Below are 140,128 nucleotides of genomic sequence, written 5' to 3'. Positions count from 1 at the left end.
ACCGGAGGCGCCCCTAGCAACCCATGTGGTGGCGGGGTGGCAGTGTGAGTCTGGCAATGCGGTTTAGGTGTCCCCAATGCTGTGCGTTGCAGCGCAAGGCCCCTTGGGAGGGGCCCCTCTAGGGCCGTCCTAGGGTTAGTGTTAGCACCCAGGAGTCCGGCAGGCATGATCCGCCAGCTGTGCGGTAGCAGAGGGCCAGGCCGAGGTGAAGACGCCAGTGAGCTGGAGCGTGGGCCCAAGCATTTTGGCACAGGGGGGCCTTGGAAGGTCACCGGGGGATTGGAGGGCCCTGCCGGTTCTCCCGCCCTGAATGGCCAGAGGCGCCCTTAGCGGCCCGGGTGGTGGCAGGGCGGCATGGTGAGTATAGCGCTGGGGCTCAGGGGTCCCCAATCCCTGGCGTTGCTGTGCCAGGCCCCTTGTGAGGTTCCGCTCGGGGGCCAACCTAGTGTTAGGGTTAGACCCCAGGAGGCTGGCAGGCCCGATCCGCTGGCTGTGCGTGAGCAGAAGGGCGGGCCGAGGTCAGGGCGCTGGTGAGCAGGAGCATGGGCCCAAGCATTTTGGCGCATGGGGGCTTAGAAGTTCACTGGGACTCGGAGGGCCCTGCCCGTTCTCCCGCCCTGAAAGACCGGCAGCACGCCTAGTGGCCCAGTTTGCGGCGGGACGGCAAAGTGAGTCCTGGCGTGGGCTCGGGGGTCACCAATCCCTGGCACTGAGGCACCAGGCCCCTTCGAAAGGGCCCCTCATAGGCCACCCTAGGGGTAGTGTTAGCCCCCAGGAGGCGGGCAGGCCTGATGTGCCGGCTGTGCAGCGACCGGAGGGGTGGGCCGAGGTGAGGGCGCTGGGGAGCGGGAGAGTGGGCCCAAGTGTTCTGGCGCAGGCGGCCTTTGAAGGTCGCCGGGGGCTCGGAGGGCCCTGCCCGTTCTCCCACCCTGAAAGACCGGCAGCACGCCTAGTGGCCCGTGTTGCGGCAGGGCAGCAGGGTAGAGTCTGGCGCTGGGGCTTTGGGGTCCCCAATCCTAGGCGTTGCGGCGATAGGCGACTTGGGATGGGCCCCTCGGTGGCCGACCTAGGGTTAGAGTTTGCACCGAGGAGGCCAGAAGTCCCGATCCACGCGCTCTGCAAGGAGCGGAGGGGTGGGCCAAGATGAGGGCGCTGGCGAGCAGGAGCGTGGGCCCAAGCGTTTTGGTGCGGGGGCCTTCAAAGGTCGCCAGGGGCTCGGAGGGCCCTGCACGTTCTTCCACCCTGAATGCCCGACGGCGCACCTAGAGGCCCGGGTTTCAGAGGGGCAGCAGTGTGAGTCCGGTGCTAGGGCTCAGGGGTCCCCAATCCCCGGTGTTGCAGCTCCAGACCCCTTGGGAGGGGCCCCTCGGGTGCGACCTAGTGTTAGGGTTAGCCCCCAGGAGGCCCTCAGGCCTGATTTGCCAGCTGTGCGGCGAGCGGAGGGTCGGGCGGAGGTGAGGCCACTGGGGAGCAGGAGCATGGGCCCAGGAGTTTTCGAGGGGGGCGTCCTTCGAAGGTCACCAGGTGCTCAGAGGGCCGTTCACGTTCTTCCGCCCTGAATGACAGGCGACTACCCTGGCGGCCCGGTTAGAGGAGGGGCGGTAGGGTGAGTCTGGCGCTGGGGCTCGGGGTCCCCAGTCCTCGGCGTTGGGGTGCCAGGCCCCTTCGGAAGGGCTCTAGGGGGCTGACCAAGCATTACTGTTTGCCCCCAGGAGGCTGGCAGACCCGATCTGCCGGCTGTGTGTCGAGCAGAGGGGCAGGCCAAGGTGAGGGCGCTGTCGAGCGGGAGCGTGGGCCCAAGCGTTTTGGCACGGGGGGCCTTCGAATGTTGCCAGGGGCTTGGAGGGATCTGCCTGTTCTCCCTCCCTAAATGACCGACAGTGCTCCTAGCGGCCTGGGTGGCGGCGGGGTGACACGGTGAGTCCGGCGCTGGGGCTCGGGTGTCCCCAATCTCAGGCATTGTGGTGTCAGGCCCCTTCAGAGGGGCCCCTCAGGGGCCAACCTAGGGTTATGGGTAGCCTCCAGGAGGAGGGCAGGCCTCATCCACCGGCTCTGCAGCGAGTGGAGGGGCAGGCCAAGATGAGGGCACTGAGAAGCAGGAGCATGGGCTCAAGCGTTTTCGATGGGGGGGCCGTTGAATGTCGCCATGGGCTCGGAGGGCCCTGCCCGTTCTCCCGCCCTGAATGACCAGCGGCACCCCTAGCGGCCCGGGTGGCAGCGGGGCGGCAGGGTGAGTCCAGCGCTGGGGCTCGGGGGTCCCTACTACCCAGCGTTGCGGCGCCAGGCCCCTTGGGCGGGCCCCTCGGGGGCCGACCTAGGGTTAGGGTTAGCCCGCAGGAGGCTGGCAGGCTCGTTCCACCATGTGCGGTGAATGGAGGTGTGGGTCGAGGTGAGGTAGCTGGTGAGTGGGAGTGTGGGCCAGAGCATTTTGGCTTTGGCTCGGGGTGCCTTCGAAGGTCCCAGGTGGCTCGGAGGGTGCTGCCCGTTCTGTCGCCCTGAAGGACTGGCGACGCCCCTAGTTCCCCATGTGGCAGTGGAGTGGCAGGAAGCTTCCGGCGCAGGGACTTGGGGGTTCCCAATCCCTGGCATGCGGCGCCAGGCCACATGGGAGGGGCCCCTTGGGAGCGACCTAGGGATAGGGTTAGCCCCCAGGAAGTCAGCAGGCCCGATCCGCCAGCTCTGCAGCGAGTGGAGGGGTGGGCCGAGGTTAGGGCGCTGGTGGGCAGGAGCGTGGGAGCCAGAATTTTTGCGTGGGGGGCCTTCGAATGTCGCAGGGCGATCGGAGGGCCCTGCCCGTTCTCCCTTCCTGAATGACTGGCAACGACCCTAGTGCCCTCGGTGCATATGGGGTGGAAGAGTGAGTCCAGCACTGGGGATCGGGGGTCCCAAATCCACGGCATTGCGGTGCCAGGATCCTTGGGAGGGGCCCCTCGGGGGCGACCTAGGGTAAGTGCTAACCCCCAGGAGTCTAGGAGGCCCGTTCTGCCAGCTCTGCAGCAGGCGGAGGGGCAGGCCGAGGTGAGGGCGCACGCGAGAGGGAGTGTGGGCCCAAGCATTTTGGCACAGGGACCTTCGAAGGTCGCCGGGGGCTTGGAGGGCCCTGCCCATTCTCTTGCCCTGAAAGACTGGCGGTGCCCCTAGCAGCCCGGGTTGCCGCGGGGCAGCAGGCTGACTCCGGTGCTGGGCTCGGGGGCCCCAATCCCCGGCGTTGTGGCACAAGGCCTCTTGGGAGGGGCCCCTCAGGGGCCAACCTAGGGTTAGGGTTCGTCCCTAGGAGACCGGCAAGCCCGGGGCTAAGTGGCTCTGGCAATGTAACAAAAATGCCATACACTTATCTGTAAGAAATAACAGTGTACAGGAACCCTCTTAGCCCTAACATCATCCTTTGTGAATATGGAAGCCAGCCCCAAAGTGGTCGTGGAAGTCTGACGAAAGGGATAAGCACTTTTCTCTGAGTCACCACACTATACAGGGAAAGACCAATGTACATCATCTTTCATGAGTAGGAAGCATTAATGAAAACGTTCTGGAATTTCGAGGACTCTGACCCATCCTTATTGGTAATAAACCACCGTGTACAGGAAAACACCTTCAACTCTCATCAGCCTCCTCAATCCTGATTCCCATTCAACTTTGGGTGTGTAGGACTAGGGAAATGTCCACATCTTATTGCTAAGAAAGAGCGATGTCAGGGTAATGCCCTTCAAGTCACATCAGCCTTCCTGAAGATGGAAGCAGGAATCAAGGTGGTTATGTTACCATGAGGTAAGGAAGATGAGCATATAAGTGAGAAACAACAGTGGGCAGGACCTCTCTTCCAACGAACAGTATCTTTGCTTAATGTTGAATCCCTATGGTAAGTGGTTGTGGGCATTTGTGAGGTGAAAATCTTAAGTGTTTTGTAAAACCTCTTGGCCATTCACAGATGAGACTAAGGTAGTTGGGGAATCCTAGGCAGTGATTTGTCCACTGTCAAAAATATGAAAAGATAAAAGAGACAGATGAGGTCTCCTCAGGCATTGTCCTTTATCCTCATCCTCCGTGAGGATGGCCATCTCTGGACAGCTCAGTGGCAGGGTCTCATTCACAGTGGGGGCATCTGTTCCTCACAGACATCAGGCAGGGAAATGGATTTGGTTCTCTGTGCCAGCCCAGCCACAGCTGAGTGTCACAGCACCCTCTCATGGGCTCATAAGAGTTTCACTGTCACCAGGCAGGTCGTTGTATTTGATAAACCACTGTGAGAGTTTGCAATTGCCTTCATCTGCAACCTCCTAGAGGCAAATGCAGGTCTCTGGTACCATGTGAAGTCATGTGAAGGCATTGTGAGAAATTGTCCTTTTGGTTAAGAAAAACATGGCTGGGACTTCTGGCTGGCTCAGATAGTTAAGCATGTGCCTTTGGCTCAGGTTATGATCTCAGGGTTCTGGGATCGAGCCCGGGTTCCCTGCTCAGCTGGAAAGGAGGTAGGGAAATAGCTTAGAACCCACAGAGAATGTGAATAAAGGGGAGTGAAATGGAACTTGGTCTGTGTTTTGCTTTAGGGATTGGAAGTTAGTTTTTTCTCAATTGTGATTGTTCTTGAAACAGAAAAGCTGTACTGGGTTTTTTTTACCTTTAATTTTTTTCTAATAATAATTTTTTATTATGATATGTTAGTCACTATACAGTATTCCCTTAGTTTTTGATGTAGTGTTCCGTGATTCATTATTTGCATATAACACCCTGTGCTCCATGCAATATGTACCTTCCTTAATACCCATCACTGGCCCATCCCAATCCCCCACCCCTCTCCACTCTGAAGCCCTCAGTTTGTTTCCCAGAGTCCATAGTCTCTCGTGGTTCATTCCCCCTTCTGTTTGGGTCCATTCTCTAAAGGGACAGACAGTGGAAGTTCACCGAATATAAGATCGAAATTTCATTGTTCATTATAGATGCCGCTAAGTAGTTCCCAGACATTTCATTCTACTGTAGTAATTCATTATACCTGTGAAGGTGCACGTGGAAGACAATTGATGCATGCATAGTGGTAATAAAACACGCCCCTCAGTAGTAGAATAATAGAGGATGCATAAGTGTAAAATTATTCGACTACAGCTTCCATGCTTTCCCTTTGGTTCCTTATTATCTATGAAATTGGACAATTTTTGTTCTCTAGGCTTAAAACTCATTTTCAGTATTTAGAGTTTTTCAATGCTGATCTTCTCCTGTATAAGTTACCAAAAACCTAAAATATGTATGAACATTAAAAAACGCTATATTGAAAATACAGCAGGGAAGTTCCATTTTGTGAATATTGTGTCAATGGATCTCTATTTTGACATCAGTGTTCATTAGAAATGATGACATTTCATGTGAGTATAAATATCAATGTGAAAAAGAAAAGGTAGGAAGAACCTTGAATGTTTAAGTAATTGCTGAAATGACAGAGGTGTGTGTGTGTGTGTTTGTGTGTGTGTGTGTGTGTGTGTGTGTAATTGATTTTCAGTGAATGGTTCAGCATCTTGTAGGGCCTCCGAGCGAGCCCACGTGAACCTTTCAATGAGTTGGTATCTGTTTTCAGAACATGGGAATCCCTTAGTCCAATAGTCAATCAGGCAAGCTTTGAGGTCTTGAAGAGTTTCAGTCCTCAGCGGTGGTGTTGCAGACCCTTGTGAGCAAACCCTAGGGTATGCTCAGAGCCCTCATTAGCTGATACCAACGTGTGATGATTTCAGACAGCATTTCCCAAAGAAGTACCTCCTGATTCTCTGTCCTTGTCAGTTCCCTACACTTCCTTACACTAGTTATGTGATCAGTGTGTTTCAGGATAATTCCCACATTTTTGCTATTTCCTCCTAGTCCTATCTGTTTCTCATCTTCTTCTTTTATGGTAGGGGTTGGGAAGCAACCTGTGTGGTGTAGGAAGGGGTGTGGTATATGTCTGCCTTCAGAGGACCGAATGATGCCTAGAAATTGTACTGTAGGTTGAGGTCAACTGTCCATCCTCTGAGTGTCACGAATTCCATCACTTTACTTTGATGCTAGTCTGTTCTTCAAGGTGTCCTCAGAAATAAGGACGTCATCCATCTAGGGAATACTGGTTTGTGTGTATGTTTTCATTTTAGGAAAGGCCATTCTGTTCCTGAAAATAATACTGTAGAGTACCCTTTCTGGGTTTTATTGGACATCAGTCAATCTTTTGTGAAGTATTCATTTATAAATAGACTTTTATGGTTGATGAGCAGGAATTCTTTATTGACAAGTCTTTGTCAGTGTGTGTATTGCAAATCTTTACTTCCCAGCCTGCAGTTCACTTTTTCATTTTCTTATGGTAATAAGATAAGGAGAAATGTCACATTTTTATGAAGTCCCACTAAATTATTTTAAATGGTTAGTGCACACTATGTCCTACCCCAAGATTTTTCTTTCAGAAACTGTCCAATGGGAAGCTACAATCCATCTCAAATTTATAAATTGCATTTTTAATTCTAATAGGGTATTTATAGACTGGTTTGGATTTTCTATGTACACAATCATATTATCTGTGAATAGTCACAATTATCCCCTCAATTCTTATACTTTTTGTTTCCCTTGCCTTCTAACACTGGTAGATTATCCGATGCCATGTTGAATAGAGCAACATTGTTTGAAGATTTTAATATACCTTTCTCAATATCTGACAGAAAAAGCAGACAAAACATTGGTAAAAATGTGACCTAATTGACATATAGGGAACATTCCATAATAAGTGCAGAATACATTATTTTCAAGTGGTCATAGACTCTTTACCCAAATAGATGATAGGTGGGGCCACAAATCAAGTCTACAAATGTTAAACCCTGAAATTAACTAGATTCTATTCTTAGACCACAGGGGAATTGAGCCACAGTCATAGCGAAAAGAAAACCAGGAAGTCCTTCAAAGTTTAAAAATTAAATGGAACTTTGCTACATATCCTAAAGGTCAGAGAGGGAATCTCAATGGAAATTCTGAACCTTTTCTACATGAGGGCTCACACACAATGGCACTTTCTTTGTGAAGAGCATTATAATAACCTAGAGAGTAGTTGAGCCTTAAGTCAGAGTTCTGACTGCCCCAGCCACACCTGGCAGCCTTGGCCTGTGGTCCCCCTCAGCTGTCCTTTCTGGTGGCCCTGAGCTAAGGGGGTCAACATGGCCATATGGAAATCGGAAGCTCCCCTCTCATAGTGATGACGGTGCCCCCTCCCCAGCTGCCCTTTCTGGTGGTTCTGAGCTAAGGGGGTCAACATGGCCGTGTGGAAATTAGAAGCTCCCCACTCTTAGTGATGACGTTGCTATCATATCGTCCTCACCAGTCCAACAACATGATTTCTGAGTGAAATATGACACAAGAGCGACTTCTTGGCCTTCCTTCAGGTTTGAAAATCATCTGGTGAGTCATCTATTAGAAATATGGATTCAACATGTGTTCTTTCTTCTGGAAAAGAAATAGACCCAATAGCAATTATGGCTTCCTGAGCACCTGTTCCTGAGAGACATCATACTGGCTCTTTGTAGCATTCTGCCTCTTAAACTTCTTAAGTAGGGTGTAGATATTTTTAGGCACATTTTCAGACGGTTAGAAAGGGACTCAGATGATATGAGTCACAGCGGATTTTAGTGTCAGAAACCTAAGTGGGATCCCCAGATTGACTCCAAATCCCTTGTTGTTCCATACAGGGTACTATTTCCCTCTTATCTCTGGTCTTCTCCATCTGGAAACCTATCAAGTATCAGGATTTTCTTGTCATGTGGACAACTGGAACGAATTCAGCGGGCCTTTTCACCTCTGCCCATGGTGATCATTAAGATCATTATCTTAGTGGAGGACCTCTGGGTAAGATACTCAAAGATCCTAAGGAATACAGACAGTATAATATTTTTCTGGTTTTAAAGTTACTGAAACCAACTATCTTTTTTAGTCGATTAAGGCTCTGGTATGTTCAGAGGGTGCTGTAAAACAGGTCTCAAATAGTATTTAAAAACACTCAGCTCAGCCTCTTCTACAAAGTGAGCCAATGCTTATAAACATGGCTAAAATATTCCCTTACCTACAAAGACTCCCCAGCCATCGTAGTGTTTATATGGTATGACTGTGACTTACATTAGTCAACATTTGCAGAGAAAGAACTTAGTGCATCCAGGGGGCACTTCATGTTGAAATTAGTTTGTGACAACGAGCTACTGTGTTTTATTCTGCAGTCCAAGGGAATGGTGCCAGACATCTCTAAGGTGTCTAGCAGTTCTACAATTCTGATTTTAAGTGGTCTGTGTGCTTCAGAGATTTGGGCAGGAGAAGGGCAGGAGTCCAGAGACTGTGAACACTTCTGTTTCCTGTGCTGACCATGGAGCAGGTAGCTTTCTGTGGGCATCATTTTGATTTCTTGGTACTCTTGTGAAAGGTGCTTTTGTCACAAATTCCTCCATTTAGTAGTCATTATAATGATGAAAGTAATTTTTATCTTATATCATCTGTGGGTCCTAATCCTGGGATCCCAGGGAAGCTATCCTTTAACATTTTACCTGGTTCAAAATGATTGGGCAAAACCTCAAAGCATGGGCCCTATTTCTGCCCCAAGCACATGTTGTACATCTGCTTCAAGAAGAAAACAATAACCAAAAATGCCAACATGAAGATAAGAAAAAATAAAGAACCTCTTTGGCTCCCATAAGATTAAAGTCATACTGACATGTACATACTGAAAATGCATGAAATCATTGCATTTCCTAAAGCCCAAGCCTTGGAGAGTCTGAGAGCCACTGATCTTGCCCAGAACCAGGCACACCCCAGCAGGGAGGTCTGGTGCAGAAAGGGAAGGGGCAGGACTCTGAGGGTGGTCTGCAGCTAGAGGGGTCCCTGGAATGGGCCAGGTGTGTGTGGGGAGCCCAGCCCAGGACCCCACCTATGCCTGTGCTGGGTGTTGGGTAGAGGAGGCACCTCTTGGACCCCCTGCACTTTCAGGGTTCCAGGGGCTTGAGGGCGGCTTGCCTTGCTTCCCAGGGGCTGGGGCACCTCCGTCCCTGACAAATCACCTCTTGGGAGTGGAGCTACGTCTCTGTGGGCTGTTCCAGAGTTGCAGTGGGGTGCAAACCTGGGACAGAAGAATGGGAACTGGGAGATAGAGAGTTGCCCTGCAGAGGTCCCGGCTGGTTAGAGAGCAGTGTGCTCCGTGGGTGGGGGGGTCCGGGGGTAGGGTGCGCCCCAGGTGGGAGGCAGGGTTCTGGAAGGGCACGTGGAGAGGGTTCATTGTGGGAACTCAGGTGAGTTTTCTTTTTCCTTTTAAAGTCTCTTCTGCCCCATGTCCTCAACTGGCCTTATTCCCCATACCCGTGAACTCCAGGGCACCCAATCACCTGAGCTTTTGTGGGATTGGTTGCAGAATTTCCAGGTTTCCCCTGTTCCCCGGGAAGAGTGCGGGTAAGGACCTCACAGAGTCCCCACCTTCAGTGATGTGTTCCACGGTTCTCTGACACAGTGCAGGTGATGCATCTTGAGCAGTACCCCAAGTTCAGCAGGGTGTGCCCTGGTCCCCCAGGCACAGGTGTGGCCGTAGCAAGCCCCAGAGCCGTCCCCCAACTTCAGCATTATGCCCCGTGTGCCCCCAGGTTAGTGGTAATTGGCTGTTAGAATCATGCAGGAAAATCCTCCAGGTGGGGGCCTGAAGGAGGGCGTAAACCAGACCCCACTCTAATTGCATTGGGAATAGACGAATTGAGGGTTTCTTTAGAAGAGTAAGTCTGCTTTCCAGAAAAGGCAAGGTCATTGGTCTATTGAGAATGAAGATAATTACTGATATACAACAAGTATATGTTGCCCCTGCACCCAGAAACCGAAGCAGGTGTTCAGGCTATAGGTCAGAGGTGCCTTCTTCTCCCCAGCTGACAGCACTTCACTGCTCTGGCTCCAAGACACCCGAGGTTTTGAACGTCAGCATCGGAGTCAGCGAGGCAGATTGTCACAGGACGCCAGTGTTCAGAGAAAGCACAGGTATGTTTGGCCAAATGTCCTATCTATGTCAGGGCTGGAGGTAAAACCTCTCATTATCCCAAAACCTCCTGGGCTTTTCTCTTTTCTCTAGTTGACCCACAAAGTAAAATTGAAGTAGCTGTCAGCATTCTGGGTTTGCTGGAAGAATTAGTTAGTTTCCCTGCTGGTAGAACTTTGCAGGGGATCACAATTTCTGTCCATTTATTGCTGACAAATGTATTTTGACCATCTGTTTCCTAGGAACCCTCTTTTATTAGAAAGGGAAGGTGAGATTCACTCTGTGCCTGTTTGTAACATCTAATTTGTTCCTTCATCTAACAGTGTTTATTCAATTGGGCCTAAGATATGGTTTAGTGGCCAGTATCTAGAGTTAGGTGGCTTTTTTCATCTGATACAGACTTGGATGATGTCATTTGACAAAGGTGATGTTTCATCATTGATTAGTTTATTCATCAGAAGAGTTAAAATTAGGGTGGAGGGAAAATTGAAAATTATCCAAAGCGGCATGTTCCTGTTTAAAAGTTGAGCTTGACTTTCTAGTTTTACTAAATGTATTATCTCGATATTTTGAGGTGCCATATTTTTTCTGTAGTTTCTTTGGTGGTGGAGTCAGAAGGAGAGTCTGGGAATTCTCTTGGATAGTGGCATGCTGGTGGCTTCAAGGGGCTTGGCGTCAGGAGCCTTGGGGTGAATTCTGCAACTGCTTGCCTGACCCTGGGTGCATCTCACAGAGGTTTTGTTGCCTCTTATGAAATTGCCGGCAGATAATGTTCTGCTTAAAGGGGAACCCTCCCATCCTGTTGGTGGGAATGCAAAGTGGTGCAGCCAGTCTGGGAAACAGTGTGGGGGTTCCTCAAAAAGTTAAACATTGAACAACCACATGATCCAGCAATTGCTCTCCTAGGTATTTACCCAAAGGATACAAAAATGCAGATTTGAAGGGGGTCCATGCACCATGATGTTCATGGCAGTAATGTCCGCAGTAGCCAAACTATGGAGAGAATCCCAACGTCCATGCACTGATGAATGGATAAAGCAGATGTGGGATACATATATATAATGGAATATGACCCAGCTTCAAAAAGAATGAAATCTTACAATTTTCAAGGATGTGGGTGGATCTAGAGTGTATTAAGCTAAGCAAAATCATTGAGGAAAGACAAATATCCTATGCTCTCACGCCTGTGGAATTTCAGAAGGAAAACAGATGAACAGAGTTGAGGGGTGATGAGAGAGGCAAACAAGGAAATAGACTCAACCTTGGAGAACAAACTGAGTGTTGCTGCAGGACAGGGGCGTGGGGGGGAAGAGATAAATGGGTGCGGGGTATTAAGGAGGGCTCTTGTGATGAGCACCGCCTTCTTTATGCAGGTGAGGAATCACTAAATCTTACCCCTGAAGCGAATATCCATGGCATGTGAACTAACTGGAATTTAAGTAAAAGAAGAAAGGAAAAAGTGTTCTGCTTCATGAAGAGTGAGGTAAAATTGTAGTGAATTGGGCTGTACTATTCTATAGATGAGAGTTGTAGAACACCCTGTTGTAGGATACACTAGTTGCTTATCACATAAGGATTCCTCAGAAAGCTGCAATGAAAGATTCAGGTCTCAGAGCATGTTCATGTTCCACTGATATGTTACAGTTTGCACAGGTAGGAAAGAAGGTGGAGAGAAAGGCAACAGAAGGGGAAAGTAGGTGTGAACATTTCATTAGTTAGCGTTATAGCTTTCTCATGAAAGCCTTGCGCCAGTGTGATTTTGGAAGCAGAGTGGGAATCCGGGAGCTTTGCAGGAGATGGGGGAGTTCCAGGTCTGGGTAAAGCTGACAAGGGGCCCAGAGGAGAGCTGAATGCATTCTGCAGCAGGATGTGGGCAGGGTGGGCTCCAGGTGTGACTATGGGTCTCCTGGGTGAGAGTTTTGACAGGTGTGGGCTGTGTGCAAGTTCCTGGCTGAGGACAAGTGAGGCACAGGCGGAGACCTGGCAGAGAACCTTTTTCTGGGCCACCAGCCTCACCCAACACACACAGCCTCATCTTCTGTCCCTGACACTCCAATTCAGACTTCTCAGAAGGTGAGTGAGAACACATCAAGAGCATTCGAAACAGAAGGGAAAGCATGTGCAATGGCTCTGGGGCAGGAGAATTCCAGGTATGTCCAGGAGCAGCAAGAAGGCCCTGTGGCCACAGGAGACAGCTTAGGACATGAGCTCAGAGAGGTGACAGAGGGTGACAGAAAGCCATTCCAGGGCTATAACCCCATGAGACCCTGTTTCACTGGGCCATCGTGGCTACAATGTTGAGAACAGATGACAGAGGGTTGAAGATGGCAAGGCAGGTCAATGACGAAGGTTTTCCAGGATCTCAGGCACTGTGGACCAGACAGGTGGCCTTGGATGGAGTGGTTAGACCTATTCTGGGTCCATTTTGAAGATGGAGCTCACAGGATTTGCTGATGGGTTAACTATTAGGAGCAGGAGAACGGAGGAATTAGGGTAACTCCCAGCTTTTGTGGGTTGTCGTGATCCAGGGGATGGAGAGGGTTTCTCGGGGGGTAGGAGGTAGTCCGTGTTCCGCATACTGAGGAAGGTGCCTTTCCCAGTGGATCTGCTGAGGTTTGTGTCTGGGAGAACCTTTCACATCTCCTCCCTCAGCAATGCTGAAGTACAAGTATCCCCCACTTTTTAAACGTTCACAGTAAGACACTGGGCTTTCTTGAAAATCTAGGTTATTACCCAGCTTCAGTAAGAGGAAGAGACCTGAAGAGGATTTCCCTCTTATGAAAAAAGGTGAACAGTGAGAATCGCATTCAGCATCTGTTTTGGGGAGAAGCACGACAAAGGCGGCGTGCTCCCCAACCAGCTCCTTCCGCTGCGAACTGCTCTCCGCATCCAGCCACCAGCACTTTGAATTGTGTCTGTGAGCCTCTGCTGTGCTTTATCTTCATTTATGCTGGGCCTCCATTGGAAACTTGTGTGCTGAGGCCTAAGAAAAGCCAAAGAGAAGGAATTTTGGAGTCTGAGCACACTGTCTAATTGTTCCATGTAAATTAATGGCCATTCCTTCTTGACACCATTTCTGCTGTGCAAGGTTTCTCTGAAGCCCTGTACTTTCAAAGAGCAGGGAAACCTATACCCCATGCTGTGGGGTTAGTTTTAGTCTCCATGCTGGACAGAACATTTCATGACTATAGGATTTTCTCACTCAAACATTGAGACTTTGACCGCCTTCACCCGCTTCTACCACCCCATCCCAAAATCTGGCACCTACCAATCTGCTCTCAGTATCTATGCGTTCAGTATTTGTTTATTCCACGTGGAATGTACATGAGAGCATCTGGTATTGGTCTTTCTGTGTATGAGTTACTTGGCATAAGGCCCCCAAGGTCTGTGTTTCCATCTCTGGTTCTTGTGAATAATGCTTTAGTGAATGTGGGAGTGCATCTGTCTTTTTGAGGCAGTATTTTTGTGTTCTCCGAATCAATACTCAGTAGAGCCATTACTGGGTCATGTGGTAGTTGTATTTATTTTTTCAGGAACCTCCATACCGTTTGTCACAGTGGCTGCACCAATTTCCATTCCCACCAACACTGCACAGTGTCTCCTCGTCTGCACACCCTTGACACCACTTGGTGTCTGTCTCTGGGACAATTGCTGTTCCAACAGTTGTGAGCGGATAGCCGATTGTGGGTTTGACTGATGTTTCCCTGACGATGATTAGTGATGCCGAACAACTTTTTCTGTCTGTTGGCACCTGTGTGCGATCTTGGAAGGTATCTATTCACATATTCCCCCCATTTTTTATACGTTTTTTTTTGTTTTGATTTGTATGAGTGTTGTGTGTATTTTGGATATTAGCCTCTTCTCACACATATGATTCGCAGATATTTTTTTTTATTGGGTCAGTGGCCTTTTAAGTTTTTGATGGTTTCTTTTGCCATGTGGAAGATTTCAGTTTGATGTTGTTCCACTTGTTAATTTTTGCTTTTGTTGCCTTTGCATTTGGTGTCCGATCTGAAGACTCTTTGCCAAAACCAATGTCGAGAGACTTAGTACCTGTGTCTTCTTGGAGGTTTATGGATTCAGGTCTTACGCTCATATCATTCATCCATTAAAAATTTTGTGTGTGGTGTAAGAAAGTGACCCAGTTATATTCTTCTGCATTTACTGTCCAGTTTGCCTGTTACCGCTCACTGAAGAGACAGTCCTTCCCTCATGGCATATCTTCTGCTGCTGTGTCGTAAGTTAGGATCATCTACGTGTGGGTAAGTTTCTGAGCTTTCTGTTCTGTTCCACTGACCTGGTGTCTGTGTTTATGCCATTGCCATCCTGTTTTGATGACAACAGCTTTGTAATCTAGCTTGAAATCCAGGTGTGTGTTGACTGCACCTTTCTTTCTCCAGTTTGCTTTGGGTATTTGGGGTCTTTTGTGATTCCATACAAGTTTGAGGACTGTTTTCTATTTCCTCGAATAATGTCACTGGAATTCAGATAAGGATTTCATCACATCTGTCGATTGCTTTGGGTACGATGGACATGTTCACATAATTAACTTTTCCAGTTAAGGAGCATGGCGTAAGCTTCCATTTGTTTGTGTTGCCTTCCAAATCTTTGACCCATACATTCTGCCCCCCTCGACACACATGTTTTTTCATTTCTTTTCTGCCATGTGTTGAGTGTACTATGTCTTCCTCATTCTTGGTTACATTTATTCCTAGATTTTTTTTTTGATGCAATTGTAAATGTCATTGCTTTTTTATTTCTCTTTGCGAAAGTGTGTCATCAGTATACAGAAATGCAACAAGTTGGGTCATCTGTGTGGCTCCATAGGTGAAGCGTCTGCCTTCAGCTCAGGTCATGATCCCAGAGTTCTGGGATCGAGCCCCGTGTTGGGCTCCCTGCTTAGCGAGGGTCTGCTTCTCCCTCTTTCTGACACTCCCCCTGCTCCTGCTTTTTCTCTTCCTGTCAAATAAATAAATAAATAAAATCTGAAAAAAATAAAGACAACAGGTCTCTGTATATCAACTTTATACCCTGCAGCTTTCTTGAATTTGTTTATTCTAACAGTTTTTTTGTGTGAAATCTTTCGGGATTTCATGTCATTTGCAAATAGTGACAGTTTTCCTGTATGGATTTCATATCTTTCTCATTTTTAAAATGATGTTAGTCACCCTAGAGTACTTCATTTGTTTTTGATGTAGTGTTCCATGATTCATTGTTTGCATATAACACCTAGTGCTCATTATGACACGTGCCCTCCTTTTTTTTTTTAAAGAATTTATTTATTTATTCGACAGAGATAGAGACAGCCAGCGAGAGACGGAACACAAGCAGGGGGAGTGGGAGAGGAAGAAGCAGGCTCACAGCGGAGGAGCCTGATGTGGGGCTCGATCCCATAACCCTGAGCCGAAGGCAGACGCTTTACTGCTGTGCCACCCAGGTGCCCCAATATGTGCCCTCCTTAATACCCATCACCAGGATAACCCATTCCCCTTCCCCTCCCTTTCTGCAACCTTCAGTTTGTTTCCCAGTTTCAGTAGTCTCTCATGATTCATCTCCCCCTCTCATTCCCCCCTTCACTTTTCCCTTCCATCTTCTAATGTCCTCCATGCTATTCCTTCCATTCCACATAGGAGTGAAACCATATGATAATTGTCTTTCTCTGCTTGACTTAATTTCACTTAGCATAATCCCCTCCTGGTCCATCCACGTTGGTGCAAATGGGGGGTATTCATCCTTTCTGATGACTGAGTAATATTCCATTGTGTAGATGAACCACATCTTCTTTGTCCATTCATCTGCTGAAGGACATCTTGGCTCCTTCCACAGTTTGGCTATTAGGGACATTGCTGCTATGAACATTGGGATACAGGTGCCCCTTCTTTTCATTACTCTGTGTCTATGCGGTAGATACCCAATAGTGCAATTGGTGGGTCATAGGATAGCTCTGTGTTTAACGTCATGAGGAACCTCCATATTGTTTTCAAAAGTGGCTATACCAGCTTGAATCCTCACGAGTAGTGTAAGATGGTTACCCTTTCTCCACATCCTCTCTGACTTTTTTTTTATTTCCTGTCTTGTTAATTTTTTTTCAAGATTTTATTGATTTATTCCACAGAGATAGAGATAGAAAGCGAGAGAGGGAACACAAGCAGGGGGAGTGGGAGAGGAAGAAGCAGGCTAATAACGGAGGAGCCTGATGTGGGGCTCGATCCCATAATGCCAGGATCACGCCCTGAGCTGAAGGCAGACACTTAACCACTGTTCCACCCAGGTGCCGCCTGCCTTGTTAATTTTAACCATTCTAACTGGTGTATGGTGGTATCTCATTGTCGTTTTGATTTGTATTTGCCTGATGGCAAGTGAAGTGGAGCATTTTTTCATGTGTCTGTTGGCCATTTGTATGTCTTCTCTGGAGAAGTATCTCTTTGTGTCTTCTGCCCATTTTTTGGGTGTCGAGTTTGAGGCGTTCTTTATAGATCTTTGATACCAGCCCTTTATCTGTAATATTATTTGCAGATATCTTCTTCGATTCCATAGGATGCCTTTTTGTTTTGTTGATCATTTGCTTTGCCGAGCAGAAGCTTTTTATCCTGATGAAGTGCCAATAGTTCATTTTTGCTTTTATTTCCTATGCCTTTAGAGACATGGCTTGCAAGAAGTTGTTGTGTCCAAGGTTGAAGAGTTCTTTTGATTTTGATATGAGACAGGAATCCATTATCTTTCTTTCCTAATTTTATTGGAGTCCTCTGTCTTTCTTGGTGAGTCTAGCTAAGTTTGTCAGTTTTGTTTATCTTTCCAAAAAAGGCAGCTCTCATTTTCATTGTTTTTTTTTGTCCTTTTAGTCTCCGTTGGATTTATTAATGCATTCCTTTTTGTTATTTCCTTATTTCTACTAATTTGTGGCTTTGTTTGTTCTTTTTTTTCTAATTCTTTACCACATAAATCAGGTTGTTTATTGGAGAGCAGTCTCATGGATTGATGAAGACTTGAATTTCTATGAATGTCCCCCATAAAGCTACTTTTGCTGCATCCCATAAGTTTTTGTAGGTTGTCTTTTTCATCAGTGTCAAGGTACTTCTAAAATTTTTTGATTTCTTCTTTGACTCTTGGTTGTTCAGTAGCATGTTGTTAAATCTCCACATATTTATTTAAAATTATTTAAGTATCTGACAGAGAGTGAGACAGCGAGAGAGGGAACGGGAGCAGGGTGGTGGGAGAGGGAGAAGCGGGCTTCCCACTGAGCAAGGAGCCTGATTCGGGGCTAGATCCCAGGATCCTGGAATCACGACCTGAGCTGAAAGCAGATCCTTAACAACTGAGCCACCCAGGCCCCCCAATCTCCACTTATTTTTGACTGTCCCATTTTTTTCTTGAGACTGATTTCTAGTTTCATATCATTGTGGTTGGACAAGATTTGAAGCACAAGGTGAAGAGAGCATTCAGATGAAAGGTTTGTTTCCTGGAGGGTTTTCTGAGGGCAGACCATGAGTTCAGTGGGGATGGAGGAAGGTTTGGTGAGACGGGGGGTGGGGTTAACCCTCGTTAGAATTACTGAGTACTACCATGCAGGCTGTGTGCTACCATTCACACCGTAGTCCTGATGGACTTGTACTTCATTAGAAATATTTTCTAGGAGGTGTAGGCATAGCCTTCACTTAAAGAAAGGTGCCATGTGGGTTCATGGCATGACCCCAGGTCAGCAACCAGGATGTTTGTTATTGTGGGGGATCAGAACCAGGCTTTCTGTGGGAAGTGACAGAAATAGGGTATGGTGAGCTCCATGACCATAGGTGAGGTCCCTAGTGACCCACTGGGTGTTGGGTTCTGTGGATCTGTCTCATCAGGTGCTGTGGAATTCAGGGACACCCTCCGGTCTATGGATTTGTGTGGAGACAGGTAGACATCAGTGTCTGGCCAGGCATGAGGTTCGCACTGGACCACCACCAGAGGTGCAGCGTGCGGGGGAGCCACTGCTTGGTTTCCACGAAAGCTGACCAGGGTCTGTGACCGTGATTCCTAGCAGCTGCAAGGGGAGAGGAGGCCGGGGTGGTGCACACTTCCTAGACTTGTGTTCAGGACTAGTCTGGAGCCCACTGAAGTCAGCCACACTGGGCACAGAAGGCACCCAGTCAGTGTAGCTGTGGGCACTGCTCCCATGGCACTTTCGGGCCGGCTCCATGCTGCCACCTCCTGCTTTTCATCATCATCTTCAAGGTCATGTGCCTCTGCTCTTGCCCCATGGCCTTCGGGGTATTGTCCGTCCTCCATCTGGCCCTCGTCCCTGGTGCCCTGTGCAGTCCGATGCCAGGGTAGCCGTCTCGAGACAAATATCTGGCCCTGATGGAACACTTCCATGGATCTCGTGTAATGTGAGGGTGATGCCCTGCACTGGAAGGGGGCTGCAGGTTCCCAATCAGGAGAGCCATGTCTCCCTTTTCAGCATGGCCTGCCCGCCCCTCAGTCTTCTTAGGGAAGCTCTCCCCACTTCCTGAGATGACAGCTCTGAACTTAAAAGTGAATGTTATTTTACATATCTCTATGCCTTAGTTCATCCATGGCATGTCTTTCAACCCCGTTAGTGGGTTTTTTTTTTTTTTTTTTTTTTTTTTTTTTTAGCAGTTCTGAAGGTCTGTCTCCTCAGGGAGGGGATGACCTGGGTGGGGCAGCTTTCCCTCTCATCTCCCTCAGCATGTCTCTGAGCCCTGGGGCCAGCTGTCCCACTGAGGATTGAGGGACCCGAGCCAGCCCTTCCTGAGCCCAGTCTGTGTCAGCTCATAGACTGATGCGTGTCAGAGCGGTGGGTAGCTGGCATGGGCCAGGGGCAGGCAGTGTCTCCTTCTCATTCCTTCCCTCCCTTCCTCTCAGAGGTAGCTCAGAGCAGCCTTCAACCCCTACATCTCCAGATCCCTTGACCTGTGCCTCCTGTGTTCAGCTGGTGACCTTGGAGTTTCGCATGGATTCTACATCACGTACCCTCTCCCGTAGCAATTCCTGGATCAGGGGAGGGGTAGGACCCTTGTCTGTTTTTGGTCTTCTTCCTGTCCAGCACCAAGCCCACCCACCTTTGCATCTTCCATGTATGTGCTTGGAAGCAAGCCCATCCACAGGGAACCTATTAGCCAAATGGATCCAGGCAATGAACACTGAAGTAGAGATCCAGGATCCATAATAAACCTGCTCTGAAACCTGTCCCAAAGTCTGTGACTCTCTCACACTGAAACAGAAACAATAATAGCTTTCTGGACTGTGAAGTGACATGTGTCTCTACTTCCAATCTTGAATGCATAGGTGCTGAGCCTGGACTGAAAAGGACCATGGCTCCCGTGGGCTGGGATCCACGGTAAGAACTCAGTGAAATCTGAATTTGAGGCATGTAGTGAATAATTATTGTAGAGTGAATCCTCCCAAGTAGGGCTTATGCACAGTGCACAGGAAAAGCTTTTTCAAAGAGGTTCCTGAAAGAAAAATCTTGTTTAAAATTTATTTTAATTCCAGTAGAGCTAACATACAGTGTTACATTCGTTTCAGGTGTACAATAGAGTGATTCAGTAATTCTATAAATTACTCAGTGGTCATCAAGAAAAGTGTCCTCTTAATCCCCTTCATCTATTCCACTCAACCCTCTATCCACCTCGTCTCTGGTAACCATCCGTTTGTTCTCTATTGTTAAGAGTTTGTATTTTGGTGTGTCTCCCTTTTCTCTTTTAGTTATTTATTTTTGTTTGTTTCTTAAATTCCCCATTAATGTGACATCATATGGGATTTGTCTTTCTCTGAATGCCTGATTTTAGTTTGGATAATACTCTCTAGCTCCATCCATGTGGCTGCAAATGAAAGGTTTCATTCTTTTTCAAGCCGAGTATTACTCCATTGTGTGTGTGTGTGTGTGCACGCGCGTGTGTGTGAATACACATCTATCATCTCATTTGTCAATTTTTCTACAGACTCTTGGGTTGCTTCCATATTGTGATATTCTAAATAATGGTGCAAGGAACATAAGGGTGCACGTATCCTTTTATGTTACTGTTTTCCTATTCTTTGGGTAAATACGAGTAGTGTGATTCTTGGATCGTAGGGTAGTTTTATATTTAATTTTTTTAATAACCTTCATACTGTTTTCCACGGTGGCCACCACAATTTGCATTCCCACCCACAGTTCGCGAGGATTCCCCTTTATCCACATCCTCTCAACACCTGCTCTTTGTTGTGCTTTTGATGTTAGCCATTCTGACAGGTTTGAGGTATTACCTCATTGTCCTTTGGATTTACATTTTCCTGATGATGGGTGATGGTGAACATCTTTTCACGGGACTGTTGGCCATTTGTATTTCTTCTTTGGAGAAATGTCTGTCCATGTCTTCTGCCTATTTTTTAACTGGATTATTTGTTTTATGGGGGACGAGTAGTATCAGTTCTATATGTTTTGGACACTATCCCTTTATTGCATATGATCTTTGCAAATATCTTCTCCCTTTGAGTAGGTTGTCTTATTATTTTTACGTTTTCATTGTTCTTCTGCTGTGTGGAAACTTTTTATTTTGCTGTATTCCCAATAGTTTATTTTTGCTTTCATTTCCTTTGCCTCAGGACACAGTCTAGAAAAACGTTGGTATGGTCCATGTCAAGAAGTTACTGTCTTCCCTCCTGTAGGATTTTTATGAATTCACGTCTCATATTGAGGTCTTGAAGCTGTTTTGTGTTTGTCTGTATTGTGTAAGAAAGCAGTCTAATTTCATTCTTTTGTGCGTAGCTGTCTAGTTTTCCCAACAAAATTTGTTGTAGAGACTGTCCTTTTCCCTTTTGATATCGTTGCTTGCTTTGTGGAAGATTCATGGACCACATAATTATGGGTTTCTGTCTGAACTTGTATCCTGTTCCTTTGGTCGCTGTGTCTATTTTTGTGCCATACTCTCTGGTTAGGATGACTGCAGCTTTGTAGTATAACCTGAAATCTGAAATTGTGAGTCCTCCAGCTTTGTTTTTCTTTTCCACATTGCACTGGCTGTTCGGAATCTTTAGTGGTTCCATACAAATGTTTAGGATTGTTTATTCAAGGTCTTTTGTTCTTTAATTTAAATTCAATTAGCCAACTTACAGTACATCATTAGTTTCAGATGTAGTCTTCAATAAATTATCAGTCGTGTGTAACACCCAGTGCTCATTGTATCGTGTGACCTCCTTAATGCTACTCACCCAGTTACCCCCCCAAACTTCTCCTCCAGCAATCATCAGTTTCTTGTGATAGTTAAGAGTCCATCATGGGTTTTCTCCCTCTCTGATGACTTCCCATTCTATTTTCCCTTCCTTCCCCTGTGGTCATCTTCCTTGTTTCTGATATTATACATAGGAGTGAAAGCATATGATCATTGTCTTTCTTTCATTGACTTATTCCACTCAGCATAATACCCTCCAGCTCCACCCAGGTCGGTGTGATGGTAAGTATTCATCCTTTCTGATGGCTGAGTAATATTCCACTATAGATATGATCCACATCTTCTTTATCCATTCATCTATCCATGGTCATCTGCACTCCTTCTGCAGCTTGTCTATTATGGATATTGCTGCTATGAACACTGTGGTGCATGTGTCCCATCTTCACTACCTCTGTCTCTTTGGGGTAAATACCCAGTAGTGCAATTGCTGGGACATAGGGTAGCTTTATTATAACTTCTTGACGAAACTCTGTACCATTTTCAAGTGTGGCTGTACTGGACTGCATTTGTACAGGGGTGTAAGAGTGTTCCCATTTCTCCACATCCTCTCCAAGATGTGTAGTTTCATGTCTTCTTATTTTTAGATATTCGGCCTCGTGTGATATGGCATCTATAGGGGTTTAGATTTGCATTTCCCTGAAGCCAAGTGATATGAAGCATTTATGCATGTATCTTTTGGTCACCAGTACGTCGTCATCAGTGAAGTGACTTCCCATTTTAATCCATCTCAAGACCTAAAGCTGGGTAAGGCACTGAAGCTGGATGGTGCCATCGGTTGGAAGTGTGGAGAATTTCAAAAGATCTCCTTGGATAGCAAGTTTAAAGGTCAGTGTGAAGCTACTAATTGGATCCGGGGACATCTCTGAAAGTGGGGGTTGCCTGCGATGGGCTGAGGAGGGCCCTCTGATTTTCCTATGAATCCTTGCTGCAGCCCCAAATGACAGTTTCCTGCTGTGGGGCAGGCTGAGTCCTCTAGTCGTGCAGAGGTGAGCCCAATGCCTGGTGCCTTGGAGGCAGGCAAACAGGGATGGACCCTCAGCAGAAGACCCAGGGTTATGTTAGGCCTCAAGAGACAGCAGGTCCAAACTGCCCAGTGCTCAGAGAACTCCCAGGCCGAGTGAGATGAGGGCACAAGGGCGGGTGAGTGCGAGCCTTGGGGTTTCATCCGGAATGGCCCACAAATGTCGGAGTTCACCAGAAGGGGCTCTCAGGGGTGCCCCAATTCTCTTGCACTGAATGCTCTGTTGTGCCCCAAAACGGTACAGTTTCCTGTGGGCTGCAGGCTGAGTCCTACAGTGGGGCTTGTGTGTCCCCAATCCACCGGAGTAGTGTGCCAGGACCCTGGGGAGGGGTCCCTCTGTGGCTAACCTAGTGTAAGGGTTAGGGTCCAGGAGCCCGGCAAGGACAATCTGCAGGCTGTGCAGCGAGCTCTGTGGAGGGCTGAGACGAGGCTATGGGGGATGGTGAACATAGGCCTCAGGGTTGGGGCACGGGGGCTGCCAAAGGTGGGGACGGGCTCTGGGGACCTCCACATGTTCTCATGCCCTCTAGGCTCCGTAGAGCCCCAAGGGGCACAATTTCCTTTCCGGTGGCAAGCTGAGTCCTGCGGTGGGGTACAGGTATCCCAATTCCCTGGGGCTGTGGTGTAAGGCTCCTGGGAGTCCCCCACACCCACGGCCGACCTAGGGCTAGGGTTAGGCCCCAGGAGCCCCGCAGGCCCGATCTGCTGGCTGTATGGCGAGCTACACGGGCTGAGGTGAGGGTGCGGGGAGGGTGAGTGTGGGCTTCAGGGTTGGGTTGCGGGAGGCCGCCGACGTTCGCTGGTGGCTCAGGAGGGCCCTCCTGGTTCTCCCACCCTGAATGCTCTATGGCCTCCCAAGGCGCACGGTTTCCTGCGGGGTGGCAGACTGAGTCCTGCTGTGGGGCTCAGGTGTCCCAAATCCCTGCGGCTGTGGCTCCAGGCTCCTGGGGAGGGGCCCCTTCACAGATGAACTAGGGCTAGGGTTGGGGCCCAGGAACCCCGCAGGCCAGATCTGCCCACTATGTGGCGAGCACTGCCGCGGGCTGAGGTGAGGGTGTGGGGTGGGGTGAGCATGGGCTTCAAGCTTGGGTTTAGGGATCGCCGAAGTTCGCAGGGGACTCTGGGGGCCCTCCTGGTTCTCCCGCCCTGAATGCTCTACAGCCTCCTAACGAGCACGGTTTCCTGTGGGCTGGCAGGCTTTATCCTGCAGTGGGGCTCAGGTGTCCCCAGTACCTGGGGCTGCGGCACCGGGCCCCAGGGGAGGGGCCCTACCCAGCCGACCTAGGGTCAGGTCTAGGCCCCAGGAACCCGACAGGCCTGATCTGCCGGCTCTGCGACGCGCTCGGTGGCAAGCTGAAGGGAAGGCGTGGGGCGGGATGAGCGTGGGCCTCAGGGTTGGGGTGTAGGGGACCGCCGAGGATCGCTGGGGTCTCAGAGGGGCCCTACCAGTTCTCCTGCACGGGATGCTCTGCGGCGCCCCAAGGGGCATGGTTTCCTGAGGGGTGGCAGGCTGATTCCCGTGGTGTGTTCCAGGGGTACCCAATCCCCGGGGTTAGGGTACGGATTAGGGTACGGGTTAAGGTTAGAGTATGGGTTATGGTTAGGGTATGGGAGAGGGTATGGGTTAGGTTTGGGTTTAGGGGTTACAGGTTAGACGTTATGGGTTAGGGTACAGATTAGGGTTCAGGGTACGGGTTAGGGTTTAGGGTTTGGGTTTAGGGTTAGGGTTAGGGTTGGAGTAGGGGTTAGGTTTAGGGTACGGGTTAGGGTTAGGGTACTGGTTAGGGTACGCATTAGGGTACGGTTATGGTTAGTGTTGGCATTCGGATTAGGGTACGGGTTAGGGTACGGGTTAGGGTACAGGTTAGGGTTAGGGTAGAGTTTAGGGTTATGGTACAGGCTAGGTTACGGTTTAGGGTTAGGGTTAGGGTATGGGTTAGGGAATGGGTTAGGGATAGGGATAGGGTACGGTTTAGGGTTAGGGTATGGGTGTGGGTACGGGTTAGGGTACAGGTTAGGGTTCAGGGTACGGGTTAGGGTTTAGGGTTTGGGTTTAGGGTTAGGGTTAGGGTTGGAGTAGGGGTTAGGTTTAGGGTACGGGTTAGGGTTAGGGTACTGGTTAGGGTACGCATTAGGGTACGGTTATGGTTAGTGTTGGCATTCGGATTAGGGTACGGGTTAGGGTACGGGTTAGGGTACAGGTTAGGGTTAGGGTAGAGTTTAGGGTTATGGTACAGGCTAGGTTACGGTTTAGGGTTAGGGTTAGGGTATGGGTTAGGGAATGGGTTAGGGATAGGGATAGGGTACGGTTTAGGGTTAGGGTATGGGTGTGGGTACGGGTTAGGGTACAGGTTAGGGTTAGGTATGGGTTAGGGTATGGGTTAGGGTCCGGGTTAGGGATAGGGTACAGGTTAGGGTATGGGTTAAGGTTAAGGTAAGGTTACTGGTTAGGGTTAGGGTACGGGTTACGGTTTAGCGTTTAGGGTTATGGTTAGGGTATGGGTTAGGTTTAGGGTACGGGTATGGTTAGGGTACGGATATGGTACGAGTTAGGGTATGGGTTATGGTCAGGGTTTAGGGTTAAGGTTAGGGTATGGGTTAGGGTACTTGTTAGGGTTAAGGTTAAGTTTAGGGTACGGTTTAAGTTATGGGTTAGGGTACAGTTTAGGGTTAGGGTTAGGGTACAGGTTTGGGTACGTGTTAGAGTACGTGTTAGGGTTAGGGTACAGGTTAGGGTTCGGGTTAGGTACGGGTTAAAGTTAGGGTTAGAGTATGGGTTAGGGTAAGGGTTAGGGTTAGGTTACGGGTTAGAGGTAGGGTTAGCTGAAGGGGTAGGTTTAGGTGTAGGGTTAGGGTCATGGTAGGGGTCGGGGTATGGTTAGAGTTTAGGGTTAGGGTTTGGGGTTTGGCTTAGTGGTTAAGGTTAGGGTTTAGTGTTTAGGGTTTCGGGATTAGGGTTAGGGGTTAGGATTTAGGGTTTAGTGCTAATGTTAGGGTTTGGGGTTTAAGGATTAGGGTTTAGGGTTAGGTTTAGGTTAGGGTTAGGGTTAGGGTAAGGGTTAGGGGTTAGTGTTAGGGTTAGGGTGAGGGTTAGGGGTTAAGGTTTAGGGTTTAACGTTAGGGGTTAGGGTTTAGGGTTAGGGTTAGACCCCAGTAGGCCAGCAGGACCGATGCAACGGCTGTGCGGCGATCGGAGGAGTGGGCCAATGTGAAGGCGCTGGTGAGCGGCAGCATGGGCCCAACCATTTTGGTGCAGGAGGGCCTTCGAAAGTCGCCGGGGCCTCGGAGTGCCTTGCCCGTTCTCCTGCTCTGAATGACTAGCGGGGCCCCTAGCGGCTCGGGTGGCTGAAGGGCAACAGGGTGAGTCTGGCACATGGGCTCGGGGTCCCCATCCTCGGCGTTGCGGAGCCACGCCACTCGGGAAGTGCCTCTCGGGGGCTGACCTACACTTAGGGTAAGTCCCCAGGAGGCCGGCAGGCCCGATACACCACATGTGCGGTGATTGGAGCGGTGGGCCGAGGTGAGGGTGCTGGTGAACATGAGCCTGGGCCGAAGCGTTTTGGTTCCGGGCGCCTTCGAAGGTTGGAGGGAGTTCGGAGGGCCCTGACAGTTCTCCAACACTGAATGAATGGTGGTGCCCATAGCGGCACGTTTAGGAAGGGACCCTCAGGGCGGTCCTAGGGTTAGGGTTAGCGCCGAGTAGGCCGGCAGGCCAGATCTGCCAGCTGTGCGAAGGGCAGAGGTGTGGGCCGAGTTGAGGGCAATGGCGAGCGGGAGCATGGCCCCCAGGGTTTTGGCGCCCTGGGCCTTGCAATGTTGCCATGGCTCGGAGGGCCCTGCCCTTTCTCCTGCCCTGAATAACCAGCGGCACCCCTAGTGGCTCCGTTGGCGGTGGGGCAGCAGGGTGAGTCCTGCACTGCGCTTGGGGATCCCCAATCCCCGGCGTTGCGGGGGCAGGCCCCTTGGGAGGAGCTCCTCGTGGGCTGACCTAGGGTTGGAGTTAGCCCCCAGGAGGTTGGCAGGCCCAATCCTCTGGCTGGGCGGCAAGAGGTGGGCGGGCAGAGGTAAAGGCGCTGCCGAGCGGGAGCATGGGCCCCTGCATTTTGGCGTGGGAGGCTTCAAATGTCGCTGGTTTCTCCAGGGCCCTGTCGTTCTCCCTCCCTGAATGACCGGCGGTGCCCCTAGCGGCCCGGGTGGTGGCATTGAGGCAGTGTGATTCTGGCTCTGGGGCATGGGGTCTCCGATCCCCAGTGTAGCAGCACCAGGACCCTTGGGAGGTGCCCCTGAGGGGCCGACCTAGGGTTAGGGTTAAGACCCAGGAGGCCGGCAGGCCCGATCCGCCCGCTGTGCTGAGAGCTGAGGGGCAAGCCAAGGTGAGAGCATGGGGAGTGGGAGCGTGGGCACCAGTGTTTTGGCCCAGGGAGCCCTTGAAAGTCACCGGGGGCTCGGAAGGCCCTGCCCCTTCTCTCACCCTGAATGACCTGCGGCGTCCCTAGCAGCCCGGGTGGCGACAGTGCGGCAGGGTGAGTCTGGCTCTGGGGCTCTGAGTCACCAAACCCCAGCGTTACAGAACCAGGCCCCTTGGGATGTCCCCCATGGGGCTGACCTAGGGTTTTGGTTAGCCCCCAGGAGCCCGGCAGGCCTTATCCACCAGCACTGCAGCAACCTGAGGGGCGGGCCAAGGGGAGGGCGCTGGGGAGCAGGAGCGTGGGAGCCACCTTTTTGCGCAAGGGTCCTTCGAAGGTGGCAGGGGAAACGGAGCGCCCTGCCAGTTCTCCCACACTGAATGACCCGCGGCTCCCCTAGCGGCCTGGGTGGTGGCGCGGCAGCAGGTGAGTCCGGCGTTGGGGCTCAGGGGTCCCCAATCCACTGTGTTGCGGTGCCAGGCCCCTTGGGAGTGGCCCCTCGGAGGCTGACCTAGGTTAGGGTCAGCCCCCAGGACGCCAGCAGGCTCAATCCGCCAGCTGTGCGGCGAATGGAGTGGTGGGTCGAGGTGAGGTCTCTGTCGAGAGGGAGCTTGGGCCCAAGCGTTTTGGCTCCGGGGGCCTTTGAATGTTTCCGGGGACTCAGCGGGCCGTGCCCATTCTCCTCCCTGAGTGACCGGCAGTGCCCCTAGCTGCCCAGGTGGCGGCGGGGTGGCAGGGTGAGTCAGGCGCTGCGGCTCGGGTATCCCCAGCCCCCGGTGTTGCGGCGCCAGGCCCCTTGGGAGGGGCCCCTCGGGGGCCAACCTAGGGTTAGGTTTAGCCCCTAGGAGGCCGGCAGGCCCTATTCGCCAGCTGTGTGGAGACTGGAGTGTCGGACCAAGGTGAGGGCGCTGGTGAGCGGGAGCGTGGGCTCGGGTGTTTTGGGGTGGGGGGCTTTTGAGGGTCGCCGTGTCTCGGAGGGCCCTGCCCGTTCTCCCGCCCTGAATGAACGGTAGCACCCCAAGCCCCCGGGTGGCAGCTGGGTGGCAGGGTGAGTCAGGTGCTGAGGCTCAGGATCCCCAATCTCCGGCGTTGGAGCGCCAGGCCCCTTGGGATGGGCCCCTCGGTGGTCAATCTAGGGTTATGGTTAGCCCCCAGAAGGCCAGTGGTCCCGATCAGCGGCTGTGCAACACGCGAAGGGTTGGGCCGAGGTGAGGGCGCTGGCGAGCCTTAGCATGAGCCCAAGCCAAGCGCGGGGGGCCTTTGAATGTCAGCGGGTGCTCGGAGGGCCCTAACCGTTTTCTTGCTCTGATTGAACGGTGGGCCCCTAGCGGCTCGGGTGGCTGAAGGGAAGCAGGGTGAGTCTGGCACTTGGGCTCGGTGTCCCCATCCCCAGCGTTGCGACGCCAGGCCCCTTGGGAAGGGCCCCAGGGGTGCCGACCTATGGTTAGGGTTAGCCCCCAGGAGTCCGGCAGGTCCGATACACCACCTGTACGTCGAGCGGCGAGTTGGGCCGAGGTGAGGGTGCTGGTGAACATGAGCCTGAGCCCAAGCGTTTTCGTTTGGGGCACCTTCGAAGATCGGCAGGGGTTCGGAGGGCCCAGCCCGTTCTCCCACCCTGAATGAACGGCGGCGTCCCTAGCGGTCGGGGTGGGGCGGGGCGGCAGGGTGTAACTGACGATGGGGTTGGGGGTCCCCAATCCCCAGCATTGGGCCGCCAGGCCCCTTGGAAGGGGCCCTTCGGGGGCCAACCTAGAGTTAGGGTTAGCCCCTATGTGGCCAGCAGGCCCTATTCGCCAGCTGTGTGGAGAGCGGAGTGGTGGACCCAGGTGAGGGCGCTGGTGAGCGGGAGCGTGGGACCTAGCGTTTTGGTGCGGGTTGCCTTTGAAGGTCGCAGGGGACTCGGAGGGCCCTGCCCGTTCTACCACTCTGAATGAGGACGGCGCCCCTAGCGGGCCGGGTCGCGGCAGGGCGGCAGGGTGAGTCTGGCGCTGGTGCTCGGGCGTCCCCAATCCCTGTCATGGTGGCGCCAGACCCCTGGGAGGGGCCCCTCGACATCCAACCTACTGTTAGTCCCCAGGAGGCCGGCAGGCCCGATCCGCCGGTTGTGTGGCTTGCGGAGGGGCTGGCCGAGGTGAGGGCGCTGGTGAGCGGAAGCGTGGGCCAAAGCATTTTGGCGTGGGAGGGCTTCAAATGTCACCGGAGGCTCGGAGGGCCCTGCCCATTCTCCAACCCATATGACCGGCAGCGCCTCTAGCGGCCCGGGTGGTGGCGGGGCATCAGGGTGCGTCCGGCAGGTTGCTTTGGGGGTGCCCAATCCCCCGCGTGGCGGCGCCAGACCCCTTGGGATGGGCCCCTCAGGAGCCAGGCTAGGGTTATGGTTAGCTCCAGGCGGCCGGCAGGCCCGATCCACCGGCTGTGCGGCGAGAGGAGGGGCGGGCCGAGGTGGGGGCGCTGGGGAGCGGGAGCGTGGGCCCAAGCGTTTTGGTGTGGGGGGCCTTCAAAAGTCGGCGGGGGCTTGGAGGGCCCTGCCCGTTCTCCTGCCCTGAATAACCGGCGGCGCCCCTAGCACCCCAGGTTGTGGTGGGGCGGCCGTATGAGTCCGGCGCTGGGGCTCGGGGGTCCCCAATCCCAGGCCTTGCAGCTCCAGGCTCCTTGGGAGGGGCCCATCGGGGGCCGACCTAGGTTTAGGGTTAGCCCCCAGGAAGCTGGCAGGCCTGATCCGCCGGCTGTGTAGCGAGCAGAGGGGCAGGCCGAGGTGAGGGCGCTGTCGAGTGGGAGCGTGGGCCCAAGCATTTTGGCGTGGGGGCATTCGAAAGTCACCGGGGGTTAAGAGCGCACTTCCCGTTCAACCTCGCTGAAAGCCCAACGGCGTACCTAGCGGCTCGGGTTGCAGAGGGGCGGCAGGGTGAGTACGGTGCTGGGGCTCGGGGATCCCTAATCCCTGGTGTTGCAGCACCAGACCCCTTGGGAGGGGCCCCTCGGGGGCTGACATAGGGTTTGGGTTAGCCTCCAGGAGGCCGGCAGGCCCGATCCACCAGTTGTGCGGCGAACGGAGGGTCAGGCGGAGGTGAGGCCACTGGCGAGCGGGAGCATGGGCCCAGGCGTTTTGGCGTGGGGGTCCTTCAAAGGTCGCTGGAGGCTCAGAGGGCCCTGCACGTTCTTCCGCCCTGAATGACCGGCGGCTACCCTAGCGGCCCGGGTCGAGGACGGGCGGTATGGTGAGTCACGCGCTGGGGCTCGGTGTCCCCAATCCTCGGCGTTGGGGCGCCAGGCCACTTCGGAAGGGCTCTAGGGGGCCGACCGAGCATTACTGTTAGCCCCCAGGAGGCCGACAGACCCGATCTGCCAGCTGTGTGGCGAGCAGAGGGGCGGGCCATGGTGAGGGCGCTGTTGAGCGGAATCGTGGGCCCAAGAGTTTTGGCGTGGGGTGCATTCAAAAGTCGCTGGGGGCTCAGAGTGCCCTTCCCGTTCTACCGCGCTGAATGCCCGACGGCGCACCTAGCGGTGCGGGTTGCAGAGGGGCGGCAGGGTGAGTCCGGTGCTGGGGCTCGGGGGTCCCCAATCCCAGGCGTAGCGGATCCAGGGCCCTTGGGATGGGCCCCTCTGGGGCCAACCAAGGGTTATTGTTAGCCCCCAGGAGGCCAGGAGGCCCAATCCGCCGGCTGTGTGGCAAGTGGAGGCGTGGGCCCAGGTGAGGGCGGTTGAGAGCAAGAGCGTGGGCTCAAGCGTTTTGGCACGGGGGGCCTTCGAAAGTCATCGGGGGTTCAGCGGGCCCTTCCTGTTCTCCCACCCTGAATGACCAGCGGCACCCCTAGCGGCCTGGGTGGTGGCGTGGCGGCAGGATGAGACTGGCAATGGGGCTCGGGGGTCCCCACTGCCTGGCATTGCGGCGCCAGGCCACTTGGAGTGGCCCCTTGGGTGCCGAGCTTGGGTTAGGGTTAGCCCCCAGGAGGCCGGCAGGTCTGATCGGCCGGGTGTGCGGCGAGTGAAGTGGCGTGCAGAGGTGATGGCACTGGCGAGCGGGAGCGTGGGCCTAAGCGTTTTGACGCTGGGGGCATTTGAAAGTCGCCGGGGGCCCAGAGCGCCCCACAGGTTCTCCCGCCCTGAATGACCGGTGGCGCCCCTAGGGGCCGGTAGGGGAGGGGCAGTAGAGTGAGTCCAGCGCTAGGGCTCGGGGGTCCCCAATCCCCGGCATTGTGGCGCCAGGCCTTTGGAAGGGACCCCTCGGGGTCCGACCTAGGGTTAGGGTTAGCCCCCAGGAAGCAGGCCGGCCCGATCCGCTAGCTTTCGGCAAGCGGAAGGGCGGCCTGAGAAGAGGGCGCTGACAAACAGGAGCATGACCCCAAGCGTTTTGGTGCGGGGGGCCTTCGAATGTCGCCAGGGGCTCGGAAGCCCCTGCCCGTTCTCCCGCCCTGAATGACCGCGGCGCCCCTAGCGGTCCGGGTGGCGGCGGGAAGGCAGGGTGAGTCCCGCGCAGGGGCTTGGGTGTCCTCAATCCCCAGCGTTGTGGCGCTAGGCCCCTTGAAAGGGGCCCCTCGGGGGGGACCTGGGTTTAGGGTTAGCCCCAGGAGGCCGGCAGGCCCAATCTGCAGGCTGTGTGGCATACAGTGGGGTGGGCCGAGGTGAGGCCGCTGGCGAGTGGGAGCATGGCTCCAAGCATTTTGCAAAGTGGGCCTTCGAAGGTCGTCAAAGTCTCGGAGGGCCCTGCCCGTTCTAGTGCCCTGAATAACCGGCGGCACCCCTAGCACCCTGGGTGGCGGTGGGGCAGCCGGGTGAGTCCAGTGCTGGAGCTTGGGGGTCCCCAATCCCAGGCGTTGCTGCTCCAGGCCCCTTGGGATGGGCCCCTCGAGGACCGACCTAGGGTTATGGTTAGTCCCAGGTGGCCGGCAGGCCCGATCCGCCGGCTGTGTGGCGAGCGGAGGGGCGGGCCAAGTTGAGGGCGCTGGCGAGCGGGAGTGAGAGCCCAAGCGTTTTGGCGCGGTGGGCCTTCGAAGGTCGCCGGGGGCTCGGAGGGCCATTCCCATTCTCCCATCCTGAATGAGGACGGCGCCCCTATTGGGCCGGGTCGTGGCGGGGCAGCAGGGTGAATCAGGCGCTGGTGCTCGGGGGTCCCCAATCCCCGGCGTGGCGGTGCCAGGCCCCTTGGGAGAGGCCACTTGGGTGCCAAAGTAGGGTTTGGGTTAGCCACAGGAGGCCGGCAGGTGTACGGAGGTGCTGGCCGAGGTGAGGACGCTGACGAGGGGGAGCGTGGGCCCAAGAGTTTTCGCTCGTGGGCCTTCGATGTTCACTGGGGGCTCGGAGGGCACTGCACGTTCTCCCGCACTGAATGACCGGCGGCACCCCTAGCGGCCAGGGTGGCGGTGGGGCTGCAGGGTGATTCCAGCGCTGGGGTCGGGGGTCCCCAAACCCCGGCGTGTTTTGCACCAGGCACCTTGGGAGGGGCCTTCGTGGGCCGACCTAGTGTTAGGGTTAGACCAAAGGAGGTCGGCAGGCCCGATCTGCCAGGTGTGCAGTGAGTGGAGTGGCGGGCCGAGGTGAGGGCGCTGGCGACAGGGTTCGTGGGCCCAAGTGTTTTGGCGCTGGGGGCCTTTGAAGGTTACCAGGAGCTATGAGGGCCCTGCCCGCTCTACCGCCCTGAATGACCGGAGGCGTCCCTAGCGGCCCGGGTGGCGGCGGGGCGGCAGGGTGCATCCGGCGCTGGGGCTCGAGAGTCCCCAATCCCTGGCGTGGCAACGCCAGGCCCCTTTGGAGGGGCCCTCGGGGACCGAACTAGGGTTAGGTTTAGCCCCCAGGAGGCCGGCAGGCCCGATCTCCCAACTGTGTGGGGAGTGGAGAGGTGGGCCGAGGTGAGGGCGCAGGGGAGCGGGTATATGGGCCCAAGCATTTTGGGGCTAGGGCCTTTGATGGTCTCTGGGGGCTCGGAGGGCCCTGCTCGTTCTCCCGCCATGAAGGACCAGCGACGCCCCTAGCTCCCTGGGTGGCAGCGGGGTGGCAGGGTCAGTCCGGCACTGGTGCTTGGGTTTCCCCAATCCCCAGCGTTGCGGTGCCAGGCCCCTTGGGAGGGGCCCCTCGGGGACTGTCCTAGGGTTAGGTTAACCCCCAGGAAGCCAGCAGTCCCGATCCGCCGGCTGTGCAGTGAGCAGAGGGATTGACCGTGGTAGGGCGCAGTCGAGCGGTAGCGTGGTAGCCAGCGTTTTGGCGTGGGGGGCCTTCTTATTTCACCGGAGGCTCAGAGGGCCCTGCCGGTTATCCCGCCCTGAATGCCCGGCGGCGCCCCTAGCGGCCCATGTGGTGGCGGGGCGGCAGGGTGAGTCCAGCGCTGCTCCTCGGGGGTCCCCAACACTCGGCGTTGCGGCGCCAGGCCACTTGGGATGGGGCCCTAGGAGACCTACCTAGGGTTAGTGTTAGCCCCCAGGAAGCTGGGAGGCCCGATCTGCCGGCTGTGCAGCGTGCTGAAGGGCGGGCCGAGGTGAGGGCACTGGAGAGTGGAAGGGTGGGCCCAAGCGTTTTGGCGAGGGAACCCTTCGAAAGTTGCCGCGGCTCAGAGGGCACTGCCCATTCTCCCGCTCTGAATGACCGACAGCGCCCCTAGCAGCCCTGGGGGCAACGTAGCGGCAGTGTGAGTCTGGTGCTGGGGCTCCGGGGTCCCCAATCCCCGTCGTTGCGGAGCCAGGCCCCTTGGGATGGGCCCCTACCGGGCCTACCTAGGGTTAGTGTTAGCCCCCAGGAGGCTGGGAGGCCTGATCCGCAGGCTGTGCGGCAAGTGGAGGGGTGGGCCGAGGTGAGGGCACTGGTTAACGGAAGTGTTGGCCGAAGCGTTTTGCCTGGGGGGGCTTTCGAAGGTTGCTGGGGTCTCGGAGGGCCCTGCCCGTTCTCCCGCCTTAAATGACCATAGGGGCCCCTTGTGGCCCCGGTGGCAGTGGAGCAGCAAAGTGAGTCCGGTGCTGCGGCTCGGGGGTCACCAATCCCCAGCGTTGCGGCCCCAGGCCCCTTGAGAGGGCCCCCTCGGGTGCTGACCTAGGGTTAGGTTTACCCCCAGGAGGCCAGGAGGCCCAATCTGCCGGCTGTGCGGTGAGCGGAGGGGCAGATTGAGATGAGGGCGTTGGAGTGCGGGAACTTGGGCCCAAAATTTTGGAGCGAGGGGCCTTCGAAGGTCACCAGGGGCTCAGAGGGTCCTGCCCGTTCTCCCGCCCTGAATGACTGGGGGTGCCCCTTGTGGCCCGGGTGGCGGTGGGGGGCATGGTGAGTCCGGCACTGGGGCTCAGGAGTCCCCAATCCCCATCGTTGTGGCGCCAGGCCCCTAGGGAGGGGCCAATAGGGGGTTGACCTAGGGTTTGGCTTAGCCCCCAGAAGGCCCACAGGCCCGATCCACCAGCTGTTTGCGGAGCGGAGGCGAGGGCCGAGGTAAGGGCGCTGGCCAGCGGGAGCGTTGGCCCAAGCGTTTTGGTGCGGGGGGCCTTCGAAGGTGGCCGGTGACTTGGAGGGCCCTTGCCATTCTCCCTCCCTGAAAGAATGGCGGCGCCCCTAGGAGCCCAGGTGGCTGTAGGGCGGGAGGGTGAGTTGGGCGCTGGAGCTCGGGAGTCCCCAATCCCCGGTGTTGCGGCAATAGGAACCTGGGATGGGCCCCTCCGGAGCCCACCAAAGGTTAGGGTAACACCCAGGAGGCTGGCAGTACAGATCCACAGGCTGTGCAGCGAGCGGAGGGGCGGACCGAGGTGAGGGCGCAGGTGAGTGGGAGCATGGGACCAAGCGTTTTGGCACGGGGGGCCTTCGAATGTTGCCAGGGGATCGGAGGGATCTACCAGTTCTCCCTCCCTGAATGACCGACGGTGTTCCTAGTGGCCCGGGTGGTGGCGGGGCAACACGGTGAGTCCGGCGCTGGGGCTCGGGGGTCCCAAATCCCAGGCATTGCGGTGCCAGGCCCCTTCGGAGGGGCCCCTCAGGGGCCAACTTAGGATTATGGGTAGCCCCAGGAGGAGGGCAGGCCTCATCCACCAGCTCTGCAGGGAGCGGAGGAGCGAGCCAAGGTGAGGGCGCTGAGGAGCGGGAGCGTGGGCTCAAGCGTTTTTCATGGGGGGGCCTTCGAAGGTCGCCGTGGGCTCGGAGAGCCCTGCCTGTTCTCCAGCACTGAATGACCAGGGGCACCCCAAGCATCCCGGGTGGCGGCGGGGCAGCAGGGTGAGTCCGGCGCTGGGGCTCGGGGGTCCCTAATACCCGGCGTTGTGGCACCAGGCCCCTTGGGACGTGCCCCTCGGGGGCTGACCTAGGGTTAGGGTTAGCCCCCAGGAGACTGGCACGCTCATTCCGCCCATGTGCAGTGAATGGAGGTTTGGGTTGAGGTGAGGTAGCTGGCGATCGGGAGCGTGGGCCAGAGCATTTGGCTTTGGCTCGGGGTGCCTTTGAAGGTCGCAGGTGGCTCGGAGGGTCCTGCCCGTTCTGTCGCCCTGAAGGACTGGCGACGCCCCTAGCACCCCATGTGGCAGCGGGGCGGCAGGGTGCGTCCGGCACTGGAACTTGGGGGTCCCCAATCCCTGGCATGTGGCGCCAGGCCACTTGGGAGGGGCCCCTTGGGAGCGACCTAGGGATAGGGTTAGCCCCCAGGAAGCCAGCAGGCCGGATCCGCCAACTCTGCAGCGAGCGGATGGGTGGGCTGAGATTAGGGAGCAGGCGAGCAGGAGTGTGGGAGCCAGAGTTTTGCGTGGGGGGCCTTCGAAGTTTGCAGGGGGATCGGAGGGCCCTGCCCATTCTCCCTTCCTGAATGACTGGCAAAGCCCCTAGCGCCCTGGGTGCTTGCGGGGTAGCAGAGTGAGTCCAGCCCTGGGGCTCGGGGGTCCCAAATCCCCGGCATTGCGGTGCCAGGCTCCTTGGGAGGGGCCCCTTGTGGGCCGACCTAGGGTAAGTGTTTGCCCCCAGGAGTCCAGCAGGCCCGTTCCACCAGCTCTAGAGCAGGCGGAGGGGCAGGCCGAGGTGAGGGCACTGGCGAGAGGGAGTGTGGGCCCAAGCGTTTTGGCGTGGGGGGCCTTCGAAAGTCGCCAGGGGCTTGGAGGGCCCTGCCCGTTCTCTCGCCCTGAAAGACTGCCGGCACCCCTAGCAGCCCGGGTTGCTGTGGGGCGGCAGGGTGACTCCGGCGCTGGGCTCAGGGGCCCCAATCCCCGGCGTTGTGGCACCAGGCCCCTTGGGAGGGGCCCCTCGGGGGCCCACCTAGGGTTAGGGTTCGTCCCCAGGAGGCCGGCAAGCACTGCGCTAAGTGGCTCTGGCAATGTAACAAAAATGCCATACACTTATCTGTAAGAAATAACAGTGTACAGGAACCCTCTTAGCCCTAACATCATCCTTTGTGAATATGGAAGCCAGCCCCAAAGTGGTCGTGGAAGTCTGACGAAAGGGATAAGCACTTTTCTCTGAGTCACCACACTATACAGGGAAAGACCAATGTACATCATCTTTCACGAGTAGGAAGCATTAATGAAAAGGTTCTGGAATTTCGAGGACTCTGACCCATCCTTATTGGTAATAAGCCACCCTGTACAGGAAAACACCTTCAACTCTCATCAGCCTCCTCAATCCTGATTCCGATTCAACTTTGGGTGTGTAGGACTAGGGAAATGTCCACATCTTATTGCTAAGAAAGAGCGATGTCAGGGTAATGCCGTTCAAGTCACATCAGCCTTCCTGAAGACGGAAGGAGGAATCAAGCTGGTTATGTTACCATGAGGTAAGGAAGATGAGCATATAAGTGAGAAACAACAGTGGGCAGGACCTCTCTTCCAACGAACAGTATCTCTGCTTAATGTTGAATCCCTATGGTAAGTGGTTGTGGGCATTTGTGAGGTCAAAATCTTAAGTGTTTTGTAAAACCTCTTGGCCATTCACAGATGAGACTAAGGTAGTTGGAGACTCCTAGGCAGTGATTTGTCCACTGTCAAAAATATGAAAAGATAAAAGAGACAGATGAGGTCTCCTCAGGCATTGTCCTTTATCCTCATCCTCCGTGAGGATGGCCATCACTGGACAGCTCAGTGGCAGGGTCTCATTCACAGTGGGGGCATCTGTTCCTCACAGACATCAGGCAGGGAAAAGGATTTGGTTCTCTGTGCCAGCCCAGCCACAGCTGAGTGTCACAGCACCCTCTCGTGGGCTCATAAGAGTTTCACTGTCACCAGGCAGGTCATTGTATTTGATAAACCAATGTGAGAGTTTGCAATTGCCTTCATCTGCAACCTCCTAGAGGCAAATGCAGATCTCTGGTACCATGTGAAGTCATGTGAAGGCATTGTAAGAAAGTGTCCTTTTGCTTAAGAAAAACATGGCTGGGGCTTCTGGCTGGCTCAGCCAGTTAAGCATGTGCCTTTGGCTCAGGTTATGATCCCAGGGTTCTGGGATCGAGCCGAGGCTCCCTGCTCAGCAGGAAAGGAGTTAGGGAAATAGCTTAGAACCCACAGAGAATGTGAATAAAGGGGAGTGAAATGGAATTTGGTCTGTGTTTTGCTTTAGGGATTGGAAGTTAGTTTTTTCTCAATTGTGATTGTTCTTGAAACAGAGAAGCTGTATTGGTTTTTTTTTTTACCTTTAATTTTTTTCTAATAATAATTTTTATTATGATATGTTAGTCACTATACAGTATTTCCTTAGGTTTTGATGTAGTGTTCCGTGATTCATTATTTGCATATAACACCCAGTGCTCCATGCAATATGTACCTTCCTTAATACCCATCACTGGCCCATCCCAATCCCCCACCCCTCTCCCCTCTGAAACCCTCAGTTTGTTTCCCAGAGTCCATAGTCTCTCGTGGTTCATTCCCCCTTCTGTTTAGGGTCCATTGTCTAAAGGGACAGACAGTGGAAGTTCACCAAATATAAGATCGAAATTTCATTGTTCATTATAGATGCCACCAAGGAGTTCCCAGACATTTCATTCTACTGTAGTAATTCATTATACCTGTGCAGGTGCACGTGGAAGACAATTGATGCATGTTTAGTGGTAATAAAGCACGCCCCTCAGTAGTAGAATAATAGAGGATGCACATGTGTAAAATTATTCGACTACAGCTTCCATGCTTTCCCTTTGGTTCCTTATTATCTATGAAATTGGACAATTTTTGTTCTCTAGGCTTAAAACTCATTGTCAGTATTCAGAGTTTTTCAATGCTGATCTTCTCCTGTATAAGTTACCAAAAACCTAAAATATGTATGAACTTTAAAAAACGCTATATTGAAAATTACAGCAGGGAAGTTCCATTTTGTGAATATTGTGTCAATGGATCTCTATTTTGACATCAGTGTTCATTAGAAATGATGACATTTCATGTGAGTATAAATATCAATGTGAAAAAGGAAAGGTCGGAAGAACCTTGAATGTTTAAGTAATTGCTGAAATGACAGGAGTGTGTGTGTGTGTGTGTGTGTTTGTGTGTGTGTGTGTGTGTGTGTGTGTGTGTGTAATTGATTTTCAGTGAATGGTTCAGCTTCTTGTAGGGCCTCCGAGAGAGCCCAGGTGAACCTTTCAATGAGTTGGTATCTGTTTTCAGAACATGGAAATCCCTTAGTCCAATAGTCAATCAGGCAAGCTTTGAGGTCTTGAAGAGTTTCAGTCCTCAGCGATGGTGTTGCAGACCCTTGTGAGCAAAACCTAGGGTATGCTCAGAGCCCTCATTTGCTGGTACCAAGGTGTGACGATTTCAGATGGCATTTCCCAAAGAAGTACCTCTTGAGTCTCTGTCCTTATTAGTTCCCTACACTTCCTTACACTAGTTATGTGATCAGTGTGTTTCAGGATAATCCCCACATGTGATTTTTGCTATTTCCTACTAGTCCTATATGTTTCTCATCTTCTTCTTTTATGGTAGGTGTTGGGAAGCAACCTGTGTGGTGTAGGAAGGGGTGTGGTATATGTCTGCCTTCAGAGGACCGAATGATGCCTAGAAATTGTACTGTAGTTTGAGGTCAATTGTCCATCCTCTGAGTGTCAGGAATTCCATCACTTTACTTTGATGCTAGTCTGTTCTTCAAGCTGTCCTCAGAAATAAGGACGTCATCCATCTAGGGAATACTGGCTTGTGTGTATGTTTTCATTTTAGGAAAGGACTTTCTGTTCCTGAAAATAATACTGTAGAGCACCCTTTCCTGTTCTTATTGGCCATCAGTCAATCTTTTGTGAAGTATTCGTTTATAAATAGACTTTCTATGGTTGATGAGCAGGAATTCTTTATTGACAAGTCTTTGTCAGTGTGTGTATTGCAAATCTTTACTTCCCAGCCTGTGGTTCACGTTTTCATTTTCTTATGGTCATAAGATAAGGAGAAATGTCACATTTTTATGAAGTCCCACTGAATTCTTTTAAATGGTTAGTGCACCCTATGTCCTACCCCAAGATTGACAGGTTCTACATTTTCTTTCAGAAACTGTCCAATGGGAAACACAATCCATCTCAAATTTATAAATTGCATTTTTAATTCTAATAGGGTATTTATAGACTGGTTTGGATTTTCTATGTACACAATCGTATTATCTTTGAATAGTCACAATTATCCCCTCAATTCTTATACTTTTTGTTTCTCTTGCCTTCTAACACTGGTAGATTCTCTGATGCAACGTTGAATAGAGCAGCATTTTTTGAAGATTTTAATATACCTTTCTCAATATCTGACAGAAAAAGCAGACAAAACATTGGTAACAAATGTGACCTAATTGACATATAGGGAGCATTTCATAATAAGTGCAGAATACATTATTTTCAAGTGGTCATAGTCTCTTTACCCAAATAGATGATAGGTGGGGCCACGAATCAAGTCTACAAATGTTAAACCCTGAAATTAACTAGATTCTATTCTTAGACCAAGGGGAATTGAGCCACAGTCATAGGAAAAAGAAAACCAGGAAGTCCTTCAATGTTTAAAAATTAAATGGAACTTTGCTACATATCCTAAAGGTCAGAGAGGGAATCTCAATGGAAATTCTGAACCTTTTCTACATGAGGGCTCACACACAATGGCACTTTCTTTGTGAAGAGCATTATAATAACCTAGACAGGAGTTGAGCCTTAAGTCAGAGTTCTGCCTGCCCCAGCCACACCTGGCAGCCTTGGCCTGTGGTCCCCCTCAGCTGTCCTTTCTGGTGGCCCTGAGCTAAGGGGTCAACATTGCCATGTGGAAATGGGAAGCTCCCCACTCATACTGATGGTGGTGCCCCCTCCCCAGCTGCCCTTTCTGGTGGCTCTGAGCTAAGGGGGTCAACATGGCCGTATGGAAATTAGAAGCTCCCCACTCTTAGTGATGACGTTGCTATCGTATCGTCCTCACCAGTCCAACAACATGATTTCTGAGTGAAATATGACACAAGAGCGACTTCTTGGCCTTCCTTCAGGTTTGAAAATCATCTGGTGAGTCATCTATTAGGAATATGGATTCAACATGTGTTCTTTCTTCTGGAAAAGAAATAGACCCAATAGCAATTATGTGTTCCTGAGCACCTGTTCCTGAGAGACATCATACTGGCTCTTTGTAGCATTCTGCCTCTTAAAATTCTCAACTAGGGTGTAGATATTTTTAGGCACATTTTCAGGTGGTTAGACAGGGACTCAGATGATATGAGTCACAGCGGATTTTAGTGTCAGAAACCTAAGTGGGATCCCCAAATTGACTCCAAATCCCTTGTTGTTCCATACAGTTTACTATTTCCCTCTTATCTCTGGTCTTCTCAATCTGGAAACCTATCAAGTATCAGGATTTTCTTGTCATGTGGAAAACTGGAATGAATTCAGCGGGCCTTTTCACCTCTGCCCATGGTGATCATTAATATCATTATCTCAGTGGAGGACCTCTGGGTAAGATACTGAAAGATCCTTAGGAATACAGACAGTATAATATTTTCCTGGTATTAAAGTTACAGAAACCAACTATCATTTTTAGTCGATTCAGGCTCTGGTATGTTCAAACGGTGCTGTAAAACCGGTCTGAAATAGTATTTAAAAACACTCAGCTCAGCCTCTTCTACAAAGTGAGCCAATGCTTATAAACATGGCTAAAATATTCCCTTACCTACGATGATTTCCCAGCCATCGTAGTGTTTATATGGTATGACTGTGACTTACATTAGTCAACATTTGCAGAGAAAGAACTTAGTGCATCCAGGGGGCACTTCATGTTGAAATTAGGTTGTGACAACGAGCTACTGTGTTTTATTCTGCAGTCCAAGGGAATGGTGCCAGACATCTCTAAGGTGTCTAGCAGTTCTACAATTCTGAGTTTAAGTGGTCTGTGTGCTTCAGAGATTTGGGCAGGAGAAGGGCAGGAGTCCAGAGACTGTGAACACTTCTGTTACCTGTGCTGACCATGGAGCAGGCAGCCTTCTGTGGACATCATTTTGATTTCTTGGTACTCTTGTGAAAGGTGCTTTTGTCTCACATTCCTCCATTTGGGAGTAATTATAATGATGAAAGTAATTTTTATCTTATATCATCTGTGGGCCCTGATCCTGGGCTCCCAGGGAAGCTATCCTTTAACATTTTACCCAGCTCAAAATGACTGGGCAACACCTCAAAGCATGGGCCCTATTTCTGCCCCAAGCACATGTTGTACATCTGCTTTGAGAAGAAAACAATAACCAAAAATGCCAACATAAAGATAAGAAAAAATAAAGAACCTCTTTGGCTCCCATAAGATTAAAGTCATACTGACATGTATATACTGAAAATGCATGAAATCATTGCATTTCCTAAAGCCCAAGTCTTGGAGGGTCTGAGAGTCACTGACCTTGCCCAGAACCAGGCACACCCCAGCAGGGAGGGCTGGTGCAGAAAGGGAAGGGGCAGGACTCTGAGAGTGGTCTGCAGCTAGAGAGGTCCCTGGAAGCGGCCAGGTGTGTGTGGGAGCCCCAGCCCACGAGCCCACCCATGCCTGTGCCTGGTGTTGGGTAGAGGAGGCTCCTCTTGGGCCCCCTGCACTTTCAGGCTTCCAGGGGCTTGAGGGCGGGTTGCCCAGCATCCAAGGAGCTCAGGCACAGCCCTCCCAGACAATTCACCACTTGGGGGTAGAGCTACATCACTGTGGGCGGTCCCAGATTTGCAGTGGGTTGCAGACCTGGGGCAGAAGGGTCACTGAGAGAGAGGGAGTTGCCCTGTGGAGATCCCTGCTGGTGAGTGAGCAGCATGCACTGGGGTGGGGGTCCGGGGGTAGGGTGCGCCCCAGGTGGGAGGCAGGGTTCTGGAAGGGCACGTGGAGAGGGTTCATTGTGTGGACTCGGGTGAGTTTTCCTTTTCCCTTTAAAGTCTCTTCTGCCCCATGTCCTCAACTGGCCTTATTCTCCACACCCGTGAACTATAGGGCGCCCGCTCACCTGAGCTTTTGTGGGATGGGTTGCAGAATTTCAGGGTTTCCCCTGTTCCCCTGAAAGAGTGCGGGAAAGGACCTCACACAATCCCCACCTTCAGTTCTCTGACACAGTGCAGGTGATGCCTCTTGAGCAGTACCCCAAGTTCAGCAGGGTGTGCCCTGATCCCCCAGGCACAGGTGTGGCAGTAGCAAGCCCCAGAGCCGTCCCCCAACTTAGCATTATGCCCCCTGTGCCCCCGGGTTAGTGGTAATTGGCTATTAGAAGCATGCAGGAAAATCCTCCAGGTGGGGGCCTGAAGGAGGGCATAAACCAGACCCCACTCTAGTTGCATTGGGAATAGACGAATTGAGGGTTTCTTTAGAAGAGTAAGTCTGCTTTCCAGAAAAGGCAAGGTCATTGGTCTGTTGAGAATTAAGATAATTACTGCTAAACAACAAGTATGTGTTGCCCCTTCGCCCAGAAACCGAAGCAGGTGTGCAGGCTTTAGGTCAGAGGTGCCTTCTTCTCCACAGCTGAGAACACTTCTCTGCTCTGGCTCCTAGACACCCGAGGTTTTGAACGTCAGCATCGGAGTCAGCAAGGCAGATTGTCACAGGATGCCAGTGTTCAGAGAAAGCACAGGTATGTTTGGCAAAATGTCCTATCTATGTCAGGGCTGGAGGTAAAACCTCTCATTATCCCAAAACCTCCTGGGCTTTTCTCTTTTCTCTAGTTGAGCCACAAAGTAAAATTGAAGTAGCTGTCAGCTTTCTGGGTTTGGTGCCAGAATTACTTAGTTTCCCTGCAGATAGAACTTTGCAGGGGATCACAATTTCTCTGTCCATTTATTGCTTACAAATGTATTTTGACCATCTGTTTCCTAGGAACCCTCTTTTATTAGAAAGGGAAGGTGAGATTCACTCTGTGCCTGTTTGTAACATCTAATTTGTTCCTTCCTGTAACACTGTTTATTCAATTATGCCTTAGATATGGTTGAGTGGTCAGCATCTAGAGTTAGGTGGCTTTTTTCATCTGATACAGACTTGGATGATGTCATTTGACAAAGGTGATGTTTCATCATTGATTAGTTTATTCATCAGAAGAGTTAAAATTAGGGTGGAGGGAAAATTGAAAATTATCCAAAGCGGCCTGTCCTGTTTAAAAGTTGAGCTTGACTTTCTAGTTTTACTAAATGTATTATCTCGCTATTTTGAGGTGCCATATTCTCTCTGTAGTTTCTTTGGTGGTGGAGTCAGAAGGAGAGTCTGGGAATTCTTTCGGATAGTGGCATGCTGGTGGCTTCAAGGGGCTTGGCGTCAGGAGCCTTGGGGTGAATTCTGCAACTGCTTGTCTGACCCTGGGTGCATCTCCAGAGGTTGTGTTTCCTCTTATGAAATTGCCGGCAGATAATGTTCTGCTTAAAGGGGAACCCTCCCATCCTGTTGGTGGGAATGCAAAGTGGTGCAGCCAGTCTAGGAAACAGTGTGGGGGTTCCTCAAAAAGTTAAACATTGAACAACCCCATGATCCAGCTATTGCTCTCCTAGGTATTTACCCAAAGGATAAAAAAAATGTGGATTCAAAGGGGGTCCATGCACCATGATGTTTATAGCAGCAATGTCCACAGTAGCCAAATTATGGAGAGAATCCCAAAGTCCATGCACTGATGAATGGATCAAGCAGATGTGGGATACTTATATATAATGGAATATGACCCAGCTTCAAAAAGAATGAAATCTTACCATTTGCAAGGATGTGGATGGACATACAGTGTATTAAGCTAAGCAAAATCAGTGAGGAAAGACTAATATCCTATCCTCTCACGCTTGTGGAATTTCAGAAAGAAAACAGATGAACAGAGTGTTGGGGTGATGAGAGAGGCAAACAAGGAAATAGACTCAACCTTGGAGAACAAACTGAGTGTTGCTGCAGGACAGGGGCGTGGGGGGAAGTGTTAAATGGGTGACGGGTATTAAGGAGGGTACTTGTGATGAGCACCGGGTACTGTATGCAGGTGAGGAATCACTAAATCCTACCCCTGAAGCGAATATTCCATGGCATGTGAACTAACTGGAATTTAAGTAAAGAAGAAAGGAAAAAGTGTTCTGCTTCATGAAGAGTGAGGTAAAATTGTAGTGATTTGGGCTGTACTATTCTATAGAGGATAGATGTAAAACACCCTGTTGTAGGATACACTAGTTTCTTATCACATAAGGAGTCCTCAGAGAGCTGCAATGAAAGATTCAGGTCTCAGAGCATGTTCATGTTCCACTGATATGTTACAGTTTGCACAGGTAGGAAAGAAGGTGGAGAGAAAGGCAACAGAAGGGGAAAGTAGGTGTGAACCTTTCATTAGTTAGCATTATATCTTTCTCATGAAAGCCTTGCACCAGTGTGATTTTGGAAGAAGAGTTGGAATCCGGGAGCATTGGAGGAGACGGGGGAGTTCCAGGTCTGGGTAAAGCTGACAGGGGTCCCAGATGAGAGCTGAATGCATTCTGCAGCAGGGTGTGGGCAGGGTGGGCTCCAGGGGTGGCTGTGGGTCTCCTGGGTGAGAGTTGTGACAGGTGAGGGCTGTGTGCAAGTTCCTGGCTGAGGACAAGTGAGGCACAGGCGGAGAGCTGGCAGAGAACCTTCTTCTGGGCCACCGGCCTCACCCAACACACACAGCCTCATCTTCTGTCCCTGTCACTCCAATTCAGACTTCTCAGAAGGTGAGTGAGAACACATCAAGAGCATTCTGAACAGAAGGGAAAGCATGTGCAATGGCTCTGGGGCAGGAGAATTCCAGGTATGTCCAGGAGCAGCAAGAAGGCCCTGTGGCCACAGGAGACAGCTTAGGACATGAGCTCAGAGAGGTGAAAGAAAGCCATTCCAGGGCTATAACCCCATGAGACCCTGTTTCACTGGGCCATCCTGGCTACAGTGTTGAGAACAGATGACAGAGGGTTGAAGACGGCAAGGCAGGTCAATGATGAGGCTTTTCCAGGAACTCAGGCACTGCGGACCAGACAGGTGGCCTTGGATGGAGTGGTTAGAACTATTCTGGGTCCATTTTGAAGATAGAGCTCACAGGATTTGCTGATGGGTTAGCTATTAGGAGCAGGAGAACGGAATAATTGGGGTAACTCCCAGCTGTTGTGGGTTGTCCTGATCGAGGGGAAGGAGAGTGTTTCTGGGGGTAGGAGGTAGTCTGTGTCCGCATCCTGAGGAAGGTGCCTTTCCCGGTGGGTCTGCTGAGATTTGTGTCTGGGAGAACCTTTCACATCTCCTCCCTCAGAAATGCTCAAGTACAAGTATCCCCCACTTTTTAAGCGTTCACAGTAAGACACTGGGCTTTCTTTTTTTTTTAATTTATTATTTTTTATTTTTTTAAGATTTTATTTATTTATTCAACAGAGATAGAGAAGCCAGCGAGAGAGGGAACACAAGCAGCGGGAGTGGGAGAGGAAGAAGCAGGCTCCTAGCGGAAGAGCCTGATGTGGGGCTCGATCCCATAACGGCGGAATCACGCCCTGAGCCGAAGGCAGACGCTTAACTGCTGTGCCACCCAGGCGCCCCGACACTGGGCTTTCTTGAAAGAACTAGGTTATTACCCAGCTTCAGTAAGAGGAAGAGACCTGAAGAGGATTTCCCTCTTATGAAAAAGGGTGAACAGTGAGAATCGCGTTCAGCATCTGTTTTGGGGAAAAGCACAACAGAGGCGGCGTGCACCCCAACCAGCTCCTTCCGCTGGGAACAGCTATCCACATCCAGCCACCAGCACTTTGAATGGTGTCTGTGAGCCTCTGCAGTGCTTTATCTTCATTTATGCTGGGCCTCCCTTAGAAACTTGTGTCCTGAGGCCTAAGAAAAGCCAAAGAGAAGGAATTTTGGAGTCTGAGCACACTGTCTAATTGTTCCGTGTAAATTAATGGCCATTCCTTCTTGACACCATTTCTGCTGTACAAGGTTTCTCTGAAGCCCTGTACTTTCAAAGAGCAGGGAAACCTATACCCCATGCTGTGGGGTTAGTTTTAGTCTCCATGCTGGACAGAACATTTCATGACTGTCGGATTTTCTCACTTCAACATTGAGACTTTGACCACTTTCACCCGTTTCTACCACCCCATCCCCGAATCTGGCACCTACCAATCTGCTCTCAGTGTCTATGTGTTCAGTATTTCTTTATTCCTCGTGGAATGTACATGAGAGCATCTGGTATTGGTCTTTCTGTGTCTGAGTTACTTAGCATAAGGCCCCCAAGGTCTGTGTTTCCATGTCTGGTTCTTGTGAATAATGCTGCATTGAACGTGGGAGTGCATCTGTCTTTTTGAGGCAGTATTTTTGTGTTCTCCGAATCAATACTCAGTAGAGCCATTACTGGGTCATGTCCTAGTTGCTCTTATTTTTTCAGGAACCTCCATACCGTTTGTCACAGTGGCTGCACCAATTTCCATTCCCACCAACAATGCACAGAGTCTCCTCGTCTGCACACCCTTGACCCCACCTGGTGTCTGTCTCTGGGACAATAGGTGTTCCAACACTTGTGAGGGAATAGCCAGTTGTGGGTTTGACTGATGTTTACCTGACGATATTTAGTGATGTCAAACAACTATTTCTGTCTGGTGGCACCTGTGTGCCATCTTTGGAAAGTATCTATTCACATATTCCCCACATTTTTTATACAGTTTTTTTTTTTTGGTTTTGATTTGTATGAGTGTTGTGTGTATTTTGGACGTTAGCCGCTTCTCACACATATGATTCGCAGATATTTTTTTTCTTATTGGGTCTGTGGCCTTGTAAGTTTTTGGTGGTTTCTTTTTCCGTGTGGAAGATTTCAGTTGAAGTTGTTCCACTTGTTTATTTTTGCTTTTGTTGCCTTTGCATTTGGTGTCCGATCTGAAGACTCTTTGCCAAAACCAATGTCGAGAGACTTAGTACCTGTGTCTTCTTGGAGGTTTATGGATTCAGGTCTTACGCTCATATCATTCATCCATTAAAAATTTTGTGTGTGGTGTAAGAAAGTGACCCAGTTATATTCTTCTGCATTTACTGTCCAGTTTGCCTGTTACCACTCACTGAAGAGACAGTCCTTCCCTCATGGCATATCTTCTGCTGCTGTGTCGTAAGTTAGGATCATCTACGTGTGGGTAATTTTCTGAGCTTTCTGTTCTGTTCCACTGACCTGGTGTCTGTGTTTATGCCAGTACCATCCTGTTTTGATGACAAGAGCTTTGTAATCTAGCTTGAAATCCAACAGTGTGTTGTCTGCACCTTTCTTTCTCCAGGTTCCTTTGGGTATTTGGGGTGTTTTATGATTCCATACAAGTTTGAGGACTGTTTTCTATTTGCTCGAATAATGCCACTGTAATTCAGATAAGGATTTCATCACATGTGTTGATTGCTTTGGGTATGATGGACATGTTCACATAATTAACTCTTCCAGTTGACCCATACATCCTGCCCCCCTCGACACACATGTTTTTCATTTCTTTTCTGCCATGTGTTGAGTGTACTATGTCTTTCTCATTCTTGGTTGCTTTTATTCCTAGATTTTTTTTGATGCAATTGTAAATGGCATTGTTTTTTAATTTCTCTTTGCAAAAGTGTGTCATCAGTATACAGAAATGCAAGAAGTTGGGTCATCTGGGTGGCCCCATAGGTGAAGCGTCTGCCTTCAGCTCAGGTCATGAACCCAGAGTTCTGGGTTCGAGCCCCGTGTTGGGCTCCCCGCTTACAGAGGGTCTGCTTCTCCCTCTTTCTCACACTCCCCCTGCTCGTGCTTTTTCTCTTCCTGTCAAATAAATAAATAAAATTTGAAAATAAATAAAGACAACAGATCTCTGTATATTGACTTTATATCCTGCAGCTTTCTTAAATTTGTTTATTCTAACAGTTTTTTTTTTTTTTTGTGGAATCATTCGGGATTTCATGTCATTTGCAAATAGTGACAGTTTTCCTGTATGGATTTCATATCTTTCTTTTTTTAAAATGATGTTAGTCACCCTACAGTACTTCATTTGTTTTTGATGTAGTGTTCCATGATTCATTGTTTGCATATAACACCTAGTGCTCATTATGACACATGCCCTCCTTTTTTTAAAAAAGAATTTATTTATTTATTCGACAGATATAGAGACTGCCAGCGAGAGAGGGAACACAAGCAGAGGGAGTGGGAGAGGAAGAAGCAGGCTCACAGCGGAGGAGCATGTTGTGGGGCTCGATCCCATAACGCCGGGATCACGCCCTGAGCCGAAGGCAGATGCTTAACTGCTGTGCCACCCAGGCGCCCCAACACGTGCCCTCCTTAATACCCATCACCAGGATAACCCATTCCCCTACCCCTCCCTTTCTTCAACCTTCAGTTTGTTTCCCAGTGTCAGTAGTCTCTCATGGTTCATCTCCCCCTCTCATTCCCCCCCTTCACTTTTCCCTTCCTTCTTCTAATGTCCTCCATGCTACTCCTTCCGTTCCACATAGGAGTGAAACCATATGATAATTGTCTTTCTCTGCTTGACTTAATTTCACTTAGCATAATCCCCTCCTGGTCCATCAACGTTGGTGCAAATGGGGGGTATTCATCCTTTCTGATGACTGAGTAATATTCCATTGTATAGATGAACCACATCTTCTTTGTCCAATCATCTGCTGAAGGACATCTTGGCTCCTTCCACAGTTAGGCTATTATGGACATTGCTGCTATGTACATTGGGATACAGGTGCCCCTTCTTTTCATTACTCTGTGTCTATGGGGTAAATACCCAGTAGTTCAATTGGTGGGTCTTAGGATAGCTCTGTTTTTACGTCTTGAGTAACCTCCATATTGTTTTCAAAAGTCGCTGTACCAGCTTGAATTCTCACGAGTAGTGTAAGAGGGCTCCCCTTTCTTCACATACTCTCTGACTTTTTTTTTATTTCTGTCTTGTTAATTTTTTTTCAAGATTTTATTTATTCATTCCACAGAGATAGAGACATCCAGCGAGAGAGGGAACACAAGCAGGGGAGTGGGAGAGGAAGAAGCAGGCTCATAACGGAGGAGCCTGATGTGGGGTTTGATTCCATAATGCCAGGATCACGCCCTTAGCCGAAGGCAGAGGCTTAACCTCTGTGCCACCCAGGTGCCCCCTGCCTTGTTAATTTTAACCATTCTAACTGGTGTAAGGTGGTATCTCATTGTCGTTTTGATTTGTATTTGCCTGATGGCAAGTGATGTGGAGCATTTTTTCATGTGTCTGTTGGCCATTTCTACGTCTTCTCTGGAGAAGTATCTCTTTGTGTCTTCTGCCCATTTTTTTGATGTCGAGTTTGAGGAGTTCTTTATAGATCTTGGATACCAACCCTTTATCTGTAATATCATTTGCAGATATCTTCTTCAATTCCATGGGTTGCCTTTTTGTTTTTTGATCATTTGCTTTGCCAAGCAGAAGCCTTTTATCCTGATGAAGTGCCAATAGTTCATTTTTTTGCTTTTATTTCCTGTGCCTTTAGAGACGTAGCTTGCAACAAGTTGTTGTGTCCAAGGTAGAAGAGTTCTTTTGATTTTGATATGAGACAGGAATCCATTATCTTATTTTCCTGATTGTATTCTAGTCCTCTGTCTTTCTTGGTGAGTCTAGCTAAGTTTGTCAGTTTTGTTTATCTTTCCAAAAAAGGCTGCTCTCATTTTCATTGTTTTTTTTTTTTTGTCTTTTTAGTCTCCGTTGGATTTATTAATGCATTCCTTTTTGTTTTTCCTTATTTCTACTAATTTGGGGCTTTGTTTGTTGTTTTTTTTTCTACTTATTTACCACATAAAGCAGGTTGTTTATTGGAGAGCATTTTCATGGATTGATGAAGACTTTAATTTCTATGATGTCCCCCATAAAGCTACTTTTGCTGCATCCCATAAGTTTTTGTAGGTTGTCTTTTTCATCAGTGTCAAGGTACTTCTAAAAGTTTTTTGATTTCTTTGTTTACTGTTGGATGTTCAGTAGCATGTTGTTAAATCTCCACATATTTTTTTAAGATTATTTTAGTATCTGACAGAGAGTGAGGCAGCGAGAGAGGGAACGCAAGCAAGGGGGTGGGAGAGGGAGAAGCGGACTTCCCACTGAGCAAGGAGCCTGATTTGGGGCTACATCCCAGGATCCGGGGTCAAGACCTGAGCTGAAAGCACATCCTTAATGACAGAGCGACCCAGGCCCCAAAAATCTCCACCTATTTTTGACTGTCCCATTTTTTTCTTGAGACTGATTTCTAATTTCATATCATTGTGGTTGGACAAGATTTGAAGCAGAAGGTGAAAAGAGCATTCAGATGAAAGGTTTGTTTCCTGGAGGGTTTTCTGAGGGCAGACCATGAGTTCAGTGGGGATGGAGGAAGGTTTTGTGAGACGGGGGGTGGGGTTAACCCTCGTTACAATTACTGACTACTACCATGCAGGCTGTGTGCTACCGTTCACACCATAGTCGTGATGGACTTGTACTTCATTAAATATTTTCTAGGAGGTGTAGGCATAGCCTTCACTTAAAGAAAGGTGCCATGTGGGTTCATGGCATGACCCCAGGTCAGCAACCAGGATGTTTGTTATTGTGGGGGATCAGAACCAGGCTTTCTGTGGGAAGTGACAGAAATAGGGTATGGTGAGCTCCATGACCATAGGTGAGGTCCCGAGTGACCCACTGGGTGTTGGGTTCTGTGGATCTGTCTCATCAGGTGCTGTGGAATTCAGGGACACCCTCCGGTCTGTGGATTTGTGTGGAGACAGGTAGACATCAGTGTCTGGCCAGGCACGAGGGTCGCACTGGACCACCACCAGAGGTGCAGCATGCGGGTTGAGCCACTGCTTGGTTTCCACAAAAGCTGACCAGGGTCTGTGACTGTGATTCCTAGTAGCTGCAAGGGAAGAGGAAGCCGGGGTGGTGCACACTTCCTAGACTTGTGTTCAGGACTAGTCTGGAGCCCACTGAAGTCAGCCACACTGGGCACAGAAGGCACCCAGTCAGTGTAGCTGTGGGCACTGCTCCCGTGGCACTTTTGGGCCGGCTCCATGCTGCCACCTCCTGCTTTTCATCATCATCTTCAAGGTCATGTGCCTCTGCTCTTGCCCCATGGCCTCCGGGGTATTGTCCGTCCTCCATCTGGCCCTCGTCCCTGGTGCCCTGTGCAGTCCGATGACAGGGTAGCCTTCTCGAGACAAAATCTGGCCCTGATGGAAAACTTCCATGGATCTCTTGTGATGCGAGGATGATGCCCTGCCCTGGAAGGGGGCTGCAGGTCCCCAATCAGGAGAGCCATGTCTCCCTTTTCAGCATGGCCTGCCCTCCCCTCAGTCTTCTTAGGGAAGCTCTCCCCACTTCCTGAGCTGACAGCTCTGAACTTAAAAATGAATGTTATTTTACATATCTCTATGCTTTAGTTCATCCATGGCATGTCTTTCAACCCCGTTAGTGGGTATTTTTTAGCAGTTCTGAAGGGCTGTCTGCTCAAGGAGGGGATGACCTGGGCAGGGCAGCTTTCCCTCTCATCTCCCTCAGCATGTCTCTGAGCCCTGGGGCCAGATGTCCCACTGAGGATTGAGGGACCTGAGCCAGCCCATCCTGAGCCCAGGCTGTGTCAGCTCATAGACTGATGTGTGTTGGAGCAGTGGGCAGCTTGCATGGGCCAGGGGCAGGCAGTGTCTCCTCATTCCTTCCCTCCCTTCCTCCCAGAAGTAGCTCAGAGCAGCCTTCAACCCCTGCATCTCCAGATCCCTTGACCTGTGCCTCCTGTGTTCAGCTGGTGACCTTGGAGTTTCGCATTAATTCTACCCTCCGTACCCTCTCCCATAGCAGTTCCTGGATCAGGGGAGGGGTTGGACCCTTGTCTGCTTTTGGTCTTCTTCCTGTCCCACACCAAGCCCACCGACCGTTTCATCTTCCTTGTATGTGCTTGGAAGCAAGCCCATCCACAGGGAACCTATTAGCCAAATGGATTCAAGCAATGAACATTGAAGTAGAGATCCAGGATCCATAATAAACCTGCTCTGAAACCTGTCCCAAAGTCTGTGACTCTCTCACACTGAAACAGAAACAATAATAGCTTTCTGGACTGTGAAGTGATATGTGTCTCTACTTCCAATCTTGAATGCATAGGTGCTGAACCTGGACAGAAAAGGACCATGGCTCCCGTGGGCTGGGATCCACAGTAAGAACTCAGTGAAATCTGAATTTTAGGCATGAAGTGAATAATTATTGTAGAGTGAATCCTCCCAAGTAGGGCTTTTGCACATTGCACAGGAAAAGCTTTTTCAAAGAGGTTCCTGAAAGAAAAATATTTTTTTTAATTTATTTTAATTCCATTAGAGCTAACATACAGTGTTACATTCGTTTCAGGAGTACAGTAGAGTGATTCAGTAATTCTATATATTACAAAGTGGTCATCAAGAAAAGTGTCCTCTTAATCCCCTTCATCTATTTCACTCATCCCTCTATCCACCTCCTCTCTGGTAACCATCCGTTTGTTCTCTGTTGTTAAGAGTTTGTATTTTGGTGTGTCTCCTTTTTCTCTTTTAGTTATTTATTTTTGTTTGCTCTTTAAATTCCCCATAAGAGTGACATCATATGGGATTTGTCTTTCTCTGACTGACTGATTTTAGTTTGGATAATACTCTCTGGCTCCATCCATGTGGCTGCAAATGGCAAGGTTTCATTCTTTTTCAAGCCGAGTAATACTCCATTGTGTGTGTGTGTGTGTGTGTGTGTGTGTGTGTGTGTGTGTGTGTGAATACACACATCTATCCTCTCATTTGTCAATTTTTCTACAGACACTTGGGTTGCTTCCATATTGTGATATTGTAAATAATGGTGCAAGAAACATAGGGGTGCACGTATCCTTTTTACTTACTGTTTTCCTATTCTTTGGGTAAATATGAGTAGTGTGATTCTTGGATCGTAGGTTAGTTCTATATGTAATTTTTTGAGGAACCTTCATACTGTTTTCCACGGTGGCCACCACAGTTTGCATTCCCACCCACAGTTCGCGAGGATTCCCCGTTATCCACATCCTCCCAACACCTGCTCTTTGTTGTGCTTTTGATGTTAGCCATTCTGACAGGTTTGAGGTAATACCTCATTGTCCTTTGGATTTACATTTTCCTGATGATGGGTGATGGTGAACACCTTTTCACGGGACTCTTGGCCATTTGTATTTCTTCTTTGGAGAAATGTCTGTCCATGTCTTGCCTATTTTTTAACTGGATTATTTGTTTTTTGGGGGGTCGAGTAGTATCAGTTGTATATGTTTTGGACACTATCCCTTTATTGCATATGATCTTTGCAAATATCATCTCCCTTTGAGTAGGTTGTCTTATTATTTTTACGTTTTCATTGTTCTTCTGCTGTGTGGAAACTTTTTATTTTGCTGTATTCCCAATAGTTTATTTTTGCTTTCATTTCCTTTGCCTCAGGACACAGTCTAGAAAAACGTTGGTATGGTCCATGTCAAGAAGTTACTGTCTTCCCTCCTGTAGGATTTTTATGGATTCAGGTCTCATATTGAGGTCTTGAACATGTTTTGTGTTTGTCTGTATTGTGTACGAAAGCAGTCTAATTTCATTCTTTTGTGCATAGCTGTCTAGTTTTCCCAGCACCATTTGTTGTAGAGACTGTCCTTTTCCCTTTTGATATCGTTGCTTGCTTTGTATAAGATTCATGGACCACATAATTATGGGCTTCTGTCTGAACTTGTATCCTGTTCCTTTGGTCGCTGTTTCTATTTTTGTGCCGTACTGTCTTGTTAGGCTGACTGCAGCTTTGTAGTATAACCTGAAATCTGAAATTGTGAGTTCTCCAGCTTTGTTTTTCTTTTCCACATTGCACCGCTGTTCGGAATCTTTAGTGGTTCCATACAAATGTTTAGGATTGTTTATTCGAGGTCTTTTGTTCTTTAATTTAAATTCAATTAGCCAACTTACAGTACACCATTAGTTTCAGATGTAGTCTTCAATAAATTTTCAGTCGTGTGTAACACCCAGTGCTCATTGTATCATGTGGCCTCCTTAATGCTACTCACCCAGTTATGCCCCCCCCAACTTCTCCAACAATCATCAGTTTCTTGCGATAGTTAAGAGTCCATCATGGGTTTTCTCCCTCTCTAATGACTTCCCATTCTATTTTCCCTTCCTTCCCCTATGGTCTTCTTCCTTGTTTCTGATATTCCACATAGGAGTGAAAGCATATGATCATTGTCTTTCTTTCATTGACTTATTCCAATCAGCATAATACCCTCCAGCTCCACCCAGGTCGGTGTGATGGTAAGTACTCATCCTTTCTGATGGCTGAGTAATATTCCATTATATATATATATGATCCATATCTTCTTTATCCATTCATCTGTCCATGATCATCTGCACTCCTTCCACAATTTGTCTATTATGGATATTGCTGCTATGAACACTGGGGTCCATGTGTCCCGTCTTCACTACGTCTGTCTCTTTGGGGTTGATACCCAGTAGTGCAATTGCTGGGACATAGGGTAGCTTTATTTATAACTTCTTGAGGAAACTCTGTACCATTTTCAAGAGTGGCTGTACCGCACTGCATTCATACAGGGGTGTAAGAGGGTTCCCGTTTCTCCACATCCTCTCCAAGATGTGTAGTTTCATGTCTTCTTATTTTTAGATATTCGGCCTCGTGTGGTAGGGCATCTATAGGGGTTTAGATTTCCATTTCCCTGAAGCCAAGTGATATGAAGCATTTATGCATGTATCTTTTGGTCACCAGTATGTCGTCATCAGTGAAATGACTTCCCATTTATTCCATCTCAAGGCCTAAAGCTGGGTAAGGAACTGAAGCTGGATGATGCCATCGGTTGGAAGTGTGGAGAATTTCAAAAGATCTCCGTGGAGAGCAAGTTTAAAGGTCAGTGTGAAGCTATGAATTGGATCCGGGGAGATCTCTGAAAGCGGGGGTTGCTTGGGATGGGCTGAGGGGGGCCCTCCGATTTTCCTATGAATCCTTGCTGCAGCCCCAAATGGACAGTTTCCTGCTGTGGGGCAGGGTGAGTCCTCTAGTCGTACAGAGGTGAGCCCAATGCCTAGTGCCTTGGAGGCAGGCAAACTGGGAGGGACCCTCAGCAGAAGACCCAGAGTTAGGTTAGGCCTCAAGAGACAGCAGGTCCGAACTGCCCAGTGCTCAGAGAACTCCCAGGCCGAGTGAGATGAGGGCACAAGGGCGGGTGAGTGTGAGCCTGAGGTTTCATCCGGAAGGGCCCACAAAGGCCGGGGTTCACCAGAAGGGGCTCTAAGGGGGTGCCCCAATTCTCTTGCCCTGAATGCTCTGTTGTGCCCCAAAATGGTACAGTTTACTGTGGGTTGCAGGCTGCGTCCTACGGTGGGTCTTGGGTGTCCCCAATCCACTGGAGTGGGGTGCCAGGACCCCGGGGAGGGGCCCCTCTGTGGCCAACCTTGGGTAAGGGTTAGGGTCCAGGAGCCCGGCAGGGACAATCTGCAGGCTGTGCGGCGAGCTCTGTGGAGGGCTGAGAGGAGGCCATGGGGGAGGGTGAGCATGGGCCTCAGGGTTGGGGAACGGGGGGCTGCCAAAGGATGGGGATGGGCTCCGGGGGCCTCCCTAAGTTCTAGTGCCCTGTAGGCTCCGTAGAGCCCCAAGGGGCACGGTTTCCTGTCGGGTGGCAAGCTGAGTCCTGCGGTGGGGCACAGGTATCCCAATTCCCCGGGTCTGTGGTTTAAGGCTCCTGGGGAGGCCCCCACACCCACGGCAGACCTAGGGCTAGGGTTAGGCCCAGGAGCCCCGCAGGCCCGATCTGTTGGCTGTATGGCGAGCTACACGGGCTGAGGTGAGGATGTGGGGAGGGTGAGCATGGGCCTTAGGGTTGGGGTGCGGGAGGCCGCCGACGTTCGCTTGTGGCTCAGGAGGGCCCTCCTGGTTCTCCCGCCCTGAATGCTCTATGGCCTCCCAAGGCGCACGGTTTCCTGCAGGGTTGCAAACTGAGTCCTGCTGTGGGGCTCAGGTGTCCCGAATCCCCGCGGCTGCGGCTCCAGGCTCCTGGGGAGGGGCCGCTCCACAGATGAACTAGGGTTAGGGTTGGGGCCCAGGAATCCCGCAGGCCAGATCTGCCCACTATGTGGCGAGCTCCGCCCTGGGCTGAGTTGAAGGTGTGGGGTGGGTTGAGCATGGGCTTCACGGGTGAGTTTAGGGATCGCCGAAGTTCGCCCAGGGCTCTGGCGGCCCTCCTGGTTCTTCCGCCCTGAATGCTCTACAGCCTCCCAAGGGGCACAGTTTCCCGCGGGCTGGCAGGCTTTATCCTGCAGTGGGGCTCAGGTGTCCCCAGTCCCTGGGGCTGTGGCACCGGGCCCCAGGGGAGGGGCCCTACCCAGCCGACCTAGGGTCAGGTCTAGGCCCCAGGAACCCGGCAGGCCTGATCTGCCGGCTCTGCGATGAGTTCGGTGGCAAGCTGAAGGGAAGGCGTGGGGCGGGATGAGCGTGGGCCTCAGGGTTGGGGTGTAAGGGCCACCGAGGATCCCTGGGGGCTCAGGGGGGCCCTACCAGTTCTCTTGCATGGGTTGTTCTGTGGCGCCCCAAGGGGCATGGTTTCCTGAGGGGTGGCAGGATGAGTCCCGTGGTGGGGCTCAGGTGTACCCAATCCCTGGGGTTAGGGTACGGATTAGGGTATGGGTTAAGGTTAGGGTATGGGTTAAGTTTAGGGTATGGGTTACGGTTAGGGTATGGGTGAGGGTAGGGGTTAGGGTTAGGGTAAGGAGAGGGTACGGGTTAGGGTTGGGTTTTGGGGTTACAGGTTAGAGGTTATGGGTTAGGGTACAGATTAGGATTTAGGGTACGGGTTAGGGTTTAGGGTTCGGGTTTAGGGTTAGGGTTAGGGTTGGAGTACGGGTTAGGTTTAGGGTATGGGTTAGGTTTAGGGTATGGGTTAGGGTACGCATTAGGGTACGGTTTAGGGTACAGGTTAGGGTACGGTTTAGGGTAAGTGTTGGCGTACGGATTTGGGTACGGCTTAGGGTACGGATTAGGGTTAGGGTACGGGTTAGGAAACACGTTAGGGATAGGGATTGGGTATGGTTTAGGGTTAGGGTATGGGTTAGGGTACGGGTTAGGGTACAGATTAGGGTTAGGTATGGGTTAGGGTATGGGTTAGGGTCCAGGTTAGAGATAGGGTACGGGTTAGTTTATGGGTTAGGGTACGGGTTAGGGTATGGGTTAATGTTAAGGTAAGGGTACTGGTTAGGGTTAGGGTAAGGGTTACAGTTTAGTGTTTAGGGTTACGGTTAGGGTATGGGTTAGGGTTAGGTTATGGGTAGGGTTAGGGTACGGGTTATGGTATGAGTTAGGGCATGGGTTAGTGTCAGGTTTTAGGGTTTAGGGTTAAAGTTAGGGTATGGGTTAGGGTACTTGTTAGGGTTACGGTTAGGTTTAGGGTACGGTTTAAGTTACGGGTTAGGGTACAGTTTAGGGTTAGGGTTAGGGTATGGGTTAGAGTACGTTTTAGGGTTACGGTTAGGGTTAGGGTACAGGTTAGGTTTAGGGTTAGGGTACGGGTAGGGTTAGGGGCTGGGTATGGGTTAGGGTTAGGTTTAGGGTTAGGTTACAGGTAATGGGTAGGGTTAGCTGAAGGGGTAGGGTTTGGGGTAGGGTTAGGGGTATGGTAGGGGTCGGGGTAGGGTTAGGGTTTAGGGTTAGGGTTTGGTGTTTGGGGTTAGTGGTTCAGGTTAGGGTTTCGTGTTTAGGGTTTCGGGATTAGGGTTAGGGGTTAGGGTTTAGGGTTTAGTGTTAATGTTAGGGTTTAGGGTTTAAGGTTTAGGGTTTAGGGTTAGGTTTAGGGTAGGGTTAGGTTTAGGGTAAATGTTAGGGGTTAGGGTTAGGGGTTAAGTTTTAGGGTTTAAGGTTAGGTGTTAGGGTTTAGGCTTAGGGTTAGACCCCAGTAGGCCAGAAGGACCGATGCGCCAGCTGTGCGGGGAGCGGAGGAGTGGGACGAGGTGAGGGCCCTAGCGAGCAGGAGTATGGTATCCAGCGTTTTGGCGCAGGAGGTCTTTGAACGTTACTAGAGGCTCGGAGGGCCCTGCCCGTTCTCCCGCCCTAAATGCCCAGCGACGCCCCAGCGGGCTGATGTCGACGGGGCGGCAGGGTGAGTCCGGCGCTGCAGCTCGGGTGTCCCCAATCCCCGGCTTTGGTCACCAGTCCCCTTGGGAGGGCCCCCTCTGGGGCCAATCTAGTGTTAGGGTTAGCCCCCAGGAGACCGGCAGGCCCTATACGCCAGCTGTGCGGTGAGCGGAGGGGCGGACCATGGTGAGGGACTGGCGAGCTGGAAGGTGGTACCCAAAGTTTTGGCGCCGGGGGGCCCTCGAATGTCGCCGGGGACTCGGAGGGCCCTGCCCATTCTCCCGCCCTGAATGAGTGGCGGCTCCACTAGCAGCCCGAGTGGTGGCGGGGCGGCAGGGTGGGTCTGGCGCTGAGGCTCGGGGGTCGCCAATGCCAGACGTTGCAGCACGAGGCCCCTTGGGAGAGGCCCCTTGGGGGCCGACCTAGGGTAAAGGTTAGCTCCTGGAGGCCGCAGGCACAATCCGCCGTCTGGGGCGAATGGAGACGTGGTCAAAGATCAGGGCGCTGGCGAGCAGGAGAGTGGGCCACAGCCTTTTGGCGCTGGGGGCCTTCGAAGGTCACCGGGGCAGGGAGGGTCCTGCCCATTCTCCCGCCCTGAATGATCGGCGGTACCCTAGTGGCCCGGGTGTGGGCGGAGCGGAACGGTGAGTCCAGCGTTGTGACTCGGGGGTCCCCAATCCCTGGCGTTCGGCGGCAGTCCCTTTGGGAGGGGCCCCTTGGAGGCCGACCTAGGGTTAGGGTTAGCCCCCAGGAGGCTGGCAGGCTCGATCCACCGGCTCTGTGGCAAATGGAGGGGTGGGCCAAGGTGAGGTTGCTGGCGAGCAGAAGCGTGGGCCCCAACATTTTGGCTCCGTGGGCCTTCGAATGTCGCAGGGGGCTCGGAGGGCCCTGCTCGTTCTCCCGCCATGAAGGACCGGAGACGCCCTTAGCTCCCTGGGTGGCAGCGGGGTGGCAGGGTCAGTCTGGCACTGGTGCTTGGGTTTGCCAATCCCCAGCGTTGCGGCACCAGGCCCCTTGGGAGGGGCCCCTCGGGGACTGTCCTAGGGTTAGATTAACCCCCAGGAGGCCAGCAGTCCCGATCCGCCGGCTGTGCAGTGAGCGGAGGGATTGACCGTGGTAGGGCGCAGTCGAGCGGTAGCGTGGTACCCAGCATTTTGGCGTGGGGGCCTTCTTATTTTACCGGAGGCTCGGAGGGCCCTGCCGGTTATCCCGCCCTGAATGCCCGGTGGCACACCTAGCGGCCCACGTGGCGGCGGGGCGGCAGGGTGAGCCCGGCGCTGGGGCTTGCGGTTCCCCAATCCCTGCCGTTGCGGCACCAAGCCTCTTGGGAGGGGCCACTCTGGGGCCCACCTAGGGTTACGGTTAGCCCCGAGGAGCCCGGGAGGCCGGATCTGCCAGCTGTGTGGCTAGAGTGGGGGCGGGCCGAGGTGAGGGCGCTGTAGAGCGGGAGCATGGGCCTCAGCGTTTTGGCATGGGGGACCTACGAATGTCGCCGGGGGCTCGGAGGGCCCTGCCCGTTCCCCCACCCTGAATGACCGGCGGCGCCCCAAGTGCCCCGGGTGGCGGCAGAGGGGCAGGTTGAGTACATCGCTGGGGCTTGGGAGTCCCCAATGTCTGGCGTCGCGGTGCCAGGCCCTTTGGGAGTGCCCTTCGGGGGCCGACCTAGGGTTAGGGTTAGCCCCCAGGAGGCCGGCAGTCCGGATACGATGGCTGTGGGGCGAGCGGAGGGGTGAGCCGAGGTGAGGGCGCTGAGGAGCGGAATTGTGGGCCCCTGCATTTTGGCGCTGGAGGCTTCAAATGACGCTGGTTTCTCCAGGGCCCTGTCCGTTCTCCCGCCCTGAATGACCGGCGGCGCCCCTAGCGGCCCGTGTGGCAGTGTTGTGGGAGGGTGAGTCTGGCTCTGGGGCTTGGAGTCCCAGATCCCGGCTTAGTGGCACCAGGACCCTTCAGAGGGGCCCCTGGGGGGCCGACCTAGGGTTAGGGTTAGCCCCAAGGAGACCGTCAGGCCCAATCCGCACACTGTGCGTCGAGCGGAGGTGCGGGCCGAGGTGAGGGCGCTGGGGAGCGGGAGCGTGGGCACCAGCGTTTTGGCGTGGGGAGCCTTTGAAGGTCACCGGTGCCTAGAAGGCCCTGCCCTTCTCTCGCTCTCTATGACCGGCTGCGCCCCTAGCAGCCCGGGTGGGTACAGTGCGGCAGGGTGAGTCTGGCTCTGGGGCTCTGAGTCACCAATCCCCAGCATTGCAGAGCCAGGCTTCTTGGGATGTCCCCACATGGCCGACCTAGGTTTTGGTTAGCTGCCAGGAGCCCGGCAGTCCCTATCCACCAGCTCTGAAGCAAGCGGAGGGGCGGGCTGAGGTAAGGGCACTGGTGAGCAGGATCCTGGGAGCCAACGGTTTTGCACGGGGAGTCTTCAAAGGTCAGCGTGGGCTCGGAGGGCCCTGCCCGATCTCCTGCCCTGATTGACCGGCGGGGCCTCTAGCAGCTCGGGTGGCTGAAGGGCAGCAGGGTGAGTCCGGCACATGGGCTCGGGGTCCCCATCCCCAGCGTTGCGACGCCAGGCCCCTTGGGAAGGGCCCCTCGGTGGCCGACCTATGGTTAGGGTTAGCCTCCAGGAGCGCCGCAGGCCCGATACACCACCTGTGCGTCTAGCGGAGAGTTGGGGCGAGGTGAAGGTGCTGGTGAACATGAGCCTGGGCCCAAGCGTTTTGGTTCGGTGCACCTTCGAATGTCGGCAGGGGTTCGGAGGGCCCTCCAGTTCTCCCACCCTGAATGAATGGCGGCGCCCCTAGCGGCCCGTGTGGGGTGGGGCGGCAGCGTGAATCCGGCGCTGGGGCTTGGGGGTCCCCATTACCTGGCGTTGCGGCGCCAGGCCCCTTAGGAAGGGACCTTCAGGGGCTGTCCTAGGGTTAGTGTTAGTGCCCAGGAGGCCGGCAGGCCCGAGTCGCCGGCTCTGCGAAGAGTGGAGGTGCGGGCCGAGTTGAGGGTGATGCAGAGCAGGAGTGTGATCCCCAGCGTTTTGGTGCCCTGGGCCTTCGAATGTTGCCATGTCTCGAAGGGCCCTGCCTGTTCTCCTGCCCTGAATAACCAGCAGCGCGCTTTGTGGCTCCGTTGGCGGTGGGGTGGCAGGGTGATTCCCGTGCTGCAGCTCAGGTATCCCCAATCCCCGGCGTTGCGGCGCCAGTCCCCTTGGGAGGGGCCGCTCAGGGTCCTACCTAGGGTTATGGTTATCTCCCAGGAGGCCGGCTGGCCCGATCCGCCTGCTGTGCGACGATCAGAGGGGTGGGCTGAGGTGAGGGCGCTGCCTAGCGGGGCGTGGGCGCAAGTGTTTTGATGCAGGGTGCCTTCGAAGGTCGCCCGGGGCTCAGAGGGCCCTGCCCTTTCTCACGCCCTGAATGACCTGCGGCGCCGCTAGCGGCCTGGTTGGCCACTGGGCGGCACGGTGAGTCTGGCGCTGGGCCTCGGGGGTTCCCAATCCCTGGTGTTGCAGAGCCAGGCCCCTTGGGAGGGGCCCCTCAGGGACAGACCTAGTTTAGGGTTAGGCCCCAGGAGGCCAGCAGGCCCGACCCGCTGGCTGTGCGACGATCAGAGGTGCGGGCTGAGGTGAGGGCGCTGCCTAGCGGCATTGTGGGCGCAAGCGTTTTGATGCAGGGTGCCTTCGAAGGTCTCCCTGGGCTCGGAGGGCCCTGCCCGTTCTCACGCCCTGAATGACTTGCGGCGTCGCTAGAGGCCCGGATGGTGGCGGGGCGGCAGGGGGAGTCAGGCGCTGGGGTTCGGGGGTCCCCAATCCCTGGCGTTGCAGCGCCAGGCCGCTTGGGAAGGGCCCCTCGGTGGTCGACCTAGGGTTAGAGTTTGCCCCCAGGAGGCCGGCAGGCCTGATCCGCGGGCTCTACTACGAGCGGAGGTGCGGGCCGAGATGAGGGTGCTGGCGAACAGGAGCGTGGGCCCAACCATTTTGGCGCGGGGGGCCTTCGTAGGTCGCCGGGGGCTCGGAGGGCCCTACACGTTCTCCCGCCCTGAATGACCGGCGGCGCCCCTAGCGGCTCGGCCGCCGGCAGAGCGGTAAGGTTAGTCTGGTGCTGGGGTTCGGGGGTCCCCAATCCCCGCATTGCGGTGCCAGGCCCCTTGGGAAGGGCCCCTCGGTGGTCGACCTAGGGTTAGGGTTAACCCCCAGGAGGCCGGCAGGCCCAATCCACCCATTGGGTGGCGAGTGGAGGGGCGGGATGAAGTGAGGGTGCTGACGAGCGCGAGCCTGGACCCAAGCGTTTTGGTGCGGTGGGCCTTCGAAGGACAAGGGGGGCTCGGAGGCCCCTGCCCGTTCTCACGCCCTGAATGACCAGCGGCGCCTCTAGAGGCCCGGGTGTCAGCGGGGCAGCACGGTCAGTCCGGCGCTGGAGCTCATGGTTCAGCAGTCCCAGGCGTTGAGGCGCCAGGGCCCATTGGCCGGGTCCCTGGGGGGCCGACCTAGGGTTTGAGTTAGCCCCCAGGAGTCGGGCAGGTCTGATCCGCCCTCTGTCGGGCGAGCGAAGGGGCAGGCCTAGGTGAGGGCGCTGGCGAGCGGGAGCGTGGGCCCAAGCGTTTTGGCACAGGGCGCCTTCAAATGTCACCGTGGGCTAGGAGGGCCCTGCCCGTTCTCATACCCTGAATGACCGGCGGTGCCCCTAGAAGCCCAGATGGTGGCGGAGCGGCAGGTTGAGTCCGACGCTGGGGCTCTGGGGTCCCCAATTACCGGCATTGTGGCCCCAGACCCCTGGAGAGGGCCCCCTTGGGTGACGACCTAGGGTTAGGGTTACCCCCAGGAGTCCAGTAGGCCCGATCTGCCAGCTGTGCAGTGAGCAGAGGGGTGGGTTGAGATGAGGGCGTTGGCGAGCGTGAATGTGGGCCCAAAGTTTTGGAGCGAGGGGCCTTCGAAGATCACCAGGGTCTCAGAGGGTCCTGCCCGTTCTCCTGCCCTGAATGACCGGGGGTGCCCCTTGTGGCCCGGGTGGCGGTGGGGGGCATGGTGAGTCCGGCGCTGGGGCTCAGGAGTCACCAATCCCCCTCGTTGCAGCGCCAGGCCCCTTGGGAGGGGCCACTAGGGGGCAGACCTAGGGTTTGGGTTAGCCCCCAGAAGGCCCCCAGGCCTGATCCGCCAGCTGTGCGGCGAGCGGGGGGGAGGGCCGAGGTAAGGGCGCTGGTGAGCCGGAGCGTGGGCCCAAGCGTTTTGGTGCGGTGGGCCTTCGAAAGTCGCCATGGGCTCGGAGGGCCCTGCCCGTTCTCCTGCACTGAATGACCAGCGGCACCCCTAGCGGCCCGGGTTGCGGCAGGGCAGCACGGTGATTCTGGCGCTGGGGCTCGGGGGTCCCTAATACCCGGCGTTGCGGCGCCAGGCCCCTTGGGACGGGCCCCTCGGGGGCTGACCTAGGGTTAGGGTTAGCCCCCAGGAGACTGGCAGGCTCGTTCCACCCATGTGCAGAGAATGGAGGTGTGGGTCCAGGTGACGTAGCTGGTGAGCGGGAGTGTGGGCCAGAGCATTTGGCTTTGGCTCGGGGTGCCTTCGAAGGTCGTAGGTGGCTCGGAGGGTCCTGCCCGTTCTGTCGCCCTGAAGGACTGGCGAAGCCCCTAGCACCCCATGTGGCAGCGGGGCGGCAGGGTGCGTCCGGCGCTGGGACTTGGTGTCCCCAATCCCTGGCATGTGGCGCCAGGCCACTTGGGAGGGGCCCCTTGGGGGTGACCTAGGGCTAGGGTTAGCCCCCAGGAAGCCAGCAGGCCCGATCTGCCAGCTCTGCTGCGAGTGGAGGGGTGAGCCAAGGTTACGGCGCTGGCGAGCAGGAGTGTGGGAGCCAGAGTTTTTGCACGGGGGGCCTTCGAAGGTCGCAGGGGGATCGGAGGGCCCTGCCCGTTCTCCCTTCCTGAATGACTGCTCACGCCCCTAACGCCCTGGGTGCTTGCGGGGTGGCAGAGTGAGTCCAGCACTGCGGCTCGGGGGTCCCAAACCCCTGGCATTGCGGTGCCAGGCTCCTTGGGAGGGGCCTCTCGGGGGCCGACCTAGGGTAAGTGATAGCCTCCAGGATTCCAGCAGGCCCCTTCCGCCAGCTCTGCAGCAGGCGGAGGGGCAGGCCGAGGTGAGGGCACTGGCGAGAGGGAGTGTGGGCCCAAGCGTTTTGGTGTGGGGGGCCTTCGAAAGTCGCCAGGGGCTTGGAGGGCCCTGCCCGTTCTCTCGCCCTGAAAGACTGCCGGCACCCCTAGCAGCCCGGGTTGCTGTGGGGCGGCAGGGTGACTCCGGCGCTGGGATTGGGTGTCCACAATCCCCGGCGTTGTGGCACCAGGCCCCTTGGGAGGGGCCCCTCGGGGGCCGACCTAGGGTTAGGGTTCATCCCCAGGAGGCCGGCAAGCCCGGCGCTAAGTGGTTCAGGCAATGTAACAAAAATGCCATACACTTATCCGTAAGAAATAACAGTGTACAGGAACCCTCTTAGCCCTAACATCATCCTTTGTGAATATGGAAGCCAGCCCCAAAGTGCTCGTGGAAGTCTGACGAAAGGGCTAAGCACTTTTCTCTGAGTCACCACACTATACAGGGAAGACCAATGTACATCATCTTTCACGAGTAGGAAGCATTAATGAAAACGTTCTGGAATTTCGAGGACTCTGACCCATCCTTATTGGTAATAAACCACCGTGTACAGGAAAACACCTTCAACTCTCATCAGCCTCCTCAATCCTGATTCCCATTCAACTTTGGGTGTGTAGGACTAGGGAAATGTCCACATCTTATTGCCCTGAAAAACGATGTCAGGGTAATGCCCTTCAAGTCACATCAGCCTTCCTGAAGACGGAAGCAGGAATCAAGGTGGTTATGTTCCCATGAGGTAAGGAAGATGTGCATATAAGTGAGAAACAACAGTGGGCAGGACCTCTCTTCCAACGAACAGTATCTTTGCTTAATGTTGAATCCCTATGGTAAGTGGTTGTGGGCATTTGTGAGGTCAAAATCTTAAGTGTTTTGTAAAACCTCTTGGCCATTCACAGATGAGACTAAGGTAGTTGGGGACTCCTAGGCAGTGATTTGTCCACTGTCAAAAATATGAAAAGATAAAAGAGACAGATGAGGTCTCCTCAGGCATTGTCCTTTATCCTCATCCTCTGTGAGGATGGCCATCTCTGGACAGCTCAGTGGCAGGGTCACATTCACAGTGGGGGCATCTTTTCCTCACAGACATCAGGCAGGGAAAAGGATTTGGTTCTCTGTGCCAGCCCAGCCACAGCTGAGTGTCACAGCACCCTCTCGTGGGCTCATAAGAGTTTCACTGTCACCAGGCAGGTCATTGTATTTGATAAACCACTGTGAGAGTTTGCAATTGCCTTCATCTGCAACCTCCTAGAGGTAAATGCAGGTGTCTGGTACCATGTGAAGTCATGTGAAGGCATCGTGAGAAAGTGTCCTTTTGCTTAAGAAAAACATGGCTGGGGCTTCTGGCTGGCTCAGCCAGTTAAGCATGTGCCTTTGGCTCAGGTTATGATCCCAGGGTTCTGGGATCGAGCTCGGGCTCCCTGCTCAGCAGGAAAGGAGGTAGGGAAATAGCTTAGAACCCACAGAGAATGTGAATAAAGGGGAGTGAAATGGAAATTGGTCTGTGTTTTGCTTTAGGGATTGGAAGTTAGTTTTTTCTCAATTGTGATTGTTCTTGAAACAGAAAAGCTGTATTGCTTTTTTTTACCTTTAATTTTTTACTAATAACAATTTTTTATTATGATATGTTAGTCACTATACAGCATTTCCTTAGTTTTTGATGTAGTGTTCCGTGATTCATTATTTGCATATAACACCTTGTGCTCCATGCAATATGTACCTTCCTTAATACCCATCACTGGCCCATCCCAATCCCCCACCCCTCTCCCCTCTGAAGCCCTCAGTTTGTTTCCCAGAGTCCATAGTCTCTCGAGGTTCATTCCCCCTTCTGTTTAGGGTCCATTGTCTAAAGGGACAGAAAGTGGAAGTTCACCGAATATAAGATCGAAATTTCATTGTTCATTATAGATGCTGCCAAGTAGTTCCCAGACATTTCATTCTACTGTAGTAATTCATTATACCTGTGCAGGTGCATGTGGAAGATAACTGATGCATGTATAGTGGTAATAAAACAGGCCCCTCAGTAGTAGAATAATAGAGGATGCACATGTGTAAAATTAATCAACTACAGCTTCCATGCTTTCCCTTTGGTTCCTTATTATCTATGAAATTGGACAATTTTTGTTCTCTAGGCTTAAAACTCATTGTCAGTATTCAGAGTTTTTCAATGCTGATCTTCTCCTGTATAAGTTACCAAAAACTTAAAATATGTATGAACTTTAAAAAACGCTATATTGAAAATTACAGCAGGGAAGTTCCATTTTGTGAATATTGTGTCAATGGATCTCTATTTTGACATCAGTGTTCATTAGAAATGATGACATTTCATGTGAGTATAAATATCAATGTGAAAAAGGAAAGGTCGGAAGAACCTTGAATGTTTAAGTAATTGCTGAAATGACAGGTGTGTGTGTGTGTGTGTGTGTGTGTGTGTGTGTGTGTGTGTAATTGATTATCAGTGAATGGTTCAGCTTCTTGTAGGGCCTCCGAGAGAGCCCAGGTGAACCTTTCAATGAGTTGGTATCTGTTTTCAGAACATGGGATCTCTTAGTCCAATAGTCAATCAGGCAAGCTTTGAGGTCTTGAAGAGTTTCAGTCCTCAGCGATGGTGTTGCAGACCCTTGTGAGCAAACCCTAGGGTATGCTCAGAGCCCTCATTAGCTGGTACCAAGGTGTGACGATTTCAGACAGCATTTCCCAAAGAAGTACCTCTTGATTCTCTGTCCTTGTCAGTTCCCTACACTTCCTTACAAAAGTTATGTGATCAGTGTATTTCAGTATATTCCCCACATGTGATTTTTGCTATTTCCTACTAGTCCTATCTGTTTCTCATTTTCTTCTTTTATGGTAGGGGTTGGGAAGCAACCTCTGTGGTGTAGGGAGGGGTGTGGTAGTTGTCTGCCTTCAGAGGACGGAATGATGCCTAGAAATTGTACTGTAGTTTGAGGTCAATTGTCCATCCTCTAAGTCAGGAATTCCATCACTTTACTTTGATGCTAGTCTGTTCTTCAAGCTGTCCTCAGAAATAAGGATGTCATCCACCTAGGGAATACTGGTTTGTGTGTATGTTTTCATTTTAGGAAAGGCCTTGCTGTTCCTGAATATAATACTGTAGAGCATCCTTTCCTGTTCTTATTGGCCATCAGTCAATCTTTTGTGAAGTATTCGTTTATAAATAGACTTTCTATGGTTGATGAGCAGGAATTCTTTACTGACAAGTCTTTGTCAGTGTGTGTATTGCAAATCTTTACTTCCCAGCCTGCGGTTCACTTTTTCATTTTCTTATGGTCATAAGATAAGGAGAAATGTCACATTTTTATGAAGTCCCACTGAATTCTTTTAAATGGTTAGTGCACCCTATGTCCTACCCCAAGATTGACAGGTTCTACGTTTTCTTTCAGAAACTGTCCAATGGGAAGCTACAATCCATCTCAAATTTATAAATTGCATTTTTAATTCTAATAGGGTATTTATAGACTGGTTTGGATTTTCTATGTACACAATCGTATTATCTGTGAATAGTCACAATTATCCCCTCTATTCTTATACTTTCTGTTTCTCTTGCCTTCTAACACTGGTAGATTCTCCAATGCCACTTTGAATAGAGCAGCATTGTTTGAAGATTTTAATATACCTTTCTCAATATCTGACAGAAAAAGCAGACAAAACATTGGTAAAAATGTGACCTAATTGACATATAGGGAACATTCCATAATAAGTGCAGATTTCATTATTTTCAAGTGGTCATAGACTCTTTACCCAAATAGATGATAGGTGGGGCCACGAATCAAGTCTACAAATGTTAAACCCTGAAATTAACTAGATTCTATTCTTAGACCACAGGGGAATTGAGCCACAGTCATAACGAAAAGAAAACCAGGAAGTCCTTCAATTTTTAAAAATTAAATAGAACTTTGCTACATATCCTAAAGGTCAGAGAGGGAATCTCAATGGAAATTCTGAACCTTTTCTATGAGGGCTCACACACAATGGCACTTTCTTTGTGAAGAGCATTATAATATCCTAGACAGGTGTTGAGCATTAAGTCAGAGTTCTGCCTGCCCCAGCCACACCTGGCAGGCTTGGCCTGTGGTCCCCCTCAGCTTTCCTTTCTGGTGGCCCTGAGCTAAGGGGGTCATCATGGCCATATGGAAATGGGAAGCTCCCCACTCATAGTGATGGCGGTGCCCCCTCCCCAGCTGCCCTTTCTGGTGGCTCTGAGCTAAGGGGGTCAACATGTCCGATGGAAATTAGAAGCTCCCCACTCTTAGTGATGATGTTGCTATCGTATCGTCCTCACCAGTCCAACAACATGATTTCTGAGTGAAATATGACACAAGAGCGACTTCTTGGCCTTCCTTCAGGTTTGAAAATTATCTGGTGAGTCATCTATTAGGAATATGGATTCAACATGTGTTCTTTCTTCTGGAAAAAAAATAGACCCAATAGCAATTATGTGTTCCTGAGGACCTGTTCCTGAGAGACATCATACTGGCTCTTTGTAGCATTCTGCCTCTTAAACTTCTTAAGTAGGGTGTAGATATTTTTAGGCACATTTTCAGGTGGTTAGAAAGAGACTCAGATGATATGAGTCACAGAGGATTTTAGTGTCAGAAACCTAAGTGGGATCCCCAAATTGACTCCAAATCCCTTGTTGTTCCATACAGGGTACTATCTTCTTCTTATCTCTGGTCTTCTCAATCTGGAAACCTATCAAGTATCAGGATTTTCTTGTCATGTGGACAACTGGAACGAATTCAGTGGGCCTTTTCACCTCTGCCCATGGTGATCATTAAGATCATTATCTCAGTGGAGGACCTCTGGGTAAGATACTCAAAGATCCTAAGGAATATAGACAGTATAATATTTTCCTGGTATTAAAGTTACTGAAACCAACTATCTTTTTTAGTCGATTCAGGCTCTGGTATGTTCAGAGGGTGCTGGAAAACAGGTCTGAAATAGTATTTAAAAACACTCAGCTCAGCCTCTTCTACAACGTGAGCCAATGCTTATAAACATGGCTAAAATATTCCCTTACCTACGATGACTTCTCAGCCATCGTAGTGTTTATGGTATGACTGTGACTTACATAGTCAACATTTGCAGAGAAAGAACTTAGTGCATCCAGGGGGCACTTCATGTTGAAATTAGTTTGTGACAACGAGCTACTGTGTTTTATTCTGCAGTCCAAGGGAATGGTGCCAGACATATCTAAGGTGTCTAGCAGTTCTACAATTCTGATTTTAAGTGGTCTGTGTGCTTCAGAGATTTGGGCAGGAAAAGGGCAGGAGTCCAGAGACTCTGAACACTTCTGTTACCTGTGCTGACCATGGAGAAGGCAGCCTTCAGTGGGTATCATTTTGATTCCTTGGTACACTTGTGAAAGGTGTTTTTGTCTCAAATTCCTCCATTTAGGAGTAATTATAATGATAAAAGTAAATTTTATCTTATATCATCTGTGGGTCCTGATCCTGGGCTCCCAGGGAAGCTATCCTTTAACATTTTACCTGGCTCAAAATGATTGGGCAAAACCTCAAAGCATGGGTCCTATTTCTGCCCCAAAAACATGTTGTACATCTGCTTCAAGAAGAAAACAATAACCAAAAAATGCCAACATAAATATAAGAAAAAATAAAGAACCTCTTCGGCTCCCATACGATTAAAGTCATACTGACATGTACATACTAAAACATAAGAAAGAGTCTGTCACTTTCTGGAATCTAAGAAGATCCTCATTGTGGTGTGTAACTCTGTACGTAAAAAAAAAAAAACAGAACAAAATATATAACCCTGCCCCAAATGTTCCTTCCCCGGAGCACTCCCTTCTTGGTGAAGATTGTGTCTCCCAGGCAGCTGTCCTCACTTCGGTTTGAATAAAGGTCTCTTCCTTTCTCTCTAAAATGTTTTTAAAAGTTCATTCACACAGTGTCGACAATAACAGTGTTTTCTATTTAAGTGAGAAATAAATGTTCCACTCTAGTTGCTTTGGGAATAGACGAATTGAGGGTTTCTTTAGAAGAATAAGTCTGCTTTCCAGAAAAGGCAAGGTCATTGGTCTATTGAGAATGAAGATAATTACTGGTAAACAACAAGTATGTGTTGCCCCTTCGCCCAGAAACCAAAGCAGATTTGCAGGCTTTAGGTCAGCGGTGCCTACTTCTCCACAGCTGACAGCACTTCTCTGCTCTGGCTCCAAGACACCCGAGGTTTTGAATGTCAGCATTGGAGTCACCGAGGCAGATTGTCACAGGACGCCAGTGTTCAGAGAAAGCACAGGTATGTTTGGCAAAATGTCCTATCTATGTCAGGGCTGGAGGTAAAACTTCTCATTATCCCAAAACCTCCTGGGCTTTTCTCTTTTCTCTAGTTGAGCCACAAAGTAAAATTGAAGTAGCTGTCAGCATTCTGGGTTTGGTGCAAGAATTACTTAGTTTCCCTGCTGGTAGAACTTTGCAGGGGATCACAATTTCTCTGTCCATTTATTGCTTACAAATGTATTTTGACCATCTGTTTCCTAGGAACCCTCTTTTATTAGAAAGGGAAGGTGAGATTCACTCTGTGCCTGTTTGTAACATCTAATTTGTTCCTTCATCTAACAGTGTTTATTCAATTGGGCCTAAGATATGGTGGAGTGGCCAGCATCTAGAGTTAGGTGGCTTTTTTCATCTGATACAGACTTGGATGATGTCATTTGACAAAGGTGATGTTTCATCATTGATTAGTTTATTCATCAGAAGAGTTAAAATTAGGGTGGAGGGAAAATTCAAAATTATCCAAAGCGGCCTGTTCCTGTTTAAAAGTTGAGCTTGACTTTCTAGTTTTACTAAATGTATTATCTCGATATTTTGAGATGCCATATTCACTCTGTAGTTTCTTTGGTGGTGGAGTCAGAAGGAGAGTCTGGAAACTCTTTTGGATAGTGGCATGCTGGTGGCTTCAAGGGGCTTGGCGTCTGGAGCCTTGGAGTGAAGTCTGCAACTGCGTGCCTGACCCTGGGTGCATCTCACAGAGGTTATGTTTCCTCTTATGAAATTGCAGGCAGATAATGTTCTGCTTAAAGGGGAACCCTCCCATCTTGTTGGTGGGAATGCAAAGTCGTGCAGCCAGTCTGGGAAACAGTGTGGTCGTTCCTCAAAAGTGTTAAACATTGAACAACCACATGATCCAGCAATGGCTCTCCTAGGTATTTACCCAAAGGATACAGAAATGCAGATTCGAAGGGGGTCCATGCACCATGATGTTTATGGCGGTAATGTCCACAGTAGCCAAACTATGGAGAGAACCCCAAAGTCCATGCACTGATGAATGGATAAAGCAGATGTGGGATATATATATATATATATAATGGAAAATGACCCAGGTTCAAAAAGAATGAAATTTTACCATTTGCAAGGATGTGCATGGATCTAGTGTGTATTAAGCTAAGCAAAATCAGTGAGGAAAGACAAATATCCTATACTCTCGCGGTTCTGGAATTTCAGAAAAAAAACAGATGAACAGAGTGGAGGGGTGATGAGAGAGGCAAACAAGGAAATAGACTCAACCTTGGAGAACAAACTGAGTGTTGCTGCAGGACAAGGGTGTGGGGGGAAGAGTTAAATGGGTGAGGGGTATTAAGGAGGGCACTTGTGATGAGCACTGGGTACTGTATGCAGATGAGGAATCACTAAATCCTACCCCTGAAGCGAATATTCCATGGCATGTGAACTAACTGGAATTTAAGTAAAAGAAGAAAGGAAAAAGTGTTCTGCTTCATGAAGAGTGAGGTAAAATTGTAGTGAATTGGGCTGTACTATTCTATAGATGAGAGTTGTAAAATACCCTGTTGTAGGATACACTAGTTTCTTATCACATAAGGAGTCCTCAGAGAGGTGCAATGAAAGATTCAGGTCTCAGAGCATGTTCATGTTCCACTGATATGTTACAGTTTGCACAGGTAGGAAAGAAGGTGGAGAAAAAGGCAACAGAAGGGGAAAGTAGGTGTGAACCTTTCATTAGTTAGCGTTATAGCTTTCTCATGAAAGCCTTGCGCCAGTGTGATTTTGGAAGAAGAGGAGGAATCCGGGAGCTTTGCAGGAGACGGGGGAGTTCCAGGTCTGGGTAAAGTTGACAGGGGTCCCAGATGAGAGCTGAATGCATTCTGCAGCAGGGTGTGGGCAGGGTGGGCTCCATGGGTGGCTTTGGTCTCCTGGGTGAGAGTTGTGACAGGTGAGGGCTGTGTGCAAGTTCCTGGCTGACGTCAAGTGAGGCACAGGTGGAGAGCTGGCAGAGAACCTTCTTCTGGGCCACCAGCCTCACCCAACACACACAGCCTCATCTTCTGTCCCTGTCACTCCAATTCAGACTTCTCTGAAGGTGAGTGAGAACACATCAAGAACATTCTGAACAGATGGCAAAGCATGTGCAAAGGTTCTGGGGCAGGAGAATTCCAGTTATGTCCAGGAGCAGCAAGAAGGCCCTTTGGCCACAGGAGACAGCTTAGGACATGAGTTCAGAAAGGTGACAGAGGGTGACAGAAAGCCATTCCAGGGCTATAACCCCTTGAGACCCTGTTTCACTGGGCCATCGTGGCTACAATGTTGAGAACAGATGACAGAGTGTTGAAGATGGCAAGGCAGGTCAATGATGAAGCTTTTCCAGGAACTCAGGCACTGTGGACCAGACAAGTGGCCTTGGGTGGAGTGGATAGACCTATTCTGGGTCCATTTTGAAGATGGAGCTCACAGGATTTGCTGATGGGTTAGCTATTAGGAGCAGGAGAACAGAGGAATTGGGGTAAATCCCAGCTGTTGTGGGTTGTCCTGATCTAGGGGAAGGAGAGGGTTTCTCGGGGGATACGAGGTAGTCCGTGTTCTGCATGCTGAGGAAGGTGCCTTTCCCGGTGGATCTGCTGAGGTTTGTGTCTGGGAGAACCTTTCACATCTCCTCCCTCAGCAATGCTCAGGTACAAGTATCCCCCACTCTTTAAACGTTCACAGAAAGACACTGGGCTTTCTTGGAAGAACTACGTTATTACCCAGCTTCAGTAAGAGGAAGAGACCTGAAGAGGATTTCCCTCTCATGAAAAAAGGTGAACAGTGAGAATCGTGTTCAGCATCTGTTTTGGGGAGAAGCACGACAGAGGCGGTGTGCACCCCAACCAGCTCCTTCGCTGGGAACTGCTCTCCGCATCCAGCCACTAGCACTTTGAATTGTGTCTGTGAGCCTCTGTTGTACTTTATCTTCATTTATGCTGGGCCTCAGTTAGAAACTTGTATCCTGAGGCCTAAGAAAAGCCAAAGAGAAGGAATTTTGGAGTCTGAGCACACTGTCTAATTGTTCGTGTAAATTAATGGTCATTCCTTCTTGACACCATTTCTGCTGTGCAAGGTTTCTCAGAAGCCCTGTACTTTCAAAGAGCAGGGAAACCTATACCCCATGCTGCAGGGTTAGTTTTAGTCTCCATGCTGCAGGGTTCGTTTTAGTCTCCATGCCGGACAGAACATTTCATGACTGTCAGATTTTCTCACTCAAACATTGAGACTTTGACCACCTTCACCCTTTTCTACCACACCATCCCAAAATCTGGCACCTACCAATCTGCTCTCAGTACCTATGCGTTCAGTATTTGTTTATTCCACGTGGAATATACATGAGAGCATCTGGTATTGGTCTTTCTGTGTCTGAGTTACATGGCATAAGGCCACCAAGGTCTATGTTTCCATGTCTGGTTCTTGAGAATAATGCTGCAGTGAACGTGAGAGTGCATCTGTCTTTTTGAGGCAGCATTTTTGTGTTCTCCAAATCAATACTCAGTAGAGCCATTACTGGGTCATGGGGTAGTTGTATTTATTTTTTCAGGAACCTCCATACCGTTTGTCACAGTGGCTGCACCAATTTCCTTTCCCACCAACAGTGCACAGTGTCTCCTCGTCTGCACACCCTTGACCCCACCTGGTGTCTGTCTCTGGGACAATTACTGTTCCAACAGTTGTGAGAGGATAGCCGATTGTTGGTGTCACTGATGTTTCCCTGACGATGATTAGTGAAGTTGAACAACTTTTTCTGTCTGTTGGCAACTGTGTGCCATCTTTGGAAAGTATCTATTCACATAATCCCACCATTTTTTATGTATATATATATTTTTTATTTGTATGAGTGTTGTGTGTATTTTGGATATTAGCCTCTTCTCACACATATGATTCGCAGATATATTTTTCTTATTGGGTCAGTGGCCTTTTAAGTTTTTGCTGGTTTCTTTTGCCGTGTGGAAGATTTCAGTTTGATGTTGTTCCACTTGTTTATTTTTGCTTTTGTTGCCTTTGCATTTGTTGTCCGATCTGAAGACTCTTTGCCAAAACCAATGTCGTGAGACTTAGTACCTGTGTCTTCTTGGAGGTTTATGGATTCAGGTCTTATGTTCAAATCATTCATCCATTAAAAATTTTGTGTGTGGTGGAAGAAAGTGGCCCAGTTATATTATTCTGCATTTAGTGTCCAGTTTGCCTGTTACCGCTCACTGAAGACACAGTCCTTCCCTCATGGCATGTCTTCTGCTGCTGTGTCGTAAGTTAGGATCATCTACGTGTGGGTAAGTTTCTGAGCTTTCTGTTTTGTTCCACTGACCTGGTGTCTGTGTTTATGCCAGTACCATCCTGTTTTGATGACAACAGCTTTGTTTTTTTTTTTTATTAATAATGATTTTTTATTATATTATGTTAGTCACCATACAGTACATCCCCGGTTTTCGATGTAAGGCTCGATGATGACAACAGCTTTGTAATCTAGCTTGAAATCCAGGTGTGTGTTGACCGCACCTTTCTTTCTCCAGTTTGCTTTGGGTATTTGGGGTCTTTTGTGATTCCATACAAGTTTGAGGACTGTTTTCTATTTCCTCGCATAATGCCACTGGAATTCAGATAGGCATTTCATCACATCTGTCAATTGCTTTGGGTACGATGGACATGTTCACATAATTAACTCTTCCAGTTAAGGAGCATGGCGTATGTTTCCATTTGTTTGTGTTGCCTTCCAAATCTTTGACCCATACATCCTGCCCCCCTTGACACACATATTTTTCATTTTTTTTCTGCCATGTGTTGAGTGTACTATGTCTTTCTCATTCTTGGTTACTTTTATTTCTAGATTTTTTTATACAATTGTAAATGTCGTTGCGTTTTCAATTTCTCAGTACGAAAGTGGGTCATCAGTACACAGAAATGCAAGAAGTTGGGTCATCTGGGTGGCCCCATAGGTGAAGTGTCTACCTTCAGCTCAGGTCATGATCCCAGAGTTCTGGGATCGAGCCCTGTGTTGGGCTCCCCGCTTAGCGAGGGTCTGCTTTTCCCTCTTTCTGACACTCCCCCTGCTCATGCTTTTTTTCTTCCTGTCAAATAAATAAATAAAATCTGAAAAAAAAAAAGACAACAGGTCTTTATATTGACTTTATATGCTGCAGCTTTCTTGAATTTGTTTATTCTAACAGTATTTTTTTTTTAATGGAATCTTTCGGGATTTCATGTCATTTTCAAATAGTGACAGTTTTCCTGTATGGATTTCATATCTTTCTCTTTTTTTAAAATGATGTTAGTCACCCTACAGTACTTCATTTGTTTTTGATGTAGTGTTCCATGATTCATTGTTTGCATATAATACCTACTGCTCATTATGACACGTGTCCTTCTTTTTTTTAAAAGAATTTATTTATTTATTCGACAGATATAGAGACAGCCAGCGAGAAAGGGAACACAAGCAGGGGGAGTGGAAGAGGAAGAAGCAGGCTCACAGCGGAGGAGCCTGTTGTGGGGCTCGATCCCATAATGGCGGGATCACACCCTGAGCCGAAGGCAGACGCTTAACTGCTGTGCCACCCAGGCGCCCCAACATGTGCCCTCCTTAATACCCATCACCAGGATAACCCATTCCCCTTCCCCTCCCTTTCTGCAACCTTCAGTTTTTTTCCCAGTGTCAGTAGTCTCTCATGGTTCATCTTCCTCTCTCATTCACCCCTTCACTTTTCCCTTCCTTCTTCTAATGTCCTCCATGCTATTCCTTCCATTCCACATAGGAGTGAAACCATATGATAATTGTCTTTCTCTGCTTGACTTAATTTCACTTAGCATAATCCCCTCCTGGTCCATCCACCTTGGTGAAAATGGTGGGTATTCATCCTTTCTGATGACTGAGTCATATTCCATTGTATAGATGAACCACATCTTCTTTGTCCATTCATCTGCTGAAGGACATCTTGGTTTCTTCCACAGTTTGGCTATTATGGACATTGGTGCTATGAACATTGGGATACAGGTGCCCCTTCTTTTCATTACACTGTGTCTATGGGTTAAATACCCAGTAGTTCATTTGGTGGGTCGTAGGATAGCTCTGTGTTTAACGTCTTGAGGAACCTCCATATTGTTTTCAAAAGTGGCTGTACCAGCTTGAATTCTCACGAGTAGTGTAAGAGGGCTCCCCTTTCTCCACATCCTCTCTGACTTTTTTTATTTCCTGTCTTGTAAATTTTTTTTCAAGATTTTATTTATTTATTCCACAGAGATAGAGACAGCCAGCGAGAGAGGGAACACAAGCAGGGGGAGTGCGAGAGGAAGAAGCAGGCTCATAGCGGAGGAGCCTGATGTGGGGCTCGATCCCATAATGCCAGGATCACTCCCTGAGGCGAAGGCAGGTGCTTAACCACTGTGCCACCCAGGTGCCCCCTGCCTTGTTAATTTTAACCATTCTAACTGGTGTAAGATTGTATCTCATTGTCGTTTTGATTTGTATTTGCCTGATGGCAAGTGATGTGGAGCATTTTTTCTGTGTCTGTTGGCCATTTGTACGTCTTCTCTAGAGACATATCTCTTTGTGTCTTCTGCCCATTTTTTGGGTGTCGAGTTTGAGGAGTTCTTTATAGATCTTGGATACCAGCCCTTTATCTGTAATATCATTTTCAGATATCTTCTTTGAATCCATAGGTTGCCTTTTTGTTTTGTTGATCGTTTTCTTTGCCGAGCAGAAGGTTTTTATCCTGATGAAGAGCCAATAGTTCATTTTTTGCTTTTATTTCCTTTGCCTTTAGAGAACTGGCTTGCAAGAATTTGTTGTGTCCAAAGTTGAAGAGTTCTTTTGATTTTGATATGAGACAGGAAACCATTATCTTATTTTCCTGACCTGGGTCTGTGACCATGATTCCTAGCAGCTGCAAGGTGAGAGGAGGCCGGGAGTGGTGCACACTTCCTAGACTTGTGGTCAGGACTAGTCTGGTGCACACTGAAGTCAGCCACACCTGCCACAGAAGGCACCCAGTCAGTGTAGCTGTGGGCACTGCTGCCATGGTACTTTCGGGCCGGCTCCATTCTGCCACCTCCTGCTTTTCATCATCATCTTCAAGGTCATGTGCCTCTGCTCTTGCACTTCCCTCTCATTCCTTCCCTCCGTTCCTCCCAGAGGAAGCTCAGAGCAGCCTTCAACCCCTGCATCTCCAGATCCCATGGCCTCCGGGGTATTGTCCATCCTCCATCTGGCCCTCGTCCCTGGTGCCCTGTGCAGTCCGATGCCAGGGTAGCCTTCTCGAGACAAACATCTGGCCCTGATGGAACACTTCCATGGATCTCGTGTGATGCGAGGATGATGCCCTGCCCTGGAAGGGGGCTGCAGGTCCCCAATCAGGAGAGCCATGTCTCCCTTTTCAGCATGGCCTGCCCTCCCCTCAGTCTTCTTCGGGGATACTCTCCCCACTTCCTGAGATGACAGCTCTGAACTTAAAAATGAATGTTATTTTACATATCTCTATGCCTTAGTTCATCCATGGCATGTCTTTCAACCCCGTCAGTGGGTATTTTTTAGCAGTTCTGAGGGCTGTCTGCTCAAGGAGGGGATGATCTGGGTGGGGCAGCTTTCCCTCTCATCTACCTCAGCATGTCCCTGAGCCCTGGGGCCAGCTGTCCCACTGAGGATTGAGGGACCCGAGGCAGCCCATCCTGAGCCCAGGCTGTGTCAGCTCATAGACTGATGCGTGTCGGAGGGGTGGGCAGCTGGCATGGGCCAGGGGAAGGCAGTGTCTCCCTCTCATTCCCTCCCTTCCTCCCAGAGGTAGCTCAGAGCAGCCTTCAACCCCTGCATCTCCAGATCCCTTGACCTGTGCCTCCTGTGTTCAGCTGGTGACCTTGGAGTTTCGCATGGATTCTACCTCCCGTACCCTCTCCCGTAGCAGTTCCTGGATCAGGGGAGGGTCGGACCCTTGTCTGTTTTTGGTCTTCTTCCTGTCCCGCACCAGGCACACCCACCGTTGCATCTTCCATGTATGTGCTTGGAAGCAAGCCCTTCCACAGGGAACCTATTAGCCAAATGGATCCAGGCAATGAACATTGAAGTAGAGATCCAGGATCCATAATAAACCTGCTCTGAAACCTGTCCCAAAGTCTGTGACTCTCTCACACTGAAACAGAAACAATAATAGCTTTCTGGACTGTGAAGTGACATGTGTCTCTACTTCCAATCTTGAATGCATAGGTGCTGAGCCTGGACAGAAAAGGACCATGGCTCCCGTGGGCTGGGATCCACAGTAAGAACTCAGTGAAATCTGAATTTGAGGCATGGAGTGAATAATTATTGTAGAGTGAATCCTCCCAAGTAAGGCTTATGCACATTGCACAGGAAAAGCTTTTTCAAAGAGGTTCCTGAAAGAAAAATCTTTTTTAAAAATTTATTTTAATTCCACTAAAGCTAACATACAGTGTTACATTCGTTTCAGGTGTACAAGAGAGTGATTCAGTAATTCTCTATATTACTCAGTGGTCATCAGGAAAAGCGTCCTCTTAATCCCCTTCATCTATTTCACTCATCCCTCTATCCACCTCCTCTCTGGTAACCGTCGGTTTGTTCTCTATTGTTAAGAGTTTGTATTTTGGTGTGTCTCCTTTTTCTCTTTTAGTTACTTATTTTTGTTTGTTTTTTAAATTCCCCATTAGAGTGACATCGTATGGGATTTGTCTTTCTCTGACTGACTGATTTTAGTTAGGATAATACTCTCTAGCTCCATCCATGTGGCTGCAAATGGCAAGGTTTCATTCTTTTTCAAGCCGAATTATACTCCATTGTTTGTGTGTGTGTGTGTGTGTGTGTGTGTGTGTGTGTGAATACACACATCTATCCTCTCATTTGTCAATTTTTCTACAGACACTTGGGTTGCTTCCATATTGTGATATTGTAAAAAATGGTGCAAGAAACATAGGGGTTCACGTATCCTTTTTACTTACTGTTTTCCTATTCTTTGGGTAAATACGAGTGTGTGATTGTTGGGTCGTAGGGTAGTTCTATATTTAATTTTTTGAGGAACCTTCATACTGTTTTCCACGGTGGCCACCACAGTTTGCATTCCCACCCACAGTTCGCGAGGATTCCCTGTTATCCACATCCTCCCAACACCTGCTATTTGTTGTGCTTTTGATGTTAGCCATTCTGACAGGTTTGAGGTATTACCTCATTGTCCTTTGGATTTACATTTTCCTGATGATGGGTGATGGTGAACATCTTTTCACGGGACTGTTGGCCATTTGTATTTCTTCTTTGGAAAAATGTCTGTCCATGTCTTCTGCCTATTTTTTAACTGGATTATTTGTTTTTTTGGGGGTCGAGTAGTATCAGTTGTATATGTTTTGGACACTATCCCTTTATTGCATATGATCTTTGCAAATATCATCTCCCTTTGAGTAGGTTGTCTTATTATTTTTATGTTTTCATTGTTCTTCTGCTGTGTGGAAACTTTTTATTTTGCTGTATTCCCAATAGTTTATTTTTGCTTTCATTTCCTTTGCCTCAGGACACAGTCTAGAAAAACGTTGGTATGGTTCATGTCAAGAAGTTACTGTCTTCCCTCCTGTAGGATTTTTATGGACTCAGGTCTCATATTGAGGTCTTGAAAATGTTTTGTGTTTGTCTGTATTGTGTAAGAAAGCAGTCTAATTTCATTCTTTTGTGCGTAGCTGTCTAGTTTTCCCAACACCATTTGTTGTAGAGACTGTCCATTTCCCTTTTGATATTGTTGCTTGCTTTGTATAAGATTCATGGACCACATAATTATGGGTTTCTGTCTGAACTTGTATCCTGTTCCTTTGGTCACTGTGTCTATTTTTGTGCTGTACTGTCTTGTTAGGATGACTGCAGCTTTGTAGTATAACCTGAAATCTGAAATTGTGTGTCCTCCAGCTTTGTTTTTCTTTTCCACATTGCACTGGCTGTTCGGAATCTTTAGTGGTTCCATACAAATGTTTAGGATTGTTTATTCGAGGCCTTTTGTTCTTTAATTTAAATTCAATTAGCCAACTTACAGTACATCTTTACTTTCAGATGTAGTCTTCAATAAATTTTCAGTCGTGTGTAACACCCAGTGCTCATTGTATCGTGTGACCTCCTTAATGCTACTCACCCAGTTATGCCCCCCCCAACTTCTCCTCCAACAATCATCAGTTTCTTGTGATAGTTAAGAGTCCATCATGGGTTTTGATGACTTCCCATTGTATTTTCCCTTCCTTCCCCTATGGTCTTCTTCCTTGTTTCTGATATTCCACATAGGAGTGAAAGAACATGATCATTGTCTTTCTTTCATTGACTTATTCCACTCAGCATAATACCCTCCAGCTCCACCCAGGTCGGTGTGATGGTAAGTATTCATCCTTTCTGGTGGCTGAGTAATATTCCATTGTGTATTTGATCCACATCTTCTTTATCCATTCATCTATCCATGGTCATCTGCACTCCTTCCACAGTTTGTCTATTATGGATATTGCTGCTATGAACACTGGGGTCCATGTGTCCCGTCTTCACTACCTCTGTCTCTTTGGGGTAAATACCCAGTAGTGCAATTGCTGGGACATAGGGTAGCTTTATTTATAACTTCTTGAGGAAACTCCGTACCATTTTCAAGAGTGGCTGTACCGGACTGCGTTCGTACAGGGGTGTAAGAGGGTTCCCGTTTCTCCACATCCTCTCCAACATGTATAGTTTCATGTCTTCTTATTTTTAGATATTCGGCCTCGTGTGATATGGCATCTATAGGGGTTTAGATTTGCATTTCCCTGAAACCAAGTAATATGAAGCATTTATGCATGTATCTTTTGGTCACCAGTACGTCATCATCAGTGAAATGACTTCCCATTTTAATCAATCTCAAGAGCTAAAGCTGGGTAAGGCACTGAAGCTGGATGATGCCATCGGTTGGAAGTGTGGAGAATTTCAAAAGATCTCCGTGGAGAGCAAGTTTAAAGGTCAGTGTGAAGCTACTAATTGGATCCGGGGAGATCTCTGAAATTGGGGGTTGCCTGGGATGGGCTGAGGGGGGCCCTCCGATTTTCCTATGAATCCTTGCTGCAGCCCTAAATGGACAGTTTCCTGCTGTGGGGCAGGCTGAGTCCTCTAGACGTGCAGAGGTGAGCCCAATGCCTGCTGCCTTGGAGGCAGGCAAACGGGGAGGGACCCTCAGCAGAAGACCCAGGGTTAGGTTAGGCCTCAAGAGACAGCAGGTCCGAACTGCCCAGTGCTCAGAGAGCTCCCAGGCCGAGTGAGATGAGGGCACAAGGGCGGGTGAGTGTGAGCCTTGGGGTTTCATCCGGAAGGGCACACAAAGGTCGGGGTTCACCAGAAGGGGCTCTCAGGGTGCCCCAATTCTCTTGCCCTGAATGCAGTGTTGTTCCCCAACATGGTACAGTTTACTGTGGGCTGAAGGCTGAGTCCTACGGTGTGGCTTGGGTGTCCCCAATCCCCCGGAGTGGGGTGCCAGAACCCTGGGGAGGGGCCCCTCTGTGGCCAACCTAGGGTAAGGGTTAGGGTCCAGGAGCCCGGCAGGGACAATCAGCAGGCTGTGCGGCAAGTTCTGTGGAGGGCTGAGAGGAGGCCATGGGGGAGGGTGAGCATGGGCCTCAGGGTTGGGGCACGGGGGGCTGCCAAAGGATGGGGACGGGCTCCGGTGGCCTCCCCAAATTCTCGTGCCCTGTAGGCTCCGTAGAGCCCCAAGGGGCATGGTTTCCTGTCGGGTGGCAAGCTGAATTCTGCGGTGGGGCACAGGTATCCCAAGTCCCTGGGGCTGCGGTGTAAGGCTCCTGGGGAGGCCCCCACACCCGCGGCCGACCTAGGGCTAGGGTTAGGCCCCAGGAGCCCCGCAGGCCCTATCTGCTGGCTGTATGGCTAGCCACACGGGCTGAGGTGAGGGTGTGGGGAGGGTGAGCATGGGCCTCAGGGTTGGGGTGCGGGAGGCCGCTGAAGTTCACTGGTGACTCAGGAGGGCCCTCATGGTTCTTTAGTCCTGAATGCTCTATGGCCTCCCAAGGTGCACAGTTTCCTGCGGGGTGGCAGACTGTGTCCTGCTGGGGGCTCAGGTGTCCCGAATTCCCGTGGCTGCGGCTCCAGGCTCCTGGGGAAGGGCCCCTCCACAGATGAACTAGCGTTAGGGTTGGGGCCCAGGAACCCCGCAGGCCAGATCTGCCCACTATGTCGCGAGCTCCGCCGCGGGCTGAGGTGAGGGTATGGGGTGGGGTGAGCATGGGCTTCAAGGTTGGGTTTAGGGATTGCCGAAGTTCGCGGGGGGCTCTGGGGGCCCTCCTGGTTCTCCCGCCCTGAATGCTCTACAGCCTCCCAAGGGGCATGGTTTCCTGCGGGCTGGCAGGCTTTGTCCTGCAGTGGGGCTCAGGTGTCCCCAGTCCCTGGGGCTGCGGCACCGGGCCCCAGGGGAGGGGCCCTACCCAGCCAACCTAGGGTCAGGTCTAGTCCCCAGGAACCCGGCAGGCCTGATCTGCTGGCTCTGCAACGAGCTCAGTGGCTAGCTGAAGGGAAGGCGTGGGGCGGGATGAGCGTGGGCCTCAGGGTTGGGGTGTATGGGGCCTCCGAGGATCGCTGGGGGCTCAGGGGGGCCCTACCAGTTCTCCTGCACGGGATGCTCTGTGGCGCCCCAAGGGGCATGGTTTCCTGAGGGGTGGCAGGCTGAGTCCCATGGTGGGGCTCAGGTGTACCCAATCGCTGGGTTTAGGGTATGGATTAGAGTACGGGTTAAGGTTAGGGTATGGGTTACGGTTAGGTTATGAGTGAGGGTATGAGTTAGGGTTAGGGGAAGGAGAGGGTATGGATTAGTGTTGGGTTTAGGGGGTTAGAGGTTAGAGGTTATGGGTTAGGGTACAGATTAGGGTTTAGGGTACGGGTTAGGGTTTAGGGTTTGGGTTTAGGTTTAGGGTTAGGGTTTTAGTATGGGTTAGGTTTAGGGTACGGGTTAGGGTTAGGTTACAGGTTAGGGTACGCATTAGGGTACGTTTTAGGGTACGGGTTAGGTTATGGTTTAGGGTTAGTGTTGGCGTATGGATTTGGGTACGGTTTAGGCTTCAGGTTAGGGTTAGGGTACGGGTTAGGGTTAGGGTACAATTTAGGGTTATGATACAGGTTAGGTTACGGTTTAGGGTTAGGGTTAGGGTACGGGTTAGGGAACGGGTTAGGGATAGGGATTGGGTACGGTTAAGGTTTAGGGTATGGGTTAGGGTTCAGGTTAGGGTTAGGTATGGTTAGGGTATGGATTAGGGTCCGAGTTAGGGATAGGGTACGGGTTAGGGTATGGGTTAGGGTACGGGTTAGGGTATGGGTTAAGGTTAAGGTAAGGGTACTGCTTAGGGTTAGGGTACGGGTTACGGTTTAGGGTTTAGGGTTACGGTTAGGGTATGGGTTAGGGTTAAGGTACCGGTAGGGTTAGGGTACGGGTTATGGTACGAGTTAGGGTATGGGTTAGGGTCAGTGTTTAGGGTTTAGGGTTAAGGTTAGGATATGGGTTAGGGTACTTGTTAGGGTTACGGTTAGGTTTAGGGTACGGTTTAAGTTACGGGTTAGGGTACAGTTTAGGGTAGGGTTTGGGTAGGGGTTAGGGTACGGGTTAGAGTACATGTTAGGGTTATGGTTAGGGTTAGGGTACAGGTTAGGGGTAGGGTTAGGGTACGGGTTAGAGTTAGGGTTAGAGAACGGGTTAGGGTATGGGTTAGGGTTAGGTTTAGGGTTAGGTTACGGGTTAGGGGTAGGGTTAGCTGAAGGGGTAGAGTTAGGGGTAGTGTTAGGGGTATGGTAGGGGTCGGGGTAGGGTTAGGGTTTAGGGTTAGGGTTTGGGGTTTGGGGTTAGTGGTTAAGGTTAGGGTTTAGTGTTTAGGGTTTTGGGATTAGGGTTAGGGGTTAGGGTTTAGGGTTAGTGTTAATGTTAGGGTTTAGGGTTTAAGGATTAGGTTTTATTGTTAGGTTTAGGGTAGGGTTAGGGTTAGGGTAAGGGTTAGGGTTTAGGGTTAGGATTAGGATTGGGGTTAAGGTTTAAGGTTTTAGGTTAGGGGTTAGGGTTTAGGGTTAGGGTTAAACCCCAGTAGGCCAGCAGGACTGATGCGCTGGCTGTGCAACAAGCAGAGGAGTGGGCCGCGGTGAGGGAGCTGGCAAGCGGGAGTATGGTATCCAGCATTTTGGTGCAGGGGGCCTTTGAACGTCGCTAGAGGCTCGGAGGGCCCTGCCCGTTCTCTCGCCCTGAATGACCAGCGGCGCCCCTAGCGGCCCGGGTGGTGGTGGGGTGGCAGTGTGAGTCAGGCAGTGAGGTTTGGGGGTCCCCAATGCCCTGCATTGCAGCGCAAAGCGCCTTGGGAGGGGCCCCTCTGGGACCGTCCTAGGGTTCGTGTTAGCACCTAGGAGTCCGGCAGACATGATCCGCCAGCTGTGCGGTAGCGGAGGGCCAGGCCGAGGTGAGGGCGCCAGAGAGCTGGAGCGTGGGCCAATAATTTTGGCGCGGGGGGCCTTGGAAGGTCGCTGGGGGATTGGAGGGCCCTGCCCGTTCTCCCAACCTGAAGGAACGTCAGCGCACCAGTGGCCTGTGTGGGGCGGGGCAGCAGGGTGTATCCGGCACTGGGGCTTGGGGGTCCCCAATCCCGGGTGTTGTGGCGCCAGGCCGGTTAGGAAGGGACCCTCAGGGGCCATCCTAGGGTTAGGGTTAGCGCCGAGGAGGCCGACAGGCCCGATCTGCTGGCTGTGTGAGGAGTGGAGTGGCGGGCCGAGTTGAGGGCGATGGCGAGTGGGAGCGTGGGCCCCAGCGTTTTGGCGCCCTGGGCCTTCGAATGTTGCCATGGCTCATAGCACCCTGCCCATTCTCCTGCCCTGAATAAGCAGCGGCGCCCCTAGCGGATCCGTTTTTGGTGGGGCGGCAGTGTTAGTCCAGCACTGTGGCTTGGGGATCCCAAATCCCCAGCGTTGCGGCGCCAGGCCCCTTGGAAGGGGCTCCTCCTGGGCCGACCTAGGGTTAGAGTTAGCCCCCAGGAGGCCGGCAGGCCCAATCCTCTGGCTGGGCGGCGAGAGGTGGGCAGGCCGAGGTAAAGGCCCTGGCAAGCGGGAGCGTGGGCCCCTGTATTTTGGCGCGGGAGGCTTCAAATGTCGCTGGTTTCTCCAGGGCCCTGACTGTTCAACCGCCCTGAATGACCAGCAGCGCCCCTAGCGTACCCGGTGGCGACAGTGTGGCAGGGTGAGTCCAGCTCTGGGGCTCTGAGTCACCAATCCCAAGCGTTGCAGAGCCAGGCCCCTTGGGATGTGCCCCATGGGGTCGACCTAGGGTTTCGGTTAGCCCCCAGGAGCCTGGCAGGAAGTATCCACTGGCTCTGCAGCAAGCGGAGGGGCGGGCCGAGGTGAGGGCGCTGGCGATCAGGAGCATGGGAGCCAACTTTTTTGAGCGGGGGGCCTTCGAATTTCGCAGGGGAAACGGAGGGCCCTGCCAATTCTCCCAATCTGAATGACCCGCGGGGAACCTAGTGGCCCGGGTTGTGGCGGGGAGGCAGGTGAGTCCGGCGCTGTGGCTCAGGGGTCCCCAATCCACCGCGTTGGGGCACCAGGCCGCTTGGGAGGGGCCCCTCGGGGGATGACCTAAGGTTAGGTTTAGCCCCCGGGACGCCAGCAGGCTCAATCCGCCAGCTGTGCGGCGAAAGGAGGGGTGGGTCAAGGTGAGGTCTCTGTGGAGCGGGAGCGTGGGCCCAAGCGTTTTGGCGCTGGGGTCCTTCGAATGTCTCCGGGGTCTCGGCGGGCCGTGCCCATTCTCCTCCCTGAATGACTGGCAGCGCCCCTAGCAGCCCAAGTGGCGGTGGGGCGGCAGGGTGAGTCAGGCGCTGCGGCTCGGGTATCCCCAATCCCCCGCTTTCTGGCGCCAAGCCCCTTGGGAGGGGCCCTTTGGGGGCCAACATAGGGTTAGGGTAGCCCCTAGGAGGCCAGCAGGCCCTATTCGCCAGCTGTGTGGATAGCGGAGTGGTGGACCGAGTTGAGAGCGTTGGTGAGCGGGAGCGTGGGCCCGGGTGTTTTAGCGCAGGGGTCCTTTGAAGGTCGCCGTGTTTTGGAGTGCCCCGCCCGTTCTCCCGCCCTGAATGAAGGGCAGGACCCCAAGACCCGGGTAGCAGCTGGGCGGCAGGGTGAGGCCAGTGTTGAGGTTGGGGTCCCCAATCCCCGGCGTTGCAGCGCCAGGCCCCTTGGGACGGGCCCCTCGGGGGTCGATCTAGGGTTACGGTTACCCCCAGAAGGCCGGTGGACCCGATCAGCAGCTGTGCAACATGCGGAGGGTTAAGCCGAGGTGAGGGCGCTGGTGAGCCTGAGCATGAGTCCAAGTGTTTAGCGCAGTGCGCCTTCGAAGGTCGGCGGGGGCTGAGAGGGCCCTGACCATTCTCCTTCCCTGATTGACTGGAGGGCCCCTAGAGGCTCGGGTGGCTGAATGGCAGCAGGGTGAGTCTGGCACTTGGGCTCGGGGTCCCCATCCCCAGCGTTGCGACGACAGGCCCCTTGGGAGGGGCTCCTGGGGGGCCAACATAGGGTTAGGTTTAGCCCCCAGGAGGCCGGCAGGCCCTATTCGCAACCTGTGTGGAGAGTGAAGTGGCGGACGAGGTGAGGGCGCTGGTGATTGGGAGCTTGGGCCTGGGCGTTTTGGCGCGGGGAGCCTTCGAAGGTCACCATGTCTTGGAGGGCCTTGCCCGTTCTCCCGCCCTGAATGAAGGGCAGCACCCCAAGCCCCCGCGTGGCGGCTGGGCGACAGGGTGAGTCAGGTGCTGAGGCTCGGAGTCCTAAATCCCCAGCTTTGTGGTGCCAGGCCCCTTGGGAGGGGCCCTCGGGGGTCGATCTAGGGTTACGGTCAGCCCCCAGGAAACCGGTGGACCCGATCAGTGGCTGTGCGGCATGCGGAGGGTTCGGCCAAGGTGAGGGAGCTGGCGAGACTGAGCATGAGCCCAAGCGTTTTATCGCGGGGGGCCTTCAAAGGTCACCATGTCTCAGAGGGCCCTGCCAGTTCTCCCACCCTGAATGACCTGCGGGACCCCTAGCGGCCCGGGTGGCGGCAGGGCGGCTTGTGAGTCTAGCGCTGGGGCTCGGGGGTCCCCAATCTACCGCGTTGCGGCTTCAGGGCCCTTGGGAAGGGCCCCTAGGGGGCCGACCTATGGTTAGATCAGCCCCCAGGAGGCCGGCAGTCCCGATACACCACCTGTGCGTCGAGCGGAGAGTTGGGCCGAGGTGAGGGTGCTGGTGAACATGAGCCTGGGCCCAAGCGTTTTGGTTCGGGGTGCCTTTGAAGGTCGGTGCTGGTTCGGAGCGCCCTGCCCGTTCTCCCACCTGAATGACCAGCGGCGTCCCTAGTGGCCCGGGTGGCGACAGTGCAGCAGGGTAAATCTGGATCTGGGGCTCTGAGTCACCAATCCCCAGCGTTGCAGAGCCAAGCCCCTTGGGATGTGCCCCACGGTGCCAACCTAGGTTTTCGGTTAGCCCCCAGGAGCCCGGCAGGCACTATCCACTGGCTCTGCAGCAAACAGAGGGGCGGGCCGAGGTGAGGGCGCTGGCGAGCAGGAGCGTGGGAGCCAACTTTTTTGAGCGGGGGCCTTCGAATGTCACAGGGGAAATGGAAGGGCCTGCCAGTTCTCCCACCTGAATGACCCGTGGCGCCCCTAGCGGCCTGGGTGGCGGCAGGGCGGCAGGTGAGTCCAGCGCTGGGGCTCGGGGGTCCGCAATCCACCATGTTGCGGCTCCAGGCCCCTTGGGAGGGGCCCCTCGGGGGCTGACCTAGGGTTAGGGTCAGACCCCAGGACGCCAGCAGGCTCAATCTGCCAGCTGTGTCGAAAGGAGTGGTGGGTCGAGGTGAGGTCTCTATGGAGCGGGAGCGTGGGCCCGTGTTTTGTCGCGGGGGGGCTTCGAATGTCTTCGGGGACTCGGCGGGCCCTACCTATTCTCCCTGAATGACTGGCGGCGCACCTAGCCGCCCTGGTGGCGGCGGGGCGGCAGGGTGAGTCAGGTTCTTCGGCTCTGGTATCTCCAATCCCCAGCGTTGCGGTGCCAGGCCCCTTGGGAGTGGCCCCTCGGGTGCCAACCTAGGGTTAGGTTTAGCCCCTAGGAGGCCGGCAGGCCCTATTCGCCAGCTATGTGGATAGCGGAGTGGCGGACCAAGGTGAGGGCGCTGGTGAGCAGGAGCATGGGCCCGGGCGTTTTGGCGCCGGGGGCCTTTGAAAGTCACCTTGTCTCAGAGGGCCCTGCCCTTTCTCCCTCCCTGAATAATAGCAGCACCCCAAGACCCCGGGTGGCAGCTGGGCGGCAGGGTGAGTCCAGCGCTGGGGCTCAGGGGTCCCCAATCTCCAGCGTTGCGGCGCCAGGCCCATTGGGAGGGGCCGTTCGGGGGCAATCTAGGGTTACGGTTAGCCCCCAGAAGGCTGGTGGACCCGATCAGCGGCTGTGCAACACGCGGAGGGTTGCCCCGAAGTGAGGGCGCTGGCGAGCCTGAGCATGACCCCAAGCATTTTAGCGCAAGGGGCCTTCGAAGGTCAGCGGGGGCTCGGAGGGCCCTGCCGGTTCTCCCACCCTGAATGAATGGCGGCGCCCCTAGTGGCCTGTGTGGGGCGGGGCGGCAGCGTGCATCCCACGCTGGGGCATGGGGGTCCCCAATCCCCGGCGTTGAGGTGCCAGGCCCCTTAGGAAGGGACCCTCAGGGGCCGTCCTAGGGTTAGGGTTAGCGCCCAGGAGGCCGGCAGGCCCGATCCGCTGGCTGTGCGAGGAGCGGAGGTGTGGGCTGAGTTGAGGGCGATGGCAAGCGGGAGCGTGGGCCCCAGCGTTTTGGCGCGCTGGGCCTTGGAATGTTGCCATGGCTCAGACGACCCTGCCCCTTCTCCTGCCTTGAATAAAGAGCGGCGCCCCTAGCGGCTCCGTTGGCAGTGGGGCAGCAGGGTGAGTCCCCCACTGCGGCTCGGAGTCCCCATCCCCATCGTTGTGATGCCAGGCCCCTTGGGAGGGGCCCCTCGGGGGCCAACCTAGGGTTAGCTTTAGCCCCCAGGAGACCGGCAGGCCCTATTCACAACCTGTGTGGAGAGTGAAGTGGCGGACCGCACTGAGGGTGCTGGTGATTGGGAGTGTGGGCCTGGGCGTTTTGGCACGGGGGGCCTTCGAAGGTCACCGTGTCTCGGAGGGCCCGGCTCATTCTCCCACCCTGAATGAACCGCAGCACCCCCAAGCCCCTGGGTGGCGGATGGGCAGCAGGGTGAGTCAGGTGCTAAGGCTCGGGGTCCCCAGTCCCCGGCATTGCGGCGCCAGGCCCCTTGGGAGGGGCCCTCGGGGATCAATCTAGGGTTATGGTTAGCCCCCAGGAGGCCAGTGGACCCGATCAGCAGCTCTTCAGCACGTGGAGGGTTTGGCCGAGGTGAGGGCGCTGGCGAGACTGAGCATGAGCACAAGCGTTTTAGCCCGGGGGGCCTTCGAAGGTTGACGGGGGCTCAGAGGGACCTGCCTGTTCTCCCGCTCTGTTGACCGGTGGGGCACCTGAGGCTCGGGTGGCTGAAGGGCAGCATGGTGAGTCCGGCACTTGGGCTCAGGGTCCCCATCCCCAGCGTTGCGGCGCCAGGCCACTTGGGAGGGGCCCCTGGGGGGCCGACCTAGGGTTAGGGTTAGCCCTCAGGAGGCCGGCAGGCACGATCCACCCACTGTGCAGCGAGCGGAGGGGTGGGCCGAGGTGAGGGCACTGGGGAGCGGGAGTGTGGGCAGCAGCATTTTGGCGCCCTGGGCCTTCGAATGTTGCCATGGCTAGGAGCTCCCTGCCAGTTCTCCTGCCCTGAATAACCAGCGGCGCCCCTAGCGGCTCCGTTGCTGGTGGGGCGACAGGGGGAGTCCCGCACTGCAGCTCGGGGATCTCCAATCCCTGGCGTTGCGGTGCCAGGCCCCTCGGGATGGGCTCCTTGGGGGCAGACCTAGGCTTAGGGTTAGCCCCCAGGGGGCCGGCAGGCCTAATGGGCTGGCTATGCGGTCTGTGTAGCAGCGGTCCGAGGTGTGGGCGCTGGCGAGCGGGAGCGTAGGCCCAAGCGTTTTGGCGGGGGCACCTTCGAATGTCTCTGGGGGCTCGGAAAGCCCTGCCCCTTCTTTCGCCATGAATAACCAGCGGCGCCCTTAGCGGCCCAGGTGTGGCAAGGCGGCAGGGTGAGTCCGGCACTGGGGCTCGGGGGTCCACATTACCTGTCTTGCGGAGCTAGGCCCCTTGGGCGGGTCCACTCGGGGTCTGACCTAGGCTGATGGTTAGCCCCCAGGAGGCCAACAGGTCCTATTCGCTGGCTGTGCGGTGAGCTGATCAGCGGGCCAAGGTGAGGGCGCCAGCGAGCGGGAGCATGGGCCCAAGCGTTTTGGTGCAGGGGGCCTTCGAAGGTCTCCGGGGCTCGGAGGGCCCTGACCGTTCTCCCATCCTTAATGACCGGCGGCGCCCCTAACGGCCCAGGAGGTGGCGGGGCGGCAGGGTGAGTCCGGCGCCGGTGCTCGGGGGTCCCCCATCCCCAGCGTTGCCGTGCCAGGCCCCTTGGGAGGTGCCCCTCGGGGACTGACCTAGGGTTAGGGTTAGACCCCAGGAGGCCAGCAGCCCCAATCAGCTGGCTGTGCAGTGTGCAGAGCAGCGGTCCGAGGTAAGGGCGTTGGTGAGCGGGAGCGTGGGTTAAAGCATTTCGGCGTGGGTGCCTACGAAAGTCGCCGGGGCCTCGGAGGGCCCTGCCCGTTCTTTTGCCCTGAATGACCTGCGGCGCCACTCGCGGCCCAGGTGTGGCGGGGCAGCAGGGTTAGTGTGGCACTGGGGCTCGGGGGTTCGAAATCCCTGGCTTTGCGGCGCGAGGCCACCTGGGAGGGTCCACTCGGGGCCGACCTAGGGTTAGGGTTAGCCCCCAGGAGGCCGGCAGGCCAGATCCACTGGCTGTGTGGTGTGGGAGCGGAGGGCCAAGGTGAGGGCGCTGGCGAGCGGGAGCGTGGGCCCAAGTGTTTTGACGTGTTGGGCCTTCGAAAGTCGCCGGGGGTTCAGAGGGCCCTGCCTGTTCTTCCCTGAATGACCGGTGGCGCCACTCAAGTCCTGGGTGGCATAGGGGCAGCAGGGTGAGTCCGGCACTAGGGTTCGGGGGTCCCCAATGCCCAGCGTTGCAGCACCAGGCCCCTTCGGAGGGGCCCCTTGGGGCCTGACCACGGGTTAGGGTTATCCCCAGGAGGCCGGCAGGCCAGATCCACTGGCTGTGCGGTGTGCGGAGCAGCCGTCTGAGGTGAGGGCGCTGGCTAGCGGAAGCGTGGGCCCAGGTGTTTTGGCGTGGTGGGCCTTTGAAGGTCGCCGTGTCTCGGAGCGCCCTGCCCTTTCTCCCGCCCTGAATGAATGGCAGCACCCCAAGCCCCCGGGCAGTGGCTCGGCATCAGGGTGAGTCCAGTGCTGAGGCTCGGGGTCCCCAATTCCTGGCCTTGCAGCGCCAGGCCCCTTGGGAGAGGCCGCTCGGGGTCGATCTAGGGTTACGGTTGGCCCCCAGGAGGCCGGTGGACCCGATCAGCGGCTGTGCAGCACGCGGAGTGTTGGGCCCAGGTGATGGCGCTGGCAAACCTGAGCATGAGCCAAAGCGTTTTAACACAGGGGGGCCTTCAAAGGTCAGTGGCGGCTCGGAGGGCCCTGCCCGTTCTCCTGCCCCGATTGACCGGTGGGCCCCTAACGGCTCGGGTGCCTAAAGGGCAGCAGGGTGAGTCCGGCACTTGGACTCGGGGTCCCCATGCCCAGCGTTCTGACGCCAGGCCCCTTGGGAAGGCCCCTCGGGGGGCAACCTATGGTTAGAGTTAGCACCCAGGAGGCCGGCAGGCCCGATACACCACCTGTGGGTCAAGCAGAGAGTTTGGCCGAGGTGAGGGTGCTGGTGAACATGAGCCTGGGCCAAAGTGTTTTGGTTCGGGGCGCCTTCAAAGGTCGGCGTGGGTTCGGAGGGCCCTGCCCTTTCTCCCACCCTGAATGAACGTCAGCGCCCCTAGCGCCCCGGGTGGCGACAGTGCACCAGGGTGAGTCCTGCTCTGGGGCTCTGAGTCACCAATCCCAAGCATTGCAGAGCCAGGCCCCTTGGGATATGCCCCACGGGGCCGACCTAGGGTTTCAGTTAGCCCCCAGGAACGCAGCAGACCCAATCCTCTGTCTGGGCGGTGAGAGGTGGGCGGGCCGAGGTAAAGGCACTGGCGAGTGGGAGCGTGGGCCCCTGCATTTTGGCGCGGGAGGCTTCAAATGTCGCCGGTTTCTCCAGGGCCATGTCCATTCTCTAGTCCTGAATGACCGGTGGCGCCCCTAGCGGGCCGGGTGGTGATGTTGCGGCAGGTTGAGTCTCACTCTGGGGCTTGGAGTCCCTGATCCCCGGCGAAGCGGCACCAGGACCCTTGGGAGGGGCCCCTGGGTGGCTGACCTAGGGTTAGGGTTAGCCCCCAGGAGGCAGGCAGGTGGGATCCGCCCACTGTCTGGGGAGCGGAGGGCGGGGCCGAGGTGAGGGCGTTGGGGAGCAGGAGCGTGGGCACCAGCGTTTTGGCACAGGGAGCCTTTGAAGGCCACCGGGGCCTCGGAGGCCCTGCCCCTTCTTTCGCCCTGAATGACCGGCAGTGCTACTAGCAGCCCGGGTGGCGGCATTGTGGTAGGGTGAGTGTGGCTCTGGGGCTTGAGGTTCCCGATCCCCAGCGAAGCGGCACCAGGACCCTTGGGAGGGGCCCCTGGGTGGCCGACCTATGGTTAGGGTTAGCACCCAGGAGGCCGGCAGGCAGGATCTGCCCGCTGTGCGTGGGGCGGAGGGGCGGGCTGAAGTGAAGGCGCTGGCGAGTAAGAGCGTGCGCCCAAGCGTTTTGGCACCGGGGGCCTTCGAATGTCTCTGGTGACTCGGCGGGGCCTGCCCATTCTCCTCCCGGAATGACCGGCGGCGCCCCTAGCAGCCCAGGTGGCGGCGGGGGTAGCATGTAAGTCTGGGCATAGGGCTCGGGGGTCCCCAGTCCACCGCGTTGCGGTGCCAGGTTCGTTGGGAGGGGCCCCTCGGAGGCTGACCTAGGGTTAGGTTTAGCCCCTAGGATGCCGGCAGGCGCTATTTGTCAGCTGTGTGGAGACTGGAGTGGCGGACCGAGGTGAGGGCACTGGTGAGCGGGAGCATGGGCCCGGGTGTTTTGGCGCGGGGGGCCTTTGAAGTTCGCCTTGTCTCGAGGGCCCTGCCCGTTCTCCTGCCCTGAATGAACGGCAGCACCCCAAGCCCCCACGTGGCGGCTGGGTGGCAGTGTGAATCCAGTGCTGAGGCTCGGGGGTCCCCAATCCCCAGCGTTGCGGCACCAGAGCCCTTGGGAGGGGCCCCTTGGGGGTCGATCTAGGTTTATGGTTAGCCCCCAGGAGGCCGGTGGACCCGATCAGCGGCTGTGCAGCACGCAGAGGGTTGGGCCGAGGTGAGGGCGATGCAGAGCGGGAGCGTGGTCCCCAGCGTTTTGGCACCCTGGGCCTTCGAATGTTGCCATGGCTCGAAGGGCCCTGCCTGTTCTCCTGCCCTGAATGACCGGGGGCGCCCCAGCGGCCCGGGTGGTGGCGCGGGGGCAGGGTGAGACCGCAGTCGGGGCTTGGGTTCCCCAATCCTGGCATTGGGGCGCCAGTCCCCTTGGGAGGGGTCCCTCTGGGGCCCAGCTTGGGTTAGGGTTAGCCCCCAGGAGGGCGGCAGGCCCGATCTGCCAGCTCTGCGGCGATTGAAGTTGCGTGCTGAGGTGAGGGCGCTGGCAACCGGGAGCGTCGGTCCAAGCGTTTTGGCATGGATGGCCTTCGTAGTCGCCAGAGATTCGGAGGGCGCTGCCTGTTCTCCTGCCCTGAATGACCGGCGGCGCCCGTAGTGGTCCGGTTGGCGACGGGGCGGCAAGGTGAGTCCGGCACTGGGGTGTTCCCCAATCCCCGGCATGGCGGCGCTGGGCACTTGGGATTGGTCCCTCAGGGGCCGACCTAGGGTAGCGTTAGCCCAAAGGAGGCTGGCAGGCCCGATCTGCCAGCTGTGCGGCGAGTGGAGTGGTGGGCCGAGGTGAGGGCGCTGGCGATCCGGAGCGTGGGCCCAAGCGTTTTGGCACGGGGGGCTTTGAAGGTCGCTGGTGTCTCGGAGGTCCCCTCCCGTTCTCCCGCCCTGAATGAGGACGGCGCTCCTAGCGGGCCAGGTCGCGGTGAGGCGGCAGTGTGAGTCTTGCGCTGGTGCTCGGGGGTCCCAAAGCCCCGGCGTGGCGGTGCCAGGCCCCTTGGGAGGGGCCCCTTGGGAGCCGACGTATGATTTGGGTTAGCTCCCAGGAGGCCATCAGGCCCGATCAGCCAGCTATGCGGTGAGCGGAGGGGCAGGCCGAGGTGAGGCTGCTGGTGAGCGGGAGCGTGGGCCCAAGCGTTTTGGCGCTGGGAGCCTTCGAAGGTCTTCGGGTTCTCTGAGGGCCCTGTCCGTTCTCCCGCCCTGAATGACCGGCGGCGCCCCTATCGGCCAGGGTGGAGGCAGGGCGTCACGTTGAGTCCGGCTCAGGGGCTCGGGGGTCCCCAATCCCCACGGTGCGGCACCAAGCCCCTTGGGAGGGGCCCTCATGGGCCGACCTATGGTTAGGGTTAACCCCCAGGAGGCCAGCAGGCCCGATCCGCCGGCTGTGCTGCGAGGGGAGTCGTGGGCCAAGGTGAGGGCGCTGGCGAGAAGGAGCATGGGCCTAAGCGTTTTGGGGCGGGGGGCCTTCGAATGTCGCAGGGGCTCGGAGGGCCCTGCCCGTTCTCCCACCCTGAATGACCGGCAGTGCCCCTAGTGGCCCAGGTGGAGGCGGGGCGGCAGGGTGAGTCCGGCGCTGGGGCTTGGGGGTCCAAAATCACGGGTGTTCTGGCGCCAGGCCTGTTGGGAGAGGCCCCTCTGGGGCCGACCCAGGGTTAGTGTTAGCCCCCAGGAGGCCTGCAGGCCCAATCCGCTGGCTGTGTAGTGAGTGGAGGGGCGAGCCGAGATGAGGTCGCTGGCGAGTGAGAGCGTGCGCCCCAGCGTATTGGCATGGGGGCCTTCAAGTTCGTCAGGGGCTCGGAGGGCCCTGCCCGTCCTCCTGTCCTGAAAGACCGACGGAGCCCATAGTGGCCCGGGTGGCAATGGGGAGGCACGGTGAGTCCGACGCTGGGTTTCACGGGTCCTCAATTCCCGGCGTTGTGGTGCAAGGCCACTTAGGAGGGGCCCCTCGGGGGTCGACCTAGGTTTAGGGTTAGCACCCAGGATGCCAGCAGGCCCGATCCGCCCGCTGTGCGGTGAGCAGAAGGGCGGCTCGAGGTGGAGGCGCTTCGAGCGGGAGCGTGGGCCCAAGCGTTTTGGCGTGGTGGGCCTTTGAAGGACGACGGGGGCGAGGAGGGCCCTGCCTGTTCTCCCGAACTGAATGTACTGAGGCGCCCGTAGCAGACCGTGTGGCCGTGGGGCGGAAGGGTGAGTCAGCGCTTGTTCTCCGGGGTCCCCAATCCCTGGCGTTGCGCCGCCATGCACCTTGGGATGGGTCCCTTGGGGTCCGACCTAGGGTTTGAGTTAGCACCCAGGAGGCTGGCAGGACTGATCCGCTGGCTCTGCGATGAGCGGAGGGGTGGTTCGAGATGAGCGCACTGGAGTGCAGGGCCGTGGGACCAGGCACATTGGCGCGGGGGGTCTTCGATGGTCGCCGGTGGCTCAGAAGGCCCTGCCCGTTCTCCTGCCCTGAATGAACGGCGGCGACCCTAGCGGCCCAGGTGGTGGCGGGGCAGCAGTGTGAGTCCGGCGCTGGGGCTCGGGAGTCCCCAATCCCCGGTGTTGCGGTGCCAGGCCCCTTGGGAGGTGCCCCTCGGGAGCCAACCTAGGGTTAGGTTTACCTCCTAGGAGGCCGGCAGGCCCTATTCGCCAGTTGTGTGGAGACTGGAGTGGCGGACCGAGGTGAGGGCGCTGGTGAGCGGGAGCATGGGCTCGGGTGTTTTGGCACGGGGGGTCTTTGAAGGTCACCGTGTCTCAGAGGGCCCTGCCTGTTCTCCCGCCCTGAATGAATGGCAGCACCCCAAACCCCCAGGTGGCGGCTGGGTGGCAGGGTGAGTCAGGTGCTGAGGTTCGGGATCCCCAATCCCCAGCATTGTGGCGCCCGGCCCCTTGGGAGGGAGCCCTCGGGCGTCGATCTAGGGTTACGGTTAGCCAACAGGAGGCCGGTGAACCCAATCAGCGCTGTGCGGCACGCAGAGGGTTGGGCCGAAGTGAGGGCGCTGGCGAGCAGGAGCATGGGAGCCAACTTTTTCGAGTGGGGGGCCTTCGAAGGTCGCAGGGGAAACGGAAGGCACTGCCAGTTCTCCCACCTGAATGACCCGCAGCGCCCCTAGCGGCCCGGGTGGCGGCAGGGCAGCAGGTGAGTCCAGCACTGGGGCTCGGGGGTCCCCAATCCACCGCGTTGCAGCAACCAGGCCCCTTGGGAGGGGCCCCTCGGGGGCTGACCCAAGGTTAGGGTCAGACCCCAGGACACCAGCAGGTTCAATCTACCAGCTTTTCGGCGAAAGGAGTGGTGGGTCGAGGTGAGGTCTCTGTGGAGCGGAAGCGTGGGCCCAGGCGTTTCGGTGCGGGGGCCTTTGAAGGTCACCGTGTCTCGGAGGGCCCTGCCCTTTCTCCCTCCCTGAATAATGGCAGCACCCCAAGACCCCAGGTGGCAGCTGGGTGGCAGGGTGAGTCCTGCGCTGGGGCTCGGGAGTCCCCAATCCCTGGTGTAGCGGCGCCAGGCCTATTGGGAGGTGCCGCTTGGGGGTCATTCTAGGGTTACGTTTAGCCCCCAGAAGGCTGGTGGACGCGAGCAGCAGCTGTGCAACACGTGGAGGGTTGCCCCGAGGTGAGGGCGCTGGCGAGCCTGAGCATGACCCCAAGCGTTTTAGCACGGGGGGCCTTCGAAGGTTGGCGGGGGCTCAGAGGGCCCTGCCGGTTCTCCCACCCTGAATGAATGGCGGCGCCCCTAGCGGCCCGTGGGGGCGGGGCGGCAGGGTGCATCCGGCGCTGGGGGGTGGGGGTCCCAATCCCTGGAGTTGCAGCGCCAGGCCCCTTAGGAAGGGACCCTCAGGGGCCATCCTAGGGTTAGGGTTAGCACCCAGTAGGCCGGCAGGCCCGATCCGCCAGCTGTGCGAGGAGCGGAGTTGTGGGCCGAGTTGAGGGCGATGGCGAGCGGAAGCGTGGGCCCCAGCGTTTTGGCCCACTGGGCCTTGGAATGTTGCCATGACTCGGAGGGCCCTGCCCATTTTCCTGCCCTGAATAAAGAGCGGAGCTCCTAGAGGCTCTGTTGGCGGTTGGGTGGCAGGGTGAGTCCGGCACTGCGGCTTAGGGTTAGGTTTAGCCCCAGGAGGCCGGCAGGCCCTATTCCCAACCTGTGTGGAGAGTGAAGTGGCAGACCGCAGTGAGGGCGCTGGTGATTGGGAGCGTGGGCCTGGGCGTTTTGGTGTGGGGGGCCTTCGAAGGTCACCATGTCTCGGAGGGCTGTGCCCATTCTACCGCCGTGAATGAACGGCAGCACCCCAAGCCCCCAGGGTGGCGGCTGCGCGGCAGGGTGAGTCAGGTGCTGAGGCTCGGGGTCCCCAATCCCCGGCGTTGCAGCACCAGGCCCCTTGGGGGTCGATCTAGGGTTACGGCTAGCCCCCAGGAAGCCGGTGGACCCGTTCATCGGATGTGGGGCATGCGGAGGGTTCAGCCAAGGTGAGGGCACTGGCAAGACTGAGCATGAGCCCAAGCTTTTTAGCACGGGGGGCCTTCGAAGGTCAGCGGTGGCTTGGAGGGACCTGCCCTTTCTCCTGCTCTGAATGACAGGCGGGGCCCCTCGCGTCTCAGGTGGCTGAAGGGCAGCAGGGTGAGTCTGGCACTTGGGCTCGGAGTCCCCATCCCCAGCGTTGCGGCTCAAGGCACTTGGGAAGTGCGTCTCGGGGGCCGACCTACAGTTAGGGTTAGCCCCCAGGATTCTAGCAGGCTGAAAACACCGCCTGTGCATCGAGCAGAGAGTTGGGCCGAGGGGAGGGTGCTGGTGAACATGAGCCTGGGCCCAAGCGTTGTGGTTCGGGGCGGCTTCGTAGGTCTGCTAGGGTTCGGAGGGCCCTCCCCTTTCTGCCACCCTGAATGAACGTCTGCGCCCCTAGCGGCCCGGGTGGGGTGGGGTGGCAAGTTGCATCTGGTGCTGGGGCTTGGGGGTCCCCAATCCCGGACTTGTGGCACCAGACCCCTTGGAAGGGGCCCCTCGGGGGCCAACCTAGGGTTAGGTTTAGCCTGTAGGAGGCTGGCGGGCCCTATTCGCCAGCTGTGTGGAGAGCGGAGTGGCGGACCAAGGTGAGGGCGCTGGTGAGTGGAAGGGTGGGCCTGGGCGTTTTGGCGCGAGGGGCCTTCGGAGGTCGCCATGTCTCGGAGGGCCCTGCCCGTTCTCCCGCCCTTAATGAAGGGCACCACCCCAAGCCCCAGCATGGCGGCTGGGCAGCAGGGTGAGTCAGGTGCTGAGGCTCGGGATCCCTAATCCCCGGCGTTGCGGCACCAGGCCCCTTGGGAGAGGCCACTCGGGGTTGATCTAGGGTTACGGTTAGCCCCCAGGAGGCCGGTAGACCCAATCAGCGCCTGTTCGGCACGTGGAGGGTTTGGCCGAGGTGAGCGCGCTGGCGAGACTGAGCATGAGCCCAAGCGTTCTAGCGTGGGGGGCCTTCGAAGGTCGGCGGGGTCTCGGAGGACCTGCCCGTTCAACCGCTCTGAATGACCGGCGGGGCACCTAAGGCTCGGGTGGCTGAAGGGCAGCAGGGTGAGTCCGGCACTTGGGCTCGGGGTCCCCATCCCCAGCATTGCGGCCCCAGGCCACTTGGGAGGGGTCCCTGGGGGGCCGACCTAGGGTTAGGGTTAGCCCTCAGGAGGCTGGCAGGCCCAATCCACCCACTGTGTGGTGAGCGGAGGGGCGGGCCAAGGTGAGGGCACTGGCGAGTGGGAGCGTGGGCACCAGCATTTTGGCGCCCTGGGCCTTTGAAATTTGCCATGGCTTGGAGGGCCCTGCCCCTTCTCCTGGCTGAATAACCAGCAGCGCCCCTAGCGGCTCCATTGCCGGTGGGGCGACGGGGGGCATTCCGCACTGCGGCTCAGGGATCCCCAATCCCCGGTGTTGCGGTGCCAGGCCCCTTGGAATGGGCCCCTCGGGGGCAGACCTATGCTTAGGGTTATTCCCCAGGAGGCCAGCAGGCCCGATTGGCTGGCTGTGCGGTCTGCGGAGTAGCGGTCCGAGGAGAGGGCGCTGGTGAGCGGGAGCGTAGGCCCAAGCGTTTTGGCACGGGGCGCCGTCAAATTTCTCCGGGCCTCGGAAAGCCCTGCCCCTTCTTTCGCCATGAATAACCGGCAGCACCCTTAGCGGCCCGGGTGTGGCAAGGCGGCAGGTGAGTCCGGCACTGCAGCTCGGGGGTCCACATAACCTGGCTTGTGGAGCTAGGCCCCTTGGGAGTGGTCACTCGGGGGCCGACCTAGGCTTAGGGTTAGCCCCCAGGAGATTGGCAGGCCCTATTCGCCGGCTGTGCGGTGAGCTGATCTGCGGGCCGAGGTGAGGGTGATGGCGAGCGGGAGCGTGGGCCCAAGCTTTTTGGCACGGGGGGCCTTCAAAGGTCGCCGGGGCTTGGAGGGCCCTGACCATTCTCCCATCCTGAATGACCGGCGGTGCCCCTAGTGGACCAGGAGGTGGCGGGGCGGCAGGGTGAGTCCGGCGCCGGTGCTCGGGGGTCCCCAATCCCCGGCGTTGCGGCGCCAGGCCCCTTGGGAGGTGCCCCTCGGGGACATACCTAGGGTTAGGGTTAGAACCCAGGAGACCGGCAGCCGGGATCGGCTGGCTGTGCGGTGTGCGGAGCAGCGGTCCAAGGTAAGGGCGTTGGCGAGTGGGAGTGTGGGCCAAAGCATTTCGGCGTGGGGGCCTACGAAATCGCCGGGGACTCAGAGGGCTCTGCCCGTTCTTCCACCCTGAATGACCGGCAGCGCCACTCGCGGCCTGGGTGTGGCGGGGCGGCAGGGTGAGTGTTGGACTGGGGCTCGGGGGTTCGAAATCCCTGGCGTTGTGGCACCAGGCCACCTGGGAGGGTCCACTCGGGGCCGACCCCGGGGTTAGGGTTAGCCCCCAGGAGGCCGGCAGGCACGATCCGCGGGCTCTGCCGCATGCGGAGGGGCTAGCGGAGGTGAGGGCCCTGGCGAGCGGGAGCGTGAGCCCAAGAGTTTTCGCGTGGGGCTTTCAAAGTTTGCTGGGGGCTCGGAGGGCACTGCCTGTACTCCTTCCCTGAATGACCAGCGGCGCCCATAGAGGCCAAGGTGGCGGCTGGGCTGCAGGGTGAGTCCGGCGCTAGGGATCCGGCATCCCCTATCCCTGGCGTGGCGACGCCAGGCCCCTTAGGAGGGGCCCCTCGGGGGCCGACATAGGGTTTGGAGTTAGCTCCCAGGAGGCCTACAGGCCTGATCCGCCGGCTGTGTGGCGTGTGGAGGGGCTGGCCGAGGTGAAGGCGCTGGCGAGCGGGAGCATGGGCCCAAGCTTTTTGGCGAGGGGGCCTTCAAAGTTCGCCTGGGGCTCTGAGGGCCCTGCCCAACTCCCGCCCTGAATTACCGGCGACGCCCCTAGCCCACTGGGTCGCGGTGGGGCGGCAAGGTGAGTCAGGCACTGTTGCTCGCGGGTCCCCAATCCCCGGCGTGGTGGCACCAGGCCCCTTGAGAGGGGCCCATCGTGAGCCCACCTAGGGTTAGTGTTAGCCCCCGGGAGGCCAGCAGGCCGGATCCACCGGCTGTGTGGCCAGTGGAGGGGCAGGGTGAGGTGAGCGCGCTGGTGCGCGGTAGCATGGACCCATGCATTTTGGCGTGGGGGGCCTTCGAGGTTCGCCGGGGGCTTGGGAGGCCTTGCCCATTCTCTCGCCCTGAAAGACTGGCGGCGCTCCTAGCAGCCCGGGTTGCTGCGGGGCGGCAGGGTAACTCTCGCGCTGGGCTCAGGGGTCCCCAATCCCTGGCGTTGTGGGGCCAGGCCCCTTGGGAGGGGCCCCTCGGGGGCCGACCTAGGGTTAGGGTTAGTCCCAAGGAGGCCGGCAAGCCCAGCGCTAAGTGGTTCTGGCAATGTAACAAAAACGCCATACACTTATCTGTAAGAAATAACGGTGTACAGGAGCCCTCTTAGCCCTAATATCATCCTTTGTGAATATGGAAGCCAGCCCCAAAGTGGTTGTGGAAGTCTGACGAAAGGGCTAAGCACTTTTCTCTGAGTCACCACACTATACAGGGAAAGACCAATGTACATCATCTTTCACGAGTAGGAAGCATTAATGAAAAGGTTCTGGAATTTCGAGGACTCTGACCAATCCTTATTGGTAATAAACCACCGTGTACAGGAAAACACCTTCAACTCTCATCAGCCTCCTCAATCCTGATTCCGATTCAACTTTGGGTGTGTAGGACTAGGGAAATGTCCACATCTTATTGCTAAGAAAGAACGATGTCAGGGTAATGCCCTTCAAGTCACATCAGCCTTCCTGAAGACGGAAGCAGGAATCAAGGTGGTTATGTTACCATGAGGTAAGGAAGATGAGCATATAAGTGAGAAACAACAGTGGGCAGGACCTCTCTTCCAACGAACAGTATCTTTGCTTAATGTTGAATCCCTATGGTAAGTGGTTGTGGGCATTTGTGAGGTCAAAATCTGAAGTGTTTTGTAAAACCTCTTGGCCATTCACAGATGAGACTAAGGTAGTTGGGGAATCCTAGGCAGTGATTTGTCCACTGTCAAAAATATGAAAAGATAAAAGAGACAGATGAGGTCTCCTCAGGCATTGTCCTTTATCCTCATCCTCCATGAGAATGGCCATCACTGGATAGCTCAGTGGCAGGGTCTCATTCACAGTGGGGGCATCTGTTCCTCACAGACATCAGGCAGGGAAATGGATTTGGTTCTCTGTGCCAGCCCAGCCACAGTTGAGTGTCACAGCACCCTCTCGTGGGCTCATAAGAGTTTCACTGTCACCAGGCAGATCATTGTATTTGATAAACCACTGTGAGAGTTTGCAATTGCCTTCATCTGCAACCTCCTAGAGGCAAATGCAGATCTCTGGTACCATGTGAAGTGATGTGAAGGCATCGTGAGAAAGTGTCCTTTTGCTTAAGAAAAACATGGCTGGGGCTCCTGGCTGGCTCAGCCAGTTAAACATGTGCCTTTGGCTCAGGTTATGATCCCAGGGTTCTGGGATCGAGCCCGGGCTCCCTGCTCAGCAGGAAAGGAGGTAGGGAAATAGCTTAGAACCCACAGAGAATGTGAATAAAGGGGAGTGAAATGGAACTTGGTCTGTGTTTTGCTTTAGGGATTGGAAGTTAGTTTTTTCTCAATTGTGATTGTTCTTGAAACAGAAAAGCTGTATTGGTTTTTTTTAAATTTTTTCTACTAATAATTTTTTATTATGATATGTTAGTCACTATACAGTATTTCCTTAGTTTTTGATGTAGTGTTCCGTGATTTATTATTTGCATATAACACCCAGTGCTCCATGCAATATGTACCTTCCTTAATACCCATCACTGGCCCATCCCAATCCCCACCTCTCTCCCCTCTGAAGCCCTCAGTTTGTTTCCCAGAGTCCATAGTCTCTCGTGGTATATTCCCCCTTCTGTTTAGAGTCCATTGTCTAAAGGGACAGACAGTGGAAGTTCACCAAATATAAGATCGAAATTACATTCTTCATTATAGATGCCACCAAGTAGATCCCAGACATTTCATTCTACTGTAGTAATTCATTATACCTGTGCAGGTGCACGTGGAAGACAATTGATGCATGCATAGTGGTAATAAAACACGCCCGTCAATAGTAGAATAATAGAGGATGCATATGTGTAAAATTATTCGACTACAGCTTCCATGCTTTCCCTTTGTTTCCTTATTATCTATGAAATTGGACAATTTTTGTTCTCTAGGATTAAAACTCATTGTCAGTATTCAGAGTTTTCAATGCTGATCTTCTCCTGTATAAGTTACCAAAAACCTAAAATATGTATGAACTTTAAAAAATGCTATATTGAAAATGACAGCAGGGAAGTTCCATTTTGTGAATATTGTGTCAATGGATCTCTATTTTGACATCAGTGTTCATTAGAAATGATGACATTTCATGTGAGTATAAATATCAATGTGAAAAAGAAAAGGTAGGAAGAACCTTGAATGTTTAAGTAATTGGTGAAATGACAGATGTCTGTGTGTGTGTGTGTGTGTGTGTGTGTGTGTGTGTGTGTAATTGATTTTCAGTGAATGGTTCAGCTTCTTGTAGGGCCTCCGAGAGAGCCCAGGTGAACCTTTCAATTAGTTGGTATCTGTTTTCAGAACATGGGAATCTCTTAGTCCAATAGTCAATCAGGCAAGCTTTGAGGTCTTGAAGAGTTTCAGTCCTCAGCGATGGTGTTGCAGACCCTTGTGAGCAAACCCTAGGGTATGTTCAGAGCCCTCATTAGCTGGTACCAAGGTGTGACGATTTCAGATAGCATTTCCCAAAGAAGTACCTCTTGAGTCTCTGTCCTTGTCAGTTCCCTACACTTCCTTAAACTAGTTATGTGTTCAGTGTGTTTCAGGATAATCCCCACATGTGATTTTTGCTATTTCCTACTAGTCCTATCTGTTTCTCATCTTCTTCTTTTATGGTAGGGGTTGGGAAGCAACCTGTGTGGTGTAGGAAGAGGTATGGTAGTTGTCTGCCTTCAGAGGACCGAATGATGCCTAGAAATTGTACTGTAGTCTGAGGTCAATTATCCATCCTCTGAGTGTCACGAATTCCATCACTTTACTTTGATGCTAGTCTGTTCTTCAAGCTGTCCTCAGAAATAAGGACGTCATCCATCTAGGGAATACTGGTTTGTGTGTATGTTTTCATTTTAGGAAAGGCCTTGCTGTTCCTGAAAATAATACTGTAGAGCACCCTTTCCTGTTCTTATTGGCCATCAGTCAATCTTTTGTGAAGTATTCGTTTGTAAATAGACTTTTTATGGTTGATGAGCAGGAATTCTTTATTGACAAGTCTTTGTCAGTGTGTGTATTGCAAATCTTTACTTCCCAGCCTGCGGTTCACTTTTTCATTTTCTTATGGCTATAAGATTAGGAGAAATGTCACATTTTTATGAAGTCCCACTGAATTCTTTTAAATGGTTAGTGCACGCTACGTCCTACCCCAAGATTGACAGGTTCTACTTTTTCTTTCAGAAACTATCTAACAGGAAGCTACAATCCATCTCGAATTTATAAATTACATTTTTAATTCTAATAGGGTATTTATAGACTGTTTTGGATTTTCTATGTACACAATCTTATTATCTGTGAATAATCACAATTATCCCCTCAATTCTTATACTTTTTGTTTCTCTTGCCTTCTAACACTGGTAGATTCTCCGATGCTACGTTGAATAGAGCAGCATTGTTTGAAGATTTTAATATACCTTTCTCAATATCTGACAGAAAAAGCAGACAAAACATTGGCAACAAATGTGATCTAATTGACATATAGGGAACATTCCATAATAAGTGCAGAATACATTATTTTCAAGTGGTCATAGACTCTTTACCCAAATAGATGATAGGTGGGGCCACGAATCAAGTCTACAAATGTTAAACCCTGAAATTAACTAGATTCTATTCTTAGACCACAAGGGAATTGAGCCACAGTCATAGCGAAAAGAAAACCAGGAAGTCCTTCAATGTTTAAAAATTAAATGGAACTTTGCTACATATCCTAAAGGTCAGAGAGTGAATCTCAATGGAAATTCTGAACCTTTTCTACATGAGGGCTCACACACAATGGCACTTTCTTTGTGAAGAGCATTATAATAACCTAGACAGGAGTTGAGCCTTAAGTCAGAATTCTGCCTGCCCCAGCCACACCTTGCAGCCTTGGCCTGTGGTCCCCCTCAGCTGTCCTTTCTGGTGGCCCTGAGCTAAGGGGGTCATCATGGCCATATGGAAATGGGAAGAACCCCACTCATAGTGATGGCGGTGCCCACTCCCCAGCTGCCCTTTCTGGTGGCTCTGAGCTAAGGGGGTCAACATGGCCGTATGGAAATTCGAAGCTCCCCACTCTTAGTGATGACGTTGCTATCGTATCATCCTCACCAGGCCAACAATATGATTTCTGAGTGAAATATGACACAAGAGCGACTTCTTGGCCTTCCTTCAGGTTTGAAAATCATCTGGTGAGTCATCTATGAGAAATATGGATTCAACATGTGTTCTTTCTTCTGGAAAAGAAATAGACCTAATGGCAATTATGCCTTCCTGAGCACCTGTTCTTGAGGGACATCATACTGGCACTTTGTAGCATTTTGCCTCTTAAACTTCAAACTAGGATGTAGATATTTTTAGGCACATTTTCAGACGGTTAGAAAGGGACTCAGATGATATGAGTCACAGAGGATTTTAGTGTCAGAAACCTAAGTGGGATCCCCAAATTGACTCCAAATCCCTTGTTGTTCCATACAGGGTACTATTTCCCTCTTATCCCTGGTCTTCTCGATCTGGAAACCTATCAAGTATCAGGATTTTCTTGTCATGTGGACAACTGGAATGAATTCAGCGGGCCTTTTCACATCTGCCCATGGTGATCATTAAGATCATTATCTCAGTGGAGGACCTCTGGGTAAGATACTCAAAGTTCCTAAGGAATACAGACAGTATAATATTTTTCTGGTATTAGAGTTACTGAAACCAACTATCTTTTCTGTCGATTCAGGCTCTGGTATGTTCAGAGGGTGCTGTAAAACAGGGCTGAATTAGTATTTAAAAACACTCAGCTCAGCCTCTTCTACAAAGTGAGCCAATGCTTATAAACATGGCTAAAATATTCCCTTACCTACGATGACTTCCCAGCCATCGTAGTGTTTATATGGTATGACTGTGACTTACATTAGTCAACATTTGCAGAGAAAGAACTTAGTTCATCCAGGGGGCACTTCATGTTGAAATTAGTTTGTGACAACGAGCTACTGTGTTTTATTCTGCAGTCCAAGGGAATGGTGCCATACATCTCTAAGGTGTCTAGCAGTTCTACAATTCTGATTTTAAGTGGTCTGTGTGCTTCAGAGATTTGGGCAGGAGAAGCGCAGGAGTCCGGAGACTGTGAACACTTCTGTTACCTGTGCTGACCATGGAGCAGGCAGCCTTCTGTGGGCATCATTTTGATTTCTTGGTACTCTTGTGAAAGGTGCTTTTGTCTCAAATTCCTCCATTTAGGAGTAATAATAATGATAAAAGGAATTTTTATCTTATATCATCTGTGGGCCCTGATCCTGGGCTCCCAGGGAAGCTATCCTTTAACATTTTACCTGGCTCAAAATGACTGGGCAACACCTCAAAGCATCGGCCCTATTTCTGCCCCAAGCACATGTTGTACATCTGCTTCAAGAAGAAAACAATAACCAAAAAAAATGCCAACATAAATATAAGAAAAAATAAAGAACCTCTTTGGCTCCCATAAGATTAAAGTCATACTGACATGTACATACTGAAAACATAAGAAAGAGTCTGTCACTGTCTGGAATCTAAGAAGATCCTCATTGTGGTGTGTAACTCTGTACGTAAAACAAAACAGAAAAAAAATATATAAGCCTGCCCCAAATGTTCTTTCCCCGGAGCACTCCCTTCTTGGTGAAGATTGTGTCTCCCAGGCAGCTGTCTTGACTTGGCTTTGAATAAAGGTCTCTTCCTTTGTCTCTAAAATGTTTTTAAAAGTTCATTCACGCAGTGTCGACAATAACAGTGTTTTCTATTTAAGTGAGAAATAAATGTTCCACTCTAGTTGCATTGGGAATAGACGAATTGAAGGTTTCTTTAGAAGAGTATGTCTGCTTTCCAGAAAAGGCAAGGTCATTGGTCTATTGAGAATGAAGATAATTACTGCTAAACTACAAGTATGTGTTTCCCCTTCGCCCAGAAACCGAAGCAGGTGTGCAGGCTTTAGGTCAGAGGTGCCTTCTTCTCCCCAGCTGATGGCACTTCTCTGCTCCTGCTCCAAGACACCCGAGGTTTTGAACGTCAACATCGGAGTCAGCGAGGCAGCTTGTCATAGGACGCCAGTGTTCAGAGAAACCACAGGTATGTTTGGCAAAATGTCCTTTCTATGTCAGGGCTGGAGGTAAAACCTCTCATTATCCCGAAATCTCCTGGGCTTTTCTCTTTTCTCTAGTTGAGCCACAAAGTAAAATTGAAGTAGCTGCCAGCATTCTGGGTTTGGTGCAAGAATTACTTAGTTTCCCTGCTGGTAGAACTTTGCAGGGGATCACAATTTCTCTGTCCATTTATTGCTTACAAATGTATTTTGACCATCTGTTTCCTAGGAACCCTCTTTTATTAGAAAGGGAAGGTGAGATTCACTCTGTGCCTGTTTGTAACATCTAATTTGTTCCTTCATCTAACAGTGTTTATTCAATTGGGCCTAAGATATGGTTGAGTGGCAAGCATCTAGAGTTAGGTGGCTTTTTTTCATCTGATACAGACTTGGATGATGTCATTTGACAAAGGTGATGTTTCATCTTTGCTTAGTTTATTCATCAGAAGGGTTAAAATTAGGGTGGAGGGAAAATTCAAAATTATCCAAAGCCGCCTGTTCCTGTTTAAAAGTTGAGCTTGACTTTCTAGTTTTACTAAAAGTATTATCTCGATATTTTGAGGTGCCATATTCTCTCTGTAGTTTCTTCGGTGGTGGAGTCAGAAGGAGATTCTGGGAATTCTTTTGGATAGTGGCATGCTGGTGGCTTCAAGGGGCTTGGCATCAGGAGCCTTGGGGTGAAATCTGCAACTGCTTACCTGACCCTGGGTGCATCTCACAGAGGTTTTGTTTCCTCTTATTAAATTGCCCGCAGATAATGTTCTGCTTAAAGGGGAACCTTCCCATCTTGTTGGTGGGAATGCAAAGTGGTGCAGCCAGTCTGGGAAACAGTGTGGGGGTTCCTCAAAAAGTTAAACATTGAACAACCACATGATCCAGCAATTGCTCTCCTAGGTATTTACCCAAAGGATACAGAAATGCAGATTCGAAGGGGGTCCATGCACCATGATGTTTATGGCAGTAATGTCCACAGTAGCCAAACTATGGAGAGAATCCCAAAGTCCATGCACTGATGAATGGATAAAGCAGATGTGGGATACATATATATATAATGGAATATGTCCCAGGTTCAAAAGGAATGAAATCTTAACATTTGCAAGGATGTGCATGGATCTAGACTGTATTAAGCTAAGCAAAATCAGTGAGGAAAGACAAATATCCTATGCTCTCACGCTTGTGGAATTTAAAAAGAAAACAGTTGAACAGAGTTGAGGGGTGATGAGAGAGGCAAACAAGGAAATAGACTCAACCTTGGAGAACAAACTGAGTGTTGCTGTAGGACAAGGTGTGGGGGGAAGAGTTAAATGGGTGAGAGGTATTAAGGAGGGCACTTGTGATGAGCACCGAGTTCTGTATGCAGGTGAGGAATCACTAAATCCTACCCCTGAAGCGAATATTCCATGGCATGTGAACTAACTGGAATTTAAGTAAAAGAAGAAAGGAAAAAGTGTTCTGCTTCATGAAGAGTGAGATAAAATTGTAGTGAATTGGGCTGTACTATTCTATAGATGAGAGTTGTAAAACACCCTGTTGTAGGATACTCTAGTTTCTTATCACATAAGGAGTCCTCCGAAAGCTGCAATGAAAGATTCAGATCTCAGAGCATGTTCATGTTCCACTGATATGCTACAGTTTGCACAGGTAGGAAAGAAGGTGGAGAAAAAGGCAACAGAAGGGGAAAGTAGGTGTGAACCTTTCATTAGTTAGCGTTATAGCTTTCTCATGAAAGCCTTGCGCCAGTGTGATTTTGGAAGAAGAGGAGGAATCTGGGAGCTTTTCAGGAGACGGGGGAGTTCCAGGTCTGGGTAAAGCTGACAGGGGTCCCAGAGGAGAGCTGAATGCATTCTGCAGCAGGGTGTGGGCAGGGTGTGCTCCATGGGTGGCTTTGGTCTCCTGGGTGAGAGTTGTGACAGGTGAGGGCTGTGTGCAAGTTCCTGGTTGACGTCAAGTGAGGAACAGGTGGAGAGCTCGCAGAGTACCTTCTTCTGGGCCACCAGCCTCACCCAACACACACAGCCTCATCTTCTGTTCCTGTCACTCCAATTCAGACTTCTCCGAAGGTGAGTGAGATCACATCAAAAGCATTCTGAATGGAAGGGAAAGCATGTGCAAATGTTCTAGGGCAGGAGAATTCCAGGTATGTCCAGGAGCAGCAAGAAGGCCCTTTGGCCACAGGAGACAGCTTAGGACATGAGCTCAGAGAGGTGACAGAGGGTGACAGAAAGCCATTCCAGGGCTATAACCCCATGAGACGCTGTTTCACTGGGCCATCCTGGCTACAGTGTTGAGAACAGATGACAGAGGGTTGAAGATGGCAAGGCAGGTCAATGACGAAGGTTTTCCAGGAACTCAGGCATTGTGGACCAGACAGGTGGCCTTGGATGGAGTGGTTAGAACTATTCTGGGTCCATTTTGAAGATGGAGCTCATAGGATTTGCTGATGGGTTAGCTATTAGGAGCAGGAGAACGGAGGAATTGGGGTAACTCCCAGCTGTTGTGGGTTGTCCTGATCAAGGGGAAGGAGAGGGTTTCTCGGGGGGTAGGAGGTAGTCCGTGTTCTGCATACTGAGGAAGGTGCCTTTCCCAGTGGATGTGCTGAGGTTTGTGTCTGGGAGGACCTTTCACATCTCCTCCCTCAGCAATGCTCAGGTACAAGTATCCCCCACTTTTTAAACGTTCACGGTAAGACATTGGGCTTTCTTGAAAGAACTGCGTTATTACCCAGCTTCAGTAAGAGGAAGAGACCTGAAAAGGATTTCCCTCTTATGAAAAAAGGTGAACAGTGAGAATCGCGTTCAGCATCTGTTTTGGGGAGAAGCACGACAGAGGCAGCGTGCACCCCAACCATCTCCTTTTGCTGGGAACCGCTCTCTGCATCCAGCCACCAGCACTTTGAATTGTGTCTGTGAGCCTCTGTTGTGTTTTATCTTCATTTATGCTGGGCCTCCGTTAGAAACTTGTGTCCTGAGGCCTAAGAAAAGCCAAAGAGAAGGAATTTTGGAGTCTGAGGACACTATCTAATTGTTCCGTGTAAATTAATGGCCATTCCTTCTTGACACCATTTCTGCTGTGCAAGGTTTCTCAGAATTCCTGTACTTTGAAAGAGCAGGGAAACCTATACCCCATGCTGCGGGGTTAGTTTTAGTCTCCGTGCTGGACAGAACATTTCATGACTGTCGGATTTTCTCACTCAAACATTGAGACTTTGACCACCTTCACCCGTTTCTACCACCCCATCCCTGAATCTGGCACCTACAAATCTGCTCTCAGTATCTATGCATTCAGTATTTGTTTATTCCACGTGGAATGTACATGAGAGCATCTGGTATTGGTCTTTCTGTGTCTGAGTTACTTGGCATAAGGCCCCCAAGGTCTGTGTTTCCGTGTCTCGTTCTTGTGAATAATGCTTTAGTGAACGTGGGAGTGCATCTGTCTTTTTGAGGCAGTATTTTTGTGTTCTCCGAATGAATACTCAGTAGAGCCATTACTGGGTCATGTGGTAGTTGCATTTATTTTTTCAGGAACCTCCATACCGTTTGTCACAGTGGCTGCACCAATTTCCATTCCCACCAACAGTGCACAGTGTCTCCTCATCTGCATACCCTTGACCTCACCTGGTGAATGTGTCTGGGACAATTGCTGTTCCAACAGTTGTGAGGGGATGGCCAATTGTGGGTTTGACTGATGTTTCCCTGACGATGACTAGTGATGTCGAACAACTTTCTCTGTCTGTTGGCACCTGTGTGCCATCTTTAGAAAGTATCTATTCACATATTGCCATATTTTTATACAGTTTTTTTTATTTGTATGAGTGTTGTGTGTATTTTGGATATTAGCCTCTTCTCACACATATGATTCACAGATATTTTTTCTTATTGGTTCTGTGGACTTTTATGTTTTTGCTCGTTTCTTTTGCCGTGTGGAAGATTTCAGTTTGATGTTGTTCCACTTGTTTATTTTTGCTTTTGTTGCCTTTGCATTTGGTGTCCGATCTGAAGACTCTTTGCCAAAACTAATGTCAAGAGACTTAGTACCTGTGTCTTCTTGGAGGTTTATGGATTCAGGTCTTATGTTCAAATCATTCATCCATTAAAAATTTTGTGTGTGGTGGAAGAAAGTGGCCCAGATATATTCTTCTGCATTTAGTGTCCAGTTTCCCTGTTACCGCTCACTGAAGAGACAGTCCTTCCCTCATGGCATATCTTCTGCTGCTGTGTAGTAAGTTAGGATCATCTACGTGTGGGTAATTTTCTGAGCTTTCTGTTCTGTTCCACTGACCTGGTGTCTGTGTTTATGCCAGTACCATCCTGTTTTGATGACAACAGCTTTGTAATCTAGCTTGAAATCCAGGAGTGTGTTGACTGCACCTTTCTTTCTCCATGTTGCTTTGGGTATTTGGGGTCTTTTGTGATTCCATACAAGTTTGTGGACTGTTTTCTATTTGCTCGAATAATGCCGCTGGAATTCAGATAGGGATTTCATCACATCTGTCGATTGCTTTGGGTACGATGTACATGTTCACATAATTAACTCTTCCAGTTAAGGAGCATGGCTTATGCTTCCATTTGTTTGTGTTGCCTTCCAAATCTTTGACCCATACATTCTGCCCCCCTCGACACACATGTTTTTCCATTTCTTTTCTGCCATGTGTTGAGTGTACTATGTCTTTCTCTATTTTGTTTACTTTTATTCCTATTTTTTTTTGATGCAATTGTAAATGGCATTGCTTTTTTAATTTCTCTTTGTGAAAGTGTGTCATCAAGTATACAGAAATGCAAGAAGTTGGGTCATCTGGGTGGCCCCATAGGTGAAGCGTCTGCCTTCACCTCAGGTCATGAACCCAGAGTTCTGGCATTGAGCCCCGTGTTGGGCTCCCTGCTTAGCAAGTGTCTGCTTCTCCCTCTTTCTGACACTCCCCCTGCTCGTGCTTTTTCTCTTCCTGTCAAATAAATAAATAAAATCTGAAAAAAAATAAAGACAACAGGTCTCTGTATATTGACTTCATATCCTGCAGCTTTCTTGAATTTGTTTATTCTAACAGGTTTTTGTGTATGTGTGTGTGTGGAATTTTTCGGGATTTCATGTCATTTGCAAATAGTCAATTTTCCTGTATGGATTTCATATCTTTCTCTTTTTTAAAATGATGTTAGTCACCCTACAGTACTTCATTTGTTTTTGATGTAGTGTTCCATGATTCATTGTTTGCATATAACACCTAGTGCTCATTATGACACGTGCCCTCCTTTTTTTTTAAAAGAATTTATTTATTTATTCGACAGATATAGAGACAGCCAGCGAGAGAGGGAACACAAGCAGGGGGAGTGGGAGAGGAAGAAGCAGGCTCACAGCGGAGGAGCCTCTTGTGGGGCTCGATCCCATAATGCCGGAATAAGGCCTTGAGCAGAAGGCAGACGCTTAACTGCTGTGCCACCCAGGCGCCCCAACACGTGCCCTCCTTAATACCCAGGATAACCCATTCCCTTCCCCTCCCTTTCTGCAACCTTCAGTTTGTTTCCCAGTGTCAGTAGTTTTTCATGGTTCATCTCCCCCTCTCATTCCCCCCCTTCACTTTTCCCTTCCTTCTTCTAATGTCCTCCATGCTATTCCTTCCATTCCACATAGGAGTGAAACCATATGATAATTGTCTTTCTCTGCTTGACTTAATTTCACTTAGCATAATCCCCTCCTGGTCCATCCACCTTGGTGCAAATGGTGGGTATTCATCCTTTCTGATGACTGAGTAATATTCCATTGTATAGATGAACCACATCTTCTTTGTCCATTCATCTGCTGAAGGACATCTTGGCTCCTTCCACAGTTTGGCTATTATGGACATTGCTGCTATGAACATTGGGATACAGGTGCCCCTTCTTTTCATTACTCTGTGTCTATGGGGTAAATACCCAGTAGTGCAATTGGTGGGTCATAGGATAGCTCTGTGTTTAACGTCTTGAGAAACGTCCATATTGTTTTCAAAAGTGGCTGTGCCAGCTTGAATTCTCACGAGTAGTGTAAGAGGGCTCCCCTTTCTCCACATCCTCTCTGACGTTTTTTTATTTCTGTCTTGTTAATTTTTTTTCAAGATTTTATTTATTTATTCCACAGAGATAGAGACAGCCAGCGAGAGAGGGAACACAAGCAGGGGGAGTGGGAGAGGAAGAAGCAGTCTCATAGCGGAGGAGCCTGATGTGGGGCTCGATCCCATAATGCCAGGATTACGCCCTGAGCCGAAGGCAGACGCTTAACCACTGTGCCACCCAGGTGCCCCCTGCCTTGTTAATTTTAACCATTCTAACTGGTGTAAGGTGGTATCTCATTGTCGTTTTGATTTGTATTTGCCTGATGGCAAGTGATGTGGAGCATTTTTTCATGTGCCTCTTGGCTATTTGTATGTCTTCTCTGGAGAAGTATCTCTTTGTGTCTTCTGTCCATTTTTTTGGTGTCAAGTTTGAGGAGTTCTTTATAGATCTTGGATACCAGCCCTTTATCTGTAATATCATTTGCAGATATCTTCTTCGATTCCATAGGTTGCCTTTTTGTTTTGTTGATCGTTTGCTTTGCCGTGCAGAAGCTTTTTATCTTGATGAAGTGCCAATAGTTCATTTTTGCTTTTATTTCCTTTGCCTTTAGAGACGTGGCTTGCAAGAAGTTGTTGTGTCCAAGGTTGAAGAGTTCTTTTGATTTTGATATGAGACAGGAATCCATTATCTTATTTTCCTGATTGTATTCGAGTCCTCTGTCTTTCTTGGTGAGTCTAGCTAAGTTTGTCAGTTTTGTTTATCTTTCCAAAAAAGGCCGCTCTCATGTTCATTGTTTTTTTTTCTTTTTAGTCTCCGTTGGATTTATTTATGCATTCCTTTTTGTTATTTCCTTATTTCTACTAATTTGGGGCTTTGTTGTTTTTTTTTTCTACTTCTTTACCACATATATCAAGTTATTGGAGAGCATTCTCATGGATTGATGAAGACTTGAATTTCTATGAATGTCCCCCATAAAGCTACTTTTGCTGCATCCCATAAGTTTGTGTATGTTGTCTTTTTCATCAGTGTCAAGGTACTTCTAAAATTTTTTTGATTTCTTCTTTGACTGTTGGTTGTTCAGTAGCATGTTGTTAAGTCTCCACATATTTTTTTAAGATTATTTAAGTGTCTGACAGAGAGCGAGACAGCGAGAGAGTGAACGCCAACAGGGGGGTGGGAGAGGGAGAAGCGGGTTTCCCACTGAGCAAGGAGCCTGATATGGGGCTAGATCCCAGGATCCTGGGATCAAGACCTGAGCTGAAAGCAGATCCTTAATGATTGAGCCACCCAGGCCCCAAAAATCTCCACCTATTTTTGACTGCCCCATTTTTTTCTTGAGACTGATTTCTAGTTTCATATCATTGTGGTTGGACAAGATTTGAAGCAGAAGGTGAAGAGAGCATTCAGATGAAAGGTTTGTTTCCTGGAGGGTTTTCTGAGGGCAGACCATGAGTTCAGTGGGGATGGAGGGTTTTGTGAGACGGGGGGTGGGGTTAACCCTCGTTAGAATTACTGACTACTACCATGAAACCTGTGTGCTACCATTCACACCATAGTCCTGATGGACTTGTACTTCATTAGAAATATTTTCTAGGAGGTGTAGGCATAGCCTTCACTTAAAGAAAGGTGCCATGTGGGTTCATGGCATGACCCCAGGTCAGCAACCAGGATGTATGGTATTGTGGGGGATCAGAACCAGGCTTTCTGTGGGAAGTGACAGAAATAGGGTATGGTGAGCTCCATGACCATAGGTGAGGTCCCTAGTGACCCACTGGGTGTTGGGTTCTGTGGATCTGTCTCATCAGGTGCTGTGGAATTCAGGGACACCCTCCTGTCTGTGGATTTGTGTGGAGACAGGTAGACATCAGTGTCTGGCCAGGCACGAGGGTCGCACTGGACCACCACCAGAGGTGCAGCATGCGGGAGAGCCACTGCTTGGTTTCCACGAAAGCTGACCAGGGTCTGTGACCGTGATTCCTAGCAGCTGCAAGGGGAGAGGAGGCCGGGGGTGGTGCACACTTCCTAGACTTGTGGTCAGGACTAGTCTGGAGCCCACTGAAGTCAGCCACACCTGGCACAGAAGGCACCCAGTCAGTGTAGCTGTGGGCACTGCTCCCATGGTACCTTCGGGCCGGCTCCATGCTGCCACCTCCTGCTTTTCATCATCATCTTCAAGGTCATGTGCCTCTGCTCTTGCCCCATGGCCTCCGGGATATTGTCCGTCCTCCATCTAGCCCTCGTCCCTGGTGCCCTGTGCAGTCCGATGCCAGGGTAGCCTTCTCGAGACAAACATCTGGCCCTGATGGAACACTTCCATGGATCTCGTGTGATGCGAGGATGATGCCCTGCCCTGGAAGGGGGCTGCAGGTCCCCAATCAGGAGAGCCATGTCTCCCTTTTCAGCATGGCCTGCCCTCCCCTCAGTCTTCTTCAGGGAAGCTCTCCCCACTTTCTGAGATGACAGCTCTGAACTTAAAAATGAATGTTATTTTACATATCTCTATGCCTTAGTTCATTCATGGCATGTCTTTCAACCCCGTTAGTGGGGTTTTTTTTAGCAGTTCTGAAGGGCTGTCTGCTCAAAGAGGGGACGACCTGGGTGGGGCAGCTTTCCCTCTCATCTCCCTCAGCATGTCTCTGAGCCCTGGGGCCAGCTGTCCCACAGAGGATTGAGGGACACGAGCCAGCCCATCCTGAGCCCAGGCTGTGTCAGATGTGTCGAATGATGCGTGTCGGAGCGGTGCGCACCTGGCATGGGCCAGGGGCAGGCAATGTCTCCTTCTCATTCCTTCCCTCCCTTCCTCCCAAAGGTAGCTCAGAGCAGCCTTCAACCCCTGCATCTCCAGATCCCTTGACCTGTGCCTCCTGTGTTCACCTGGTGACCTTGGAGTTTCGCATGAATTCTCCCACCCCTACCCTCTCCTGTAGCAGTTCCTGGATCATGGGAGGGGTCGGACTCTTGTCTGTTTTTGGTCTTCTTCCTGTCCTGCACCAAGCCCACCCACCTTTGCATCTTCCATGTATGTGCTTGGAAGCAAGCCCATCCACAGGGAACCTATTAGCCAAATGGATCCAGGCAATGAACATTGAAGTAGAGATCCAGGATCCAGAATAAACCTGCTCTGAAATCTGTCCCAAAGTCTGTGACTCTCTCACACTGAAACAGAAACAATAATAGCTTTCTGGACTGTGAAGTGACATGTGTCTCTACTTCCAATCTTGAAGCATAGGTGCTGAGCCTGGACAGAAAAGGACCATGGCTCCCGTCGGCTGGAATCCACGGTAAGAACTCAGTGAAATATGAATTTGAGCCATGAAGTGAATAATTATTGTAGAGTGAATCCTCCCAAGTAGGGCTTATGCACAGTGCACAGGAAAAGTTTTTTCAAAGAGGTTCCTGAAAGAAAAATCTTTTTTTAAAATTTATTTTAATTCATGTAGAGCTAACATGCAGTGTTACATTCGTTTCAGGTGTACAATAGAGAGATTCAGTAATTCTATATATTACTCAGTGGTCATCAAGAAAAGCGTCCACTTAATCCCCTTCATCTATTTCACTCATCCCTCTATCCACCTCCTCTCTGGTAACTATCTGTTTGTTCTCTATTGTTAAGAGTTTGTATTTTGGTGTGTCTCCTTTTTCCTTTTAGGTATTTATTTTTGTTTGTTTTTTAAATTCCCCATTAGAGTGACATTGTATGGGATTTGTCTTTCTCTGACTGACTGATTTTAGTTAGGATAATACTCTCTAGCTCCATCCATGTGGCTGCAAATGGCAAGGTTTCATTCTTTTTCAAGCCGAATTATACTCCATTGTTTGTGTGTGTGTGTGTGTGTGAATACACACATCTATCCTCTCATTTGTCAATTTTTCTACAGACACTTGGGTTGCTTCCATATTGTGATATTGTAAATAATGGTGCAAGAAATATAGGGGAGCACGTATCCTTTTAAGTTACTGTTTTCCTGTTCTTTGGGTAAATACGAGTAGTGTGTTTGTTGGATCGTAGGGTAGTTCTATATTTAATTTTTTGAGGAACCTTCATACTGTTTCCACAGTGGCCACCACAGTTTGCATTCCCACCCACAGTTCGCAAGGATTCCCCTTTATCCACATCCTCCAAACACCTGCTCTTTGTTGTGCTTTTGATGTTAGCCATTCTGACAGGTTTGAGGTATTACCTCATTGTCCTTTGGATTTACATTTTCCTAATGATGGGTGATGGTGAACATCTTTTCACGGGACTGTTGGCCATTTGTATTTCTTCTTTGGAGAAATGTCTGTCCATGTCTTCTGCCTATTTTTTAACTGGATTATTTGTTTTTTGGGGGTTGAGTAGTATCAGTTGTATATGTTTTGGACACTATCCCTTTGTTGCATATGATCTTTGCAAATATCTTCTCCCTTTGAGTAGGTTGTCTTATTATTTTTATGTTTTCATTCTTCTTCTGCCGTGTGGAAACTTTTTATTTTGCTGTATTCCCAATAGTTTATTTTTGCTTTCATTTCCTTTGCCTCAGGACACAGTCTAGAAAAACGTTGGTATGGTCCATGTCAAGAAGTTACTGTCTTCCCTCCTGTAGGATTTTTATGGATTCAGGTCTCATATTGAGGTTTTGAAACTGTTTTGTGTTTGTCTGTATTGTGTAAGAAAGCAGTCTAATTTCATTCTTTTGTGCGTAGCTGTCTAGTTTTCCCAACACCATTTGTTGTAGAGACTGTCATTTTCCCTTTTGATATCGTTGCTTGCTTTGTGGAAGATTCATGGACCACATAATTGTGGGTTTCTGTCTGAACTTGTATCCTGTTCCTTTGGTCGCTGTGTCTATTTTTGTGCCGTACTGTCTTGTTAGGATGACTGCAGCTTTGTAGTATAACCTGAAATCTGAAATTGTGAGTCCTCCAGCTTTGTTTTTCTTTTCCACATTGCACTGGCTGTTCGGAATCTTTAGTGGTTCCATACAAAGGTTTAGGATTGTTTATTCGAGGTCTTTTATTCTTTAATTTAAATTCAATTAGCCAACTTACAGTACATCATTAGTTTCAGATGTAGTCTTCAATAAATTTTCAGTTGTGTGTAACACCCAGTGCTCATTGTATCGTGTGACCTCCTTAATGCTACTCACCCAGTTATGCCCCCCCCCAACTTCTCCTCCAACAATCATCAGTTTCTTGAGATAGCTAAGAGTCCATTATGGGTTTTCTCCCTCTCTGATGACTTCCCATTCTATTTTCCCTTCCTTCCCCTATGGTCTTCTTCCTTGTTTCTGATATTCCACATAGGAGTGAAAGCATATGATCATTGTCTTTTTTTCATTGACTTATTCCACTCAGCATAATACCCTCCAGCTCCACCCAAGTCGGTGTGATGGTAAGTATTCATCCTATCTGATGGCTGAGTAATATTCCATTATATATATGATCCACATCTTCTTTATCCATTCATCTGTCCATGATCATCTGCACTCTTTCCACAATGTGTCTATTATGGATATTGCTGCTATGAACACTGGGGTGCATGTGTCCCGTCTTCACTACCTCTGTCTCTTTGGGGTTAATACCCAGTAGTGCAATTGCTGGGACATAGGGTAGCTTTATTTATAACTTCTTGAGGAAACTCCGTACCATTTTCAAGAGTGGCTGTACCGGACTGCGTTCGTACAGGGGTGTAAGAGGGTTCCCGTTTCTCCACATCCTCTCCAACATGTATAGTTTCATGTCTTCTTATTTTTAGATATTCGGCGTCGTGTGATATGGCATCTATAGGGGTTTAGACTTGCATTTCCCTGAAGCCAAGTGATATGAAGCATTTATGCATGTATCTTTTGGTCACCAGTACGTCATCAGTGAAATGACTTCCCATTTTAATCCATCTCAAGACCTAAAGCTGGGTAAGGCACTGAAGCTGGATGATGCCATCGGTTGGAAGTGTGGAGAATTTCAAAAGATCTCCGTGGAGAGCAAGTTTAAAGGTCAGTGTGAAGCTACTAATTGGATCCGGGGAGATCTCTGAAAGTGGGGGTTGCCTGGAATGGGCTGAGGGTGGCCCTCCGATTTTCCTATGAATCCTTGCTGCAGTCCTAAATGGACAGTTTCCTGCTCTGGGACATGCTGAGTCCTCTAGTTGTGCAGAGGTAAGCCCAATGCCTGGTGCCTTGGAGGCAGGCAAACGGGGAGGGACCCTCAGCAGAAGACCCAGGGTTATGTTAGGCCTCAAGGGACAGCAGGTCCAAAATTCCCAGTGCTCAGAGAACTCCCAGGCCGAGTGAGATGAGGGCACAAGGGCGGGTGAGTGTGAGCCTTGGGGTTTCATCCAGAAGGGCCCACAAAGGTCGGGGTTCACCAGAAGGGGCTCTCAGGGGGTGCCCCAATTCTCTTGCCCTGAATGCTCTGTTGTGCCCCAGAATGGTACAGTTTACTGTGGGTTGCAGGCTGAGTCCTACGGTGGGGCTTGGGTGTCCCCAATCCCCCGGAGTGGGGTGCCAGGACCCTGGGGAGGGGCCCCTCTGTGGCCAACCTAGGGTAAGGGTTAGGGTCCAGGAGCCCGGCAGGGACAATCTGCAAGCTGTGCAGCGAGCTCTGTGGAGGGCTGAGAGGAGGCCATGGGGGAGGGTGAGCATGGGCCTCAGGGTTGGGGCACATGGGGCTGCCAAAGGATGGGGATGGGCTCTGGGGGCCTCCCCAAGTTCTCGTTCCCTGTAGGCTCCGTAGAGCCCCAAGGGTCACGGTTTGCTGTCAGGTGGCAAGCTGAGTCCTGCGGTCGGGTATAGCTATCCCAATTCCCCGGTGCTGCGGTGTAAGGCTCCTGGGGAGGCCCCCACACCCACAGCCGACCTACGGCTAGGGTTAGGCCCAGGAGCCCCGCAGGCCCGATCTGTTGGCTGTATGGCTAGTTACATGGGCTGAGGTGAGGGTGTGGGGAGGGTGAGCGTGGGCCTCAGGGTTGGGGTGCGGAGGCTGCCGACGTTCGCTGGTGGCTCAGGACGGCCCTCCTGGTTCTCCTGCCCTGAATGCTCTATGGCCTCCCAAGGTGCACGGTTTCCTGCAGGGTGGCAGACTGAGTCCTGCTGTGGGGCTCAGGTGTCCCGAATCCCCACAGCTGCGGCTCCAGGCTCCTGGGGAGGGGCCCCTCCACAGATGAACTAGGGTTACGGTTGGAGCCCAGGAACCCCGCAGGCCAGATCTGCCCACTATGTGGCGAGCTTCGCCACGGGCTGAGGTGAGTGTGTGGGGTGGGGTGAGCATGGGCTTCAATGGTGGGTTTAGGTATTGCCGAAGTTCGCCGGGGTCTCTGGGGGCCCTCCTTGTTCTCCTGCCCTGAATGCTCTACAGCCTCCCAAGGGGCACGGTTTCCTGCGGGCTGACAGGCTTTGTCCTGCAGTGGGGCTCAGGTGTCCCCAGTCCCTGGGGCTGCGGCACCGGGCCCCAGGGGAGGGGCCCTACCCAGCCGACCTAGGGTCAGGTCTAGGCCTCAGGTACCCGGCAGGCCTGATCTGCCGGCTCTGCGATGAGCTTGGTGGCAAGCTGAAGGGAAGGCGTGGTGCGCGATGATCGTGGGCCTCAGGGTTGGGGTGTAGGGATCTGCCGAAGATAGCTGGGGGCTCAGGGGGGCCCTACCAGTTCTCCTGCACGGGATGCTCTGTGGCGCCCCAAGGGGCATGGTTTCCTGAGGGGTGGCAGGCTGAGTCCCGTGGTAGGGCTCAGGTGTACCCAATCCCCGGGGTTAGAGTACGGATTAGGGTATGGGTTAAGGTTAGGGTATGGGTTACGGTTAGGGTATGGGTGAGGGCAGGGGTTAGGGTTAGGGTAAGGAGAGGGTACGGTTTAGGGTTGGGTTTAGGGGTTACAGGTTAGAGGTTATGGGTTAGGGTACAGATTAGGGTTTAGGGTACAGGTTAGGGTTTAGGGTTTGGGTTTAGGGTTAGGGTAAGGGTTGGAGTACGGGTTAGGTTTAGGGTACGGGTTAGGGTTAGGGTATGGGTTAGGGTATGCATTAGGGTACGGTTTAGGGTACGGGTTAGGGTACGGTTTAGGGTAAGTGTTGGCATACGGATTTGGGTACGGCTTAGGGTATGGGTTAGGGTTAGGGTACGGGTTAGGGAACGGGTTAGGGATAGGGATTGGGTACGGTTTATGGTTAGGGTATGGGTTAGGGTACGTGTTAGGGTACAGGTTAGGGTTAGGTATGGGTTAGGGTATGGGTTAGGGTCTGGGATAGAGATAGGGTACAGGTTAGGGTATGGGTTAGGGTACGGGTTAGGGTATGGGTTAAGGTTAAGTTAAGGGTACTGGTTAGGGTTAGGGTCCGGGTTATGGTTTAGGGTTACGGTTAGGGTATGGGTAGGGTTAGGGTACGGGTTATGGTACGAGTTAGGGTATGGGTTAGGGTCAGGGTTTAGGGTTTAGGGTTAAAGTTAGGGCATGTGTTAGGGTACTTGTTAGGGATACGGTTAGGATTATGGTACGGTTTAAGTTACGGGTTAGGGTACAGTTTAGGGTACAGGTTAGGGTACGGGTTAGGGTACGGGTTAGAGTACGTGTTAGGGTTGTGGTTAGGGTTAGGGTACAGGTTAGGGTTAGGGTTAGGGTACGGGTAGAGTTAGGGTTAGGGTACGGGTTAGGGTTAAGTTTAGGGTTAGGTTACGGGTTAGGGGTAGGGTTAGCTGAAGGGGTAGGGTTAGGGGTAGGGTTAGGGGTATGGTAGGGGTCAGGGTAGGGTTAGGGTTTAGGGTTAGGGTTTGGGGTTTGGGTTAGGGTTAGGGTTTAGGGTTTTGTGTTAATGTAAGGTTTTAGGGTTTAAGGATTAGGGTTTAGGGTTAGGCTAAGCGTAGGGTTAGTGTTAGGGTAAGGGTTAGGGGTTAGGGTTAGGGTTAGGAATAGTAGTTAAGGTTTAGGGTTTAAGGTTAGGGGTTAGGGTTTAGGTTTAGGGTTAGATCCCAGTAGGCCATCAGGACCAATGCGCCGGCTGTGTGGCGAGCGGAGGAGAGGTACGAGGTGAGGGCGCTGGCGAGCAAGAGTATGGTATCCAGCGTTTTGGCACAGGGGACCTTTGAATGTCGCTAGAGGCTCCGAGGGCTCTGCCCGTTCTCCTGCCCTGAATGACTGGTGGCGCCCCTAGCGGACCGGGTGGTGGCGGGGTGGCAATGTGAGTCTGGCACTGCGGTTTGGGGGTCCCCAATGCCATGTGTTGCAGCGCAAGACCCCTTGGGAGGGGCCCCTCTGGGGCCGTCCTAAGGTTACTGTTAGCACCCAGGAGTCCGGTAGACATGATCCGCCAGCTGTGCGGTAGCGGAGTGCCAGGCCGAGGTGAGGGCGCTGGCGAGCGAGAGCGTGGGCCCAAGCGTTTTGGAGCGGGGGGGCCTTTGATTGTCACCGGGGGCTTGGAGGGCCCTGCCCATTCTCCCGCCCTGAATGACCGGTGGCGCCCCTAGCGGCCCGGGTGATGGCGGGGCGGCAGGGTGAGTCCGGTGCTGAGGCTCGGGCTTCCCTATACCTGACGTTGCAGTGCCAGGCCCCTTGGGAAGGGCCCCTCTGGGGCTGATGTAGGGTTAGAGTTAGCCCTCAGGAGGCCGGCAGGCCCGATCCACCGTCTTGAGGCGAATGGAGTCGCAGTCCGAGGTGAGGGCGCTGGCGAGCGGAGCATGGGCCCCAGCGTTTTGGTGCTGGGGGCTTTCAAAGTTCACCGGGGCTCAGAGGGCCCTGCCTGTTCTCCCGCCCAAAATGACCGGTGGCGCCCTAGCACCACTGGTGTCAGTGGGGCAGCAGGGTGAGTCCGGCATTATGACTCGAGGATCCCCAATCCCCGGCGTTGTGGCGGCAGGCCCCTTCAGAGGGGCCCCTCTGGGGCCGACCTAGGATTAGAGTTATCCCCCAGGAGGCCGGTAGGCCTGATCCGCCAGCTGTGCGGAGAGCGGAGGGGCGGGCTGAGGTGAGGGCGCTGGCGAACTCCAGCGTGGGTCCCAGCGTTTTGGCGCAGATGGCCTTCAAAAGTCACCGGAGTCTCGAGGGCCCTGCCCATTCTCCCACCCTGAAGGACCAGTGACGCCCCAGCGGGCCCGATGTCGACAGGGCGGCAGGGTGAGTCTGGCGCTGCGGCTCAGGTGTCCCCAATCCCCGCCTTTGGTCACCAGTCCCCTTGGGTGGGGCCCCTCTGGGGCCAACCTAGAGTTAGTGTTAGCCCCCAGGAGGCCGGCAGGCCCCATACGCCAGCTGTGCGGTGAGCAGAGGGGCGGGCCATGGTGAGGGCACTGGCGAGCTGGAAGGTGGTACCCAAAGTTTTGGTGCCGGGGGCCCTCGAATGTCGCCGGGGACATGGACGGCCCTGCCCGTTCTCCCGCCCTGAATGAGTGGTGGCTCCCCTAGAGCCCGAGTGGTGGCAGGGCGGCAGGTTGGGTCTGGCGCTGAGGCTCGGGGGTCCCCAATGCCAGGCGTTGCGGCACCAGGCCCCTTGGGAGGGGCCCCTTGGGGGCCGACCTAGGGTAAAGGTTAGCTCCTGGAGGCCGGCAGGTACGATCCGCCGTCTGGGGCGAAAGGAGGTGCGGTCGAAGATCAGGGCGCTGGGGAGCAGGAGAGTGGGCCCCAGCGTTTTGGAGCTGGGGGACTTCAAAGGTCACCGGGGCAGGGAGGGCCCTGCCCGTTCTCCCGTCCTGATTGATCGGTGGTACCCTAGCGATCCGGGTGTGGGCAGGGCGGAAGAGTGAGTCCAGCGTTGTGACTCGGGGGTCTCCAATCCCTGGCGTTCGGTGGCAGTCCCTTTGGGAGGGGCCCCTTGGGGGCCGACCTAGGGTTAGGGTTAGCCCCCAGGAGGCTGGCAGGCTCGATCCACCGGCTCTGTGGCGAATGGAGGGGTGGGTCAAGGTGAGGTCGCTGGCGAGCAGAAGCGTGGGCCCCAACATTTTTGCCCGGTGGGCCTTCGAATGTCACAGGGGGCTCGGAGGGCCCTGCTCGTTCTCCCGCCATGAAGGACCGGCGACGCCCCTAGCTCCCCGGGTGGCAGCGGGGGTGGCAGGGTCAGTCCGGCACTAGTGCTTGGGTTTCCCCAATCCCCAGCGTTGCGGCACCAGGCCCCTTGGGAGGGGCCCCTCGGGGACTGTCCTAGGGTTAGGTTAACCCCCAGGAGGCCAGCAGTCCTGATCCGCCAGCTGTGCAGTGAGCGGAGAGATTGACCGTGGTAGGGCACAGTCGAGCGTTAGCATGGTACCCAGCGTTTTGGCGTGGGGGGCCTTCTTATTTCATCGGAGGCTCGGAGGGCCCTGCCGGTTATCCCGCCCTCAATGCCCAGCAGTGCTCCTAGCGGCCCGCGTTGCGGCAGTGCGGCTGGGTGTGCCCAGCGCTGGGGCTTGCAGGTCCCCAATCCCTACCATTGAGGCACCAAGCCTCTTGGGAGGGGCCACTCTGGGGCTCACCTAGGGTTAAGTTTAGCCCCAAGGAGCCCGGGAGGCTGGATCCACCAGCTGTGTGGCTAGACGGGGGGCGGGCCAAGGTGAGGGCACTGTAGAGCGGGAGCGTGGGCCTCAGCGTTTTGGCGTGGGGGACCTACGAATGTTGCCGGGGGCTCGGAGGGCCCTGCCCGTTCCCCCACCCTGAATGACCAGTGGTGCCCCAAGTGGCCCGGTGGTGGTGGAGGGGCAGGTTGAGTATATCGCTGGGGCTTGGGGGTCCCCAATCTCCGGTGTCGTGGCACCAGGCCCTTTGGGAGTGCCCTTCGGGGGCCGACCTAGGGTTAGGGTTAGCCCCCAGGAGGCCGGCAGGCCCGATACGATGTCTGTGGGGCGAGCAGAGGGGTGGGCCAAGGTGAGGGCTCTGGGGAGTGGAATCGTGGTACCCAACGTTTTGGCATGGGGGTCCTTCGAAGGTCACCAGGGGTCTGAGGATCCTGCCCTTTCTCCTGCCCTGAATGACTGGCGGCACCCTTAGCGGCCTGGGTGGTGGCGTGGAGGCATGGTGAGTCTGACGCTGAGGCTCGGGAATCCCCAATCCCAGGCGCTGGGGCGCCAGGCCCCTAGGATGGGCCCCTTGGGGCTGACCTAGGGTTAGGTTTAGCCCCTAGGAGGCCTGCAGTCCTGATTTGCCGGCTGTGTGACAAGCGGAGGGGCAGACTGAGGTGAGGGCCCAGGTGAGTGGGAGCATGGGCCCCAGTGTTTTGGCGCAGATGGCCTTCGAAAGTCACTGGGTTCTCGAGAGCCCTGCCCGTTCTCCCACCCTGAATGACCTGCGATGCCCCAGTGGGTCTGGTGTCGGCGGGGGTGGCAGGGTGATTCCGGCGCTGCAGCTAGGGGGTCCCTAATCCCAGGCATTGTGGCGCCAGTCCCCTTGGGAGTGGCCCCTCAGGGGCTGACCTAAGGTAGGGTCAGACCCCAGGAGGCCGGCAGGACCGATATGCCACTGTGGGGCGAGCGGAGGGGCAGGCTGAGGTGAGGGTGCCGGTGAGTGGGAGCATGGCCACAGCGGTTTGGCTCTGGGGGCCTTTAATGTCCCGCGGCTCAGAAAGCCCTGCCCCTTCAACCGACCTGAATGACTGGCGGCGCCCCTAGCGGCCTGGGTGACTTGGGACGGCAGGGTGAGACTGGCATTACGAATCAGGAGTCCCCAATTCCCGGCGTTGCGGGATCAATCCCCTTAGGATGGGCCCCTCGTGGGCCGATCAAGGGTTAGAGTTAGCTCCCAGGAGGCCGGCAGGCCCGATATGCCAGCTAGACTGCGAGAGGAGGGGTGGGCCGAAGTAAAGGTGCTGGCGAGCAGGAGCCTGGGCACCGGCGTTTTGACTTGGGGCTTTCAAAGTTCGCCGGGGTCTCGAGGGCCCTGCCCGTTCTCCCACCCTGAATGAACAGCGATGCCCCAGCGTGCCCGGTGTTAGCGGGAGGCAGGATGAGTCTGGCGCTGGGGCTCGGGGGTCCCCAATCCCCGGCGTTGCGGGGGCAGGCCCCTTGGGAGGGGCTCCTCGTGGGCCGACCTAGGGTTAGAGTTAGCCCCCAGGAGGCTGGCAGGCCCAATCCTCTGGCTGGGCAGAGAGAGGTGGTTTGTCAGAGGTAAAGGCTCTGCCAAGCGGGAGCGTGGGCCCCTGCATTTTGGCGTGGGAGGCTAAAATGTCGCAGGTTTCTCCAGGGCCCTGTCCGTTCTCCGCCCTGAATGACCAGCGGCACCCCTAGCGGCCCGGGTGGCGGTGTTGCGGCAGGGTGAGTCTGGCTCTGGGGCGTGGGGTCCCCGATCCCTGGTGTAGCGGCACCAGGAACCTTGGGAGGGGCCCCTGAGGGGCCGACCTAGGGTTAGGGTTAAGACCCAGGAGGCCAGCAGGCCCGATCCGCCTGCTGTGCTGAGAGTTGAGGGGCGAGCCGAGGTGAGGGCGCGGGGAGCTGGAGCCTGGGCACCAGCGTTTTGGTGCGGGGAGTCCTTGAAGGTCACCGGGGGCTCGGAAGGCCCTGCCCCTTCTCTCACCCTGAATGACCTGCAGCGCCCCTAGCGGCCCGGGTGGTGACAGTGCGGCAGGGTGAGTCTGGCTCTGGGGCTCTGAGTCACCAACCCCCAGCATTGCAGAGCCAGGCCCCTTGGGATGTCTCCCATGGGGCCGACCTAGGGTTTCAGTTAGCCCCCAGGAGCCCGGCAGGCCCTATCCACCAGCTCTGCAGCAACCGGAGGGGCGGGCCAAGGTGAGGGCGCTGGTGAGCAGGAGCGTGGGAGCCACCTTTTTTGCGCGGGGATCCTTCGAAGGTTGCAGGGGAAATGGAATGCCCTGCCAGTTCTCCCACCCTGAATGACCCACAGCGCCCCTAGCGGCCCGGGTGGTGGCGGGGTCGCAGGTGAGTCCGGTGCTGGGGCTCAGGGGTCCCCAATCCACCGCGTTGCACTGTCAGGCCCCTTGGGAGAGGCCCCTCCGGGGCTGACCTAGGGTTAGGGTCAGGCCCCAGGACGCCAGCAGGCTCAATCCGCCAGCTGTGCGGTGAATGGAGTGGTGGGTTGAGGTGAGGTCTCTGTCGAGCGGGAGCTTGGGCCCAAGCGTTTTGGCTCCGGAGGCCTTCGAATGTTTCTGGGGACTCGACGGGCCCTGCCCATTCTCCTCCCTGAGTGACCAGCAGCGCCCCTAGCTACCCAGATGGTGGCAGGGCAGCAGGGTGAGTCAGGTGCTGCAGCTCCGGTATCCCCAATCCCCGGCGTTGCGGCGACAGGCCCCTTGGGAGGGGCCCCTTGGCTGTTGTCCTAGGGTTAAGCTTAGCGCCCAGGAGGCCGGCAGGCCTGATCCGCCAGCTGTGCGAGGAGTGGAGATGCAGGCTGAGTTGAGGGCAATGGCGAGCAGGCGCGTGGGCCCCAGCATTTTGGCGTCCTGGGCCTTCGAATATTGTCATGGCTCGGAGGGCTGTGCCCGTTCTCCTGCCCTGAATAACCAGCGACGCCCCTAGCGGCTCCGTTGGCAGTGGGGAGGCAGGGTGAATCCCATGCTGCGGGTCGGGGATCCCCAATCCCCGGTGTTGCGGTGCCAGGCCCCTTGGGAAGTGCTCCTCCTGGCCCCCATGAGGCTGGCAGGCCTGATCCTCTGGCTGGGCGGTGAGAGGTGGGCGGGCCGAGGTAAGGGCAATGGGGAGCTGGATTGTGGGCCCCTGCATTTTGGTGCTGGAAGCTTCAAATGTCACTGGTTTCTCCAGGGCCCTGTCCGTTCTCCCACTCTGAATGACCCGTGGCGCCCCTAACGGCCCGGGTGGCAGCATTGTGGGAGGGTGAGTCTGGCTCTGGGGCTTGGAGTCCCAGATCCCCAGCGTAATGGCACCAGGACCCTTGGGAGGGGCCCCTGGGGGGCCGACCTAGGGTTACGGTTAGCCCCAAGGAGACCGTCAGGCCCAATTCGCATGCTGTGCGGCAAGCGGAGGTGCGGGCCAAGGTGAGGGCGCTGGGGAGCAGGAGCGTGATCACCAGCGCTTTGGTGCGGGGAGACTTTGAAAGTCACCGGTGGCTCAGAAGGCCATGCCCTTCTCTCGCCCTCTATGACCTGCGGCACCCCTAGCGGCCCGGGTGGGGACAATGCGGCACGGTGAGTCTGGCTCTGGGGCTCTGAGTCACCAATCCCCATCATTGCAGAGTCAGGCCGCTTGGGATATCCCCACAGGGCCAACCTAGGGTTTTGGTTAGCTGCCAGGAGCCCGGCAGGCCCTACCCACCAGCTCTGAAGCAAGCGGAGGGGAGGGCCGAGGTCAGAACGCTGGCGAGCAGGATCCTGGGAGCCAACGTTTATGCACAGGGAGCCTTCAAAGGTCAGCGTGGGCTCAGAGGGCCCTGCCTGATCTCCTGCCCTGATTGACCGGCGGGGCCTCTAGCGGCTCGGGTGGCTGACGGGCAGCAGGGTGAGTCCGGCACATGGGCTCGGGGTCCCCATCCCCAGCGTTGCGATGCCAGGCCCCTTGGGAAGGGCCACTCGGGGGCTGACCTATGGTTAGGGTTAGCCTCCAGGAGCCCCACAGGCCCGATACACCACCTGTGCATTGAGCGGAGAGTTGAGGCGAGGTGAGGGTGCTGGTGAACATCAGCCTGGGCCCAAGCGTTTCGGTTCGGGGCGCCTTCGAAGTTCGGCGGGGGTTCGGAGGGCCCTGGCAGTTCTCCCACCCTGAATGAATGGCGGCACCCCTAGCGGCCCGTGTGAGGCGGGGCATCAGGGTGCATCCGCCACTGGGTCTAGGGGGTCCCCAATCCCCGGCGTTGCGACGCCAGGCCCCTTGGGAAGGGCCCCTCGGGGGCCGACCTATGGTTAGGGTTAGCTTCCAGGAGGCCGGCAGGCCCTGGGCCTTCGAATGTTGCCATGGCTCGAAGGGCCCTGCCCGCTCTCCTGCCCTGAATAACCAGCGGCGCCCTTAGCGGCTCCGTTGGCGGTGGGGCGGCAGGGGGAGTCCAGTGCTGCGGCTCGGAATCCCCAATTCCCAGCGTTGCGGGGCCAGGCCCCTTGGGAGGGGCTTGTAGGGGGCCGACCTAGGGTTAGAGTTAGCACCCAGGAGGCGGCAGGCCCAATCCTCTGGCTGGGCGGCGAGAGGTGCGTGGGCCGAGGTAAAGGCTCTGGCAAGCGGGAGCGTGGGCCCCTGCATTTTGGCGGGAGGCTTCAAATGTCGCCGGTTTCTCCAGGGCCCTGTCCGTTCTCCCGCCCTGAATGATCGGCGGCGACCCTAGTGGCCCGGGTGGCGACAGTGCGGCAGGGTGAGTCGGGTTCTGGGGCTCTGAGTCACCAATCCCCAGCGTTGCAGAGCCAGGCCCCTTGGGATGTGCCCCACGGGGCCGACCTAGGGTTTTGGTTAGCCCCAGGAGCTTGGCAGGCCCTATCCTCCGGCTCTGAATCAAGCGGAGGGGCGGGCCAAGGTGAGGGCGCTAGGAGCAGGAGCATGGGAGCCAACATTTTTGCGTGGGGGGCCTTCGTAGGTCAGTGGGGCTCGGAGGTCCCTGCCCATTCTCCTGTCCTGATTGACCGGTGGTCCCCTAGCGGCTTGGGTGGCTGAAGGGCAGCAGGGTGAGTCCGGCACTTGGGCATGGGGTCCCCATCCCCAGCGTTGCATCACCAGGACCCTTGGGAAGGGCCCCTCGGGGGCCGACCTATGGTGTGGGTTAGCCCCAGGGAGCCCCGCAGGCCCTATACACCACCTGTGCAACGAACAGAGAGTTGGGCCGAGGTGAGGGTGCTGGTGAACGTGAGCCAGGGCCCAAGGGTTTTGGTTCGGGGCGCCTTCGAAGGTCGGCGGGGGTTCGGAGGGCCCTGCCAGTTCTCCCACCTTAAATGAATGGCGGTGCCCCTAGCGGCCCGTGTGGGGCGGGGCAGCAGCGTGCGTCTGGCGCTGGGGCTTGGGGGTCCGCAATCCCCGGCGTTGCGGCGCCAGGCCCCTTAGGAAGGGATCCTCAGGGGCCGTCCTAGGGTTAGGGTTAGAGCCCAGGAGGCCGGCAGGCCCGAGTCGCTGGCTGTGCGAGGAGTGGAGGTGCGGGCGGAGTTGAGGGTGCTGGTGAACGTGAGCGTGGGCCCAAGCGTTTTGATTTGGGGCGCCTTCGAGCATAGGTGGGGGTTCGGAGGGCCCTGCCCGTTCTCCCACCCTGAATGAACGGCGGCGCCCCTATCGGCCCGGTTGGTGATGGGGCGGCAAGGTGAGTTCGGCACTGGGGGGGAGGTCCCCAATCCCCGCCGTGGCGGCGCCGGGCACTTGGGAGTTGTCCCTCGGGGGCCAATCTAGGGTAGGGTTAGCCCAAAGGAGGCCAGCAGGCCCGATCCGCCAGCTGTGCTGCAAGCGGAGTGGTGGGCCGAGGTGAGGGCACTGGCCATCGGGAGCGTGGGCACAAGCGTTTTGTTATGGGGGGGCTTCAAAGGTCGCTGGTGGCTCAGAGGCCCCCGCCTGTTCTCCCGCCCTGAATGAGGACGGCGCTCCTAGCGGGCAGGGTCACGGCGAGGAGGCAGGGTAAGTCTTGCGCTGGTGCTCGGGTGTCCCCAAGCCCCGGCGTGGCGGTGCCAGGCCCCTTGGGAGGGGCCCCTCAAGGGCCGACGTATGGTTTGGGTTAGCTCTCAGGAGGCCGTCAGGCCCGATCAGCCAGGTGTGCGTCGAGCGGAGGGGCGGGCCGAGGTGAGGCTGCTGGCGAGTGGGAGCAAGGGCCCAAGCGTTTTGGCGCGGGGAGCCTTCGAAGGTCTCCGGGTGCTCTGAGGGCCCTGCCCGTTCTCCCGCCCTGAATGACCGGCGGCGCCCCTATCGGCCAGGGTGGAGGTGGGGCGGCACGTTGAGTCCTGCACAGGGGCTCGGTGGTCCCCAATCCCCACGTTGCGGCGCCAAGCCCCTTGGGAGGGGCCCTCGTGGGCCAACATAAGGTTAGGTTTAACCCCCAGGAGGCCAGCAGGCCCGATCCGCCGGCTGTGCCGCGAGCGGAGGCGCGGGCAGAGGTGAGGGCGCTGGCGAGAAGGAGCATGGGCCTAAGCGTTTTGGGGCGGGGGGCCTTTGAATGTTGCAGGGGGCTCAGAGGGCCCTGCCCGTTCTCCCGCCCTGAATGACCGGCGGCGCCCCTATCGGCCCAGGTGGAGGCGGGGCGGCAGGGTGAGTCTGGCGCTGGGGCTCGTGGGTCCAAAATCACGGGCGTTCCGGCACCAGGCCTGTTGGGAGAGGCCCCTCTGGGGCCGACCAGGGTTAGTGTTAGCCCCCAGGAGGCCTGCAGGTCTGATCCGCTGGCTGTGTGGTGAATGGAGGTGCGAGCCGAGGTGAGGTCGCTGGCGAGGGAGAGCGTGCACCCAAGCGTATTGGCGTGGGGGGGCCTTCGAGTTCACCAGGGGCTCGGAGGGCCCTGCCCGTCCTTCCGTCCTGAAAGACCGACGGCGCCCATAGCGGCCCGGGTGGCGATAGGGAGGCGTGGTGAGTCCGACGCTGGGTTTCGTGGGTCCTCAATCCCCGGCGTTGCGGTGCAAGGCCACTTAGGAGGGGCCCCTCAGGGGTCGACCGAGGTTTAGGGTTAGCACCCAGGATGCCAGCAGGCCCGATCCGCCTGCTGTGCGGCGAGTGGAAGGGTGGCCCTAGGTGAGGGCGCTTTAAGCGGGAGCGTGGGCCCAAGCATTTTGGCGTGGGGGGCCTTCGAAGGTCGCTGAAGACTCAGAGGGCCCTGCCCGTTCTCCCGCCCTGAATGACCGGTGGCGCCCCAAGCAGCCCGGGTGGTGGTGGGGCGGCAGGGTGAGTCCGGCGCTGGGGCTCAGGGGTCGCCAACCCGGCGTTGCGGTCCCAGGCCCCTTGGGAGGGTCCCCTCGTGGGCCGACCTAGGGTTAGTGTTAGTCCCCAGGAGGCCGGCAGGCCCGATCCACCGACTGTGTGGAGAGCGGAAGCGCTGGCCGAGGTGAGGCCTCTGGTGAGCGGGAGCGTGGGCCCTAGCGTTCTGGCACGCGTGGCCTTCGAAATATCCCGGGGGCTCTGAGGGCCCTGCCGGTTCTCCCGCCCTGCATGATCCTCGGTTATCCTAGGGGCCTGGGTGGAAGAGGGGGGGCAGGGTGAGTCCGGTGCTTGGGCTTGGGGGTCCCAAATCCCCAGCGTCGTGGCACCAGCACCTTGGGAGGGGCCCCTTGGGGGCCGACCTAGGGTTAGTGTAAGTCCCCAGGAAGCCGGCAGGCCCGACCCGCCGGCTGTGTGGTGTCCAGAGGGGCAGGCCGAGGTGAGGGCGCTGGCGAGCGGGAGCGTGGGCCCAGGCATTTTGGCATGGGCGCCTTCAAAGGTCACCAGTGGCTCGGAGGGCCCTGCCCGTTCTCTTGCCCTGAATGACCGGCGGCGACCCTAGCGGCTCTGGTGGCCTGGGGGCGGCAAGTTGAGTCCAGCGCTGGGGCTCGTGGGTACCCAATCCCCGGCGTTGCGGTGCCAGGCCTCTTGGGAACCGACCTAGGATTAGGGTTAGCCCCCAGGAGGCTGGCAGGCCGGATCCGCTGGCTGTGTGGAGAGCGGAAGTGCTGGCCGAGGGGAGGCCGCTGGTGAGCCGGAGCGTGGACCCAAGTGTTCTGGCGCGGGCAGCCTTCGAAGGTCGCCAGGGGCTCGGAGTTCCCTGCCCGTTCTCCCGCCTGAATGTCCGGCAGCACACCTAGCGGCCTGGGTTGCGGCAGGGCAGCAGGGTAGAGTCTGGCGCTGGGTCTCGGGGGTCCCCAATCCCAGGCGTTGCAGTGATAGGCGCCTTGGGATGGCCCCCTCGGTGGCCGACCTAGGGTTAGAGTTTGCCCCCAGGAGGCCAGCAGTCCTGATCCGCCCACTCCGCAAGGAGCAGAGGGGTGGTCCGAGATGAGGATGCTGGCGAGCAGGTGCTTGGGTCAAGCGTTTTGGTTTCGGGGGCCTTCAGAGGTCGCCGGGGGCTCAGAGGGCCCTGCACGTTCTTCCGCCCTGAATGACTGGCGGCTACCCTAGCAGCCCGGGTAGAGGACGGGCGGTAGGGTGAGTCAGGCGCTGGGGCTCAGGGTCCCCAATCCTCGGTGTTGGGGTGCCAAGCCCCTTCGGAAGGGCTCTAGGGGACTGACCAAGCGTTACTGTTAGCCCCCAGAAGGCCGGCAGACCCGATCTGCCGGCTGTGTGGCGAGCAGAGGGGCAGGCCAAGGTGAGGGCGCTGTCGAGTGGAAGCATGGGCACAAGCGTTTTGGCGTGGGGGGGATTTCAAAAGTAGTCGGGGGCTCAGAGCGTCCTTCCCCTTTCTACCACACTGAATGCCCGACGGCACACCTAGCGGCCCGGGTTGCAGAGGGGCAGCAGTGTGAGTCCGGCGCTGGGGCTCGGGGGTCCCCAATCCCCGTTGTTGCAGCGCCACGCCCCTTGGGAGGGGCCCCTCGGGTGCGACCTAGTGTTAGGGTTAGCCCCCAGGAGGCCGGCAGGCCCGATTCGCCAGCTGTGCGGCGAGCGGAGTGTCGGGCGGAGGTGAGGCCACTGGCAAGCAGGAGCCCGGGCCCAGGAGTTTTCGCGGGGGGGTCCTTCGAAGGTCGACGAGTGCTCGAAGTGCCGTACACGTTCTTCTGCCCTGAATGACAGGCAGCTACCCTAGCAGCCCGGTTAGAGAAGGGGTGGTAGGGTGAGTCTGGCGCTGGGGCTCGGGGTCCCCAGTGCTCGGCGTTGGGGTGCCAGTCCCCTTCCGAAGGGCTCTAGGGGGCCGACCAAGCATTACTGTTAGCCCACAAGAGGCCGGCAGACGCAATCCGCCGGCTGTGCGGCGAGCGGAGGGGCGGACCGAGGTGAGGGCACTGGCGAACGGAAGTGTTGGCTGAAGCGTTTTGCCTGGGGGGGCTTTCGAAGGTTGCCGGGGACTTGGAGGGCCCTGCCTGTTCTCCCGCCCTAAATGACCATTGGGGCCCCTAGCGGCCCCGGTGGCAGTGGAGCAGCAAAGTGAGTCCGGCACTGTGGCTTGGGGGTCACCAATCCCCGGCGTTGCATCCCCAGGCCTCTTGGGAGGGCCCCCTCGGGTGCCAACCTAGGGTTAGGGTTACCCCCAGGAGGCTGGTAAGCCCGGTCTGCCGGCTGTGTGGCGAGCGGAGGGGTGGGTTGAGATGAGGGCATTGGCGAGTGGGAACGTGGGACCAAAGTTTCAGAGCGAGGGTCCTAGAAGGTCGCCAGGGGCTCAGAGGGTCCTGCCCGTTCTCCCTCCCTGAATGACCGACGGCGCCCCTCGCAGCACTGGTGGCAGCGGGGCGGCAGGGTAAGTCTGGCACTGGGTCTCGGGGGTCCCCAATGCCCGGCGTTGCGGCGCCAGGACCTTGGGAAGGGCCATTTGGGGGTCGACCTTGGGTTAAGTTAGCCCCCAGGAGGCCCACAGGCCCGATCCGCCAGCTATGCAGCGAGCGGAGGGGTGGTCCGAGGTGAGGGCACAGGCGAGCAGGAGCTTGGGCCCAATTGTTTTGGCGCGGGGGGTCTTCAAAGGTCACCAGGGCCTTGGAGGGCCCTGCCTGTTTTCCCGCCCTGAATGACTGATGGTGCTCCTAGCAACCCAGGTGGCGGCGGGGCGGCACGGTTAGTCCCGCACTGGGGCTCGGGTTCAGCAATCCCAGGCGTTGTGGCGCCAGGCCCCATCGGAGGGGCCCCTCGGGGGCTGACCTAGGGTTAGGTTTAGCCACCAGAAGGCCGGCGGGCCTGATCTGCTGGCTATCCGGTGAGCGGAGGGGCAGGCCAAAGTGAGGGCGCTGGCGTGCGGGAGCCTGGGTTCAAGCGTTTTGGTGCGGGGTACCTTTGAAGGTCGCCGGGGGCTCAAAGGGCCCTGCCCGTTTTCCAGCCTTGAATATCCAGCGGCGACCCTAGCGGCCCGGGTGGCGGCAGGGCGGCAGGGTGAGTCCGGCGCTGGGGCACGGGGTTCCCCAATCCCCGGCATTGTGGCGCCAGGCCCCTTGGGAGGGGCCCTTTGAGGACCGAACTAGGGTTAGGGTTAGCCCCCGGTAGGCTGGCAGGCCCTATCTGCCAGCTGTGCGTCGAGCGGAGGGGTGGGCCGAGGTGATGGCTCTGGAGAGCGGGAGCGAGGGCCCAAGTGTTTTGGCGTGGGGGGACTTCGATGGTTGCCGGGGGCTCGGAGGGCCTTGCCCATTCTGTTGCCGTGAATGACCGGCGGCGCCCCTACCAGCCTGGGTGGCAGCAGGACAGTAGGGTGAGTCTGGCGCTGGGGATTGGGGGTTCCCAATCCCCAGCATTGCTGCGCATGGCCCCTTGGGAAGGGCCCCTAGTGGGCCAAACTAGGAATAGGGATAGTCCCCAGGAGGCCGGCAGGCCCGATCCGCTGGCTGTGAGTCTAGCGGAGGGGCAGGCCAAGGTGAGGGCGCTGGCGCGTGGGAGCATGGGCCCAAGCGTTTTGGCATGGGGGGCCTTCAAATGTTGCCAGGGGCTCAGAGGGCCCTGCCCGTTATCCCGCCCTGAATGACCGATGGCGCCCCTAGCGGACCGTGTGGCAATGGGGCAGCAGGGTGACTCTGGCGCTGGGGCTCGGGGGTCCACAATCCCCGGCGTTGTGGTGCCAGGTGCCTTGGGAGGGGCCCCTCGTGGGCTGACCTATGGTTAGGGTTAGCCCCCAGGAGGCCAGCAGGCCCGATCGGCCAGCTTTGCGGTGAGCGGAGGGGCAGGCCGAGGTGAGGGCGCTGACAAGTGGGAGTGTGGGCGCAAGCGTTTTGTTGAGGGGTGCCTTCGAAGGTCGCCCGTGGCTCGGAGGACCCTGCCTGTTCTCACGCCCTGAATGACCGACGGTGCCGCTAGCGGCCCGTGTGGCGGTGGGGCGGCACGGTGAGTCCGGCTCTGTGGCTCAGGGGTCAGCAATCCCAGGCGTTGTGGCGCCAGGCCCCATCGGACTGGCCCCTCGGGGGACGACCTAGGGTTAGGGTTAGCCCCCAGGAGGCCGGCAGGTCCCATCCGCCAGCTGTGCGGTGAGTGGAGGGGCGGGCCGAGTGAGGGCGCTGGCGAGCGGGAGCGTGGGCCGAAGCATTTTGTCGCGGGGGTCCTTCAAAGGTGTCCAGGGGCTCAGAGGGCCCTATCCGTTCTCCCGCCCTGAATGACAATCGGCTCCCCTAGCGGCCCGGGTGTGGCGGGGCAGCAGGGTGAGTCCGGCGCTGGGGCTCGGGAGTCCCCAATCCCTGGCGTTGCGGCGCCATGCCCCTTGGGATGGGCCCCTAGGGGGCCTACCTAGGGTTAGGGTTAGCCACCAGGAATCTGGGAGGCCCGATCCGCCAGCTGTGCAGCGCGTGGAGTGTCGGACTGAGGTAAGGGCACAGGTGAGCGGGAGCGTGGGCCCAAAGCGTTTTGGTGCGGGGGGCCTTCAAAAGTCGCCGGTGGCTCGGAGGGCCCTGCCCGTTCTCCCTCCCTGAATGACTGGCGGTGCCCCTAGCGGCCCAGGGGGCGGTAGGGCGGGAGGGTGAGTCTGGCGCTGGGGCTCGGGAGTCCCCTATCCCCGGTATTGTGGCAATAGGAACCTGGGATGGGCCCCTCGGGGGCCCACCAAAGGTTAGGGTAACACCCAGGAGGCTGGCAGTCCCTATTCCACAAGCTGTGCAGTGAGCGGAGGGGCGGACCGAGGTAAGGGCACAGGTGAGCGGGAGCATGGCCCCAAGCATTTTGGCGTGGGGGGGCCTTCGAAGGTCGTCAGGGGCTCGGAGTGATCTGCCCGTACTCCCTCCCTGAATGACCGACGGTGCTCCTAGCGGCCCGGGTGGCGGCGGGGCAACACAGTGAGTCCAGCGCTGGGGTTCGGGGGTCCCCAATACCCGGGGTTGAGGCGCCAGGCCCCTTGGGATGGGCCCCTCGAGGGCCGACCTAGGGTTAGGCTTAGGCCCCAGGAGGTCGGCAGTCCTTATCAGCCGGGTGTGCAGCGAAGGGGTGGGCCGAGGTGAGGGCGCTAGCGAGTGGGAGCGTGTGTCCAAACGTTTTGGCGCGGGGGGCCTTCAAAGGTCGCCGGAGGCTTGGAGGGCCCTGCCCGTTCTCCCGCCCTGAATGACCGGCGGCACCCCTAGTGGCCCGGGTAGCAGCAGGGTGACACGGTGAGTCCGGCACTGGGGCTCAGGGGTCCCCAATGCCCTGTGTTGCGGAGCCAGGCCCCTTGGGATATGCCCCTCGGGGGCCGACCTATGGTTAGGGTTAGCCCCTAGGAGTCCGGCAGGCCCGATCCTCCCGCTGTTTGGAGAGCGGAGGGGCGGGCCGAGGTGAGGGCGCTGGCGAGCGGCAGCATTGGTCCAAGCGTTTTGGCGTGGGGTCCTTCGAAAGTCGCCGGGGGCTCGGAGGGCCCCGCCCGTTCTCCCACCCTGAATGACCGGCGGCGCTACTAGCGGCCCGGGTGGTGGCAGGGTGGCACAGTTAGTCCAGCGCTGGGGCTCGGGTGTCAGCAATCCCAGGCGTTGTGGCGCCAGGCCCCATCGGACGGGCCCCTCGAGGGCCGACCTAGGGTTAGGGTTATCCCACAGGAGGCCTGCAGGCCTCATCAGCCGGTTGTGCGGTGAGCAGAGGGGCGGGCCAAGGTGATGGTGCTGGCGATGGGGAAGTTGGGCCCAAGCGTTTTAGCGAGGGAGGTATTCGAAGGTTGCCTGGGGCTCAGAGGGCCCTGCCCCTTCTCCCTCCTTGAATGACCGGTGGCGCCCCTACCATCCCAGTTGGCGGTGGGGCAGCAGGGAGAGTCTGGCGCTGGGGCTCGGGTGTCCCCAATCCCCGGTGTTGCTGTGCAAGGCTCCTTGGGTGGGGCCCCTCGTGGGCCGACCAAGTGTTAGGGTTAGCCCCCAGGATGCCGACAGGCCTGATCTGCAGCCTGTGCGGCAAGTAGAGGAGTGGGCTAAGATGTGGGTGCTGGGGAGCAGGAGCGTGGGCCCAAGCATTTTCGCAAGTGTGGCCTTCAAATGTCGCCAGGGGCTTGAAGGGCCCTGCCTGTTCTCCCGCACTGAATGACCGGCGGCGCCCCTAGCGGCTCGGGTGGTGTCGGGTCGGCAGGGTGAGTCCAGCGCTGGAGCTCGGGGGTCCCCAATCCCCGGCGTTGCGGCTCCAGGCCCCTTGGGAAGGCCCGCTCGGGGGTCGACCTAGGGTTAGGGTTACCCCCAGGAGGCCAGTAGGCCCGATCTGCCAGCTGTGCGGCGAGCGGAGGGGCGGGCTGAGATGAGGGCACTGGCCAGCGGGGAATGTGGGCCCAAGCATTTTGGCACGAGGCGCCTTCAAAGGTCGCCAGGGGCTTGGAGGGCCCTGCCCATTCTCCTGCCCTGAATGACTGATGGCGCCCCTCGTGGCCCGGTTGGCAGCGGGGCGGCAGGGAGAGTGTGGCACTGGGGCTCGGGGTTCCCCAATCCCCGGCTTTGCGGCGCCAGGGCCTTTGGGAGGGGCCCCTTGGGGACGGACCTAGGGTTAGGTTTAGCCCCCGGGAGGCCAGCAGGCCCGATCTGCCGGCTGTGTGGCGAGCAGAGGGGCGGGCCGAGATGAGGGTGCTGGCGAGCGGGAACATGGGCCCAAGCGTTTTGGCGCGAGTGGCCTTCGAAGGTCGCTGGGGGCTAAGGGGGCCTTGCCCGTTCTCCCTCCCTGAATGACCAGCAGCGCCTCTACCAGCCCGGTTGGTGGCGGGGAAGCAAGGTGAGTCCGGTGCTGGGGCTCAGGGGTCCACAATCCCCGGTGTTGCAGCACCAGGTGCCTTGGGAGGGGCCCCTCGTGGGCAAATCTAGGGTTAGGGTTAGCCCCCAGGAGGCCGTCAGGCCAGATCGGCCAGCTTTGCGGTGAGTGGAGGGGCGGGCCGAGGTGAGGGCACTGACAAGCGGTAGCGTGGGTGCAAGCATTTTGATGCGGGGTGCCTTCGAAGGTCGCCCGTGGCTCGGAGGGCCCTGCCTGTTCTCACGCCCTTAATGACCGGCGGTGCAGCTAGGGGCCTGGGTGGCGGTGGGGCAGCATGGTGAGTCCGGCGCTGGGGCTCAGGGATCAGCAATCCCAGGCGTTGTGGCGCCAGGCCTCATCGGCCGGCCCCTCAGGGGCCGACCTAGGGTTAGGTTTAGCCCCCAGGAGGCCGACAGGCCCTATCCGCCAGCTGTGCGGTGAGTGGAAGGGTGGGCCGAGGTAAGGGCGCTGGCGAGCGGGAGCGTGGGCCGAAGCGTTTTGTCACGGGGAGACTTCAAAGGTCTCCGGGGGCTCAGAGGGCCCTACCCGTTCTCCCATACTGAATGACCAGCGGCTCCCCTAGCGGCCTGGGTGGCGGCAGAGTGGCAGGGTGAGTCCGGCGCTGGGGCTCAGTCGTCCCCAATCCCTTGTGTTGCGGCGCCAGGCCCCTTGGGATGGGACCCTAGGGGGCCTACCTGGGTTTAGGGTTAGCCCCCAGGAGGCTGGGAGGCCCAATCCGCTGGCTGTGTGGTGAGCGGAGGGGCAGGCCGAGGTAAGGGTGATGGCGAGTGGGAGCATGGTCCCAAGCGCTTTGGCGTGGGGGGCCTTCGAAAGTCGCTGGGGGCTCAGAGGGCCCTGCCGTTCTCCCGCCCTGAATGACCGTTGGTGCCCCTTGTGGCCCAGGTGGCAGTGGGGGGCATGGTGAGTCTGGCACTGGGGCTCAGGAGTCCCCAATACTCGTCATTGCGGTGCCAGGCCCCTTGGGAGGGGCCACTAGGGGGTCGGCCTAGGGTTCGGGTTAGCCCCCAGAAGGCCCGCAGGCCCGATCCACCAGCTGTGCAGCGAGTGGAGGGGAGGGCCGAGGTAAGGGCGCTGGCGAGTGGG

The 140,128-nt window shown here is 54.0% G+C and overlaps 1 long non-coding RNA gene across 2 annotated transcripts; it reads left to right on the top strand.

Moving 5' to 3' along the window:
* Positions 1-70,265: 70,265 nt before the first annotated feature.
* On the top strand, positions 70,266-116,782 carry LOC130542365 (uncharacterized). 2 transcript variants are annotated; one of them, XR_008956863.1, is made up of 5 exons: positions 70,266-70,394; positions 81,220-81,358; positions 105,858-106,014; positions 107,360-107,468; positions 116,726-116,782. It is a non-coding gene; the product is annotated as an uncharacterized LOC130542365 (long non-coding RNA). The 2 variants fall into 2 exon arrangements; XR_008956864.1 differs by lacking the exon at positions 116,726-116,782 and adding an exon at positions 114,416-114,800.
* The last annotated feature ends 23,346 nt before the right edge of the window (positions 116,783-140,128 follow it).

This window comes from Ursus arctos, unplaced genomic scaffold (assembly GCF_023065955.2).
Source record: "Ursus arctos isolate Adak ecotype North America unplaced genomic scaffold, UrsArc2.0 scaffold_33, whole genome shotgun sequence".
Lineage (NCBI taxonomy): Eukaryota > Metazoa > Chordata > Mammalia > Carnivora > Ursidae > Ursus > Ursus arctos.
This window is presented reverse-complemented; position numbering and strand designations above follow the sequence as displayed.